The sequence below is a fragment of the Lacerta agilis genome, chromosome 9 (assembly GCF_009819535.1).
Source record: "Lacerta agilis isolate rLacAgi1 chromosome 9, rLacAgi1.pri, whole genome shotgun sequence".
Lineage (NCBI taxonomy): Eukaryota > Metazoa > Chordata > Lepidosauria > Squamata > Lacertidae > Lacerta > Lacerta agilis.
In genome coordinates this window covers 2,272,041-2,416,219 of record NC_046320.1, presented here as the reverse complement: position 1 = coordinate 2,416,219, position 144,179 = coordinate 2,272,041, and the positions used below count along the sequence as shown (strand labels likewise).

General features: G+C 42.5%; 1 protein-coding gene and 1 long non-coding RNA gene across 2 annotated transcripts; one reads left to right on the top strand and one right to left on the bottom strand.

Moving 5' to 3' along the window:
• Window positions 1-35,931: 35,931 nt before the first annotated feature.
• LOC117053037 lies at window positions 35,932-40,418 on the bottom strand. The gene is made up of 3 exons (XR_004427344.1): window positions 39,821-40,418; window positions 39,596-39,700; window positions 35,932-36,014 (listed from the first exon to the last, which is right to left on the bottom strand). It is a non-coding gene; the product is annotated as an uncharacterized LOC117053037 (long non-coding RNA).
• A 10,615-nt stretch (window positions 40,419-51,033) lies between these two features.
• Window positions 51,034-120,791, top strand: CPEB2 (cytoplasmic polyadenylation element binding protein 2). Its single transcript, XM_033161068.1, is given in 15 exon segments — window positions 51,034-51,729; window positions 56,827-57,117; window positions 84,441-84,531; window positions 88,738-88,788; window positions 97,133-97,156; window positions 105,143-105,313; window positions 106,387-106,476; window positions 108,434-108,552; window positions 110,973-111,087; window positions 113,289-113,470; window positions 118,440-118,518; window positions 118,521-118,556; window positions 118,559-118,606; window positions 118,609-118,634; window positions 118,637-120,791. Coding segments are annotated over 15 exon segments (1,989 nt in total). The 5' UTR covers window positions 51,034-51,093; the 3' UTR covers window positions 118,667-120,791.
• Window positions 120,792-144,179: the final 23,388 nt, after the last annotated feature.

Below are 144,179 nucleotides of genomic sequence, written 5' to 3'. Positions count from 1 at the left end.
GCCGTATATCACACTTGAAATTCAGGGAGAGAAGAGCTAACACAGGGGTCAGCAAACTTTTCCAGCAGGGGGCCGGTCCACTGTCCCTCAGACCTTGTGGGGGGCCGGACTATATTTTGGAAAAAATTAATAAATGAATTCCTATGCCCCACAAATAACCCTGAGGTGCATTTTAAATAAAAGGACACATTCTACTCATGTAAAAACACGCTGATTCCCAGACCGCCCACGGGCCGCATTTAGAAGGCGTATGGGCCGCATCCGCCCCTGGGCCTTAGTTTGGGGACCCCTGAGCTAACACAACAACCTGTTTTTCCAAAGACACAGTGCAGACACACAACCCATGCAAAGTCTATGAAAGGAGGGGAAAACACCTCACCCGTCAGCTTCACAAACCTCTCATCAAACCTTTAACTCATTCAGTATAAGCCATTTCTCATCCTTTCTACCCCAAATTTGATATGGACCATCCTCAAACTTCTCAGACTGCCCAGTTTCAAAGTAGTCCACTGTTTTTTTCCCCTGTAAACATAAGGCTGTGGGACCTTTTCTCTCCCCTCCCTTCTAATTATAACGGAGGAATGTGATCCAGCTGATTCATGCTTAACACAAGGCCACAACTGAGTTTCTGTGACCAAAAACACAGAATCCATATCCTCCCTCACCTTCAGTTATCCTAAATATATTAAGTGCTTTTTGCGTGCTTGGCTGTAGAAACATCTTCTGGGGAGCTGTGTGCGTGGATCTTATTACAATAGGCAGTATAATTTACGGTTTGTTACTATGACTCCCCGCCCCCCCTCCAGTTGCTTTAGAAAGATGAATAGCTGACACTTATTCCAGCTACTGAGTGTTAAAAGTTGATTTCTACTTTCTTCCACAGAAATTCAATTTTACATCGACGCTGCAAATAGCCTTCCCCATGCCATTTGAAGATGCCTGTGAATTACGGCTCCCTAGTGTGTCTCAATGAGCTGCATTTACTGTTGTAAGCAGGCTACAGAATTCAGTTGCTCATGCCTCATCTTTCACTCCATGTAAACTCTGTGAAGACTCTGAAAACCTATTAAGCCCATACCTTAATTAAAGATTAGGTGTGCCTTTATGTTTGCATGAGAGCTGCAGAATACAACAGGGTTGCATATAATGTATGAAAGATGGTGGGCAATCCGTTCTGAAGCTTAACGGAGATGAAAAAGCAAAGAGAAGGATAAAATGTTAGGGGCAAAGCTAATAGTGGCAACCCACGCTGTGATGGTTATCGTATTCGGTGAGGAAAATTTCCCTTCTTGTGAAGAGAGCGTTCTCAAAGTGCAACCAAGAGAAGTTTGATTGCGTCTGCTTCTATAGTCAGATGTAAGATGGTGCGTTGCTGAGGCAGTTGGGCCTGTATGGCAGAGGACACTCAACTCCCGCTTGCGTCAGTGTGTTTCAAGCAATCCGTTTGCAGGATTGCTACCATACACACCTACTAAATGGCTTGCAGGAGGAAGGATCCCTATGGTGGGAAAGAACAGTTCTGAAGATGTGCTTTTGTTGGTATCTGAAACAGATGGTGTGGCAGTGTTAGCATGGGTTGGGCTGTCATCTCCAGTATTTTCAGGAGGGCCAAAAGCCACTCCACTTCTTTTCAGTGGACAAAACTGACCATAACCTTTCCCCCTCCCTTCCACCTCAAGCGCTCTGTCCCAAACATTTTGCTGCCTGAGGAGAAGGACACAATGGCATGCTTGTACACCACTTCTGCATACAGAAGCTGACTGGCCGGGCCGTTGAAAGTGACTTCCATGGAGACATTGGATCATGTCCCCCACTGCACCTGAGGGCAGGACGCTATGTAGGGGGGTGCAGGAAAGACTGCACAGCAAACACACAGTCTGTCTTCCCACAGAAGGCTAAAAAAAAAACCCCAAGCAGCTGGGGAGGGTGTCTCCATTCTCACCACCCCAACATTTCCCATAAGAGGCAACTGCCTAAGGATAGGCCCATCCCTGACTGGGATGCAGGTCAACAAGCATCTGAGAGTATTACACTGACCAAATCAGTTGGCCAGACACATCTGGAAGCATCATTTGCCCTGCAGTCCTGATATTTTTGCAGGGCTCTTTGTTTGCATGGAGGTTCACCCACCCAGGTCCCTGGTTCATGGGGGGGGGACCATTTGGGGTTTCCCAGAATTCCCCTCAAATGCTAAAGCAAGAAAAAAATGACCTCCCCTCCAAAAAAAGTTTGACAGGAACATTTGAAAGGCTGAAAAGTTTGGGGCCCTCATTCACACCCACCCACCTGTAGCTTCTGAAAGAAATTGTGGCAAATTGTGTATGCTCTGTGCCCCGCAAAAATAATAATAATAATAATAATAATAATAATAATAATAATAAAGAACAGTGGAGAATTCCACACACAGGTGTGAAACACTTTGGGAACAAATGAGCAGAGTTTCAGAAGTCCTAGACTTGAACTAGATTTGGGTGTACATATTTTACACCTTTGTTATTGTTCAGTCGTTCAGTCGTGTCCGACTCTTCGTGACCCCATGGACCAGAGCACGCCAGGCACGCCTATCCTTCAGTGCCTCTCGCAGTTTGGCCAAACTCATGTTAGTAGCTTCGAGAACACTGTCCAACCATCTCATCCTCTGTCATCCCCTTCTCCTTGTGCCCTCCATCTTTCCCAACATCAGGGTCTTTTCTAGGGAGTCTTCTCTTCTCATGAGGTGGCCAAAGTACTGGAGCCTCAACTTCAGGATCTGTCCTTCTAGTGAGCACTCAGGGCTGATTTCTTTGAGAATGGATAGGTTTGATCTTCTTGCAGTCCATGGGACTCTCAAGAGTCTCCTCCAGCATCATAATTCGAAAGCATCAATTCTTCGGCGATCAGCCTTCTTGATGGTCCAGCTCTCACTTCCGTACATTACTACTGGGAAAACCATAGCTTTAACTATACGGACCTTTGTTGGCAAGGTGATGTCTTTGCTTTTTAAGATGCTGTCTAGGTTTGTCATTGCTTTTCTCCCAAGAAGCAGCCGTCTTTTAATTTTGTGACTGCTGTCACCATCTGCAGTGATCATGGAACCCAAGAAAGTGAAATCTCTCGCTGCCTCCATTTCTTCCCCTTCTATTTGCCAGGAGGTGATGGGACCAGTGGCCATGATCTTAGTTTTTTTGATGTTGAGCTTCAGACCATATTTTGCGCTCTCCTCTTTCACCCTCATTAAAAGGTTCTTTAATTCCTCCTCACTTTCTGCCATCAAGGTAGTATCATCAGCATATCTGAGGTTGTTGATATTTTTTCCGGCAATCTTAATTCCGGTTTGGGATTCATCCAGTCCAGCCTTTCGCATGATGAATTCTGCATATAAGTTAAATAAGCAGGGAGACAATATACAGCCTTGTCGTACTCCTTTCCCAATTTTGAACCAATCAGTTGTTCCATATCCAGTTCTAACTGTAGCTTCTTGTCCCACATAGAGATTTCTCAGGAGACAAATGAGGTGATCCGGCACTCCCATTTCTTTAAGAACTTGCCATAGTTTGCTGTGGTCGACACAGTCAAATGCTTTTGCATAGTCAATGAAGCAGAAGTAGATGTTTTTCTGGAACTCTCTAGCTTTCTCCATAATTCAGCGCATGTTTGCAATTTGGTCTCTGGTTCCTCTGCCCCTTCGAAATTCAGCTTGCACTTCTGGGAGTTCTCGGTCCACATACTGCTTAAGCCTGCCTTGTAGAATTTTAAGCATAACCTTGCTAGCGTGTGAAATGAGTGCAATTGTGCGGTAGTTGGAGTATTCTTTGGCACTGCCCTTCTTTGGGATTGGGATGTAGACTGATCTTCTCCAATCCTCTGGCCACTGCTGAGTTTTCCAAACTTGCTGGCATATTGAGTGTAGCACCTTAACAGCATCATCTTTTAAAATTTTAAATAGTTCAGCTGGAATATCATCACTTCCACTGGCCTTGTTGTTAGCGAGGCTTTCTAAGGCCCATTTGACTTCACTCTCCAGGATGTCTGGGTCAAGGTCAGCAACCACATTACCTGGGGTGTATGAGACCTCCATATCTTTCTGGTATAATTCCTCTGTGTATTCTTGCCACCTCTTCTTGATGTCTTCTGCTTCTGTTAGGTCCTTTCCACTTTTGTCCTTAATTGTGGTAATCTTTGTACGAAATCTTCCTTTCATATCTCCAATTTTCTTGAACAAATCTCTGGTTTTTCCCATTCTGTTATTTTCCTCTATTTCTTTGCATTGCTCATTTAGAAAGGCCCTCATGTCTCTCCTTGCTATTCTTTGGAAATCTGCATTCAATTTCCTGTATCTTTCACGATCTCCCTCACATTTTGCTTGCCTTCTCTCCCCCGCTATTTGTAAGGCCTCATTGGACAGCCACTTTGCTTTCCTTGCATTTCTTTTTCATTGGGATGGTTTTCGTTGCTGCCTCCTGTATAATGTTACGAGCCTCCATCCACAGTTCTTCAGGCACTCTATCCACCAAATCTAAATCCTTAAACCTGTTCTTCACTTCAACTGTGTATTCATAAGGAATTTGATTTAGATTGTATCTTACTGGCCCAGTGGTTTTTCCTACTTTCTTCAGTTTAAGCTGGAATTTTGCTATAAGAAGCTGGTGATCTGAGCCACAGTCAGCTCCAGGTCTTGTTTTTGCTGAGTGTATAGAGCTTCTCCATCTTTGGCTGCAGAGAATATAATCAATCTGATTTCGATGTTGCCCATCTGGTGATGTCCATGTGTAGAGTCTTCTCTTGTGTTGTTGGAAAAGAGTGTTTGTGATGACCAGCTTGTTCTCTTGACAGAACTCTATTAGCCTTTGCCCTGCTTCATTTTGAACTCCAAGGCCAAACTTGCCAGTTGTTCCTTTTATCTCTTGACTCCCTACTTTTTTTACACCTACTGGAACTAAAAATGGAACAGTTTTTTCGTTGGCGCCCTTACAATTTATTCTTGTGTGTATCTTTCTCAGCAAAATAGGAAAATCCAAGCCAAAACTGAATGGAATGTTCTCTGAAATGAACGGGAGCTGCAAACGAGCACTCCAAGGCTCCCATTTATTTCAATGGATGCTAAGTAGGAGAAGACCCATGTGAATTGTTCCCAAAAGCCCACTAATGGTAAACAGCATTGCTCTAGTCAGATAGAAATGATTATCCAATTCACATTCATAAAGAACACCAACTGTATGTTGTAAGAAACCTGACACTATTGATATTAGATAGTACCTTAGAGACCAACTAAGTTTGTTCTTGGAATGAGCTTTCGTGTGCATCTGAAGAAGTGTGCATGCACACGAAAGCTCATACCAACAACAAACTTAGTTGGTCTCTAAGGTGCTGCTGGAAGGAATTTTTTATTTTATTTTGTTTTGACTATGGCAGACCAACATGGGTACCTACCTGTAACTGATATTAGATAGGAACGTTACATGGACTTTAATGGAGATGAGAAAGTGACTGTGAGCTGCTGGACGTATGGTTTTATGCAAAGGCTGCATTCACACATGGGGTTTATTCTGTTAGTCCAAAAATGGCTCAGTTGGTAGAGCATGAGACTCTTAATCTCAGAGCTGTGGGTTCGAGCCCCATATTGGACAAAAGATTCCTCCATTACAGGGTGTTGGATGACCTGATGGTCCTTTCCAGCTCTATGATTCTATGATGTTCTGTTTTGCTGATTATAATGCTGGTGCTTTTGCCCCCATTTTCTAGAGTTCCTCTCACACTGCAGTACTGACACACAGCCATGTCACCCTAAATTTCATTCATACCAGTAGGCACTGCACCCTGAGGATCATTGTGGGGGTGGGACAAAGCCCTGAAACCAGCTTTCCTATAGGAATGCAACTTGCTCAGTATCACAAGCAGGATGGGAGATGGGGAAGGGAGTGGCAAAGGGTGGCTGGTCAAGGTGCTTGTTCACTTTAGGGCAGACTACCTTTCCTGTGAACATTTCAAGTCTGACAGCAACGGTGAGATGGAGAGAAAGGCGTATGGAATTGAAGTACAAAAGTCCCACAACTTCCCTAGTTAAGGGAGCTGCAAACAGAAAATGTCTGGAATATTCCATTGCATTCCCTTAGTTTTACGGAAGCGGCTTTTATGTCATGTGAAAACTCATATAAAATGTGCAAAATAACAGCCAGGGAGACACCAGGAGAATGGAACAAACTACCATGTGAATAGGCAGCCAAAATCCTTCCATAAAACCTTGAGCATCGAAAACCTGGCTGGATTACGAACGTAACATTTGCTTGCAAAAATGTTTGGGTAATATTAATATATTCAGTGCAAAAAAGAATGCTATCCGTGTTCATTGCTGCCGCAGAGGTTTTGATACTTCGATTTTCACTACAAAATAAGTGGAAACCAAATAATTTTTGATTGTGTGTAAAGTGATCTTATGGTGTTTCTTTCTGTTGACAGAATGATCGGAATAAAATCCAATTTTGTTGACAAAACTGTGATGAAAGGCCCTTTGTGAACATTATGAAGTTTGACCAAACACATTTTGCCGAGAGGATGAAATAAAAGTTTAGACCAAATGAATATTGTCTTTCAGCTGTGTGGACTCAGAATGATGTCTGGCATTTTACAAAACCACTTTGTGGGATTCTGAGTGAGTAGTTTTATCCAAATTATCTAGGCCTAAAGAGTTAAGGGACAAAAGAATAAGTAAGTAGTGTGAAGTTTTGTATTAGCGTTTAAAACAAAATACACACAACCAACCACTGCCATGGAAAATTATTTTTTGCTGCATTGTGATTATCTTGTATGCAACAGTGATTTTTAACTTTGTCACTGTTTTACTTTATACGCCACCTAAACAATTATTGTTATAGGGCAGTGTATTCACTGAACAAACAAACAAACAAAGGAGGGAATGTGAGAACAAAAATCCAACTTTTTAATCCCCCCCCCCCAAATCTAATAACTGGTGAAGTCCCACCTGTCCTAATTGCACTTAGGGGTTTAGGGGAGTTTCCACATGGGTGTTTAGGGTGGAATTTCTAAATGGCCTCATGCCATGTCTATGGGGGGCAACGGTTATGGCCCCCTCGCTCTCCGCCTTTGCCCCCAGAAGCTAGTGTAGGATGTAATCCACTGAGAGCAGTCAAGTACAACAGTCCTTTTTTTCCTAGAGAAGACATGTGGGGAAATATTTGGTCCACCCAGTTGAAAACTTACTGTTTCCTCCTGGCTGGAGCATCCTTCCTTTTGCATGTGACTAGAGGTGGGTGTGACCTTACCTGTCCAGGTAACAAAAGGACAAGGCATGCTGCCACTCTCTCTCTTTTTCACTTCCTCCTTTGTTGGACCAGCTTCTTAGCTAGGAATGCTCCGCTAGCTTCTCAGCTAGCAGAAGCACTGGGATTATTCCCCCATATGGGGTAGATCCACATGTACATATTTGTAACTAAGTCTGCCTTCAGGAATCCGACTGTGAACTGATGTGAGTAAACTTCTTTTATCAACTTTGAATAAGATTGTTGTGTCTTTATTCTTTTAAGAGGGATTAAAGGAAATTTACCAGGAATATGTAGTGAGAGGTTTACACAAGCCTGCAACCAGCTGTGCATGTTAGAAGGGAATGTAAACTCTGCTAAGTAAAGAAACTTGCTAGCGCAAGTTAGGAAGGATATTAATAAACAATATATCCTCTCCTTCCACCCTGAACATTCCTACAGCTAGGGCACACTTGCTCACTGGCCACTGCTGGGGAATTCCCTTCGGCCAGTGCTCATTTCAGTTATGTGGGTTTTCTTTAGGGGAAAGCCTATAAACATTCTCCAGTGCTTGTCAATCTCACTGACCTTAAAGGTGACTGGACCACTTGGTCTCTTTCTCACTTCATCACATGAGGAATAAATGCATCTTCCCTGCCTCAGGGGAAGACCAGGAGGACCACAGTGGAGTAGCAGGACAAGACCGTTAGGAAGAGCAAGAAATGTCACCTTTCAGTCTGCAGAGCAATGAGTTCATGGTTACATGTGAGCTTAAAGCTGCAATTCTATACACACTTAACGGGGAGTCACACCCATTGGACTCAATGGGGCTTACTTCTGATTCTTACACATGTAGCAGCACAATCCAAACCTTGTCTGCTCCAAAGAAAGTCCTAAGTCTCTCGGATCAGCATCCACCAGCTATGGAAAACTCACAAAACCAGTGGGACAGAGGTAGCATGCTCAGTTCCTGCTTGTGTACTTCCCATATGCATCTGATTGGCCACCGTGGGAAGAAATGGCTGGGCTGGATGTGACCCAGCACAGCTCTTGTTGTGTTCCACTTTATGACTCTGTAACATTTCCCATTATGGTTAAGAAACATTTCCCATTATGGTTAAGAATGTGAAATCTCATTCATACATTCATTGCAAGAGGCTGAACCCAAGCAACCTCTTTGGTGCTTCCCTGCTCTGCAATTTTACGATTCAAACTGAAAAACCATGTTTTGATAGGAAAGCAAACATTCTCAGGAAAGCCTTTTCTACCCCTAGGTTGCCCCTGGATTTTTCCTAGAGAAAAATTCAAAGTGGGGACAGGGACGGGGACACTTCAAGACAAGCTGAACATTTTCCAGGTGGGTCAGTGGGAATCCACACATCTCTAAGCTTTAACTCAAATTCAAAGCAATATTGGATCTTCCTCTGGAGGTAAAACACTAGAATAATTTTAAGGGAAGCTGAATCAATGTGAAAATGACTACAGTACTGAATCAAGATCACCATTGCATATTGTCATATATATTAGCTATAAACACCCCCATAGTATTTTACGTTGTCTTCCTTTACTTCAAAGTGTGCTCCCTGAGAGATCTATTTTTAAAAAAGGAAAAGCAATAAGATAAGTCTGAACATTATTCTGATTTCCCCTCACAAATGCAGGGTTTTGCATGCAAAAAAACAAACAAAAAACTAATGACACAAAAAGTGGAGAAATGCTAAAAGGCAATCAGAGTGATGTGTTATAAGTAAAATAGCAAATTACATGCAAAAACTATGCTAATGGAACATTCAGGTTCAGATTCTAATTGCCCAAAGGCAGGAAACTGATTGTTATGGTTCGCATAGCAATCATTGCTCAGGCCCTTGAAGATATTTAGAATTCTGTCTTCAGGATTGTACAGCATACAAAATAATAAGCTGCATGCTCTTTGAAAGGGGAAGTGCAGATGGGCTACAGAATTAGACCCTGCACTCCATTTTTATTTTATAATGGCAAAGTTTGCCATACCCAAGCATGGTATAGTATTAATTGACATACAATTAACTCATCCTAATTCCTATATTTGGATGTATAAAAGAAATAAACATGAGAAGCTGGGTTATGAGGGACTGTTTGCACCTAAAAAGCCGATTAAAATGCACCCAGCTACTCACAACCCAAACATATTGTAGCATTGCATTCATTCATTGACTACCACAAAGATCATAGACTTGGTAGGACCAGCTACAAAGTTTCACAGACAAGAACTGTCACTGGTAGGTCTACAATTATAGAATTTGTTTCCTTAGTGGTTCACCCAGTGGTGAACCCGAGGAACCTTTGGAAACAGTGGAAGAGGAGGCTGAGAGGAGATGATATGATAGCCATCTTCAAATACTTTTGTGAATCAAGAAAATATCTGAAGGGCTGTCATATGGAAGAGGAAACAAGTTACAAGAAAGGAGATTCCGACTAAACATCAGGAAGAACTTTCTGACAGTAAAAGCTGTTTGACAGTGGAACAGACTCCCCTGGGATGTTGCGGAGTCTCCTTCTTTGGCGGTTTTGAAGCAGATGTTGGTTGGCAATCTGTCTTGGATGCTTCAGTTGAGATTCCTGCATTGCAGGGGGTTGGACTAGATGACTCTTGGGGTCCCTTCCAACGCTACAATTCTATGAAGACATTTGTCCTTGGGCCGCCAGCTATACAGCCAGGATTTTACTGGTTCAAGCACTAAAATTGTGCTTTCTTGTCCAGTAACCAGAATTGGAAGTTAGCACCTATTTAACCAACTTCCCAGAGAGAAGTTAAAAGTATCCGTCCCGCCTTGGGACACAAACAAATGGTCAGTGACCTAGAGATATAGAACCAAGGGCAATATCAGAATTTTAACAGACAAACATTGAAAATAAGCACAGCTTTGAGTCTAACAACACTTCTCGTCCAATAATCAGACTTACCAGTATTTCTTTTACAGCCAGTATCCAAAAATTGCAAACAGGTTGGCAACCCCAAAACGTGTGCTAGTAAGACCCTCTTTCATGGCAACCACACCAGCATAGAGGCGTTATACAGGGCAGGTGGGTTAAAAACTGCTGTGCCTCATTTTAAAGAATTCTTAGTCAGTAACCAAATCAAGGGATACTTTGGGGAGAGTGGAATTTTGCATGCTATTTCATATCAGCCATTTTAAAACTCACAAATGACTAAGCAAAGCTACAGCCTAAAAATGTGCAGTCTTTATTTATTCCCCTGACATTAATTCCCAGTTAAGAAATTTGCCTTTTTCTCACACGGCCGTATTTCGCAATTATTATGCAGGTATCCCATCTAGATTATATTACTTGCTTCAAATAAAACCTGAGTTCCAGACTTACCTGGGAGCTCCTTTTTGAAACCGAGTGAGGAGGAGACAGGTGGAGATCACCATCTTCGCTTGTCTGCATTGCTGAGGGATGTGATGGGGCTGTTGTGCCATTGCAAGGTTGAGGGGCAGACATCCTTCAAGAGAGCCAATCAGTGCACTTGTTGACTCCTGAGGAGGTGGGCCCATGGGTGGACTGGAGTCAAGACTGGGCCGTCTCTGGTCTACTCGTGGGCTATTTAGCCAAGCCTACCTCTGCCACTTCTCCAAATATTCCCCCATCCTCCGCTCCCTAAGTTCTGTTTGGCTGAATAACTATGTTCTCCTCATAGTTGTTCAGTCAAACAGAATGGCAAGAAAAGTTGATGAACTCTTCAGAGTTAACAAAGTTAATGGACAAACTGCGTGAAAAGGACAATAGTGACTTTGAAAAAGAATGGGAACCCTTTACAATATATTTGCAGAAACAACAGAAAGAAATGGTCTCGTTGGCAGGATTTAAATAAACATTTACAATTTTATTTACAGAGAACAAGAAGTACAACAACGTGATAACATAGTATTGTATATTAACAGCCGAATGTACCGTATCATCTGACATATTAAACCAGAAATGGTAGTTGAGGGAAGTCAACAGGGAGGGGGGAAATTGGAAAATGTATGTTTAGCAATGATATTGGATTTTTGTTTTGAGAAAAGAAAATTAATAAAAATTATTTTAAGAGAGAGAGAGAGAGAGAGAGAGAGAGAGAATAACAATGTTCTCCTCAATCCCTGCTGTGGACATAGTCAGTGGTTGTTTGCCAAGGCTGGGAAGGAATTTCACCCACAGGATGAATGAGTATTGCTACTGTTGTATGTACCTGTCAAGACTAGGCAAAATTTGGCATTTGGTTGGTTCTCTAATGGAAATACGTACCAGGAATGAACTCCTGGCTTACACATCATTTTGAGGAACCCCCTTTGGGATGCAGGTATCTGCCTCAATATCCATGATCCATGATCCTAGCTCAAATGGCAAGGTGGGATGAGGCAGCCGAGGGCCAACAATATCGTATCCCCACAGTAGCTTATCAGGGTTTCCCCGGGGGGGGGGGGGTGAGGGCTTACACACAGCGGAAGGGTTGTGCAACAAGCATATTCTGCCCCAGTGCCAAGCCAAACTCCCACGATCTATTGCCAATACAGCTGTGGCCTTGCCCCCCCCAAAAAAAGGTCTCCCGTGGCAGCTGGGTCTGCAATAAGGCTTATCCGCAACTGCTATGGGTTTGTTTTTTTAAGGGTGGTTTCTGAAAACAGCTGATTGTTTCTCCAATTTGTTGAACCATTGTCCGAAATGATCTGCAAAACAGTTTTAAAAGATAAGCTGCCTGCTAAACAGCTTTTGTATCCTTTATTCAAAAGTAATAAGCACTGGGAAGACAAATTCAGTTGTTTCCTTAAACCAGCTGAGAAGCCTATGTTCTGAGATTATGTACTACAATACTGTGCTAATATAAATGGATTTAAAACACGCTGAAAAATAGCTTTGTCACACGAAACCTCGAGAATTGCAGTCCAAAGGAGCTGGAGGGTCACAGGGAATTATTAGCCCTCATAAACTGACAATTCCCTGGGCTTCTTTGGGAGGGCAAGCAGATTATTATTGTTGTTATTGTTATTCCCAAGATTTCTGTCGTGGTCAAACTGCTTAAACGTTTGGTCTGCCATCTCATGACATCTAAAAGCACTGAGGGAAACTTGTAAGTCTGATCCTGGGTCTTCAGAAAGGATTGAAGTCTTCCCTCACTGAGCAGCCACTGAGAATATAAAGGTAAGAAGCAATTGGGGGGAAATAGTCTTTGTTTGAAATGCTTAAAATTACTCTGTGGCTGGCTATGTTGCTGAGTGAAGAGTGATTTAAGGGCAGGCTCATAGCTTGGGTAAATAGCCCTTGAACAAGCCTGTGTCCTACCCTGAGTGCCAGCTCCTCTAAGTGCTGGCAATAGTGTACTCTGTTGCCCGGAAGAAGCCTGGCTTTCTCACTAATCTTTCAGCAAAATTGAAATGGATGGTTCATACAGCTTTGCCATAAAGGCCATTGCTATTTGTCTCTCCATTCCGTGTCTCATGTAATTCACATCTGAATCACTTTCAGGGAACAGTTGTGTTGTTCTGTTGTGGCACCTTAAATACTAATACCTGGATGGCCCTATGCATGTTTACTCAGAAGTAGGTTCCACTGCGCTCAGTGGGGCTTGCTTTCAAGTAAGTGCATGCAGCGGTACAACTCGTCTGTTGCCCTGGACTGAAACAAAACCCCACTATGTGTAATTAATTGCATTTTCTCAAATTCATCCCAGTACCCTTGCCTCCAACTTTGCTTATTTTCTTTTGCTCCGGGGCCGGCTCTACCATTGGGCAGAGTGAGGCGGCCACCTCAGGGAGCAAATGCTAAGGAGCAGGGAGCAGTGGCAAGTTGCTGGGAGGACAGAGCTATCTGTGCCCATATGACAGTAAGCATTTGCCCAGATTTGCTTGCAGGGTGTTTACTCGGCTTCCTGTGAGTAATTTGTTCATTGCCAACTTTTCAGTGCATTTCCCCATTTTCCTGACTTCAAAAAGACTGGTGGCAGAGCACTTTACCCAACTTTAATTGAACAAACCTACATTTCTGGCATGCACTTGAATCAGAGACGCCGGGTTCTGCCCAACACTGTGGGAAGGGGCTCGTTGTGTGTGCATGACATCACACGTGCGACACACGCTTGTGATGTCATATGCACATCAGGAGCAGGCCACAAGGCCCAGGGAGGCCCACTGCTGCTGTAGGGAGGCCCAGCAAGGCCTAGCCCCTTAAGATTGGGGGGCTCAGTCCAGGGCCGTCTTAAGTAAATCCGGTGCCCTGGCACAAAGATCTCTCTGGGCAGGGCCAGGCGCAGCGGGCAGCCGGAGGGCACAGCGTGGCAGGCAGGGACACCGAACTTGCGCTCTGCCAGTCAGGGCCAGGTATAATGGGCAGCTGGAGGGCGTGGAGGGGCGGGTGGGGATGCTGCCAGCTGTGTTCTGCCTCCGCCTCCGCCTGCTTGACCGAAGTGGCAGTGCGGCGCTGCCATCCAGGGAGCCCTGGCTGCAGCGCTGACAGGAGGCTCGCCAACGGCCTCCCCGTGTCTGTATCCCGTGAAAAGGTGGGCGAGAGTGGCACTGCCGGCGGGGCTGGAGGGCGCAGGCGCCCGCCTCAGGCCATGGTGCCGTGGCGCCTTGCGCCAATAGCCTCAATGATTAAGACGTCCCTTGCTCAGCCCCATTCCCACATACTTTGGGAGGGTGAGCTGTTCTCAGCCCCATAGTTGGCCCCTGTGACTTTCTGCAGAATACTGATAATCTGGATGCTCCTAGAATCATAGAGTTGGAAGAGACCACAAGGGCCATCCAGTCCAACCCCCTGCCAAGCAGGAAACACCATCAAAGCATTCCTGACAGATGGCAGTCAAGCCTCTGCTTAAAGACCTCCAAAGAAGGAGACTCCACCACACTCCTTGGCAGCAAATTCCACTGTCGAACAGCTCTCACTGTCAGGACGTTCTTCCTAATGTTTAGGTGGAATCTTCTTTCTTGTAGTTTGAATCCATTGCCCTGTGTCCGCTTCTCTGGAGCAGCAGAAAACAACCTTTCACCCTCCTCTATATGACATCCTTTTATATATTTGAACATGGCTATCATATCACCCCTTAACCTTCTCTTCTCCAGGCTAAACATACCCAGCTCCCTAAGCCGTTCCTCATAAGGCATCGTTTCCAGGCCTTTGACCATTTTGGTTGCCCTCCTCTGGACACGTTCCAGCTTGTCAGTATCCTTCTTGAACTGTGGTGCCCAGAACTGGACACAGTATTCCTGGTGAGGTCTGACTAGTTTGTCTTTATGCGCTGCTTTGTAGGTTTCCAGAAACATTTCAATGGCGTGTGCTGGAAATTGGTTGATGAACTGGATGCACCCTTTGTTCTGATATAAGACTGGATATAAGCTCTTCTGGGCATAATCTCTTAAGATATAGCTGTCAACCTTTTCCTTTTTTGTGGGAAATTCCCTTATTATAGCAGCGGGGAACAGCAGGGAGGGTTGACAGCTATGTCTTAAGATTACCTGTTTTTTATTTTAAAAATTAAAAAATTAAAAATATCAATAAAGATTTGCAGACCCTCCAAGTGTCCCTATTTTCCAGGGGCATCCCTGATTTAGAGAAGCAGTCCCGGTTTCCGATTTGAAACTGGAATGTCCCACTTTTCCTTAGGATGTCCCTGTTTTCACTGGAGAAATGTTGGAGGGTATGGAGTTATTTAATGCTTTATTATGTTTTTATATATGTTGGAAGTTGCCCAGGGTGGCTGGGGCAATTCAGTAAGATGTGTGGGGTATAAATAGTAAAATTATTGTTATGGAATGGGGTGTCCCTATTTTCATTGGACAAATGTTGGAGGATACGGATTTGTACCCATTTCAACACAATTCAGAATTACAGAGCTTCTTCCTTTAAACCCCCACAACTTTCATGTCTGTGCAATAAAACCGGAAGCAAACAAGTTGCCAGAGACAAGAAACTTGGCTGTCTCCCCGGACTGACTGGCTGTGTACCTGTAAAAACTATGAATCAGCAAAAACTGTTCATCCTACAAACAAGAAAGACAAGCTTTCCTGCATTGCAAGCATAAGGACAAGCATATAATTGCTATGAATACTGTGGTGTTTTTTTTTTTTAAAAAAACAAACAAATGCTGTTCATTCATCTATTTAATTGATGGATCACACTGCTCCCATTTTATTAAAAAAAAAAAAAGCTCAGTAATTCAGTAATTATCAAAAGCCACCCAAAGAGGTGAATATTGTGCAATTAGAAAAACATTTTGTTCAACTAGAAACTCTGGGAACGCAATATGTTTCCAAGCAGGTTGTGCTACAATCCAAGCACACTGTGTGCTTTCCTTGAAATAATTCTAGCTGCCTTTTGTATTCTTTTCCAGCAGTAATAGAAACTTCTTTAATCTCTAACCCCTAATCCCCTAAAGTCATCTATTTGGGCATGTCTCAATACTCCTCTGAGTTCTGCTAGAACCTGTTTACATGCTCTGTGCCAACACCTGTAACATCCAGAACTTTTCCAAAGCAAGAGAAAAATGAGAAAATGTGGATAAATGCAGTTTCTGCATACCCTCCAACATTTCTCCAATGAAAATAGGGACATCCTATTCCATTGTTGTTGTTATTTCTATTTATACCCCACCCATCTGACTGGGTTGCTCCAGCCACTCTGGGCGGCTTCCAAAAGATAGAAAATCATAATAAAACATTAAACATTTAAAAACTTCCCTATGCAAGGCTGCCTTTAGATGGCTCTGTGGTCAGATAACTCTGTACCCGCCAACATTTATCCAATAAAAATAGGGACGTCCTACCATACCCTTCAACATTTCTCTGATGAAAATAGGGACGTCCTAAGGAAAAGCGGGACGTTCCAGGATCAAATCAGAAACAGGAATGGCTTCTGTAAATCCGGGACACTTGGAAAGTCTGTTCCATTCAAAAGGAACAAGTCCTGTTAGGAGGAGAGCAGGTAGGTGGCCAGGATAGTTTCCATTTCCCATTAAAAAAACAAATGCTTTAATGTTTAAATCTGTTTTTGTCGTCCAAGTGGAAGGGGTGGTGGAAGCTGCCATTGGCTGATAGATCTCCTTTCCTTGCATCAATATACTATCTGAAATGGACACACACTTGAAACCCTGCACTGTGTTATTCAGCAATACATTATTCACCATGTTAGGTGTCTCTGTTCTACATTGCCATGTTCCATATTCCTGCATTTATACCAGCTTCCTCTTTCCATTCCTTGCTGTTCCAGTTCCTTTACCTCCCTACCAGACTCAGAAGGCACCAGCTTCCACCATTGCTGACTTTTGAATGCCCACATGTGAGCACTCTATTTTTTCTCCTCTTCTTTCTTCCTATGCCCCTTCTTGAAATATTTGTTCCTTTGAAACTGCTCTGTTCCACAAATCTTCCATGGCACTTTCTCCTCTTCTGCTTTTCACTACCAGAACTAACTCTTTTGTTGTTGTTGTTCAGTCGTGTCCGACTCTTCGTGACCCCATGGACCAGAGCACGCCTGGCACGCCTATCCTTCACTGCCTCTCTCAGTTTGGCCAAACTCATGTTAGTAGCTTGGAGAACACTGTCCAACCATCTCATCCTCTGTCGTCCCCTTCTCCTTGTGCCCTCCATCTTTCCCAACATCAGGGTCTTTTCTAGGGAGTCTTCTCTTCTCATGAGGTGGCCAAAGTACTGGAGCCTCAACTTCAGGATCTGTCCTTCTAGTGAGCACTCAGGGCTGATTTTACCTCAGAGATTTAAATGCCTGTTTAAAACTCACATCTTTATGATGGCATACCCCAAACACATCTCCCTTCCCCCCTTTTCCCGTTTTTGCCTATCCTGCAGGGTGTCTGGTCTCTCAGAATTCTCTGCCTGAGAGCACGGCCTGTGATTTCGTTGTGCCTTGTTGCTGTAGATGCATTATTATTATTTATAAAGCACTTTGAATTATCTAGACGCTGTGCAGAGATTAAAAATACAAGAGCGTTCCTGTCTGCAGGGTCAAAGTCAAGCAGACAAAGAGAAAATAACACAGGATTGATGTGGGAAGCAAAGAAATTTTTGTACCAAAACTTAAAACTTTACATTGTTACTGACAATTTACAGGTGGTGGGGATAGGAATAAAAAGCATTTCGTTCTGAAGCAAAAGTTTACATACCCTTCCTTGATAATGGGTGGCACAGACACTCCGTGGGAAAATGTTTCATGGTTTTGCTTGCTTTCTTATTGTACATCCTTAATGCTGCAAGCTGTTGTAAACTGAGAACTCGTGTGGGTTGATATTAATTTTTCAATAAAGGAAATGAAATAAGCCTTTCCCTCTGCAAGATGGAGGTTTCCCTCCACGTTTACCCAACCCATCATCATGATGGTCATTTTGCTAGTAAAACAGCTTCTTCCTTCCCATTGGTATTTAGGGCTGCCATACATCCGGACGTTACTGGGATTTCAAAGGTGGAATTGACATCTGGGGGAATTTCCGAATGGCAGCGCTTTGTCCTGGATCTTAGGCATGTGAATAAAAAAATCATGTTTTGGGGGAATTTTAGGTGTTTCCTAAAGAAAAGCTCAACAGCCTTTGGGGTGTCCTGGTTTTTACTTTTTGAAATATGGCAGCCCTGTTGGTGTTATGCTGCAAGGCCAGAAATAGGCAGCAGTCACTTGTTTGCCTCCAGACTTGCGTAGCAGGTGTGGACTAGTAGCCATCTGAAAGGCGTGAGGGATGGATAGGAGGAAGCATGCACAATATTTCCTCCTCCCACTTTTCAACAGCAATGTGACTCTCAGTTGCTTGCTCTCAATTGGGCAGGAAGAATCAAGCTGAGGCTAAAGGTTGCAGGGGAAGGGCGAAAACTTCCCTTCCGCCACTTCTCTACTGCAATTGCAGGGGAATTTTTCAGTGATAGAGGAATGCTGAATCCTTCCCCTGGGGTGTTTCCCCCCCCCTAAAGTGTTTCTGTTTTAAGTGGGTTTGTTGCACGGGAACACCAAATCCACTTCAGCTGTACAGTGTGATTTTGCCAGTGAGCAACTGAAGCCCATCTGCAAGATACTGACGCTCTGGAAGTGGCTCAACTGTCTAGTTCAGGTGTCAGCAACCTTTTTCAGCTGTGGGCCGGTCCACCATCCCCTCAAACCATGTGGTGGGCCAGACTATATTTTTTTGGGGGGGGGATGAACGAATTCCTATGCCCCACAAATAACCCAGAGATGCATTTTAAATAAAAGCACGCATTCTACTCATGTAGAAACATACTGATTCCCGGACCATCCGTGGGCCAGATTGAGAAGGCGATTGGGCTGCATCCGGCCCACAGGCCTTAGGTTGCCTACCCCTGGTTGCTCCCAAGAGATGCAACAGGTATGACAGAACTTTCACACCTGTTGATGATGCATGTTTACCATGTGCAAATCTGAAAAGTTGGAACTGAAACAAACATCGTTTTAGATAACATACAGAGAGCAGGAAAAGAATGGTAAAATGTCTGTGTTACAGATGGGAGCAAATTACCTGGATATTGTCATGGCCACTGCATGATTTATGACAGTCGGACTCGCTCCCTGCCTCCTACAAATGCCTTTTCATTCTTACTGATCAACGTGGAACTATAGGCTTGTATTACTGCCTTATGCTGCGACATCCCAGGTGAGAGGCACAGTTTCATTTTTCACAACATTTAAGCAACACATATGAGCAAAATATCCATGGATTAGCAAACCGCTACAAACAAAAGTGCCCATCAACAAATGAGAATGACTCAATGAATGTCAGTCAAGATTAACATGTGACAGCTCTTCGTAGCCCTGTGACAGTAAGATGGGCAGTCCCGAAAAGCTGAAATCCAGACGCGGTCACGTGCAGCAACGCTCACACACTAGAGGCAATTCACAAACCTGTCTAGCACAATCTTATACATGTCGAAAACAAGTCCTAGTGAGTTTAATGGTGCTTACTCCCAAGTAGGGATGGAAGGATCTGACAATTCTCCAAGAGTTAGGATTGGGGTAGCAGGTGACAATTGCTCGAGACCATCAAGTGAGTTTCATGGATGGGTGGAGATTTGAACCTGATCCCCTCTGATCTAAGCCCAAGACTAGGCACCACACCATTAGGGCCATTAGGGCCTGAGGTTTGCCAAAGCCTCGATATTCAAACAGCGTTGCAGATTGAGATGCCATGAGACCTTTTGAGGAGATGGGACCAGCTTTGGGCCGCAGTCTAGGGAATCATTAGCAACACCCGTGCTCTGTTGAATCCCACCCATATGTTCATGGGATTTGGAGCAGCCCTTCTATTACCATCTCATAAGGCCCAGGGAAGGGCTTGAGCAAGGGAAAACACTTCCTCAGATTTTAAAGCAAGGGTTCCATTTGTCCAATGTCACAGCCAGTTCCGCCTTGGAAGTTAAAGAGGATTCTGAGAAATAGACTACAGCAAACATTACAATTTTAACGTTTATTCAAGCTACCTCAGCCCTAGTCCTATGTAACTTCCTGCCATAGACACAGTCGACATGCCCTGTTATTGCTTTTTCTCATCTGTATTACTCAGCATGATTTTACACTTAATGTTCTAACTGTATTCGTAATATTCTATGTATAATCGCGACAGGTCACTGCCTGGTCTCTCACAATGTGCTATGGCCATATGGCTAATGCAATAAATAAATTGTTGTTGACTACAGCAAACATTACAATTTTAACATTTATTCAAGCTAGGAATGGTGAAAACACTGCCACACATTTTCTGACATCCTCACCCAAATTCTTGTTCCATTTTGTACAATAGCTGTATTATTTACACAGGTTCCCCCCCCCCACATACAGTCCGAAAATAATTATTTGTTTTAATCTTAAATTACTTTCTCAAAATTAGCTTGTTCTCTTGAAGTGTTTCCATTGACATAAATGAAAGTACAAGAGAAATCTTTATTAGAAAAGATTTGACTGATGGGTTGGTTGACTAAGAAGCATTGGTGGATTGCTGGGGCCATCTCTACACAGCGAGAAAGCTGGAGACCAGCTGCCTTTTAACTACCTGAGTGTGTAACCCTACTGTTGCTTGCATTGATTGGCTATCTCACCTGAATGGACTTTTCATTCTGATCTAATGTCCTCCTAAGGATGCATATCTTCAGTAGTTTCTTCTTTGTCAATCAGAATTCATTAAACTTTATAAGGTTCATCTATTTGAATGAGTTTTGCATTTTGACTGCCTAGTGTGGGGATGGGGAATCTGTGACCCACTGCTTGTCACTGGTTTACAATTCCCACAACCCCTGAAAGTTGGCTGTGCTCATGGGGGTTGATGGGTGTCCAACAACAGGTGGAGAGCCACAAATTCCCCATCCCTGGTGGAGTGTGCAAATGAAACACAATGCACTGTAGACAAGGGTCTCAGGACACATGTTGATTCCCAGTTTTCAATCTGACCTGCTGCTATGCATTTCACAACGTTAGTGTTACATTTATCTGATCGATCCTACTACGCATTTCTCTCTCTTTTTAAAATGTATTTATTAACTTTTTCAAAACATCAACAAAATACATAAAACAAACCAATACAACAATTACAAACACATTACAAATATAAAAATAAAAACTATACAAACAAACTACAAAATACAAAAATGAAAAACAAAAAATTATTTGTTAAAGACTGCTTCTTTCCTTAACATTGTTGCTTGACTTCCTCACGTCTGCCCTTCCTGCGTTCACTGTCATTCATCTTTAGTAATTTCTTTACATTGTACAAACCATATTTTCCAAAAAATCTTATCCATTTCTTAAATTATTTTCTTAATTCATTATTTCACATTTCCTTAACACTTACCATAGTTCTAAATCTGCAGTCTAACATTTCTTCCAAGTTCCTTCTAAATTTCAATCTTACTATATTTTTTCAAATACATTTTAAATTTCTTCCATTCTTCTCCCACTGCGTCGTCCCTCTGGTCACGAAGTTTCCCGGTCATCTCAGCAAGTTCCATATAGTCCATCATTTTCATCTGCCATTCTTCAATTGTTGGTAGTTCCTCTGTCTTCCAGTTTTTAGCTATCAAAATTCCAGCTGCTGTTGTGGCATACATAAATACAGTTCTATCACATTTTGGGATTTCTTGGCCTAGGATGCCCAGTAAAAAGGCTTCTGGTTTCTTTTTAAATGTGTTTTTCAACACCTTTTTCATTTCATTTCATTATAAATCTTTTCCCAGAAGTCTTTTACCTTTGGGCACGTCCCTACTCAGTCAGTTTGTTTTATTATGGCAAAAGCCAGCAGTACAGAAAATCATAAATCCAAACAGAGAAAAATCGGGAACAACATCACCAGAGATAAAACAATTACACAAAGGAACTTTACAATGTACACGTCCCTACTACGCATTTCTCAAAGCTGTTGCAGGGCTAGCCAAGCAACCGTGGCACACTTAGCAGTGCAATTGCTTTAAGATAGGAATGCTGAGATAAGTATCTGGATAATTATGGGTGTAGCAAACTTGGGCTGATTTCATGCAGCATAAAAAGTACTTGCAGTGTAGTTAATGCATTAAAGTAGTATTATGTAATGTTGTATCTAATTAAAAACTTTAAAGTTTCAGTGACTGGAACTGGAATTACATGCACTGAACTTGGTGTAAGACAGCAACCCTATGTAGAGCAACGTACATGTGCCAAGGGTTTCCTACTTACATTTAATTGTACACTGACCTAATAAAACAAGTCATAATTATCATTACAAGTTGTAAAAACAGTAACTAATTGTTGATTACCAAATGGGTTTGTGGATGTACTGGGATCTGAATTCAACATACCAACCCTGAAAACACAGAACTAGTTTGAGGTCTTCTGATTTCAGTGGAACTTCTTCCTTTCAGCTAAGTGGTTCCCATCACAGCCCAAGTATTGATTTGAGAAAGCAAACAGTGATGCCAAGCAGACTTACCTGGAAAATGGGGAGGGGCTGGGTTGGGGTAATGGGGATGTGTGGGCAGAGGAAGCAGGTCAGGAGGAGGTGCATATAGGGGAAGCAGCCAATGATTTGTGGGGTTCTGTGCCACCCATGAGCAATCTGTGGCCCAGGGCTCCATAATCTCTGTGGCTCGGACACATGCCATTTTTTAAAAAGAAGAAGAAGAAGAAGAAAAACGGGCAGATTTTACTATCTAGGCATATAAAATGATGTGACTTACTGATTGATATAATGAGTAGGTTTGCATCAAAAAGAGCTCAAAAGAAACTGTTCTGACTTTGTATATAGCATCATGTTATAACTATGACTTCCCTATGAATATTCTGTGTGAATGTCTTCATTAATCCCATACCTTGGTCAACTCCTTAAAGGTGATAGATTTATAAAGAATCTTTTTATCAGTGCTAAAATTTCAGCAATATTCTGCTGTCATTGAGTAGATAAAGGAGAGGACAAGGTTTTGTTTCAGGATGCTGTTAAGTTTGGGCATCCTGAAGGCTCCTAGCCCAGCACCTCTAGCTGCTTCATTGTCGGCCTGTTGGTGTTGGTGGTGGAAGATGAGAAGTGGGCAACTAGAGACATGGTAGAAGGAGGCAGGAGAAGAGCTGCTGGCACCCTTGGAGTCTGGAGAGCCTGTGGCACTCCCAGAGGGAGCCTTTGGTACCCCCAGGGTCCCCCTGTTGTGTCGTGGGTTCTGGTAGCAATAAGTCCAGCAACACTTCTTAGTGAACAGCTCTTTATTATAAGGGATAAGACAAGACTGGGGGATAGGGGGTAGGGAAAGCTCTATTTATAGACACATTGGGGCAGAGGGAAAAGATACATTTTAGCGGGAACCAATAATATTCAAACTTTCCGGTGGGACCCAATCAGGCTGTGGATTGTGATTGTACTCTTCAAATTGACCAATAACATTACTTTACCCGGCTGACAGAATATCTTATTTAATACACAACACCCCCATCGTTGACTCCACCCTCAAGGAAGGGCTTGAAGCAATATGTCAGACTAGGGGGGTTAAGAAGGCAGGAGGGCAGGCCTACACTGTTGCTCCAGCTATCTGAGGTGGAGTGCAACTCTGCAATCATAGGTTGCCTAGTTAGCAGAGAGCATTGCCGATGTAATCAAGTTCTTTGCCAATAAAGAATAGAAGTCTAGTTACTCGTCCTTGTTGGTCTGGGTGTGTTTGAGACAAGTTGGGACCCAGCAAGGGGAATGGTTACTCCCAGCACTGGATTTAGAGCAGTGTGGGCCGTCCCATCCCCCACAGGGCACAGAGCCAAGGGAGCGCAAAATTGAGAAGATCCGTGATTGAAAAGATCCATTTGGGGACGCCAGATTTTGGCCTCGCAAGGGTCCCATATTATGAAAGATTACCAAAGTCCTTCCCTGGTTAGTCCAGGGATGGGGAAGTGGCATCGAGGAAACATGGAAACTAGGAAGTATTAAACACCCCTCTTTGTGCCTGCCATCTCTCTACTGCAGATCTGCACTTGCCCACTCCCTGTGCATATGACCTGACCAGTAATGCATAGTTGCAGCCCATAACCCAGATAGTACATTCTGTTTAACTATTGATACCCAACACATCCAATGTATCTACATAGCTATACGGTTTTATGCGAGAAGAGGCATTTCTAATATTTCTTTGCAGTTGTTGACTCAGTGTGATGGTAGTTTTTTAGTGGTCAAACCTCCCCCAAATCTGAAAATCCTAGAGCACTTATTCAAAGTCTAACTACTGATTTAACTACTTTTAAATGCTAATTTAAAATTAAAATTAGCATTTAAAAGTAGTTAAATCAGTAGTTTATTTATTTACCAACCCTGTAACATTAATTGGATATTCAAGGCATCTTACATCCAAACATAACACTAAAAACAATTTCTATAAATTATGTAGATGAGCAACCTTGTTTAGTATACCTGCTTTATGAGATCTGGCACATTTCCAAAATAATACAATACCTTGGGGACTGTGTGTAATGAGGTGTATTTTTAAATTAGTGTGCAAACATGGACATACCTATAAATAGCCCTTTATAACACCATGTTATCAGAGTGAAAATGCAAGTAGTAGTCAGGTAAGCCAATTATCATCTAATTTCCATGGCTACCGTGCCTTTTCATCACAAATGAAGTTAGCATTCTGGGGGGAAATGAACTGCTTATATTCTCATCCATCTAATATTTTTCTCCAATAACTTTTTGAGTATATTTTGCAGTTGCGGTATAGTGCCTGAGAACATTTTGAAATTATCTCTGTTTCTTCTTTTATAATTTTTAAAAAATCATTTCAGTCCCACAAAATTAAACTGTAAAAAGTTTGCATAAAAATGCAGGATTTTGACCTATGCATTAAACTTGGCTGAACCGTGGCATCTATATACATGAATTACTTAATTTCAGGATAGGAAAAGGGGTGTGTGTGTGTTATGGATATGTGTTCCCTGAGCAGTATTCGGTCAAGTGAATACACAAACAGGAAGATCGAGTGCCAGCAGCTTTTGCCATTGGACTATTTCAAACATGAGAAAAGCCTTGCTGGTTCAGATCAGAACTCCAGCATGTTGTTTTCAAACATGGCTGGTTAGGTGCTTCTCGGAAGCCCACAAACAGAGCTTAATGGCAACAACAGTCCCCTGCTGCTTGCCCACCCTCCTCAGTAAACACTATGCAAAGGCATACTGCCCCCCCCAACTTATAATTCCTGCCTGACTCATAGGAGCCAACTCCTAGGGGCCACAGGGGCTCTGGCCCTCGCAATAAAATATTTCAGGGGGCTGGGCTCCCGCAAAGTTGATGGGCATTCTCATTCAAAAGGTGTGTGTGACCATGCTGTGTGATCGATTATGTGGGGCGGGGCTTACCTGGGCCCCTACAATATGTTATTCAAGTTGGCACCCCTGGTCTGATTGGTAGACCTTTCTGCCATGAATTTGTCTTAAAACAGCCAAACCACATTTCGAAGCCATCCAAGCATTGTGGCAGTGAATTACTAAGTTCATTATGTGAAGCACTCTTCTTCTTTTTGCCAGTCCAGAATCTACTGAGAATTGGTCAATGAATAAATTTAAATATTGAATAGGAGAGTGCTGTTCAGTTTATGTCCTAATTCTTGGCTTCCTGGTGGCATCTGGTTGGCTATGGTGGGAACAAGATGCTGAATTAGATGGAGATTTGGTTTGATCTAGCAAGACTGTTCTTAGAGAGGGGACAGAATTATCCCTCATCTTCCTCTATCCCATACATAGTTTGATGAACCTCTATAATACCTTTTAGTCCCCTTCTTCAAAGGGTGTCTGGGTGATAGAAGAAGGGTAGTACACACTGTGCTCCTTCTGGGGTCGTTTGTCCACCTTCCCCCCCCCCCCACCCTGCACTCAGCTCCCACCTGTGGCTCCTAGAAGCTGTCAGCAAGTGAAAGTGACCACACCCCGGGAATGGATTTGACTGGACTGCTAAACCGGGTGAGGGTAGCCGATGGGTCTCAAACCCTCAGTGAGTTAAGGACTTCCCCTGCATGTGAAGACAAGAAGGCGGTTTCTGCATACGCTATAGAGGGAAGTGAGAGGCTGATGGGCCTCATAAACCTGTGAAGGTAGCCCATCTAGGAGAAGGAGAAGTCAGATCCTATAAACTGCCACTGCCTTGTGGGATATCTTCTGGAGAAGAAAAGACTGCACCAATGGCATACACCGGTCTCATTCCTGAAGCAACATCTCAGTTATAGTCTATAAGAACAAGAAAGACCTTGTGTCACTCAGGAGCTACATCATACACAAGAGGTAGTTTAGGTCCATTAGACAGTTAGGACATCTGTACTTGGCTGCAGCCCTCAGGCCCTTTTGTCTATGCGGCATGTAATGTTATCTGGCTCTGTGGAGAGACCATCGTAGCATAGCTGTAGACTTCCAGCACATCCATAGCTGTGAGAATTCTCACCCACCCACCATAATTGGCACGCTAGCAATCAGTGTTCATAGTAAAAACTGATTCAACCAGTTTACCATGTGCAATGAAGTCTGCATGGATTGAAAAACAAGTAGTTGCGTGAATCAGGGCTAATTTAGGGTGTGTGCATCCCAACCCTTTTGCTTGCTTCATTTCCCCTTTACCTTATTTCATTGGCCAGTTGCCCTCTTTAAAAGATTGTCCATGTGCACCCATTGATCCAACACACATGAGCTGTAGAACAGTCACCAATGAATGTGATTCAACTTCATTCCATTACCAAATATGTATCACACCTCTTGAAAAGAGCAGAGGGCTGTCGGGTAGGGTTTTCCAGTACGGCACCACACAGCTCTGGGTGTTGTTGTTTTTCTGATGTAGTGAAACCAGCTAAGGAAGCCACTTTGCACTAAAAGGCCTGAGGAGATCAAGTGATATTCCCTGACTTATAAAAGAATTGTTTTATTATTAATGTTTTTATGATACTGTGTTTTTATTGGTATTCTTATGTTTTGTAAATTGCCTTGAGGACTTTCCGTTGAAAACACATTATAGTCACTCCTAAAATAAATAAATTATAAGAGCTTCTGGATCAGAGAGATTGCTCGGTAGTCTGAGCAGCTAGGTGGCCCGTCACTTCGGAATACAAATTGCATTTGCTCTGTTCGCAGCTGCGCAGGAGCAGAGTATGACAGGAACTTGATAGCTCTTGTTTCTTTGGAGACTAATTTAATTCTAAAGAATCACAGTGTCAAATCAGTAAACAAAACAAATGCATTAATGTACAAAAATGCCGTCTGAAGCATTATCAACCACCCACAAAAACAGCCAAGCTTTTGCAAATGATCCAACGGAAGGATTGCAGATGGCCAGTAGACACTTGCAAACCACCTACCCCAGCATCACACTCCCCCTACCTCCAAGCCCTTGGAGAAGGGTTAAGTGGTTAAGCTTAGTTCACCTCTTTGTCCAGTTCGTCGTGGGATCTCCCACCCTCCCTTCCTTTGTGTTGGCTTTTGTGTGCTAATTGACCTTGCTATGGAGACTGTTGGTTGCTGTGTTTAGAGCCGTGTTGGAATTTGCCCAGGGGACTGTCCTTTGGTTTTGCCTCATAGCAATTCTAACAAGTTTGGGGGTTAAGGGATTGGGTAAATCTTAGTCTTTGGTGGAGGGGAGGTTGTAACCTCTGCCTGTGCATCTAAAGCTCAGGGGTATCCCGGTAAAGAAATCCAGGAGGAACTGCTTCTGTCTGGAAGCCCAGGTAGGGCTGAGGGCCATAGCACTCCTCAAGCTCATACCCTCCAACATTTCTCCAATGAAAATAGGGAGTCCTATTCCGTATCCTCCAACATTTCTCCAATGAAAATAGGGAGTCCTATTCCATATCCTCCAACATTTCTCCAATGAAAATAGGATGTCCTAAGGAAAATCTGGACATTCCAGGATCAAATCAGAAACCAGAGCGGCTTCTGTAAAACTGGGACTGTCCCTGCAGTATAGGGACACTTGGTAGGTCTGCAAGCTGACAACCTCTCAGGTGGTACCTACTTGATGTGTGTCATTAGGTCCCCATTTCCTCAGGTTGACCCCAAAACGGTCTACCTCAGCAAGCGGACTGATGGTCAAACTGGTTTCCCAATGCCTTGCCCAACCCTTCATCAGTAATCAATAAAAGTTGCAGTCTTATTTGACCTAAGTTACATGTCCTGTGTAATCATTGTGGCCGCTCCTAGGGGGAGGGGGCGCCTGGCTTACGCAATGAGAAGTTAATGGCTGTCTCCAAATCCCCAGTAGGAAAATACTGTGCCGGGGTCCTGGGAACATCCATTGGTAGCCACCCCCTGTCACAGCATTCTTGGGTTTGTGGGAAAGGGGAGGCAACTCATGGAAGAGAGGGGGCTGCAGGCTGATGAGCTGGGCAGTGCTTGCATCGATCCTGCTCACAAGCACTAGAGCAGAGATGCTCAGTTTTGTAAATCACCCTGGCTGAATGGTCACAATATCCCTACTGAATAGAAAGAGACCACAGTGGGGCAAAAAACCTGAGTGCTAGTACTACAGGCAAGAGTAGCTTGGTCACATCCTGCGAGCCTCTGAAAAACACCCTTCCGACCTGTTGTAATGCTGAGCTCCTCAAGGGCGCCCTGCATTCCTTTTGCTTCATTTCTCTTCTTCATACAATAGCTTAAACTTGGGAGTAACCCAAGAAACTCAGTGCCTAAACTTACATGACAATGATTTAATTAAACCCTTGATATCTAAAATAAGATCCAGCAAGGAGCCTCTCCCTGTACCTTGGCTTCTAGCAAGACTGGTTGGGCAGTCTGTCGTGTTGGCCAAGTCAACACTGCTTCAGAAACAAGTGAGCTAACATGGGATAATGGTCAAACATGACATTGTCCAGACCTGTTATCATCTAAAGTAGTTTTCATCTTTCTGGACTCAACTTAAACACCAGACTTGGTTTCTCCCCTTAGTATTTCTCTCTCCCTCTACCCCCCCCCATCCTCTTCATACAGCCAAGTAAGTATTTGGTTATTTAAAGGATCACCATCATTCATATGAACTTTCCCAGTGCATATGATCATTATTTCTGGACCTACTTTTAGGTCCCGCTTTAAATCAGACTCATTTGGGGGAGTACCAGACGCAGATCCTTTTCTGGAGCTGCACAATTTTTTCCTGAAGAATTGTGAAATCCTTCCCTAGGGCATTCCAGCAAGTGTCCCCCTCCCCCGTACTTTTAAGTGAGCTTTGGCCATTTTTATTATTATTTAATTCAAGGCCATTTATGACTCGAGTTCTGTTTATTTACTTACAATTTTTGGGGAGTGTTATTTTAACATTTTTGGGCTTGTGAGGATATTTTCCAAAAGGTGATGTGTAACCCATCAATAAATGACAAAATAAAATATATGGCAGCGATAAACACAAGGAAGCAGCAAACAAACAAAAAGGGCAGCATTTGTTTTGCAATCTGTCCAAGGAAGATGATTGTTGTGCCACTATATACTCCTAGAATCCATGTATTTGTAAAGAGGCAGCTCCTCCACAAGTGTGACCCAGCTAAGGTTTGTTTATTACGCACACTTGATTAATAGAATCATAGAATTGTAGACTTCCGGTTAGGTGCCGGTTAATGGCGGACGGGAGCTGGGAAGCTCCGGTTCTCCGGTGGGTTATAGGGGCTCCCGTGCCTGCGCCACGGGCCCCTTAAAACCACGGGAAGAGCGTCCCGTGGACCTGTTGACTCGTGGGTCCCAGACGTGCCATCTCCGCTCCCGATCGACCCTCGTAAGGGGGGAGATTGGGCGAGCGGAGCGCTGGCACGGGACTGAAGAGCCGCTGCCCCCGGAGAACAAAGCAGCGATTTCGCCTGACCTGAGCATCTGGCACTTCCTAACCTGGACTGCTTTTGAAACTCTGTGAGTAAATTCTTTTTCTGGAATTAAGACTTTTGAAGTGCAAACCTTACAGAGAAAACTTTAAAAGGAAGCCCGCTCTCTTTGAACTGCTGATAGAGCGAGGTAGCGGCAAGAGCGCTAAGCCGCGACTAACGGGAAAAAGTTTTGCTAACTCTGCTGAACTTTTAAAAAGTGGTTTTAAAGTTGCTTAGACTGCTTATAAAGACTTAAAATTGAGAATGGTGACCAAAGAAGACACTGCTTCACCCTCTGGATAGGATTCCGGGTCAGTAAGCAGGCAGCGTAACTTAGTTGCCATTCTCCTTTCTTTGTTTTTTGCAACTGTTTCCAGAAAAGACTTGGTAAACCTTTTTGTGGCCGGCTGCAGCCTGGGAAACATTGTGGACTTGGTGGATACACTGTACAAAAACTAACTGCTGCCTTGGGCTGTTGGAAACTAACTTCTTCTTGACTTTTGAGAGATTTTAAAATTTTAAAATTGAGGACCTTTGCCTAGTTTTTGGAGGGTTAGAACTGGTTGAAACTGCCTGGGACTGCCTGGGACTTTTGGCTTTGCTCTGTTGCCTCTTTGTTATCTGGATGGAACTGCTGGCCACCTGGTGTTGACTTTTGGGACTGTTGGCTTTCTACTGTGAATGTCTGGGACAATTACTAAAACTGGTGTGACCTTGAGACTGCAGCTGCAAAGTGAACAAGATATGCAAGAAAGTACAAGAGCTAAAACATCACAAAGAAAAGGATCTTTCTCTCTAACTACACAAGAACAAATGGCCCAGGCTATTGAGAGACTAACGTCAAGCATTGCAGAAATTACAGAAGGACTGAAAAAAGTATCTGAAGATGTGAAACAGACACAATCTTCAGTAAATTCTGTTAATTCAACAGTAAACTCTGCAACTGAGAAATTACAAGCAGAAATAAAAGAATCCTCCCAAAGACTTGAGAAATCCATTGGTCAAATTGAGGAAAACGTGAGGAAAAACAGGGAGGAAATTAATAAAATTGGTCAGGAGGTGACCGTCCTAAAGAAGGAAACAGAGGAAATTAAGGTGGTTAAAGAGAAAATACGGACGGTGGAACAGAAATTGGACAATATTGATTTTGAGAACACAGAAAAAATTGGATCCAGGCAGAGAAGTGTTGAAGAATCTCTCGCGTTTCTTCAACTCCAACAGAGAGAAGGAAACATCCGTCTCAGAGGCCTACCAGAATTGGAAGAGGGAAGCCTAAAGGATTATATTGTAACCCAATTTTCAACATTTTGGCATTTGGAGGAAGAAGACGTCTCAGCACTCATAGTGAAGGCCTACAGATTTGGCCCCAAAGGGAAGAAAAGTTCCAAGACAGTTAGTGATTGCTTGATTGTGTTCAACAACAGATATCAAAGAGACTACATCTTGGACCTACATTACAAGAACAACCTAGTGGTGCAGCAAAATAGAGTTGTGCTTTTTAAAGACATCCCCAAATTTTTCCTAGACAGAAGACCACCTTACAACGATTTAACAACAGAGCTAAGAAGAAGAAACATCTCCTTTAGCTGGGAATTCCCAGAAGGACTGACTTTTATGTTCAAAGAAAAAAGAATTAGGATAAGATCCCTGGCTGATAAACAAAAATTTCTGGACAAACATTTGGAAGATTTCAAGGGTTCCGCCTTAGACCCAGCGTTTGCATATTCACTACCTGGAGTGTTCCCACCACCAGGGACCCCAGGAGTGTTTCCAGTACCAGGGACCTCAGGAACAGGGGATCCAAAAGATCCAGAAAAAGACAAGAAGGACCTAGCAACAGGAGGAACAGAATAAAGACTTAAAGATGGCTCTAAAACTGATGACTTGGAATGTTCGGGGATTGAACCAGAGACCAAAGAGACACAGAGTGTTTTATAGCTTGGAAAAAAAGAATTTGGACATAATATGTCTACAGGAGACCCATGTAGTTCGACGACATAGAAGGATTTTACAAAACAAAAAATTAGGCCAAGAATTTATATCATCGGATAAAGTCAAGAAGAGAGGAGTGATAATATATGCAAAAGAGAAATACAGCCCAAGACAGCTATTCAAAGATGAAGAAGGGAGATACATTGCTATTGAAATCAAAGTACAAGGCGAAAAATTCTTGATTCTGGGACTTTATGCACCTAATGATGGTAAGTCAACTTTTTATAAGAAAATACATGACCTGCTGTTGGAATACTTGGACTATAAAATAGTATGCCTTGGAGACTTTAATGGGGCAGTTTCCACTTTAATGGATAGATCTCAGAGGGCTAAAATATCAAACGACGGGAAACTGCCGAAGACTTTTTTTGAAATGGTGGATAATTTGAATTTGGTAGATGCTTGGAGGTTAAGAAACCCCATGGAAACAGAGGCAACTTTTTTTAGCGAACCTCAGCAGTCATGGTCGAGAATAGATTACATCTGGATTTCGAATGAGTTGGCACCGAAATTGTGTAAAGCAGAAATTGGCCCAAAAACACACTCAGACCATAATCCTGTACAAGTAAATCTAAAATTAATCTCCAAGGATTCTTTCAGATGGAGAATGGATGATGCCTTGATGAGAGATACCAAGCTGGTAGAAAGGGCAGCTAAAAAGATGAAGGAGTATTTCCAATTCAATTTAAATTCGGAGGTGGAAAAGAGGACTGTTTGGGATGCAAGTAAGGCAGTAATGAGAGGGTTCCTGATAAGTGAAAAGGCAAAAAAGAAGAGACAACAAAATGTAGAAATGGAAAGACTTTTGAAATTAATCAAAGGAAAAGAGAAAGAATTAAGAGGACACCCTAGAAATCAAAAAATACAAAAAGAAATCAAATATTTGCAATCCCAATATGCAAAAATTATAAACCAAGATATTGAGTGGAAGATCAAAATGATGAAACAGAGATCCTTTGAATCGGCAAATAAATGTGGGAAATTACTAGCTTGGCAATTAAAGAAAAGACAGAAAGCAAATATCATCAACAATTTGGTTGTAAATGGTAAAATCGTGGAGAACCCAGAGGAGATTAGAAGGCATTTTCAAAAGTTCTACAAACAATTGTACAAGGAGGAGAAGACAGATGAAACAGAGATGGACCAATTTCTGGAGAAAAACGGATTGCAAAAAGTCCCAGAAGATAAATTAAGTATACTCAACCACCCTATATCTACACAAGAGATTGAAGAAGCAATCAACAACATGCAGATAGGAAAGGCCCCAGGACCAGATGGATTGACTGCAAAATATTATAAAAGTTTGAAAGATTGGCTATCACAGCCTTTAAAAGAAGTTTGCAACAAAATACTAGAAGGAGATAGGGCACCAGAGACGTGGAAAGAGGCCTATATCACACTGATCCCGAAACCAGATATGGATAAGACTATAATGAAAAACTACCGTCCAATTTCACTTTTAAATGTAGATTACAAAATATTTGCGAATGTCATGGCTACAAGATTAAAAAGAGTGCTGAAGGACTATATACATAAAGATCAAGCAGGTTTTTTACCAGGTAGACAATTAAATAATAATACAAGAATAGTTTTGGACATTTTAGAGAAACTGGAAAAAAACATAAACACAGATGCGGCATTGATGTTCATTGACGCAGAAAAAGCCTTTGACAACATTTCTTGGACATTTATGAATTTTTTTTTGGAAAGAATGGCAGTTGGACAAAGATTTTTAAATGGCATTAATGCCATTTACACAGAACAAAAAGCAAAAATTATAATTAACAGTGTGATATCGGAAGAGATTAGAGTGGAAAAAGGAACAAGACAAGGGTGCCCTATCTCCCCTCTACTTTTTATTACGGTCCTGGAGGTTCTTTTAAATATGATACGAAAAGAGAACCAGATCAAAGGAATAAGGGTGGGAGAGAAGGAGTATAAAGTACGTGCCTTCGCAGATGATTTAATGTTATCCCTACAAGACCCTGAAGACAGTGTCCCCAAAGCAGTGGAATTAATTGAGAAGTTTGGGCATGTAGCCGGCTTCAAACTTAACAAACAGAAGACCAAAGTTTTGACTAAAAATATGAAAACAGAACAGATACAAAAGTTACAAGAAGGTACTGGCCTCAATTTTGCTAAGAAAGTAAAATATCTGGGAATCAATCTTACTGCAAAAAATCTGAACCTGTACAAGGATAATTATGAGAAGCTGTGGACTGAGATAAAAAAGGATTTAGAAATATGGACAAGATTGAAACTTTCACTAATGGGCAGAATAGCTGCTGTTAAGATGAATGTCTTACCAAGGATGCTGTTTTTATTTCAAGCCATTCCAATTTTAGATAAGCTGGATTGTTTTAAGATATGGCAAAAGGACCTATCAAAGTTTATATGGCAGGGGAAAAAGCCTAGAATTAAATTCAAGATATTAACGGACTCCAAAGAGAGAGGAGGCTTTGCTCTGCCGGACTTAAAGATTTACTTTGAAGCGGCGGCCTTTTGCTGGCTAAAAGACTGGTTCAAATTGGATAATGTTGATGTGTTGGATCTGGAAGGCTTTGACAACATGTTTGGTTGGCATGCTTATCTTTGGTACGACAAGGTTAAGGTCCACAAGACTTTTAAAAATCATATTGTCAGAAAGGCCTTGTATCAGGTTTGGATAAGATACAAAGACTTATTAGAGAGAAAGACTCCCAGATGGATCTCTCCGGTGGAGGCCAAAGCCTATAAGAGACCTAATATGTCTGCAAGATGGTTGAGATACGTAGATATATTGCAGCAGGAAGGCGAATCGTTTAAATTGAAAAGTTATGAGCAAGTAAAAGGCGAGGTCGCCGACTGGCTGCAATATCATCAAATTCATGAGATTTTTAAAGCAGACAAGAAAATTGGTTTTCAAGTTGATAAATCAAAACTGGAAACAGAGCTAATTGAACCTAACTCTAAAAACCTTTCCAGAATGTATAACTTGTTGCTAGAGTGGCATACGAAAGATGAAATGGTTAAATCAACAATGATAGATTGGGCAAAAGATGTGGGCCATAATATTATGTTGGAGGATTGGGAAAAACTGTGGAAGGAAGGTATCAAATTTACAGCCTGTAACAATTTAAGAGAAAACATTATGAAAATGCTTTATAGATGGTATCTAACACCAGTTAAGATTGCTAAGATGAACCCGTCAATGTCTAACATATGTTGGAAATGTAAAACAGTAGAAGGTACCTTTTATCATATGTGGTGGACATGCCCAAAGGTTAAGGCCTTCTGGGATAAGATTTACAATGAACTCAAAAAGGTAATGAAAATTACCTTTAGTAAGAAACCAGAGGCGTTCCTTTTGAGCATGACCAACGAACAGATACCCAGTCAAGATAGAGTATTTTTTATGTATGCCACAACAGCTGCTAGAATTTTATTGGCAAGAAACTGGAAGGGTGAAGAGACTTCAACAGTGGAAGAATGGCAGATGAAGTTAATGGACTTTATGGAGCTTGCCGAACTGACCGCGAGAATCCGAGACCAGAGGGAGGAGAAGGTGTCGAAGGATTGGAAGAAATTTAAGGACTATTTAGCTAATTGTGTAAAATTGAATATTTGAGCAGAATTAGCTACAGAATAGGCTTTAGCTAAACAAATTTATATTGAATTGTTGGTATGAAGTTTTACTGTATAAGATATAAATGATAAAGAATGTCTTAAGATATTGAGGATAGATGATGAACTATGTTTTCGCTGGAGGAATCTAAAGACAAATAAGAACTCTGAATAACATATGGGAAAAAGATATATAGCTACTTAAAGTATATTTGGATTACCAATGCAGTGGAGGGTGTGGGGGAAGTCCTTTATGTTTGGAAGAAAGAACTAGAATGAGAATAAGATTGGTGATTTGACAGGTATGTATGTGTTTTCTTTTCTTATGTTTTTTATGTTTTGTTGTATTATTGTTTGATTTGTTGTTTAATATGGTTATTGTAGTTGTATATGTTTTGTTTTTATATGCATATGGAAAATAATAAAATCTTTATAAAATAATAATAATAATAGAATCATAGAATTGTAGAGTTGGAAGGGACCCCAAGGGTCTTTTAGTCCAAATCCCTGCAATGCAAGAATGGCGTATCAGGAGATCAATGACAAATTTCTCTCCTATCCCTACATGTGAGTCTGTGATCATCTTATTAATAATAGTCTTAGTAATTAGAGCTGTGCACAAACAGCACTTCAACAATCACCTTAAGCCATTGACAATTATGCCTGCTTTGTCTGAATAGAGCCCTTCTGGACTTTGCTTCTTGCTCAAGCTATGCTGAAAGGCCAAGAAGAGACAGAATGTCAGCAGTGTGGGACTGAGGACTGCCTGAAGTGGTGTGATTGCTACATGCTAATAGGTTGAGCCCAACAATATTTTTTTAAATCACATGGGGATTTTAGATGTACGTCCTGTAGAACTCCATGGGACTTGCCTCTGTGTAGACATGAATAGGACTGCACTGTGAGATATCTAAGAATAAAATACAGGCAGGTCATAGACTCATCATTCTCTACTATTCTTTGTGGCACACAATGGCCTCACAGATATATCAGACCTCAGAAGTAAGCACACACTAATAATAATAATAATAATAATAATAATAATAATAATAATAATTTTTATTTATACCCCGCCCTCCCTGGCCAGAACCACAAAGTAAAACACAGTTGGTAACTCTACATTTAAAACCTTTCCTTTTGGCGGATTGCCTTTGAAATGTTAAAATATTTATGCTTTCTGAAATGCAATGTGGGCAAACAGAACTTTTTTCCTGCAAAGCATTAACTTTTTTTTAAAGTGGGGCATTAGAAAGTTGTGCTGTAGTTGATGTTCCTGTTCCATAATCTACCCATTAATATTTCACCAGTGAAACTTAGAGAATGGGGGGAATCTTTTGAATTTTGTATGCCATGACAAACGTCGAAGAGTAACGAAAGCTACTCTGGCAAGACTCCCTGGGGACGAGGACTTAGAAATGCTCCTATGCTTGTCATCTACACTTCCTGGCAAGATGGGTTTTAGCAGGAGGTAATTCTCCATGGAGGGAGCTAGAAGAACATTATTTTAAGACTCCACTGGAATATGTTTCATGGACTGAGGTCAGTATTAGATAAGGGTGCAAATTAAAACTTTGAATGAAAGTCTTCTGAGGATCTGAAAACTGATCTGGAGAGAGCCCTATTGCCATCAGTTCTGTTTATGGACAAGTTCAACAAGGATGGGTTTTTGTGAAACTTGACAGATGAATGAGGGCAGCTCCCACTGGATGGATTGATGAGTAGAAAGCTGTCCATTTATTCACTAATACGAATTGCCTGTGGAGAATACTGATTTCCCATTTCCAACCTCCCTTCAAGTCAGACATTTCATACAAACTCAGAAAACTCAGCTGCCGCTGAACTCACGTTGTCACTCTATTTCTCTAACCCTTTCTGGTTGTGAATTGTGGTGGAGGCATCTCTGAGGGAACATGAAACTCGGTGGCACTCCAACAGACCTCCTGCTGCATGTGGCTACCATTTGTCCTCCCCAGCCCAGAACAATAAGCCCTGGAACATGACTTTGTGTCATTCTGGGGGAGGAATGCCACTGCCCACTGCCTGTTACTGGAGACCACCATTCTCCTCCCCCCATAATGCCACTCAGAATGATACTCCCATCATTCCTGAAATTACATGACTTTTAAATTATAGATTAGTTATTGGAGATATGGGATTTGGCTTTCACAGAAAGGTTACTTAATATATGACGATAAGAGGATGACAAACATATCATGAGGTTCTGGCAAAATGGGAGTTTATTTCTACATTTCTGGAAATCACATGCTAAGATTATGAATTTGACACTGTAGCAATAGATGCAAACTGAGTATTTGGAATGTGATATTGTTTGCATTGCAGATATACTACTGGTATACATTTCTTCCCTAATAAAAGAAATGTTCAATGGTATTGTGTTCTCTTTTTTGTTTTCTTTCATTGCGTATGGTTGCAGTCAAAGGTTTGACCATTACAACAACAAAATGACCCTTGTAGTTTTCTTTTTTAAATCTCTGAGTTAACTTAAATTTGCCTTTTGCTACCCACCATGTGCCCAAACCCTGCTTTAGAGCAGTTCTCCAATCACATGAGAAAGGACCATCTTCATATCACCCTGAAGCCTGGCGTTTTGCTTTGCTGGGCTGCACAGTGCAGCCAAAGAGAGATGGGGGGGGGGGAGAGATGGCTCTCACATCAGCCCTAGTATTCCCATTCCATGTGATGATACTACGCCAGTTTCCTGCCATGCCCATCCTTCATCACTTCCCACTGTCTCCTGCAGTTGCTTCAGGGCACCTAAGCCTGGAATGGATGACTGCCATAATGGCAATAAAGTCTGCCCCCTCCTCCAATCCAGCGTGATATATTTCAAAGTCATAATTACTTATATCACTGTATTTATTTATTTATTAGATTTACGCACAGTCCTCAATCAAAAGATCTCAGGGCGGTTCACAAGATAAAAAAAAGAAAGAAAAGATAAAAGCGCAAATATGCAGATGTTAAATAGCATAGGGGGTCAAACTGAGCCCCGAGGAATTCCACGTTGAAGGCTCCACAGGGCTGAAAAGCATCACCATCCAAGTAGGACCAGAACCACCACAAAGCGATGCCACCTACCCGCAACTCAGACAGCCTCTCCAGAAGGATGCCATGGCTGATGGTGAAGCCGCTGAGAGGTTGAGGAGAATTCACAAGATCATATTTCCCCTGTCTCTCTCCTGCACCATGCACCATTTAAAAATGCAACATTTGCCATGTTGACTACACAGGAATCTTGGAGATGTTTCTGGGATTATCTGTTGGTGATATACAGTGGTACCTCAGTTACAGGTGGGTAGCCGTGTTGGTCTGCCATAGTACCTCAGGTTACAGACTCCGCTAACCCAGAAGTAACACTTCAGGTTAAGAACTTTGCTTCAGGATAAGAATAGAAATCGTGCTCTGGCGGTGCAGCGGCAGCGGGAGGCCCCATTAGCTAAAGTGGTGCTTCAGGTTAAGAACAGTTTCAGGTTAAGAACGGACCTCTGGAACTAATTAAGTTCTTAACCAGGGGTACCACTGTAGATATATTTTTGAGGGTTCGGGAAGGCTGCATTGGGCTGGCCCATTCAATTTGCAGCCATTCCACACTTGGCTCTAGAGGTCAAGCTCATTGATAAAGGATGGGTGACAGGCTGCTCTGGAGGCTAACAGGCTTACAAAGCAGATTATGAAGAAGGCAGAACATTAGTGCAAGCATGGGTGCCTTGACTGTAGAATGCCCTCCCAACTCTGTATACCTGGTGCCTATGCTTTGTGAAAACATTTCCTAGTACCCAGGCACTTTAATAAGTAGTTATGTTTAGTTGTGCTGCTTTGATATTTAGACAAACAAATGCTTCAAGATAACAAATCATATGTGTTAAAACAGCAGAGGCAAGAATATGAGAGCATTGCAGTGGTGGACTGAAAGCAGTACAGGGCACATTTGGGAAAAATAAAGAGGTATTGTCACACGCCATAAAGATCTAAGCACGAGTTACAGGATCTCTGTAAAGATTACAGAGACAATGGGATGTGATACGCTTCGAACATGCAAAATAAACTATTGCTAAGGTTTATCATTACGATCGTCTCTAACAATGGAATCTTGAAGGGAGAGAAAGATTCTGCAACCTCACACTATATTAAGCATTATAGTAATGCCAGCTGGCAGCATGGTGTGTGGGGGAGAGCCTCGGAATAAATGCTTTCTGCCAGATATCATGCACTTCATTCAAAGTTTAGAGCGCCAAGACATCTTCTGCTGTCACGGAAAAGAATGTTAGCACTTTGCTGCTCCAGAAGATGAAGGGCAGAGATTCCATTTTTGTTGTTGTTGTTTAGTCGTTTAGTCGTGTCCAACTCTTCGTGACCCCATGGATTCCTTTTACTAGACCCTTATCCATTAGTGGGGGGTGGGGGATTTGGACTTTTGATACCATTTAGCTTATATAATACTGAGCAGCTCAGTGTCCCTCACAAACTCACACGTCCGCCATAGCTAGGCCGCAATTCAGCAAAAGCGTATCTTTGCATCTCCTTTATGCGCCTTCAGAGTACGCCATTTAAATGCATCCTTCCTTCAAATTATTACTGCAGGGAGATAAAAAGAGAGAGAGGGGGGAGCAAGTTAAAAGGGCAGTAGATGTGACAAACTAAGCGGCACAGTTATTACTCTCTATCTCGGGCTTTTGATCATTTAGTTTTCCTTACCTCTGCACCTGTTTAATATTTCAGACTTGAGATACTGTCCTTTATGTCCTCCTTTTTTCTGCCATCTGTTGACACAATTCAGTTTGTGTCACCTGGGTAAAGTCCAGCTGGCAAACACAGAAGGTGAACACATTCAGTTCCCCTGAAATTGCAGATTCGGGTGGTGGGGAAGAACGGGGTGCAGTGGGGAGCAGCAACGGAACCTGCTCCTCCAGACTAATAGCTCCTGAGCTAAGAAGCCCATAATTGCAATCAGCGCCGATGCCAAATTTTCTCCATGCACAGGCATCCTTTTCTCTCTCTCCCCACCCGGCTTCCCTGCCCCACTTGTACGTTGTAATCACAAACGATAGGAAATGCAGGATACCAACCACAAAGATAACAGCTGCACTCTGGGGTCGGGCTTTACATATTCTGCTCTTAACAACAGCAACGTGTAACTCCATCTCCGCACCCAGCTCTGAATAATTTATTTACAGATGCCATATCTATTTTCTGTGACATCAGAATGGCTTTTCATAAAGGGAAGGTCATCCTGATCATTCTGCACAGCAGCCCTAAAGGATTACAAGTATCTGTTCTTAATAGATAGAATTTAAATTTCAGGAGGGTGGGGAGGCGGGTTATTGCAAAATAAAATGAAATGTTCTCTGACGCTGGCTTGTTTTTAAAATGGTGAAATGCCATTGTAACATTAATGTCCCCATTTCATAGTGGAACAAACTAGTCAGGAGAATCAAGAAAATCATTAACTTTTCTCTTGTGCTAGACTCTTCCTAAAGCTGCCCATTTTTCCATGGACCACAACAGATTGTGCAATTTCTGGGAAATCCAGCTAATGTAACAAAATAAATCATTTACCAGGTGTATGAAAAATGTGCAAAGGTTCGATTTAGCTCTTCGAAAATGGTTTCAAAAATTTAAATATACAAATGTGACATTTTCACTTGAAAATTGTTATCTTAGATCTGGGACTTAATTTATCCCATCATGTTCATTTATCCCATTCCATAGCATTTAAATATATTTCATTTTTCTTCTATCCCCTTGTTAAGCATGTTTAATTTACTCACTCCTTTGATTATAACTATGGGTATTTGTGTGTTTGTTTGTGTGTGTGTAAGTTGCTTAGAGACCTTTGGATGGCAAGCAACTAATAAGTTTAATAAATAATAATAATAATAATAATAATAATGGGTGATGTTTATTGGTTTGTTTGTTTGTTTAAATATTTATAAACTGCACTTTCACCAAAAAAATACAGTAAGTCGGTGCACTGCAAAATAATAATAATAATAATAATGATAATACTACAATAACAGCAATAAATACTGGAAGGAAGAGAACCATGTGTGCCGCTCTGAGCACCTTGCAGAAGAGATGGCATAAAAGTGTAATAAATAATAGAAAGTGCCGCGTAAGAGGACCGTAGGCTGTGTGCACATTAGCAGCTTAAAAGACAGCAAGACCGTTTTTCCTTGCTGCATTTCAAGCTGCATTTGCAAATTGCTGTACCCACCAGAGAGCGGGCAGGGATGTCCTCAGCTGATGTGCATTGCCTGTCTGCTTTCCCCCCCACTTGCAAGGCCCCAAATCCCAATTTGTGAAGCTGTCATCTGTGCATGAGCAATGGCCTTCTCAGATGTACACACACCAGCTTAAACAGGTAAAAGGTAAAGGACCCCTGGATGGTTAAGTCCAGTCAAAGGCGATTGGGGTTGCAGCGCTCATCTCGTTTTCAGGCTGAGGGAGACGGCGTTTGTCCACAGACAGCTTTCCAGGTCATGTGACCAGCATCACTAAGCTGCTTCTGGTGCAACGGGACACCGTGACACAAACCAAAGCGCGCAGAAACGCTGTTTACCTTCCCGCTAGAGCAGTACCTATTTATCAACTTGCACTGGTGTGCTTACAAACTGCTAGGTTGGCAGGAGATGGGACAAAGCAACGGGAGCTCACCCCGTCGCGGGGATTTGAACCACCGACCTTCCAAGCAGCAACCCCATGAGGCAAACAAGGCACCATCCAGCCATAGAATCACAGAGTTGGAAGAGACCCCAAGGGCCATCCAGTCCAACCCCCTGCCAAGCAGGAAACACCATCAAAGCATTCCTGACAGATGGCTGTCAAGCCTCTGCTTAAAGACCTCCAAAGAAGGAGACTCCACCACACTCCTTGGTAGCAAATTCCACTGCCGAACAGCTCTCACTGTCAGGAAGTTCTTCCTAATGTTTAGGTGGAATCTTCTTTCTTGTAGTTTGAATCCATTGCCCCGGGTCCGCTTCTCTTGAGCAACAGAAAACAACCTTTCTCCCTCCTCTATATGACATCCTTTGATATATTTGAACATGGCTATCATATCACCCCTTAAGCTTCTCTTCTCCAGGCTAAACATACCCAGCTCCCTAAGCCGTTCCTCATAAGGCATCGTTTCCAGACCTTTGACCATTTTGGTTGCCCTCCTCTGGACACCTTCCAACTTGTCAGTATCCTTCTTGAACTGTGGTGTCCAGAACTGGACACAGTATTCCAGGTGAGGTCTGACCAGAGCAGAATACAGTGGTACTATTACTTCCCTTCATCTAGATGCTATACTCCTATTGATGCAGCCCAGAATTGCATTGGCTTTTTTAGCTGCTGCATCACACTGTTGACTCATGTCAAGTTTGTGGTCTACCAAGACTCCTAGATCCTTTTCACATGTACTGCTCTCAAGCCAGGTGTCACCCATCCTGTATTTGTGCCTTTCATTGTTTTATTTTTTTGCCCAAGTGTATTACTTTACATTTCTCCCTGTTAAAATTCATCTTGTTTGCTTTGGACATCCCTGCCTGCTCTCTGGTGTCTTAGGGACTGCATTCTGGATTTGTGTAGAGTTTACTAGGCAGCAGAGGTTTAGGACCATAGTTTTCCTTCTCCTAGATGGGCTACCTTCCCAGCTTGACAAGACCCATCTGCCCCTCACTTCCCTCTACAGCACATGCAGAAACTGCCTTCTTGACTGTTGGACCCACTGTTGGTCTTGCCCGCTTATTCCAGTGTTTTTCAACCTTTTTTGGGCAAAGGCACACTTGTTTCATGAAAAAAATCACGAGGCACACCACCATTAGAAAATGTTTAAAAAATTAACTCTGTGCCTATATTGACTATATATAAAGTAATTCTCTTGAATTTTTCAATTTTTCCCACGGCACACCAGGCAACATCTCGCGGCACACTAGTGTGCCGTGGAACAGTGGTTGAAAAACACTGGCTTAGTCTGCCAGAGCCTGCAGGGGAAGTTCCAAACTCATTGAGAGTTTGAGACCCATTGGCTACCCTCTCCTGGTTTTGCCAGCCAACATGATGACAGCTTCTAGCAGCCACAAATGAAAGCTGAGTGCAGGGCCAGGGGCGTACGAAGGGGGGTGCGGTGGGGGCGGTTTGCCCCATGTTCCATCCCAGAGGGGGTTGACAAAATCCCCCCTGGACGGATTGCGCTGCTGTGCTGCGATTGGGTCCCCGCCCGGAGGATTGCGCCGCCTCGCCACAATTGCCCACCCCTGGAGGATCGCACCATGATCGGACCGCCACCGGGAGGATCACGCCACCTTGCCGCAATCGCTCCTGCTCCCTCCCCAAGGATTTCGCCACCGCGCTGATCACACCGCCGCGCTGATCACCCCATGGGCGGATCACCCCATGGGTGGGTCACCTCGCCCCACCACTCTGGGTGCAGGAGCGGCCAGCTCTGCCACTGTGCAGGGTACCCCCCACCAGAGGTACTGCCCCTCCCCACACATAATTTTAAAGAGCTCATATGCCAATTACGCAAAACTTTGAAATGACTTTCCCTCAGAGTTGTTGAGTTGTTTTTTTTAAAAAAAACTTGTTCAAAAAAAGTGCTCTCCACATATAATATATTTGAATAAGAAATAAAGGAAGGATTATTTGTTTCTCTCTTTTACTTCTCACCCCTGGGCAATCTACCATAGTCTAAAAGACAAGGTCTCGTGACTGGCAGCTGGCTGGTTCCTTATTATCCGAGTCTGCATCCAGTCTGGCTAATTACAGCCTATGATTACCAATCACTGAACATCGCTGTCACCTGCCGTAGCTTGACAGGACAGTACCATCTGTGCCCCATGGCCGCAGTATGGCAAGCAGGCAAGAGGTCACAAAGGGGGCAAAGAATCCTTGGTGGGTGGTAAATGTGTTACGGACATGACAGCCGAGTGTCGTTGAAGCATACGTATTGAAAAATATGTATTCACAGCTGAAGATGCTCTCCTGAGAAAGAAGTTGCCTCTGCAGCATGGCTTAACTTGACAGGGATCACTCAATATTCCTCAACAAAATGCAGTTCAGGCATAACTCTCTTTTCCCACAAAGGTGAGCACCTGCACACAAATCTTAAACCGTAAGTTATGGTTCTTAAAAAGAAAGCTTTTTTGTGCTTGGTAATAAAGATGCAATGTATCACAGTGTTCCTTGCTCATTTTTTGGTTACTGAGAGAAGGGTGTGTATGTAAAACATCCCTAAATCTTGGCCCGTGAACACATAGCTTGGATAACAAGGGGTGTGGCATGGGGCCACATCACTCTCACTTCACGCCTGGAGAACCTCTTGAGGTCGCAAGAGGGACTTTGGTGATGGGAAACCTGGTGACACAAACCGTTTGGCCGAATAACACAGGTAAGCAAAAGTGTGTGTCAAGGGAGGGAGTTCACGCCTTCCTGCAGGAGTGGGTAACTGGAGGGCTACAAATATGGGGAAACAGGGTGCCAGCTAAATAATAATTCCTCCCTCAACAGGTAGCAGCATCGTCTCCTATACAGTGTAGAGCAAGGGTAGTCAACCATTTTATACCTACCACCCACTAATGCATCTTTCTTGAGAGCCAGTGTGGTGTAGTGGTTAAGAGTGGTGGACTCGTAATCTGGTGAACTGGGTTTGCGTCTCCGCTCTTCCACATGCAGCTGCTGGGTGACCTTGGGCTAGTCACACTTCTCTGAAGTCTCTCAGCCCCACTCACCTCACAGAGTGTTTGTTGTGGAGGAGGAAGGGAAAGGAGAATGTTAGCCGCTTTGAGACTCCTTCGGGTAGTGAAAAGCAGGATATCAAATCCAAACTACTACTACTACTACTACTACTACTACTACTACTACTACTCTTCTTCTTCTTCTTCTTCTTCTTCTTGGTAAAATTTCCTTACCACCCACCAGTGCTTGATGGAAGGAGGATTCAGTTTGTGCCATAGAAGGCCCTACCGCCCACCTAGACTCCTGAAACGCCCACTAGTGGGCAGTAGGGACCAGGTTGACAACCCCTGGGTAGAGGAAGAGCTTTGTTTGCCATGAAACCCTGCATGCAAAAAAGCTCGTGACATGCACGAACCAGGGAGGACAATGGGGCATACAACCACCTTTGTGAGTAAACACAAAGTTTCTGCTCTCCAGCTATTGCTACTGTTGGACAAATACTTGTGACCCCTTTGGTCTTACACAATCAGATCCTTGGCACATAAAGTATGTTTTGTTCGAACACCCAAATCCAGCCTCCAACCCCCAAAATGTAAGTCATTTTTGTTATTATTGACTTATGAAACACGGGTTATTTTAACAATGGTTTGCTGTTGCATCCAAATCCCTAGCAGTCTTGCTTCACCATTATTTGTTTGACCACTCCACCTCAGTATTTACTAAGTTACAGATGCACAAAGAGCAACGGGGGGCAGGGGGGACGACTTGGTTTATCGAACAACCGTGGTTAAAACAAGCCATGGCTTAATGTCATGTGCTGCTATTATTAGAATGAGAGGTATTTCAGAAAGAGCTTTGCTGTGAGACTAACCAGCAAAATAACTTGTGATGCATCAGGTAAAATGCCTTCCAACATCCAAGAATGGTATCAGAGCTGGTGAAAGGGAAAGGTGGCTTGAAAAGGTTCATTTTTGCAAGCACAAATAGGACTACATGCAAATATGGACAACCAAGCTCATGTACCTTTATCCGCTATGTCCAAGAGGCAAGCAGATAGCTTGTGCAAATTTCCCACTGGTACACTTTCTTCGTACCAGGTTTAAGACCTTAAAATCCATTTTAAAAGCATAAATCAGTTTTACTTGTGCACTGCCATCATATTTTGTAAATAACTATTTGGTATGACCTGAGAAAGTCTTGAGGAACACAATTTTCATATAAATTGGCCAGGGCTGGAGGAATACGTCTGACAGCTATATGAAGGAGCATGCAGTGAAGGAATCCTAATTTATCTGCAGTACAGCAAAATGAGGGAAATGTGGTTTATGTACTAAACTGCTAGATCATTCAAAGTGCTGCTGCATATTAGCTTGCCAGAAAAAAACACATTGGTTTTTATGACAGAGAAGTCTTGATTCTTTCCCCCATTTTAAATTACTGTATATATTAAGAGACCATTGCTATAGTCTTCTGGTTTCTCCCATCCTATTCCTTCAGAGATCAGAACTGGCCAGCGACTTCTAAATGAAATAGTAGCTGCTTGCACTGCTTCTTCTTTTGTCAAGTTGGCATTGAGAAAGGCAAATTTGAGGGAGATGAGAGAGGGAGAATGGAACAAACAGCGACTTGGGCACCATCTTTAAGATCCTCAAGGTTCTCTCAAGATGGATTAAAAGGAGATAATTGCAAAACCATTGAAATCTGAAAGGGCTAACTGAACAGCTAATGGGACAGATAAGAGCAGCTCATAGCTCCAACCATTGGCACTTTTGCATTTCAGGTCATGCCCTGGAAGAGAAAGGGATTTTAGAAGCACATGGAACAGGAAGTACAATCTAACTATACTTCCTGCTGTTGAAACCTTGAACTTTTTTTTTTTTGCTAGTCGCTGGAGATTGTGTTCGGCGATTGATCTGTTTTTCAATTTGCTGCGTCAGTAGTTGTTTCTGATTGGGCATAACAGCGTTCGTTTTTTTAACCCTTATTGTGCTGTGTGTGTGTTTTTTGGCGCTTTGGCAGACGATGATGTCGGCGCTGCATGTTAATTCCAGCGAAGGTATTATTTGTCATTTATTTCTGTTCTCTCCCCCCCAAAAAAGCTCAGCAGCTTTGGGGCGCCCCCCACAAAAAGCAAAGCAACTTTTGTGCGATCCCCCCAAAAACTTTGGTCGGCAGCTCCCCCAAAAAAGCTCAACAAGTTTGGGCACTTTGTGATAAATAAGTGGGTTTTGGTTTACAGTTTGGGCACTTGGTCTCTAAAAGGTTCGCCACCACTGCCTTAAAGTAACAAAGTGGAAACGTTTTGGCCGGCTTCGTCATTTTTTCAGAGCAGTTGTTAGACAAGAGTGGGAGAAAGCCTGTCATGCTGATAATTATCCTCAAAACTATTTTTTATGCTTTCTAATTGACAATTGCACATTTTCATGCATGTGTTAGTATGCTGGGATACCGGGCAGGATGAGGCCAGCGAGAGCACTTCTATGTGTGATATGTACAGGGGCTGCTGCCCTTCCCTTGTCTCCTGCAAAGCTGGTGAGGGCAGAGGCACATAGCAGTGGTGGGTAGGCTCACACCCCAGCCCAAACTGACCACACTGGGATCTTGCAAAACCAGTGTTTCAGATGCTCAACCTTGGGCAGATAAATGTACTGTATTTTTCTGTGTATAAGACGAGCTTTTTTGACCCAAAAATGAGGTTCAAAATTTAGGCTTGTCTTACACACGGGTAGTGCTGTGTGTGTGTGCACGCAAATGGTTTTTTGGCTAAACCTGAGATTGTAAGGGGCCCAGAAACCACCCATCAGCTCCCCGATCGCTGCCAGCAGCCACCAATCACGCTCCCGCTTGCTGTGACAAGGGCAGCTGTCTATTGGCTGCCGCAGCAGCAAGCAGGAGGGCTAATGGCGGCAATCAGGCAGCTGATTGGAACGAAGTGCAAGCCCGAAATTTTTAGCGGCAATTGTTTGTAAGCGACCCAAGCGGTTGTGTGCTGCGTTCTGGCGGGTGAGCAATTTTCAGCATTCCCCTCAAATAATCCTCCCCAAAAGCTCAATCCCCCCTATTTTCTAATTTTTGAGGCCCCCTAAATAGGGGGCGTCTTATAGACGGAAAAATACGGTATGTTTGTATGGAACGTGCTGAAGCTTTCCAACCAGTCTCACTAACGTAAAACTGTTACTTCCAGGAGAGACTCCTCCACTTGATACAGAATGGTTGCATGAGAAAGGGCTGGAGCTGATACCAAGGGCCTTCTTGGTGGTGGCCTGCTCCGAGACTAAGGAAAAAAAAAAGGTAATTCAAGACCAATGGAATTGTTTTAATGAATATTTGAGTAAACAAGGATCTAGAGAAAGGTTTTGGTTATGTTTAGAATAGCAATTAAGTGGATTTACGGTAACTTTGATGTTTAAGGGAAGAATGGCAAAAATGTCCAGATAGTGTAGGTAGTGAAATGCAGCAATGGAAGTTGATTATTGTAACTTTAACAATAATTTACTTTTCTTTTTCTTTCTCTTTTCTTTCTTTCTTTCTTTCTTTCTTTGGCTTCCTACTTTTTTCTTTCTCTGTAATTTCCTCTTTCCTTCTTTTCTTTTATTGTTTGTAATGTAAATTGTTTCTTTTATTGTATGTAATGTGTATTTGTAAAACTTGTAAAAATTTGTAAACCATTTGGAAATAAAATAAAGATTTTATATTTTAAAAAAAAGGAGCTCCCTCTCTGGAGAAACTAGACTGCCTCCCTCCTTGCCGTCCTTCCACCAGCAAGTGAAGGACTTTCTGATTCCAACAGGCTTTTGGGAACTGAATTACAGTACTTTCAATGACATGTTGCTTTTATTATTTTATTTATTATTGTAATTATTTGTATGGTTTTAATAGTGTGTGTGTGTGTGTTCTATCAACCAATGTTTCTTATAGTTTTATTTCATTTCTTTCTATATTTTTAGCCTTTTATTTTTTTAATTTGTACCCCACCATCTCACTGGGTTGCCCCAGCCATTCTGCGCTGCTTCCAGCACATATAAACACACAATAAACCATTAGGAGCAGGAACCTGCATCTTGCCAGCCAGCAGCTAAGTTCCCACCACTGTTTCTGCTCCCCCACTGTCTGGGCTTCACTTTATAAATGGTGTATTTATTTGTCAATCATAAAACGTGACTTTTGCTGTATTGTGATGTTTAGCTTATATTTGCCTTGTTAACACTGTTCTTTAGCTTGGAAATGTTTGTTTCACTGATGATGCGTTAATTATCTTATATGATCTATGCTGCATTTGTGATGTTCTGTTGTGTTCTACCATGTTGTCGTTATTTGTCAGCCCCTTTGAGATTCATTTCAATGAAAAGAGGCATAGAAATATACTGAACCAAAACCAAATCAAGCCACTTTCCGCAGCTTGTGAAAAGCGAGTGATGACGTTGCAAAGCGAATGGTGGGCGGGAACGAGTCCAACGCGAACAAGGCGTTGGGGTGACGTCAGGCTTCCTTGGGAGAGCCGATTGCGCAGCGCTTCCTGGGGGAGATAGGGAGAGAGGACGGGGCGGAGACGCTGTTTCTCAACGTAGCCAAGTAAAACACCCAAATTTGCTTTCCACCGTGTCAGCCAACGTATCCCGCCGACCGCGTTAATAAATGTTTTGTAAAAGAAAAGCCACCCGAATGAAATGTCGCGCGTTGGTCTCGTCCGGTTTCCACACAGCGCCGAATAACCGACGTCGAAGACGCAACGGAGAGACACGAGCCGACGGCGCATGAATAATTAAAAAGGAGGCGGGGCCTCACGGAGCGTCGGGGACGTTGACAGACTTGCGAGGGGCGGGATTGTGATGCGTGACGGCCGTGACGGCAGTTCCGGGTTCTTATGCGGCCGGCTGCGGCGGGGCTGGGGCGCTGCTCAGGCGGGGCTGACAGACCGGCTGCGGAAGAAACGAAACGCGGGGATACTGTATTGTGCAGGGAAGAGGCAGCCGTCCTTTTTTTGGAGGGGAGGGGGTTTGTCTTCCCATTCCTTTCTTTATGCGCAGGCCGTTTTTAGGGCCAGGATAGTAGAACATGGAGGGGCTTTGACAGGAGCTGCTAAAGCATGAGATAGAAGGCGGCGAGGATTGCTTCAATTTTTATGCAGATAAATAAGATCGATAGGTAGGCAGATATATGTATTTATGTACACACCGAGCGAAAGAAATCTCTGGTTTCGGAAGGATTTTTCCCCCCAATGATTTTTTCAATGACTTCTTTAAAGCGGGGACTATTTTTCAGCACAGGGGGATTTTTTCCCAGTACTTTAGTAACGTGAGGAATCCATTCAATAGAGTTGGACACCAGTCAAAAACAGGGCTGCTTCTATATATACATATACTGAATCTTTCTTTTTTTAAAAAAAAATAACTTTGACTATTTCTATTCCGTGAAGGGCGGAGGTTGTTCTCCCCCCCTTTTTTGTCCAGGACAGGTTTTTGTTAGTTAAAACCCTCCCCCCACCTCTCTCCACCCCCTGCCCCCCCAAGAACCCAAATACATGATTTTGCAGCCGAAGACTCTTTTAGCAACGAGCAGGGAAGGTCGGGTTTCGCCATCGCTGGGTACTTTGGGGGCGAAGCAAGCCAGGAAGGAAGATTGACTCCCCGCCCCCCAACAAACAAAATAAAAACTGGGCAGCAGCGAGGAGGGGGAGAAAAGAAGAAGGGCAGCCTTTGCATTGACTGAAAGATCCGGACTCTGCAGAGAGGGAGAAAAAGGAAAGCGCCGAGCCAGCAGCAGCGTTTCGGCGGAGGGAGGAGGCGTCGCCCCCGGTCGGCAGGCAGCTTCCCCTTGTCCTTCTCGCCGCTCCGGACGCCGCTTCCCCGAGAAGCCGAAGCAGCTTGCCAGGGGAGGGCGAGTGCCGCTCGTGGGGCTGACCGCGGGGAAAGGCGAGGCTGGAGCGCCGGGCGAAGCGGGCGGCGCCGGCGGCCCCCACCCACCGCTCTCTTCTTCTTCTCTCCGCCCCGGCCGGCTTTAAACCCCGACCCGGACGAGGGAGTCGCCTGCTGCGTGCCAACCAGCGGCGGCCTCCCGCCTCTCCCTCAGCGGCGGCGGCGCCTCGCGAGCTGAGCCGCCCCAAAGGCTCGCTTCGCCCGCGCCGCCCTTTCTCCTCACAGCGCAGCAGCCCAAGAGCCGCCGCCGCCGCCGCTACCGAGGGCGGACCCACGGCGTCCCCCGGCTCGCTCGGTCGGCCGACCCCGATGTGGCGCCCGGCGGCGACGCCGACGTCGGCTGCCAGGTGGTGGTGAAGCGGCGTCGTCGCCTCCTCCCTTCTCGCCCTTCTCCCTATGGAGTCTCCCCCCAGCAGCAGCCACTTGCTGGGCAGCGCCGGGAGCCTCTTGCCCGGCGGGCTGGGCTCGGGCTTCAGCAGCCTGCAGAGCCCCGAGCTGGGCAGCCCTCACGGCGGAGGCTCCTCCTCGGCATCCGCGGCCTCCCCTCCGCCGCCGCCGCTGCCCAGCTTCGGCACGCCGTGGTCGGTGCAGACCTCTCCGCCGCCTCCTCAGCAACCGCCGCCGGGGCAGCAGCCGCCTCAGCAGCAGCAGCAGCAGCCGCCTCCTCCGGCCGCCTCAGCCGCCGCCATGGCTCCTCCGCCCAGCCCGGAGTCGTCGCCGTCTTCGGAGGGCGGCGGCAGTTTCTACGCGGCGGCGGCGGGCGGCGGGATGCCGTCGTCCCTCAACCCGGCTTTCTTCCAGAACTTCTCGCCCGTGTCGACACACGCCGCCTCGGTGGGGCCTTTCGGAAGCCCCTTCTCGGCAGCGCCGCCGCCGCCTCAGATCAGTTTACCTCAGCAGCAGCAACAGCAGCCGCAGAACCGGCGCTCGCCCGTCAGCCCTCAGCTGCAGCAGCACCACCAACACCAGGCGGCCGCGGCCGCAGCGGCAGCCGCTTTCCTGCAGCAGAGGAACTCCTACAACCACCACCAGGTGGGTGCTGCGGGAAACGGGGGGTCCTGGGTGGGTGGCGATCGATAGGCGGGTATCGAGAGAGGGAGAGCCAGCGGCGTTAATTCCACCCGTCTATCCAGCTCTGTGGTAGATATTGCCAATTACTGGCCGTTTCCCCGATTTTGCCCTTCTTTCGCTATTCGCTTTTGCGTGCCGTCCGATCGAGGCATTCGCGGTGAAGCAATTTGGACCTATCGATTGATCGATTGAATACATGATCAGGCAGGAAAACATCGTATTAACAGTCGTCCTCCCCCATTTGGAAGGCCGTAGGTTGTTTAATGGCCGGAGGGCTGGGCAAAGAGGAATTTAATTGCTTACAGAAAGCTGGTGGTGAAACAGGGTTTGTGTGTTTCTGTGTGTGTATCAAAGGAAGAGAAGTGTGTGTGTGTGTGTGTATAAAGAGGATGTCCTATGAGGGAATTTCGTAGGGTTGTTTTAGAAACACATACATATATATGTGTGTGTGTGTGTGTGTTATTTTTGCTCTAAAAATTGTTTTTGCTGAAAACAGAAAGGAATGAAGAAAAACAACTCTCATTTCGAATGCATGAAAATTGACCAAGGAAATAAGTTGGCAAGTTCTGTTTAGGTTTAAGGCAAATGGCTTCTCAGGTTTGCACCATGTCCTATAGGGTTGCTCTCTTCCAAGAAGAGTTTGCAATGTATCCTGTGGCAGAAATCTGTTTTTGAGGAGAGGGAGGGCATGGGGGGCTGAGGGGCTAAAGAGAACAGTGAAGTGAGTTCACCTGGGTAGGCTGTGTGTGCGCACAGTGCGCACATGCGAGAGAGAGAGAGAGAGAGAGAGATTTTTAAAGACACAAATACACATGTTGAAGTGTCAAAGCAGTGTCAAGCCACCAGCTGGCTAGTGGAACATGGTGGGGGCCCCAAGGTGCCTTCCTTGGGAGAGATGAGTTTTTCTAGGGGCTGGGAGTAGACAAGATGTACCACACCTGACCTCCCAGTCCAATGTGCTCACAAGGGAACACTTGTGACCATGTATATGGCTTTTCCTAGTGCAAAGGTTACCTCAGTGTCGGGGCAAGGGGGAATAAATATGTGCAGTGATCTTTAGGATGATTTCACAAGCCACAGAATTCCAGTGTGAAAAATAAGTCACAAAAAATAAAGATAAAATGAATCCTGTGTGTAGGCCAGTTGTGTATGGATAATCTTTTATGTTTGCTTTTTTTGCACAGTATGTGTGCATTGGGCAATCAAGCACTGAGGTGTGATTGTCATATATGGCGTTCTGTATTGGACTTACATTGTGCAATACATGAAAGTGCTTTCCTTGTTGGAATTCAGTAATATGTGAAGAAGTCCTAGGAAGACAAAGGAGACCTTTAACTCCCACATCTTTTTCTTAGTTTCTGTTACAGAAATTCATAATAAATTACTGTACTAGCATTCAGTTGGCTGTTCTCTCTTCCCATTCCTCTTGATCAAGTCTGCAGTCTTAACCCCACTTAACTGGCAGAAAGCCCTATTGAATTCAGTAGAACTTACTTCTGAGTAAACATGGTTAGGCTTTTTCCATTAAATATTTATTCTCTGTATATATAATACGGCCTTGACATACCATGCACTTAACAATACAATCCTATACATGCTCACATTGAATTCACTTGAGGTAAGTAGATATAGGACTGCAGCCTCTCAGTGCAATTTTATGCATGTCTACTTGTAAATAAACTCATCTATGCTGAGATCTGCTGAATTTTACTGCTAGTTTTTATTGTTTACTGTATTTTGCATTGGGTTTTTCCACTGGCTTTTTACAGCTGGATATTTGTAAATGGTTTTATATTGTATTTGTACCTAACAATGAGAGCTACTTTGTGGAGTATGAGCTCAAAAAGCAGATTATCAGTTTTTTCAAACCAAATAAATAAGTTCTGTATTCAGTACAACTTACATCTGGATAAGTATGCACAGGATTTCAGTTATGAAGGGCATGGGTGTACAGGGGGGCAATCAATCAAAATCCTGGCTACGCCCATGATGAGTCTACATAACTTAGTTATGTTTAAGCAATATTCACTGGGTTGTTATACTGGCTGCCTATAGATTTTATTTGCTTTTATTCAATAGTTTTATTTTGCAGTGAATCGGCAACATCATAACTTCATAATGAACAGAACAGGGCAGTTTTGAACATCGGTTTTAGACAAGTTTATTAGTTTATAGTGACTGGTTTTTGTTTAAATGAGTTATACGTATGTGTAAACCAACAACCATAAGTGGTAGTCCAAAATCTGGTAGTCCAATCCACACACCCATAAATTGGCCTAAAGCAGCTTAAACTGAGTATCTTGATTTATCCAGGTTGTGAATAGGTCTGTACAAATTTCCGCTTACGTTTTACTTTGCAACACTGAGCTATGTGCTAAGCAGCTTGCATAAGCAGCTGTAGATGCCAAGAAAAGTTTCAGTGTGGTATTTCAGGTTGTCCCAGTCTTTTCGCATGCAGCACTTACTGCTACCTTATGGGTGGGCTGAAAACCTTTTCTCCTATTGGTTGGAAGCTTGCTTCTTTCAATGAGCTCTGCATACTCACAGTAATATAAGTAAACAGTTTCATGTTTTCTATAACAGATTAGCTTTATACTTGCTTGATCATCGGGTAGTGTGCTGCATTTTGTTTGTGCTCTAGTATTGTACATTTATGCTTAGTATTAAACATTTTCCTCCTTATCTTTTTATTGATTCATTTAAAGCTCTTTCATGTTAAAGGCCTCTTGCTTCTTCTTGGAACAAGCTGGCCTAGTAGTAGATTGCTGCTGCTCCCATTTTACAGATGGCTGAGAGAGTGGCTGCCTGGCAGGTCACAAGTGGATTGAGATCAAATGCCACCCATGATGGTGTAGAATCTTATTATGATTGTGTAACCAACCAATTGTGTTTCTGTAATAAAGAGCTACAATGGCAAAACAAAAAAGAATTATAAGTTGTATTTCATGGGGAAACTAAAATAAGATTTTTTAAAAATATCATTGATATTCACTGTTCGGTCTATTGTTGGACAAGCTAAGAATTACAGAAACAATTTCTAAGTTTTTCACAAAGCAAAAGAAGTCTCTTCTGCCTTTTGTGCTTTAAGCTTTATAAATAGTAGTACTTGGTGCGTATCAGACTAGATCCTGTTAAATCCTGTTACCTTCACTATTAGTTTTACAGTATGATGCATATTTCACCTAAAAATTGCAGCATGAGACATTCAAGACTGACCATGTCTATCTGCAATTATATAGGACTTTAGTGTCTGCTTAATTATCCTACCCAAATGGTTTATATATCTTCTTCACCAGGATGTATCACAATAGTCTTGAAAATATTTCACTTTGAAATAATTATACAAGTGTATGTAACCCAAGGTTCCTGTGAGATACTTGAGTCGCTCAGGAGGGGGTAACCTGTAGCTCTCCAGATGTTACTGGACTACAGCTCCCATCATCCTTGACGATTGGCTGTGGTGCCTGGGGCTTATGGGGATAGTAGCCCTCTAGTTGTTGTAGTACTATAAGTTGCCCCTCCCAAATTATTTTTTAATGTATGGGGTTGTTGTTTTTTAAGCCAAATGTTAAATTATTATAACAGCTATAGCTGTTCCCGTATCAGTGACATTGAAAAGCTTTTACGTCATACCACTTGACATAAAATATTGTACCAAAAGCTAAAGATGGAATTTTGAATAGTTATTCTGTGCAACATCTGTTTACCCCCGCCCACCTAGACCATCTCTCTACCTTACCTAGGGCTACTATGCTTTTATTTATTTCTTAAGTCATCAACTTCTTAGGCTTTTATTGTATTTGATGATGCATTATGGCCTAGCTTTTGCTGTTTCGTAAAAATCCCAAACCTTAAGCTTGTAAATAGCAACTCACCCAATCAGCTGTGATGAATAAGAATCTTTTCCAGGTGACTAGTCAGGAAACCTTTGAAAATTGTAAGTTATTTCTGTCACACCAACAGTCTGAAAGATAAAGAGCTGAGTACACATAAGTATTATGGACAGCTGAGCTAGCAAATATCTGTGGGACATTAAGGGTGCAGTCTTATACAGTACTTGATTACCTGGGGGCAAGCCCCATTGAACACAGTAAGACTTAATTTTGAGTTGCACTTTAAGCTTTGCATACTTCTGTAATCCTGAGAGAATCACCTCACTTATCAAAATAAATGTACAAAATAAAAGATAGTGTTATTGGGATAGGGATAAATACTGTGTGTGTGTGTATAAAACTTTCAGTGGTATGTATAAAGCAAGTGACAGAGTTTTCATTTTAATTATTTATGAATAATGTTAAAGATACAGAGCAGTGAGACTCCGGACTGCAAGTTCAACCAAGCACTCAAGTTGAGGAATCACAAATATTTCCTAATTTGTGAGAGAACAGAGCTGATCATGTTGGGATATTACAAATCTGGCATGTAGTTTTGACATTTTTCTTTAAAACCTGATTCATCTGTTTCTGTCTACACATACAGCCTTAAGGAAATAGATTCCAAGTGGCAACTTTTGGTTTTGTACTCTTTGGGTCAGTCACATCTTTGCTTTCATCAGCATAGGGGCACTAAAACTTTTTCAGAGAGAGAGAATGTAGGACTGATCTCACAGAGCAAGAGAGGAAATTAACAAAGAAAAAATTATATTTCCTTGGTATTATAAGATTAGTACTTAAAGTGGACGGACCCCCCAAGTTCTGCCCTAGAAAAATACCATGCAAAAATTGAGATGGGAATAGAGAGCTTGAGCCTCTCATAGCAATTGCCAGAGATACCTGTTGTCATTCTCATGTCACAACTATGTATATGCTGGATTTAACAAAACTAAAAACTGTGTTTTGTGTTTCTCCTGTTGCCCTGATCCAGAAAAAGTCAATTTGACTCTAATAAGATTGTAGTATTCAGCTTATTTGGGAGTAAGCTGAATTCTGAATTCAGCAGAAATAATATCTGAGCAGTCATGCATAGGATTAGGCTGTGTTACCAATACTTTTAAAGAAATTGATCATAAATATTTTCAAATAACTTTAGTATTTCTTCTCCTTCACCTTCCCTCCTCAGCCTCTTCTGAAGACATCACCCTGGAGCAACCATCAGAGTACTGGCTGGAGCACAGGAAATATGTCTTGGGGAAGTGTACATGGTAGAGACCATCGTAGAACTGGAAACATGGGAATTCCAGGAACTATGAACCAGATCTCTCCCTTAAAGAAGCCGTTTTCTGGTAACGTCATAGCTCCTCCCAAGTTTACTCGTTCTACTCCATCGCTGACTCCTAAATCATGGATTGAAGATAATGTTTTCCGAACAGACAGCAACAGTAACACACTCTTACCCTTACAGGTAAGAATGGTATGTAACTACAGCCTTTTGATGTTGTTCAACTTCTAATGTTGTAGGTAGATAGGTTTTTGCCAACATACTGTTTTTTAAATAAGTAAGATGGTTGAAAATGTACTTTCTGACTACAGTTACATCTCCTCTAATTTATTGCTTGCGTTGTTTAGTTCTCTCTGTAGATATGAGATAAAACTGAACACTTCCTCAAGCATGCAACTTTTGTAATGTTTATACAGTGGATCCTCCAGATATGAACTTAATTCGTTCTGAGGGTCCATACGTACCCCAGAAAGTGCATCTAGAGGTGGCGCAACAGAGTGGTTCTGCGCATGAAGTATACACTTCCGGGTTTGCCGTGTTCACAACCCAAAAGTAACCCGAGGGTCCACTGTATATTGTCAGAGCAATGTTTTGCACCCTGAAACTTGCTATGTAGGTCAACAGTCAGTACGGTGGAATACTTAGCATTGCGGATCTTGATACTGCATCAGTATAGCAATGACTTTCTGCTGGCATTGCAAATGTGGCACTGCAAATACTTAGAATGGGAATGCAAGTATTCTCTTTTTTATACTTTTGTCATATGATTTCCCTTGCAAACTAACTCTGGTTTCCTTGTCCGTTTTCCCTGCATTTCATACCACTGAAATGAGCAACTTGGTACTTAGAGAATCTGAAAAAAATATTTATTTTTTGGATGAGTTTTTTTCAGTTTTGCTTAAAGTACAAAACAAGGCAGTAATAGAAAGAGTAAATAGTAAATAGTTCTTTCAGTGAGTACATGAGTGATGTAGACACATATCAAAGAACAACTATTAATAAGTCCATATGCCATGCTTTTGTAGAAGAGTTCTGAAAATTATTTGTATTAGTATGAGTAATACAGTAATATAAAGCAAAAGTATGTTCGGGGTCTTTGAGAGCTTTAGGGACTTTACATTGTACATTATCATTTCTCTGGTTGTCAAGTTCCATGCATTGTTATACCATGAAGAAATTTGCAGACCCTAGTGTCTTCAATTTCTGCAACATGGATAATCCATGTTGTAAGTTCTTTGGGGTGTAGTTGTTGAGTTTGTTTGTGCCATATATTTAAAAGCCAATGTTGTAGAGTCATTTGAATAGAAGTTTTGAAATAATGGAAGACTAATGAAACACATTATGCCATGACTTCTATTTTTTTTTACAATCAGACACTCCCAACACAGGTGAAAAAATGTTCCCTAGGCCCCAAGAGTCTGGTGCTGTTGATGTTGTCTACACTAGCAGATGTTGCAACCAAGGCTAGGATTAGAGTTCAATAAGATGTTATCCAGAGCAATGTTAAAGTATATTGCACATAAGAAAAATCTTAACAGATACCGGTGGAGTGGCTTGCCTAGACCAGTGTTTTTCAAACACTGTTCCGCGGCACACTAGTATGCCGCGAGATGTTGCCTGGTGTGCCGTGGGAAATTACTTTATATATAGTCAATATAGGCACAGAGTTAATTTTTTCAACATTTTCTAATGGTGGTGTGCCTCATGATTTTTTTTCATGAAACAAGTGTGCCTTTGCCCCAAAAAGGTTGAAAAACACTGGCCTAGACAATGAGAAAACAATCTGTGTATAAGATCACAAACTATAAATCAACCATGTTGTGTTGAAAAGGGAATTTCAATGTAGATTGCCTCAGATCAAAGATACAGGTGGTAACTGTTTCATTCGACATTGAGTAGGCCTCTAGTGGGCATAGTTTTGTGCTCCCCATTTAGGCTGGAAGCTTGCATTCTGCAGGGTAGAAATGTGTAGAAATGAGGTTGAAGTGACTGGATTTAACTGCAGCAGTTGGCATTGTATAAAGCTGTGTGCAGTAGTGTAGGAAGGGCGGGGCATAGGGGGTGCTGTGAGCCGGGTTCCAGGGGAGGGGGTGACACTCCCCGGCCCCTCCCGCCATTCCCCGCTGCCCGGCACCCCATCCGTGCTGCTCCACGGACGGCTGGGGCAGCACCACAAGCTGCCGGTTACCGCAGGAGCAGCAACACAGGGTGGGATGCACTGCGCATGCCCAGAAGTTCCGGGCATGCGCAGTGCATCCGAGTCGGCGCCGCTGCTCCCGCGGCGACCAAGCGAACTGCTCGGGCGGGTTGCCGCAGGAGCAGCGGTGCCGGGCCGGATGGACTGTGCATGCGCAGCATTTCCACGCATGTGCAGCCCATCACGACGCCCCGCCCTCAGGGGGGTGCCTCGCCGCCACCGCCCCAGGCAGCATGGAGGCTCCCTCCGCCACTGGCTGTGTGTCCTATCTTGAAAATCATATTTCATTCAACACTTAGTTTTTAGATGTGTTAGGTATTAAGTTCTGAAACTTCATAATACTATTGTTGGGCAAGCTTTTCTTGATGCATTTGTAGATGTTTGAGTGGCACAGAAATTTGAGGTATCTGTGTGGCAGTGATACACGTGCACTTGTACAGAATTTAGTGGCTTTAAAATAATTTTTTGATAAAGTCCCAGAGTTTATATTGCTTATGGCTTTGGGAATGCAAACTGAAAATTGTTCCACACACTCTGTAATTTTTTTTTAAGTGTTATGGTTAATATTGCTGTGTTGAGAAGCAACTTGGATATTGTGTACTGGTAACTGGGTGGAGCTGTCATTCAGGAATAGGAGATCTTACTCCATTTTGCCTTGACAGTTAATACTGTTTACTATACTGCTAAACCAGTGCCCCATATATCAACAGAGTCTTTCCTCTACTCTTCCTCCATTGGAAAGTATTCTCAAAGTACGAGAAAACCTTAATCTTAACAATGAGGTTAGTAATCAGTATGACCATTATCTTTCATTTATTAATGTGCAGTGGCATTTCCATTACTGTGAGAAATCTGGAGATCACTTTCAAGGAAGTCTTGTTGAGAAGGAATTGAATTTTCCTAGCACTGAAAACACAATACTTTGCTACTGGGAAAACTTGAATTTATTCCTTCTACACTTCTTAGTGCTGTGTGAGGTAGGTTTCATAAATGTCTTGCTACATCCATGATAACAAAGGATGCATGTTTGACTCCACACTTGCACCATTTTATACAGTTTTTGAAACTAATTTTATCATATTGAAGCTGAGCTCTCCCAGGCTGTAACACTAAAGCATGTGAATTATAAAGAAGAGGAGCAGCATGAGCTACAGACATTCTCATTCTGACCTTGTAGAAACTGAGAGTTAAGTATAAATTGCACATACCGGTATTTAGTATTTATGTCAAGTCTGTAGTCGTTCAGTCGTGCCCGACTCTTCGTGACCCCATGGACCAGAGCACGCCAGGCACGCCTATCCTTCACTGCCTCTCACAGTTTGGCCAAACTCATGTTAGTAGCTTCAAGAACACTGTCCAACCATCTCATCCTCTGTCGTCCCCTTCTCCTTGTGCCCTCCATCTTTCCCAACATCAGGGTCTTTTCCAGGGAGTCTTCTCTTCTCATGAGGTGGCCAAAGTACTGGAGCCTCAACTTCAGGATCTGTCCTTCTAGTGAGCACTCAGGGCCGATTTCCTTGAGAATGGATAGGTTTGATCTCCTGGCAGTCCATGGGACTCTCAAGAGTCTCCTCCAGCACCATAATTCAAAAGCATCAATTCTTCGGCGATCAGCCTTCTTTATGGTCCAGCTTTCACTTCCGTACATTACTACTTGGAAAACCATAGCTTTAACTATACGGACCTTTGTCGGCAAGGTGATGTCTCTGCTTTTTAAGATGCTGTCTAGGCATCTTAAAAAGTCTGATGTCAAGTCTACTTTATATATATATATAAAGTTAATAAACTTTAATCTGTTAAGTTGATAGTAGTTAGGATCATTTTGTTCTGTATAGCATGAAATTGTTCATGAATTGTAAGCAAGCAGATAAAACACGTATAAGACAATAGGATTGTTGTTGTTGTTTCCCACACTTCTAGAATAGCAAACGGCTTTTGCACATTTTATGAGTAGAGAGACTGGCAGGTATTGTAGCTGAGACAGCACCATAACAGCTCAGTTGTTCCTCTGAGCATGTTCTATGATTGTGATTATTCCTCATTGCATCTTGGCTGCATTAAGTATGGATGATCTACACGGGCACCTGTACAGTGCTATCTTCCAGTTAATTCTCTGCCTTTGTTATATGACATGATTATTCATGCCATCCTACTGGCTTCTTGGCTTCTGCTATTAAAAGCAAAAGTGCAATTGCAAGATCTTTTCCCAACAAACACAGCGTGATCTCGAGGTAAATAAGGCTTTTATTTTATCTTCACCCGAAAGGAAAGGAATGCCCAACCAGATGATAACAGAATAAATGATATAAGGAGGGAGATGCAGCCCAGGATAGGAAAAGAGGTAGTAAGGGAACACCTAGCTACTTTAAATGAATTCAACTCTCCAGGACCTGATGAACTGCATCCAAGGGTACTAAAGGAGCTTGCAGATGTATTTTAAGAGCCTTTGTCTATTATCTTTGACAATTCTTGGAGAACAGGCGAGAAGGTCCCTGCAGACTGGAGGCAGGCAAATATTGTCCCCATCTTCAAAAGGGGGGAAAGGGATGACCCAGGAAATACCAACTGGTGAGCTTGACAGTGACACCAGGGAAGATCCTAGAACAGATAATACAATTGTTGGTCTGTGAGCATTTAGAAAGGGATGCTGTGATTACTAGTGTGGTGTAGTGGTTAAGAGCGGTAGACTCGTTATCTGGGGAACTGGGTTCGCGTCTCCACTCCTCCACATGCAGCTGCTGGGTGACCTTGGGCTAGTCACACTTCTCTGAAGTCTCTCAGCCTCACTCACCTCACAGAGTGTTTGTTGTGGGGGAGGAAGGGAAAGGAGAATGTTAGCCGCTTTGAGACTCCTTCGGGTAGTGAAAAGCAGGATATCAAATCCAAACTCTTCTTCTTCTTCTTCTACTAAGCCCCAGCATGGGTTTCTCAAAAATAAGTCATGCCAGGTCAATCTGATTTCCTTTTTTGATGGAATTACAAACTTGGTGGATCATGGAAATGTTGTGGACATAGTGTATCTTGATTTCAGTAAGGCTTTTGACAAAGTCCCCCATGATATTCTCACAAGGAAGCTGCTAAAATGTGGGTTGAAGGAGGTAAATGTTAGGTGGATTTGTAGCTAGTTGACTGACCGAACCCAAAGAGTACTCATTAATGGTTACTTGTCATCCTGGAAAAAAGTAACAAGTGGGGTGCTACAGGGTTCTGTCCTGGGCCTGTTGTTGTTTAATGTCTTTATAAATGACTTGAATGAAGGAATTGAGGGGATGCTAATCAAATTTGCAGGTGACACCAAACTGAGAGGGGTAGCTGATGCTGCAGAGGACAAAATCAGAATTCAAAATGACCTTAACAGATTGGAGAACTGGGCACAAGCTAACAAAATGAATTTCTGTAGGGGCAAATGTAAGGTTCTGCACTTAGGCAGGAAGAACTAGATGCACAAATACAGGATTGGAGGGGGGACCTGGCTTACTAGCAGTACATGTGAAAAGGATCTAGGGGTCTTGGTGGACCATAAGCTTAACATGAGTCAACAGTGTGATGCAGCAGCAAAAAAAGCTAATGCTATTCTAGGCTGCATCAACAGAAGTATAGTGTCCAGATCAAGGGAAGTGAAAGTACCACTCTCTTCTGCCTAGACCACACTTGGAATACTGTGTCCAATTCTGGGCACCACAATTTAAGAAGGATGTTGACAAGGTGGAATGTCTGCAGAGGAGGGCAACCAAGATGATCAAGGGTCTGGAAACTAAGCCTTATGAGAAGCACTTGGAGGAGCTGGGTATGTTTAGCCTGGAAAAGTGGAGACTCAGAGGCAATATGATAGCCACCTTCAAATATCTTAAGAGCTGTCACATGGAGGAAGGAGTATGCTTGTTTTCTCCTGCTCTGGAGAGTAGGACTCAAACCAATTGGTTCAAGTTACAAGAAAGCAGATTCTGAATAAATATTCGGGGGAAAACTTTCTGACAGTAAGAGCTGTTCAGCAGTGGAACAGACTCCACGAGAGGTGGTGGACTCTCCTTTCTTGGAGATTTTTAAACAGAGGTTGGGTGGCCATCAGTCATGGATGCTTCAGCTAAGATTCCTGCATTTCAGGGGGTTGGACTTGTTGACCCTCTGTATCCCAACTCTAAGATTCTGTGATAAGGTTCAGTACAGACAGACAGACAGTACCTTGAGCAGGGAACCTACTCCTTAGTTTTTGAACTGGCATCCAAATTGTATCAAGCCTAGAGCAACCACCTTTTCTAGTTTTCAAAAGAAGCCAGCTATGCTAAATGCTTGTTGGCTGACCTTAATACAGTGCCAGAGCCCTTCCCCCACTCCTCGCATGGAGTGAAAAAATCTGAACACAAATGGATAGTTGTTTTTAAAGTCAAATATCTGTTTAAGTGGATATAGAGGCTGCCTGCACTGGTGGCAGCGGCGAACTCAAGGCTGCTGAAGTGAAGGGTACATGTGCCGAAAGAGCAAAGGCAGGGAGAAACAGAGCTCACGTCACTGCCAGAGGATGGCACATCTATACGCTGCCTAATATGAATACTGACATTCTGTACAACACATTTATTTTATATTATTAAAAGACTATGCCAAGAAACATTGCTTATATGTACCATACAGGTAACAAAGCTGCAACATTTTAATCAAATTGAACTACCGGTATGTTAGTTTTGAGTTGTTATTAGCATGTTTTCCCCCAATACCCCAGTTGTAGCAAGACAAGCATGTGGCACAAGTGTGTTTCCTCAATACATATGATAAGCCTTATTACCTCTGGTGCTCTAAAATGCTATGCAGAAGCTAGTATACTAGAACCCCAACAATATTTTCCCCATGGAGTGTAAAACGAGCACAAACTGCACCCAGTCATGTGGAGCAGAACATTTTCTGTGGAAATTCATTATGGATGTGTGGAAACAAATTTCAAATAGTTTTAGACAAGCTAGGCACTTTCAAAGTTTTTAGCTTAGTGCATTAAATACAAATAAAACAGCCATACTAAATTAGAACTCTAGGGCAGTGTTTTTCAACCACTGTTCCACGGCACACTAGTGTGCCGCGAGATGTTGCCTGGTGTGCCGTGGGAAAAATTGAAAAATTCAAGAGAATTACTTTATATATAGTCAATATAGGCACAGAGTTAGTTTTTTAAACATTTTCTAATGGTGGTGTGCCTCGTGATTTTTTTCATGAAACAAGTGTGCCTTTGCCCAAAAAAGGTTGAAAAACACTGCTCTAGGGCACCAAATTCTACTCTCCCTCCCCCCATGCTAACTGAAAGTTTCCTGGTGTAAGTTAACCTGCACATTACCCTAATTTGCAGGCTAGACAATGAGATTGAACTTTCCAGTTCATTTCCCCCCTGAAATCCCACATCTCTGATTGCACCTGTATGTTTTGCCCTATACATCTTGCCCTCCCTGATCTAGATGCCAAATACCCTCGTTCATATGCACTTTTAGCAAAAAATAAAATATACCATCAGTATCTAATCACAGATCTTGTGCATCACATGTAGTTTGTCTCTGTAATAGAGAAATCTCTTTCTGTTGTCCGGACTGAAACACCTTTATTCTATGTCAAGTATGTGTTCCATACATTGCAAAATTAAAGGAAGTTGAACAAATCTTGTACAAAACAAAATCAAAAATTCTTTCCAGTAGCACCTTAGAGACCAACTGAGTTTGTTCTTGGTATGAGCTTTCTCTAAGGTGCTACTGGAAAGAATTTTTGATTTTGTTTTGACTATGGCAGACCAACACGGCTACCCACCTGTAACTAAATCTTGTACATAGAGCATCACATAGAGCATCACATATGATGAATCTATGTATGCATGTAATAGTGAGGAAAAACTACAATTCTATGTATGCATGTAAATGTGAGGAAAAACTACAATTCACGACAACCTACTAATGTGTCAACAACTTTCTACTATAGGTACAGGGGTTTCCCCTTACATTTAATGCTGTTTTCACGTGTAAAGTTTTATGTGCAGGACTTCTGCAGTTTCTCATATGGAAGTATTTTTGATTAGGATTTATGCAAAGCATGAATACAGTAGGGTTACCAGACGTCCCCGTTTCCCGGGAACAGTCCTCAGATTTGCGAATAAGTCCCTGGATAAATTCCATCCCCGGAATGTCCCCGGATTTCATCTAATGTCCCTGGGAAACGCAGCAGTGGCAGTCTCAGCAGCCCGGAGCAGTTGGCTCTGGCTGGCTTCAGGAGCTGCTCAGAAGTCCCCATAGGATGGTGGTGCAGGCGCTCTAAGATGCAGCTTCTGGGCTGCCTCCACCTTCCCTGACCCCAGCAACTAAGCTGTGGCTTCATGCTGCCTATCGGAGCAGCCTCCCAACTGCTACTTGCATGCAAGCAGGAGTGGGGTGGGGATCTCTCAGTTAACAACAGGAAGCCTCCCTTCCCAGCTGAGGGATCCCCCCCCCTCCTGCTTGCACGCAAGTAGGAATGGGATTGGGGCTGCTCTGATGGGAAGGGAGGCATCGCGCTGCCTGAGCCTCACTGCCACCACCGTTTTCGGCCCTCCTTCTCAGCCTTCCATGCCTGACCCACCGCGCATCACTTCCCCACCACCACCACCGAAGAACCAACAACCCAGGGGCTGCCCAGGCTCATGGAGAAAGGAGATAAAAGCCTCGGAGGAAGGGGAAACGTGGCGGTTGAGGTCAAGGTGGCAGCTGCCCCTCTGCCACCGCCATCGCTGAACGTGTGGTATTTATTTATAGTGTCCCCGGATTCATTGAAAAAATCTGGTAACCTTAGAATACAATACCCTCCCTCATTGTGCTTTGGGGTACTCTTCTACTGAATCTGGAGACTCCATAGAGTGGAAATGATTAATAGCTTAAAAACATATGCTCTATGAATTTGTCTAATCCCCCTTTAAAGTCATCTCACTCTCTGGCCTTCACCATTTATTATTCCAAAAGAACTTCCACGATGCATTGCGTGGACAGGCGGAGTTCCCCAACTCCCAGGTGACCCCCGAGTGGAATAATGACACCAGACAACGTGCTATGGGATTAAAATTGGCCACAACTTTATTAAGATTCAGGTGTAGGGAGACCTTGGCTCAGGCATAGGGCTTTTATCCTTCCCAGCCCCCAGCCGGGGATCTGGGAAACTTCAGGGTTATCCAGAATGTGCGGGGATTGGGCTAGCTCTGTAAAACATATGTTCAAGCAGATAGCCCGTCCCCCGTTTGCCGCCACTGGTGGGGGAGAGCAATGGTCAATGCCTCCCCCCAATACCCCATTAACGGGGAACCCTGTTATCACTGCCGCACTGGGGGTGTGGAGTCAAGCCCCCCCCCATTTTGGAAGATGACTAAAGGATTCCGCCCAAGGCCTGAAACCGCCAAAGTTGTGACGAATTGCTACGGGAAAGGCGAAACCTGCCAATGCAGGGAAATTCCTTTCCGGCCCTTCAACAGCAGCCTTGACATAGCAGTGCCTGCGTACCTGTGGAGAAGAGGTTAACCTGCCAAATAAGCGTTAATTGAGGGAGTGGAGGGTGGGAGAAGCTCTGGAGCCCGACTGCTGCTTCCTGGTAAGCTACCTTCTATTGTGTGGGCTAGGTAGTCCCTCCCCTTACCTGGCCAATCCCTTAGCAACGCCACCCCCAGGCAGGATTGGGCGCTTAGCTGGGGTAGGCAGAGACCCCAGGTATCCCTCCTGGGGGAAGGCGCAACCAGTCCAAACTACCAGGTGTCGCCTAGGAGCCCAAGGGGCTGCGCATGACCATGCAAACGTCACCCCCCCCCCATTTGATGTGGGGAGCGATCATTGTGTGAAGATGTCCTTTCTTTTGTCTTCCTTTAATCAACTGCCAATAAATTTCATTGAATGACCCATATTATACTTTTTATTGGTTTTTCATATATAAAAAGCCCCTCTCTTTTCCAGTTCTTCACATCATGCCTAACTTGAGGCATCTTAGTCATGCAATTATCTGACTTAAACCCTTATCTCAATAGTTTTAAATATCAATTGGCTTCTTTCTAACCCTATGTTGAGGAGGTCAGCTTTAGTGATAGGCATGAAGAAGGGAGGATGCTTAGGAGAGCATCTCACGCCCCCTTCTTTGCCCTGCAGTACTACCAGTTGAGTCTTAATATCCAGTAGTCGCTGCTGTCACCACTCCTTTTTGGTCACATATTTCCCCAGAAACAAGGGGTGGGGGATGAGGATATGCAATTAATGGTTAAATCCTGGGATCCTAGAGTAGCAGGCTTCATGTCTCCAGCCAATCCCTTGCAATTTATGTAGTGTAAACTCAGCTCTCCAGCGCTCTATTTCTCCCTGACAATAGGGCAAATTACTGGATTTCCAAATCTGTTCTTAGATTTCAATAGCGTTAAACCCAAAGCAACCTAGGTGCATGGGGATTCCCAAATCCTGAGGCAGTCACATACTGATTCCACTAGTTCACTTGTGAAAGTTTATTAAGAGTACATAAGGAAAAAGCCAATAAGTTCCAACAGAAATATTAAAGAGCGCCAGAAGGCTCTAAAACCTGACTACTTCTATTCTAATTGCTAATAGCGCAATGATCTCAGTCTACTTACACATAGGCAGTGAGGCTGTGTGTATCTGAAGAAGTGTGCATGCACACGAAAGCTTATACCAAGAACAAACTTACCATAGTTGGTCTCTAAGGTGCTACTGGAAGGAATTTTTTTATTTTTGTTTTGTTTTGACTATGGCAGACCAACACGACTACCTACCAGTAGCAGTGAGGCTGGTTAGCTTCCTGATGATATGGAAGAGCCAGCCTGGATTCCTGATGATGAGAGAGAGAAAAGTTGCAAGAGCAGCTCAATTTTTAAATACTCTCTCCCCTCTCCCTTCTCCCTCTCACTGAAGTGTGACCTTTGGATCTTGTCGACCAATGAGAGCTATAGTCATTTTGTTGGATTTGTCATATATCCCGGGTAGGCTTCTTAAGTACCTTTTTGCATGTGGATAGAATTAGTGGGAGATACCCAGATGCTGTCTGCGGACAAACGGCAGCTCCCTTGGCCAGTAAAGCGAGATGAGCGCCGCAACCCCAGAGTCATCTGCAACTGGACCTAACGGTCAGGGGTGCCTTTACCTTTTATATGACAGTCTGGTTTAGAGAAATGATGGAGGTAGGAGACCAAGGTCCTGTGTGACAACAGGTCGCATATTTTTTGATGAGGGAACACCAGTTCCACATTTTAAAAAATAGGAAAATATTTGAATATAACTTGGATTAAAACAAGATAATATCAAAACCCAGAGTAATAGCTTTCAACTTTAAATAAGTTCTTTCTGGGGAAGTTAGAATGGACTGAAAGGTCTATAAAATATCTTGGTGAATTCTTAAGAACGATATACAGTACATAAATTCCTTTTAGAAGACTCTTCGAGCTCAGTATCTTATGCTGTGGCCAAATTTTGCACCCTAGCTATTAGAAAACGTAAATCTCTTTATTGAATAATATACTATAAATTCTTGTAGAACTATTTTCTCTCTGGCCTTTTGGATTTTGTCCTGTGATGATGTTGCTCGTCTTTTGATTGGAGTTGTGTTGTTTTGTATTGCTGGCGCTTGCTGTAATAAAACTGAACTGAACTGAGAATACTAATGTAATTAAGAATAACAGCAGACCCTTAAGAAAATCAAGGTCTGGTGGTCTTGTTTATCAGTTTAAATATCTCATTTGGATGAGGGTAATTAGGAATATAAGAACTGGAGTTGCAACATTGTGGAACAGGGATAAAGTGAATAGCTTAGTGTTGCATGAATGCACCTAACTTCCTCCCAGGACCAGTATTCAGAATTAGCCAGGCACATTTTGCACCTGGTTATTGACACTTGAGACCAAATGAAGATGCATGGATGGTGCCTGACATCTCCACCATCTGGAAGTGCATGCCTGAGGTTCATTGGACTGTTTCCACACACTAATACCACATTCTGTACAATTCTATCAGTTATAATTTATCTATACAATTGAAATTAATTTCAGGAACCAAAATGCTTTTTCTTTGCAGCCCTGGGAGGGAGCAGTCACCATTAAGAAAAAGAGATAGGAATAGGCTAATACATATGTGGACTCTCCCTGGATCGAGTGACTTTAAGTTCTTAACCTAGCTCAAGGTTGTCATCTGAACTAGCCAGGTGTTTAATTGATAATCAATCATAGTCCATCATTTGAAAAATAAGACTTTAGAGCCATCTTACCCCAAAATGGCTACTAGACATTTTGTTTTGCTGACTGTGACCTTGGTTTAAAGAGCCATTTGGCAGTGAGCTTATGTATCGTGAGTTTCTAACTCTGCCCAGGTTTATTCACTCTGCTTCAACCCACATGACCAAGAGAAGGAGTTCAGAACTTTCTACTTAGTTTTCTCTTAGTTATGGTTTGGGAAACAAAGGCAAACACAAAACGTGGGAAGAGAGTAGGCTCGCTCAGGTCACCTTGAACCATGACTTAGCATGACAGCTAAATGCAGCCAGTGTTTCTTCACTCTGTCCAGATTGTGTATAATTTTATAAACTTCTACCATATTCCTTCCTCAGTAAATTTTTTACTATGCTAAATAGTTCCAAATACTTTAGCCTTTCCTCATAGAGAATACGTTTCATCACCTTTACCATTCTTGTTGTCCTTCTATGTACCTTCTTCTGTTCCATGTTGTCCTCCTTGAGAGGGAGAGACTAGCCATTTTCTTTTCAGTCCCCTTAATCATTCCCAACATGGAATTTGCTGTTGCTATCCCAGCTGCAACATGCAGACTCTACATTTTCTTTGTGCTATTTTTTATCTTTTCTGTAACTGTCTGTAACTGTCAGTTTAGACCTCACCACCACCACTGTGTATAGGTGAAGTTAGGATTATTTATTTCCTTCACTGGGCATTACCTTGAAGCAAGGAATTCTCATATAAATAATAATGAAATCATTATGAATTTAACCAAAAGGGAACTTTTTTAGAAACCTGTTGATTTTTATCCCTGATAAGACTATGAGATTCACAGATATCATTAAAATTGATCAGATGTAGCAAAAAGCTGAAAGGTGAAGCAAAAATTATTTTATGATTGGGAAAAAGGATTGTAGTGCTAAGCCTACAGTTGCATTACAAATAATCCAAACTGGTATTTTTATTAGACTGGTTCAGTAACCATTGTGATCCATCTTGGATATCCCATGAACAAGTAAAATATATATTTTTAGAGGTTGTATTCAAACCTTGGGCAAATATGATAATTTAGCTCCAGGAACTTTACCCTAAGTCTTTCAATATGTGAATTTTAACCCATTTGAAACTTAGAAATGCCAGCATTTGCAGATAATGCATTATAGAGAGCTATAAATACTACATTGTTAATAACATATACAGAGATTACAGGTTCGTTTCAGCAAAACTGAATCCAAGATAGATTGAACTAGCAGTTTCCATATCTTACACTAGAAATCTGATGCATTTTTTCAAGCTGCCACTGCTGTATCTTAAAGTAGTTTCCTCATAGTCTTCCAGATTTTAACATGCAGCTTTTATATACAGTGGTGCCCCGCTAGACGAAAATAATTCGTTCTGCGAAAATTTTCGTCTAGCGGGTTTTTCGTCTTGCGGAGCGGCAATGACAGCCGCGCTCCGCAAAACGAAAAAAAAAAAAAGACGAAAATTTTTCGTCTTGCGAGGCAGCCCCATAGACTTTTTCGTCTTGCGGGGCAGCCTTCCGCTAGACGAATGCCTTCGTCTAGCGAGTTTTTCGTCTTGCGAGGCATTCGTCTAGCGGGGTACCACTGTACTTTTCCACTCTAACATGTAGCTATTTTATTGTTCCTTTATCATTGCTAACAAATATTATAAAGCTCATATAGTCAATTATGATTAAGTGGTAAAGCTGTCAGGGCCTATGACCCTTGCTCAATTATTTGTTACAGCTTTTGAACAGCAAACACATTGAAATCTGTGGTTCCAAAAAACAAAATATAAGACTTGAGTGACAACTTCTGTTGTTTTTTCTCTGTGTTAGTTTTTTTTATCCAGGAAATAGATATTCTTATTTTGCATTATTCTGACCTTACTGGTAGTTCTTTTTCTTGTTTGGAAATCACTTGGAGGTAATCAGAGGTTCTAAACAACTGTGTGTGCAAGTTTCAGAAGGAATTACATATTAATGTATTGCAGCAAAGAGAATTGTGGTATAACCTTAGAGCACACTTTATTCAGGTAGTGATGTAGGCATCCATGAAAGTTTGCATCATTTGTGTCAAGAGACTTCCAAGGTTTAAAGTACCTTGTATACGCTTTGGCTGATACACCAATGGCAAGCATATCTAGGAGAAGATGGCCTGACACCACTTATCCACACCCTGTTAAACCTCCTGCTTCAACAATACAGAGGTCACAAACATTTTTGGGAACTGTGGACACACTCATTATAGGATTAAAATGGATCCTTTTGAATTTGCATTATGTTATATGGGGTCCTTATGTTAAATTAAACTTTGCAGTGGTAGACTGCATGGTAAAAAATCACAGATGCAGTGCTTGTTAGCACCCTAAAATATTGATTCAAGGTACAGATCCTCATGGATCTTCATATTTTTTACACAGAATGCCAATAAAATCAGCAACAAATCACAGAATACAGATGTGAACTACAATTTGATGGTAGTTTGACTGGATCCTTTGAAAAATTGGGAGAATCTATATGGATCTGTGTCGTGTTGGGAACTAAACCCTATGATTTTTACAGTTTAGTCAATGAAGACAGCTGGGATCTGTGATTTGAAAGAGGTGGGGGAAACTGAAAATTTAGTCATTTCCAATGGTATCCATTTCACTGAATGCAGCTTCTGTATGTGGGTGTTCCGTCTGTCTGTCTGTTTCTCTCAGGTACTTTTCTACATTTACCTTTCATCCATTCCTTACAGACACGGTCTGCAGTTTAAAGCTCTGTGTCCAAGCACCTCTCCCTCCCCCATGAAAACCTGTTCTTTAAAGCTCTGTCAGAGCAAATTTCAGTCCATGGAAAACTTCAGCTATCCTTCCCTTCCCACCTTCTTGGCCACTCTGCTTTTTATTCAGCTGCTCAGGTTACAGTCTGAGGCTTGAAAAGTACAGAAAGGTGAAAGACAAAGTTGGAAGGATAATGTTCTTTCCCACTTCATTTCAACTCAATGTGTTTTTCAAAGCTTAGATCAGCACTTCAGCTGCCGACCCAATCCATGAGGAGCACAGCGCTGAAATAATAATAATAATAATAATAATAATAATAATAATAATAATAATAATAATAATATTTATACTCTGCTCATCTGGGCGGGTTGCCCCAGCCACTCTGGGCAGTTAAAGAGTGCTGCTCTTCCAGTTTCCTCCTTCATTGTTGCATACTTCTCAAGGGAAGCAAAGGTAACCTTTCCTTACCAGCACATAATGTTGGGGACAGTGACAATATATGGGTTCAGAAGCATTGCAGGTGCCAGAGGTACTCCTCATAGGTGCCAATTTGCCCAAGAGTGTCACATAAACATACTCAGGATTATTTTAATACTTTGTATGCAAGCTATCTTTTTTTAATCCAGAAGTACAGTTGGGCTGCAAGATAGTTAACTGGGTCTAGATGATTCAGTAACAGTATGCTAGTGTCTTATCAGCTACACTGGCTAACAGGCCTCATCTGACTGTACATTAAAAGCAGCATCATTACAATTAATCATGGCTTCTCCCAAAGAATCCTGGGAACCGCCATTTGTTAAGGTGCAGAGAGTTGTTAGGAGAGGCCTGTTCCCCTACAGAACTACAATTCCCAGGGAAGAGGGATTGACTGTCAAACCAGTCTGGGAATTGTAGCTCTGTGAGGGGAATAGGGGTCTTCTAACAACTCTCAATCCTTAAACTACAGTTCCCAGGATTCTTTGGGGAAATCCAAAAACGATTTGAAATTATATGATACTGAATTAAATGTATAGTGCAGATGAGATCCCAGTCTCTTTTCTGACTCTTGGTTTTGACCTTAAATGTTCTCTATTGGCTTAAGACCAGGACATCTTAAAATAATCTTCTCCCACTTATATCCACCGGCATTTTGAGATAGTCTTCATTAGGGATGAGCATACCTTTCAGCTTTGGTGCTCTCAGTTTCTGATTTTTCTAAATTCAGTTCTCCAAATTTTTGTAGCAATTTGTGGATTAGAAATAATAATAATGAAAATTTATCAGCGTTTTAGTACAAAGTTCTTCTAATAATTACATGTTTATTGTACAGTTTTGACTACACATTTTGAAAGAATTCCCCCCTAATATTTTGTGTTATTTTCATGGATATATTCATTTTTATGAACACTTCCCCCTGATATAGGCATTTTTATAAACATTGGTTAGAGAGTTGCACTGTAAAATTCATATAGTGCAAATTTCGAATGGCAGCTGCGTTTGGTTCTTACATTGTTTCAGAAAGCGAACATTGGGTAGGTTCACCTTTAAATGTAAACGACATCTAATTTCTCCCCTATCCCTACTCTCCAGGGTTTCTACTCCTAATACCCTTGCCAAATGGTAGCTACTAGGAGAAGGGCCTTCTTGTTGGGAGCACATAGCTGTCCCCTGAGAGGCTTCCCTGGTGCCAGTCTCACCTTCACAGTCATTTTGGCACAAGGTGAAGACTACTTGGTACTCCTAGGTTGTGTTCTTAGGTGTATATCCTTTTCTTAAAGATTAAATTTAGGTCCTTCCATTGGCTCAACAATTGTGTGATGCTGGCAAAGCTTAAGGTTTGGGAATCTAACCTGTCTATTTTAATGCCAGCCGTGTCTCCATTGTTGCTGTTAGTCTTTCATCCCTCTTTCTTCAATAGACACAGAGCTTTTGAGACTGGAGTACGGTGTGCTCTGTGGTTGTATTGGTTCTCCAATTTCTTTATGCAAAACACACTAATTACTGAACACATAGAGATAATTTTAGAGCCATGGTTCTCTTGAGTTCAGCTGTGCTCTTTTTTTTTGTTGAAGCCTGAGATTTATCATGTTGCCTATAGAAGGCTTACTTTGTTTTCTGGACACTGTGAGTAGTAAGACAGGTTTGGCCTCAAACATGTATAGCTTACTGATAAACCTTGAGGAAGGTGCAATAGATGGTCTTTGTATGTGTTGAAAAGAAAAGTAGAAATAGATAGTGGACAATTGATCTCACTTTGGGATAAACCTTTCAAATCGATAACTCTGACTAAGAGATCATCATTAAAACTAATTCCTAACTGCTATCTTACTCCATAGAAGTATGTCATATCAATCCTGTTGTTGTTCTGTTGTTCAGTTGTTCAGTCGTGTCCGACTCTTCGTGACCCCATGGACCAGAGTACACCAGGCACGCCTGTCTTTCACTGCCTCCCACAGTTTCGTCAGACTCATGTTGGTAGCCTCAAGAACACCGTCCAACCATCTCGTCTTCTGTCGTCCCCTTCTCCTTTTGCCCTCCATCTTTCCCAGCATCAGGGTCTTTTCCAAGGAGTCTTCTCTTCTCATGAGGTGGCCAAAGTATTGGAGCCTCAGCTTCAGGATCAGTCCTTCCAGTGAGCACTCAGGGCTGATTTCCTTCAGAATGGATAGGTTTGATCTTCTTGCAGGCCATGGGACTCTCAAGAGTCTCCTCCAGCACCATAATTCAAAAGCATCAATTCTTCGGCGATCAGTCTTCTTTATGGTCCTGCTCTCACTTCCATACTGGGAAAAGCATGGCTTTAACTATACGGACCTTTGTCGGCAAGGTGATGTCTCTGCTTGTTAAGATGCTGTCTAGGTTTGTCATTGATTTTCTCCCAAGAAGCAGCCTTCTTTTAATTTCGTGACTGCTGTCACCATCTGCAGTGATCATGGAACCCAAGAAAGTAAAATCTGTCACTGCCTCCATTTCTTCCCCTTCTATTTGCCAGGAGGTGATGGGACCAGTGGCCATGATCTTAGTTTTTTTGATGTTGAGCTTCAGACCATATTTTGCACTCTCCTCTTTCACCCTCATTAAAAGGTTCTTTAATTCCTCCTCACTTTCTGCCATCAAGGTTGTGTCATCAGCATATCCGATATTGATATTTCTTCCGGCAATCTTAATTCCAGTTTGGGATTCATCCAGTCCATGATGAATTCTGTGTCTAAGTTAAATAAGCAGGGAGACAATATACAGCCTTGTCGTACTCCTTTCCCAATTTTGAACCAATCAGTTGTTCCATATTCCGTTCTAACTGTAGCTTCTTGTCCCACATAGATATTTCTCAGGAGACAGATGAAGTGATCAGGCACTCCCATTTCTTTAAGAACTTGCCATAGTTTGCTGTGGTCAACACAGTCAAATGCTTTTGCGTAGTCAATGTAGAAGTAGATGTTTTTTCTGGAACTCTCTAGCTTTCTTCATAATCCAGCGCATGTTTGCAATTTGGTCTCTGGTTCCTCTGCCCCTTCGAAATCCAGCTTGCACTTCTGGGAGTTCTCGGTCCACATACTGCTTAAGCCTGCCTTGTAGAATTTTAAGCATAACCTTGCTAGCGTGTGAAATGAGCGCAATTGTGCGGTAGTTGGAGCATTCTTATGCACTGCCCTTTTTTGGGATTGGGATGTAGACTGATCTTCTCCAATCCTCTGGCCACTGCTGAGTTTTCCAAACTTGCTGGCATATTGAATGTAGCACTTTAACAGCATCATCTTTTAAAATTTTAAATAGTTCAGCTGGAATATTATCACCATTCCACTCGAAACAATCAGAAAAATATTGTTTCTATTCTATTCAATGAACTTCTTGAAACTTAACACTGAAGGGGTTGATTCTGTATTCATAGGTTTGTAGAACAATACGATTAAGGTCTTTTTCTCAATTCTGTTCATGTTATAACATTTTTGCTGTGAAGAAGCATGTGATCTCTGCTGAGTCAAATTCAGTTTTGAGAACTGCAAAAGTAAACCAAGCATCTGTGATAATATCTTGTAGGCAGAGAAACTGCCCAATAATTTTACAAAAACCTCTGGAAGAGCATAAATGACATTGTGAATGGATTAATGGAATTTATTTACCAAAAAAATTAAACATATACAGCCTTATTCTACATAATTAAAAAACTAATCTTTATTTCATGATTGAATAACCTTTGGATGGTAATATATTTTCCTCAAAAAACATTTTATTTTAAAAAATCCCATTTAAATAAAAAAATCCGATTTAAATAAAAAAAATCCGATTTTTTTGATTTTAAAAATATAATCATTGATTTTTATCCACCCTGGATCTGAGCCACAGTCAGCTCCATATCAACCCTAGATCCTCTCCATTGTGTTGGAGTGAGTTCAGGTAATTGAAACTTACCTTCATATGTGGTGGGGAAGCCATAGAGTTTGGGAGTTTTGCAAGTGAGTTTTAGTGAAATTAGAGCCATTACAAGACAGTCTGCAAAAAAAAAACAACCTCACTGCAACTGGCTCTTTTAAATTAATTTCTAGGTCATCATAGAAATGTGAAAAGTAACAAACTAATAAACAATTTCTTATCTGCAGTCAAGTGTTGGTGGCATGGGCCTGGTGTGACTTCTGTGCAGTAACTATAGATTCTTGGTACCAAAAGGACGTGGGTGGCGCTGTGGTGTAAACCACAGAGCCTAGGGCTTGCCGATCAGAAGGTCAGTGGTTCAAATCCCCGCGATGGGGTGAGCTCCCATTGCTCGGTCCCTGCTCCTGCCCACCAGCAGTTCAAAAGCACATCAAAGTGCAAGTAGATAAATAGGTACCACTCTGGCGGGAAGGTAAACTGCGTTTCTGCGCGCTGCTCTGGTTCGCCAGAGGTGGCTTAGTCATGTTGGCCATATGACCCAGAAGCTGTCTGCGAACAAACGCCGGCTCCCTCGGCCAGTAAAGCAAGATGAGCGCCGCAACCCCAGAGTCGTCCGCGACTGGACTTAACGGTCAGGGGTCCCTTTACCTTAACCAAAAGGTCTAAGGAGGCAGCATTACTTGAGAAATTGATATATACGTTTAAGTGGATGTGGAAATTGAGTCAATGTGGACATGATTTGTTTTGGGCAGCTTGGCATGATTTTATAGTTTTTACAAACATGAAGGAACATGGTTGTCCTCTACCTGACAGATAAGAAAGTTGAGTAAGTATAATGGACCTAGTACTGACATTATTGTCAGTCCACAACAGTTCCTCTGTCATTGATTTCATGTATTTTAGGGATTTTTTTAAACCTATATTGACTTAGATTATTATTTTTGCTTTGTTTGTTTAGTGATTTTATATTTGAGATAAATACTTTGCTATAATTGTAAAATTTCGTAAAAGTTCTGCGTGGTTCCCCAGCTCTGTTCCCATGGCAACACTTGCTCTGATAACATCCTACTTTGATTGCTGTAAAGTTCTTTGGGGGGCTGTTTGGGAAGCTGTAGAATGCAGCTGCTAGGAAGTTCACTAGGTACACCAGGTTAGGACAATATAGCATGAGTCCTGAAGAACCTGTGGTGGCTGCCTATACATTTCCAATCCCAATCCAAGGTGATGGTGTAGATATATGAAACCATAAATGACTTGTGGCCTGATTATGTGAACAATTCCTCCATCATGGGCTTATCCATGTGTTAAGATCAACAGGAGATGCATTTTTTATGGCTCCATCACCAGGCACAGGATGTAGCATGGTGGCATGGAATGGACCTTCTTGGTAGTGATGGCCTGGCCTTGAAATGACCCCTGGTCTAAGATGCATTTGATGCTGACATTTTTTCCCCCCGTTGTTTAAAGATGTAGTTAATAAATTATAAATTTGTGAGGGGTTTTTTATATAAAAAAGAGTACTGTGGTACCCCGTGTTACGCATGCAATCCATTCCGGAACGCGCTACGTAACACGGGCATGCTTAACACGAACGCGCGCCCCCCCCCCAAGAAAAAAACCAGAGGTAACGCGATTTGGGCACTACTCAAAGCGTTCTGCGCATCTGGGGGTCGTGCACGCGCTCCAGAAACGCTTCCGGGTTGCAGACGTTCTTAACTCAAACGTCGGCAACCCGGGGTGTGTGCAACCCGCGGTATGACTGTATTGGACCTTCTGTTATGTGAACATGCTTAGGATTTACACTGTAGGAGAGTGACTGGATGCCTGCAAATGTCCCAAGCACTTTGTTGTTGTTCAGTCGTGTCCGACTCTTCGTGACCCCATGGACCATAGCACGCCAGGCACGCCTATCTTTCACTGCCTCCCGCAGTTTGGTCAGACTCATGCTAGTCGCTTCGAGAACACTGTCCAACCAAGCACTTAGGTCATATTTAAGGAAACTTCATATTAACAAATGTGCTTTAAGTACTTGCAGTTATTTAATTTCTGTACTGTTTACACTGAGTGAAGAATTAAAATGAGGAAGAAACAAGGGTACAGGCTGCTCTTTAAAGAGAAGAGTAACATTCTGTTCTGGCTCCTTCATTGTTTATTCATGTGAATGTTGCAGGAGTAAGGTCCTTCTGTTGCTGTTCCCTGGTAACACTGTCTAGCACTCTAGGCAGCAGAACCAATGAGTGCTCAAGGATAGCCTTTTTGTAACCTCATTGAACATGTTGCTCCTTTGGGAGAAAATAGTGATGTGTACTGTACTCTTGCTACTAAAACGTCGGTTGCTAGTACAGAATTAAGGCATACCTCCCCCCAAATAATCCCTGCATAAATTTATTACATTCACATGAACATTGTTGGACACTGTTGTAGGTTTGTTCAGTGGTTCCTCCATGTGTTTGGACGTTAGTTAACATACAGTGCAATCTTAAGCATATTTACCCATGAGTAAGTTCTAGTGCAGTTTCCTTCCTAGTAAGTGAGCGCGGGTGGTGCTGTGGTTCAAACCACAGAGCCTAGGGCTTGCCGATCAGAAGTCGGCAGTTCAAATCCCCGTGATGGGGTGAGCTCCTGTTGCTCTGTTCCTGCTCCTGCCAACCTAGCAGTTTGAAAGCATGTCAAAGTGCAAGTAGAAATAGGTCCCGCCCCAGCAGGAAGGTAAACTGCATTTCCGTGTGTTGCTCTGGTTCACCAGAAGCGGTTTAGTCATGCTGGCCACATGACCCGGAATCTGTATACCGGCTCCCTCGGCCAATAAAGTGAGATGAGCGCCATAACCCCCAAGTTGTCCACGACTGGACCTAATGGTCAGGGGTCCCTTTACCTTTAAGTGAGTATTAGATTACAACCTTCAAATTACAACATTGATAGGATGAACCCAACTGACTGTACATATGTGTGCATATTTTGTCCTTCAGGTTTCACAGTGCATTGGACATTCAGGTCAAACTCAGATTCAAAGTTTGGTGATAATGGTTGTTGTTGTTGTTTTATTTCTTAGACTTGGTAGTCACTTGTTACCTGTCAGGGAACTGTCCCCACTCTCCCCGGCGCAACACAGGGTGGTGGAAGGCGTCTCGGGATGCTACAGAGAGCCCCGGCTCCACCTCACCAGCAGCACCTCTTCCTCTAGCGGGGGAAACAGTGACGTCTCCAGCAGGGAGGGGCAGGCAGTTTCGTGCCTTTGGAGCAGAGGCTCTGGGGATGCTGGAGAGACCCTGCACTCCCCTCGCTCAGTGGGCGGGGAGGGAGACATGCCAGTTCCGGTGCCCCAGATGCGTAGAGGGGTGAAACGTCGAAGGGAGGCGGAAATTTGGTATTCCGAAATTCTTATGTTGGGGTCCCAGCCGGAAGGGGCCACTCCCAGATTCTGTGAGTGACTGATACAGACATGTACTTGTAGCTCTGCACTGTAAATAGTATGCACAAAAAACCTGTTAAAAGGCAGGTTGGAGTTTTGCCTGGTTACTCGCGAGCAACCACCCCATGGACCTTACATTACACAAAGGTCTCCAAGTTTCTTATGACACATCTAAAAACATAAACATGAATTATACCATTTAAATAATTCATGCAAAACACCCCCACAACTGTCTCAAAGGAGCTTTGGAAGCACACTACTAATACTTTAATGATTTATGACCACCCCGGGCTAGTCTGTGCTGGAAAACTTGTGAACTGGTTTTCAAAAGTCTTTTAGATTGAAAAAGTGAATTGTTGTGGACCATAACATGTAGATGTTTGCCAGTGCTAGGCAATATTGGATATCTTGCAATGTGTAAATTGCTACTTTAGCTACGGTACTTGGAATCGTTCATGTTTTTTGTGCTACTACAGCTAAAGTCAATCCATAGGATTTAATTCTAAGTAAATGCTTTAGGAAGAAAAGGGCAGCCAAGATGAGAAAAGCTAACAGTTGGAGTAATAGTTTTTCCCAGGAGGCAACGATCCTGCACCCTTCTCAATAAACTAGGATAAACAAGCACAAGTTACAATTATACCCATATTTAGAATCATAGAATCATAGAGTTGGAAGTGACCACAAGGGTCATCCAGTCCAACCCCCTGCCAAGCAGGAAACACCATCAAAGCATTCCTGACAGATGGCTGTCAAGCCTCTGCTTAAAGACCTCCAAAGAAGGAGACTCCACCACACTCCTTGGTAGCAAATTCCACTGCCGAACAGCTCTCACAGTGTTTAGTACCAACACTGTTCAGTATTGTATTATTATATGGCAGTCAATGTATATGCTACTTTAAATTGGGGATGGGAAACCTATGGCTCTCCAGATGTTGCTGCACTACAACTCCCATCATTTCTGATCATTGGCTATGCTGGCTTGAGCTCATGGCAGTTGGAGTAGAAAAACATCTGGAAGGCCACATGTTTCTCTATGTCTGTTTTAAAACAAAGAAAAGCAGGTTCCTATGGCAAGAAATCTGCCTTCATTATGATGAAGCGCCTGAGAAATTGGAGGTGATACATAGACATGATATATAGGTTTAAAATCATAGCTCCCCTTTTCCTGACTTGTCAGTACTATAGAGACCACTATAATACATATTTAATGGGTAGCTGCAGGAGAAGAAATTGGATAGCATGCAAGAATACAATTTTAAGAATAATTCATATACTCCTAGAATTCTCTTACATGAGGCTGCAATGTTTAGATTTGGTTAGCTTCAGCAGTGCTGCAGCTTCATGTGCTCTTGAGTCCATTACTGGACTCTTGTTCAGATGATTCTCTTAAGAAATAAGAATGGATTGTATTGCATGGAAGTAAATTATAGGATGCAAAATAGCATGCCTGAAAAGTTAAAACCAGACCATAATTTAAAAAGTAATGGCGAGGGAAGGTGTACTATATTGTACTCTACAGAATGGTGTGCATTTACTGCAAGATGATTGCTAACCTGCTTGAGCTGTAGTGACAGTTTTGAGCTACAAGTTAAGCTGGTTTCCTTGAAGTCTTATCAGATCAGATGCTGTTTTGCTTTGTTTGAATCTGCATGAACAGTAAATATTTAGATGAGTAAGTGGGTGTTGACCCTCTGTATAATAATACAGAATGTTAAAATGATGTATCATGAACAAATCTAATTAGGCTACGGTATATTTTAAAGTGTGTGTCTGGTTTTTTAAGTAGAAGTTAGACATTCAGCCATAAAGGAAAAACTACATGTATGCAATCCATAATTTTTCTTTCTCATCATGTGAAAAATTAAATTTTCATTCCTGGAAAACTACACTATTGTGTCCAAGAGTTAAATTAGACAGCAGTCCCCTACCACCACTATTGGACTGCTGCTTATACTATTCCATTTTCTGCAAGTGGCCTCTATGTTTATTTTTCCAGTTCCATCATTTTAGGATGGTCCTTTTTCACTGTCTAATGTAACATATTATGGAAATAGATGGTAAATTGAAGGTATTTTAGGATGATTGAAGTAATATTTATTTAAAGATGTGTAGCCTCCAATCAAACAATCTCTGGGGCATATTAGTTACATTAGCAAGAGTTTATAGCTCATATTTTAGTGTTATTGTAACAAAGAGAACTAATGTGGGATCATAGTAACTTCTCCACAGCTGTGTAATATTCCTGCTACTGCTATTCTTATATTCTTCAATATATATTATTATATCCTTACGTTCTTCCATTGGAAATCACTTAGGGGAAGGGACTTCTCACATAGGCCAGATGAAACATGGCTCCTGGCTGGAAGGGTGGCCAGGAAGGACAGTAGTCAGACATGATGTTAACACCTTTTTTGTCCTGCTCCAGTCCTTAGGAATTTACGGTGATCAACAAAATTGTTTCATAGATTACAAGTACTGTATCATTTACACACTATCTTCTGGATAAAGGATTGGTGATCATTGCAAAAATTGGTACCACAAAAGCTAATTACTGTACAATAAAACAAATCAAATACTTGTTCCAAGGTAAATGGACTTCCTGACAAAAACCTCACACCCTTAAAGATTTATTAAGCAAAATAGATGCATACTCAGAAGGTTTCACTTAGTGCCTGCATCAAAATTGTGGGCCTATTGGGAAAGGATCCCCAGTGAGCTCCATTAAGATGGTTTATTAACATCTAAAAAAGTTACATTTAAAAGAATAGTAAAATGGTTAAATATTTTCTCATCCAGTGATCTCAGGGTTGCCAAGAGTGCTGTCCTTCAGCCATCAAATGTCTGGGTAAACAGAAATGTTTTCAAATTCTTCCTGAAAATCTGTTATGATGGAAATAGATACATCGCATTCAAAACATGGGAACTACCAAGGAAAGGGCCTTGTCATGGATCAAAACCAAACAAACAGTTTTAGATGGTCATCTCTGACTTAATTAGATAAATGAAACCCATTGTGTGTGAAGGTACTCATAGCCAAAGTGGAGGAATTAATCCCTTCTCCACCCCCTCCCAAACTGAGACGTTCAGAGAAGGTGCTTCAGTCTCTGTACTATTTTAGACTATAAGCTGCTTTATCTTTCTGTTAAGAAATACTGAATAAAACATTTTTTAAACAAACCAAATGAATCAGTTAATGAGATTTTCTGCTGTAAACCTTTTGATAGTCAAAAACCTCAGTAGCATTGTTAACAATTCTAAAGGCAGTGTGTGCGTTCATGGTGTTGGTTTCATTTCAAGGTGATGGCCGATTGTCAGCTTAAATATAACCTTAAAAAATTCCTTCCAGTAGCACCTTAGAGACCAACTAAGTTTGTTCTTGGTATGAGCTTTTGTGTGCATGCACACTACTGGAAGGAATTTAAATTTTTTATTTTGTTTTGACTATGGCAGACTAACACGGCTACCTACCTGTAACTGATAGTATAGTTTAGAGCAGTGTGGCATGCCATACTAGTAGGCAGATTAGATGTGAAGGAAGCTGCATCTGTGGCAAACAAATCATTAGAGGGTGAAGCTTGAGATGATGGCCTACTTCTCTCTTCTTGAAGTGTGTCTCAGAAAAAAATATTTGCTGACCAGGGAAACAAAGTGCTAGAACAATCTGCACATGCATTATTTTGCTCCTAGCTTTACAAGGAAATGAGATAGACTTCTTCATTCTCTGTTCCTACCCATTCACCATAGTGTCATGCCTAGAGTTGTTTGTGTGAGGAGGAATATATTAGCAGGAGCACTAGAAACAGTCTGATTTTTAATTCTTCCTTGGGACGGTAAGCACTTCTAGGAAATAATGGTTGTGCCATAATTCCCCTACCAGTTTTACTTAGATGGTTCTGGTCAAATCTAGGTGTCCTCCTGTGATTGTCTCCTGAATGTTCCCTGCAACATTACAACCCTGGGTCCAGAGAGAGGGGCTGTTTCTTTCTAAATATTCTGATCATTTATAAATATATGGTGTTTGCAAAGGAAAAGCACCAGATCTAGTTGAACTGACATATAAACCAAGGAGGTTGCTTCTCACCAACCTAACCTTTATAGATTTTATTTTATTTGGTGTTTGAACATATTTCTATAACAATCTGTATTGCAGAAGACACACGCTTCTAATTCCCAAATAGCATTTGAGCTATTTAGTTAGATGCTAAATATAGTTAATGCTAAATACACTTGTGTGTAAGCCAAACTTACTTCAGTGGCAGTTGTTTCAAAGTAAGCATGACTAGGTTGATGGGTCAATCTGTGAGGAAAAGCACTGACAATAGAATATTTCATTTCCTCTAGTTTATAGTAAAAGTAAGTTTTTAAAAACTGATTTATAAAAATGTCTATGAGAAACATCTGTGTCCTGTTGTACCAACAGTTGGAAGGAAATTTTATGTAGAGACCTTGCAAAAATGACTTTTATTACAAAGCTAAATGAAGACTATTATAACAATAGCACATTTTAACTTATTCTTGAAATACTGTCCTTTTCTCCTTAAATATATATTTTTTTGCTTTAATGCTATGTATTTGTTCTTTTCTAGGATCGAAACAGAATGTATGACAGTCTGAATATGCATTCATTGGAAAATTCCCTCATTGATATAATGAGGGCTGAACATGATCCTCTTAAAGGTATGTTACTACTGTAGGTTAATGTTTCAGTCTGTAGGAGAGCTCTTTCACCATTACTGTATTTTTTCTTACTTGAAAAAATTAATGTTGCATTGGTGTTTAATCATATGCTTACACTGAATAAAGCAAGATAGGTCATATTCAGTTGTGATTATTGGAAGTTATGCCCAGGGCCGTCTTAAAGGGATCGGCCGCCCTGGCACAACGATCCCTCGGCGCCCCTGGTGGGCCGCCTCTCCGCCCACCTCCCTCCCGCGCTGGCCGCCCCTCGGGAGGGGGGGTGGCCGAGCGGGAGATGAGGGGCGTGGTGCTGCAAGCCGGCTGCCCTCCGGAGCCCCAGCTGGAGCGCTGGGAAGGGCACGCAAAGCCCTGTGCCGCTCCAGCGCCACGCCCCTCATCCCCCGAGGGGTGGCCAGCGCGGGAGGGAGGTGGGCAAGCGGGGGATGAGGGGCGTGGCGCTGGAGCGGCGCGGGGCTTTGCGCGCCCTTCCCAGCGCTCCAGCTGGGGCTCCGGAGGGCAGCCGGCTTGCAGCTCACCCGCCGGCACGCGAGGGGGGCGGGCGCGGGTTGGGGAGGGGGCGCCTGGTATGCCGGCGGGCTCGCAGGGGCGCCCCTGGGGGGCCTGGCGCCCTGGTGCACCGCGCCACCCAGCTCCTATGACGAGACGGCCCTGGTTATGCCCCTTTTCCACAGTTCTCTCCTGGAAAAGTTATGAAGAGCGCTTCGGGCTTTTAAAAATTATTATTATTTTATTAAATTTGTATACCACCCATCATCCAAGTATCACATGTTCTGTTCCCTGCCCAAATGGGGAAATGCTACAGGCAAATATCCAGTTTATTTCTTCTTGGTGAGCTGAAGAATGAAGCATACTGGGAACCATATGTGCCAACGCCCAGGGGCCCTGGGTGCATGAGCAAATTAGTCTCCTTGGTTCTGTGGTTTATTCTTTTGACAATATGTTTACATTTGTAGCATCAAAAATGAAGCATTTAGAACTAAGCATGTTTCAGATTTAGATTCTGACCGAGTCTTGCCCAAGTTTGGGTTTGTTTTTAAAATTCAAGAAAGCACCATTGACTTCCTGGGATACAAACTCTCAGATAAGTTTGCATACCATAGCCTACTAAATGTATGTATTAACTACAATGCTAAACACACTTAATAGGAAGTAAGGCCCATTGAGCTCATGCTGGTGCTGTTACTTTATTGAGAATTGTATTTATGTTTGAAAATCAGACTTTAAAGAATAAATTGGGTAACGCAGTTTGATTGATTGATTGATTGAATGAATAAATTAAATCTTGGATTAATCAGAGTCTTGATTTTGTCAGGATTTAGAAAAGCAATTTAACAGAATGTCAGTTCTATGAAGTAACAGCTTGCTGCCTTTTCATCATTTTGTATCTCTTAATAGTCCTTAAACTATAATAATCTAACCTTGTAAATAAGCCCACGAAGTTTTTACTAGTTTTCTGGATGGTGGCATAGGAGGAACCAGGAGCTCTATCCTGCCTCCACCAATCCACTGGAGAGAAGGGGGGGGGGCTTCCTTACTTTGGTATCCTACTTGTTTCCAATGTGGTATAGAAGAGGAGGGATGGTGGGCTCTATCTTTCATCATCCAACTCCCACTGCCTTATCTGCCTGCCATCCTTGCGGCTTCTGGTGAGTCCTTAAATGCACGGCTGTAATAATTATTTGACGGGGACTATCATTAGTAAAGGCAAAGGTGAAGGACCCCTGACAGTTAAGTCCAGTCGCAGACGACTCTGGGGTTGAGGTGCTCATCTCGCTTTACTGGCCAAGGGAGTCAACGTTTGTCCGCAGACAGTTTTTCCGGGTCATGTGGCCAGCATGACTAAACCACTTCTGGCAAAACCAGAGCAGTGCACAGAAATGCCGTTTACCTTCCCGCCAGAGTGGTACCTATTTATCTACTTGCACTTTGACTTGCTTTTGAACTACTAGGTTGGCAGGAGCTGGGACCAAGCAACAGGAGCTCACCCCATCGCGGGGATTCGAACCGCCAAACTTGATCGGCACAGCGCCACCCACGTCTCTATCATTAATATAGTTTAAAGTTACTAAAACTAGTCAATTTTTGATCCAGAAAGTCTTAAATAGGGCTTTTTCAATTATTTTTGTTCAGTGATTTAAGCAACTTCTCCCAAAATGCTGTTATTGCCTACCTTCCTTTCTTCCATTGCTGTCTTGATAGCTGTATAGTTGCAATGGGAATGACATTTTGCAATGGTTGAATGAGGAGCTCCAGAGACGCATGCACAAAATCTGGAATTAGGAGTGCAAAATTGTGTGCTGCACCTGCTCCAGTTCATTTTGATGGGGCTTATGCAGAGAGCCTCTTGATAAGTTGTTCCTTAGGAGCCTAAACTGAAGATTTGCTGAGTGGCAACATAATGCATTATTTGGAGCATATCCACATTACATCACTCAGCATTCTCCTATTATGTTAGTTCGGTAAAATGTACAGCTGCCTTGAAAGTACATAGGCAACTACAACTATTTTTTAAAAATTAAAAAATTGTCCAGTAGCACCTTAGAGACCAACTAAGTTTGTTCTGGGTATAAGCTTTTGTGTGCATGCACACTTCTGATCAGCGTTCTGTACTCTAAACAGAAGCAAATAAAGGAGGAACTCTTTTGAAGAAATGTGCATGCACACAAAAGCTTATAACCAGAACAAACATAGTTGGTCTCTAAGGTGCTACTGGAAAAAATTTTAATTTTTAAAAAATTTATTTCGACTGCGTCAGACCAACACGGCTACCTACCTGAATCTACAACTATTTAAGATTAAGGTGCAAAAATTGCAGGGTTTATATAGAATTGTGCCATTGCTGCCTCTTCTCTTGTGCTGTCCATAGTTAAATTATAGATGGTACTAGGTTTGCTAAATCAGAATATTAAAATTAAAACATGCAGCTGGGCAATCAGATTGGGGGCTTTTGATCTGAAATGAGGGTACCTTACTTTTGTATGGCCTGGACACTCATTTCACTCAGTAAAGTACTGTATTTTAAAAATGAGAAAAAGGACACTAATCTATATAGAGTTTAATTAAATCTGTCTTAAAACAGAAATTACTGCTTTCATATGTATTTAGATGCCTGTTTGAGTCAGTAGTATTTAATACATTCAGTTGATCTAAATTCTGTATGCAGAGTCCTGCATGAATGGACCCTTCATGATTTGTCGTCGGTCATCCTGAAGACAGAGCAGTGATTCTAAAAGCTGCAATATATTAGTATATATTTGGGGATTATAGCAGATTTATTTAGAGCTTGAGGTAATATACCAGTCTTCCATATCATAGTAAAACAAAGCAGCTGTTGTATGTTACTAAAACTTCTTAGTAAAATACAAAACCTTTTGCTATGTGGTTCTAAATATTCAGAATTCAGTTATTATGGGAGTTCTCTCTTTCTCTCTTTAGTATTTTCTAACTTAAATTCTAAAATGTACCAACCAGAAAACATTCATGGAACTTGTATTAACTTAAAATATTTATTTAAATGTTTGGAATAAATGTTTTTGTTTGAACTGTAGTCTCAGAAGGTATGTTTGAGATTTGAGCCACTTGATATTTCTCCAGTGTGACTGAGTTAAGCAGTTAGGTAGAAGTTTTCATAGTGAGAATGGAAAAGGAGACTTGGAATAGTCGGCACTATTTCTGGATTTCTTGAAACAAAGAGAACCTTTGTCCTCTTGGAGCTGATCCCAAAGCACATTGCAGATCTTATGACCAGAGAATTAAGGTTAAGAAGTTCATTCTTTCAACTTAAGTTGGCTCAAGGGTGGTGTTGGCTAATCAAGTAAAATATTAGCTGGTTCTGCTCTTGAACAAAATGGAGTTATGGTGTATGGGTGTATCCATATATATAACCTTCTCGGTAGTGGCACTCTCCCTGTGGAACGCCCTCCCTTCAGGTGTCAAGGAAATAAACAACTATCTGACTTTTAGAAGACATCTGAAGGCAGTTCTGTTTAGGGAAGTTTTTAATGTTTGATGTTTTGACGTGTTTTTACTATTCTGCTGGGAACAGCCCAGAATGGCTGGGGAAACCCAGCCAGAGAGGTGGAGTATAAATAAGAATTTTTTTAATCTTTATTATTAAGTATTTTTGTGCATCTTTTTTTCTCCGTTGAATATAATGGCTAAAATCCTACATCTATTTGTTCTTAGGTCGTTTGAATTACCCACATCCAGGAACTGACAATCTTCTAATGTTAAATGGTAAGAGCTAGTCTTCTAGCAGTTTAATTCTCTATTATCATAGTAAGCTTAATTTTTTATGTACCGCTGCATTCTGATACTGAATAATCCACAAATAATCAGAGATAACCAGCTTTTTTGAGAACCATGGCTATCTTCCATTTCCAAAATGTAGTAGCTAATTTTACAGTATGTTATATATCGTTGTATCCAGTGCATTTTGTGTGTTGAAGTACTCAACAATGTGGAGTACTGGTTCCTCTATTTTTTGCTGGTCACAGAAGCCATTTTGTGCTAGCACCCACAAAACTTACATCAATATAAAACTACTGGCGTTAAAATAAAAAATCAGAAACCAGAAGTTCTATCATTTCAGGTATGCTTTTCCTCCTCCATCTGCTTTATTTTCTACCAATATATGACAATTCATTTGAAATTTTGTCATCTGACACACTTACTTTACATGATTGAAATAAGTTTGCTTTTCTGTAATGATGCTTCCTGCAAATTGTGTTTGCTGCCAGGGGTGCCAACTTGAATAAAATATTGTGGGGGCCCAGGTAAGCCCCGGCCCACATAATCAATCACATGATGCACACATACAATTTGAATGAGAATGCCCATCAACTTTGTGGGGTCATGGCCCCCTCATATATTTTATTGTGGGGACTGAAGCCCCCGTGGCCCCTAGGAGCTGGCTCCCATGTTTGCTGCTAAAAGGATTTAGATTTAAAACACTCCTTGGCTGCATAGGATTGCAGTCTTAATTGGAACTAAGCCTCAATGAAATCAGTGGGATTTACTTCTGAATAAACATGCATATAATTATGCTGTTAGACAATAGAGTGAGGGCATTTGCAGTTTCATAAACACATAATTCTATGATCTTCTGTACATTTTGCCATGCTTGCATTTATGAATAGTGAACGATTCAGGTTTGAATACTTCATATAAATGCAAAAACAAATCAAATTGCCACAACCATAGGAGCGTACATAAATCTGTTTTTTTCATTATTAACAGTAGTACATACTTTAGTACAGTCATGGCAGAGATATTTGAATTGATAAAGGTAAAGGGACCCCTGACCATCAGGTCCAGTCGTGTCCGACTCTGGGGTTGCGGTGCTCATCTCGCTCTATAGGCCGAGGGAGCCGGCGTTTGTCCGTAGACAGCTTCCGGGTCATGTTACCAGCATGACAAAGCCGTTTCTGGCGAATCAGAGCAGCGCACGGAAACGCCGTTTACCTTCCCGCTGGTGTGGTCCCTATTTATCTACTTGCACTTTGATGTGCTTTCAAACTGCTAGGTGGGCAGGAGCTGGGACTGAGCAACGGGAGCTCACCCTGTGGCAGGGATTCAAATTGCCGACCTTCTGATCAGCAAGCCCTAGACTCTGTGGTTTAACCCACAGCGCCACCTGGGTTGATAGGATGTTGCAAAAATCAGGTATTACAGGATGTTGTAAAGATTAGATGTTTTATTTATTTATTAAGGGATTTACTACCCCACAACTTTTGAAACACACAAACAAAATATAGAAACGAAGCAATATAAAAATAATGATTAGAATGTTGGATTATGACCTGAGAGACTCAGCCATGAAGCTCACTGGGTGACCTTGGGCCAGTCACCATCTCTTAGCCTAACCCCCTAACCTACCTCATAGGGTTATTGTGGATGGGCGGGGTATAAATAAATTATTATTATTATTATTATTATTATTATTATTATTATTATTATTAGAATGAAATGAGGAGGAGGAAAACCATGTATACCACCTTGATCACCTTGGAAACTCAAACAAACAAGTGTGTGCGTGTGCAGAATATTTTAATCTAATTATTGGTAGTTGTGCTGGCTGGTAGTCCAGTACTTAGTATGCATTTCAAACTGTACAAATGGTGTTTAAAATGGTGGTATATGAAGATTTTCTCCAAAAGTAATTTAGACCAGCATAAGCATTTTCCAGATCGGATGAATATTTACAAAAAAATGCAATCTAGATGCTGGAATTCCAGAACTTCTAGAGATTGAGCAGCAGATGTCAGCTGCTGAAATAAAGAATTTAAAATACCACTCAGTAGTAAAGATCTGCTAGATTAAAAGTATTTTTTTTTGCTGGAAATTATTCCCTGATATGAATTTACCAAGTGGTAAGGTTTTCTACTGTTGTTGTTGCATTAATAAATATGTGGTATGGTTATTTTTTTCTTGGCATGCAGTGTAATATGTGATAAAATGCTGGAGGCCTTAAGTAAGGCTTTTCATATGTGTTTGTGTTACTTATTTATATTTCCCTTACCAAGGTAGCACTCAAGATAGTTAATTGGAATAGCTGGTAAATTGATAGTCTTGTTAGTAATCTGTGGCAGGTGGGAATAAATTTCTGTGAACTATAGAATCGCATCGCTATAGTTTTCTTCTCTACTTCTCCACATGTTTCTGAGTTTATATTTAAGATTTCTGGTGCAGATGTGTTGTTTATACATCTCGAACCATTTAAATATTTGCAATTTTTGTGAGAGTGTGAATTTTTTAAGAACAATAAATCAATGTTTGCATACTATGAAAACTTGCTAGTTATTTGTAGAATACACTGACTAGAAATTGTAATGAAGTAGAATAGAAAATCTCAGCGCAATGTCCCATAATAATAAAAGATTCTAGCCCCATAATCACAAGATCACTACAGAGTGCAAACTTAAAAGGTGTTTGTTTTTAAGTGAGAAACTTTAGACATATTCCCGAAGTTACAGTTTTCTGTGATGACTTAGCTAGGTGATGTGTGTATGAGTAATCTAGATTTTAAGGTGTGTAATTATACAAAATAGATGACTTCACAGACTTAACAGCAATGTAAAACAGGACATTAGAAGCTTAAGAGCAATTATAACACCATATTTTTAAAAGGTAGATTCCCCACCACACCCCAGAGAATACTTCAAAGACAGGAGCAAAATTTTAATGACCACTTTGAAATAGCACTATTTCATATTTACAACCTACTTCCCTAAATATGTACTTTAGCACACAATTGAGAAATAGATGAGCTTGGTACCTCTTGGTAATATGTGTTTGCTCTACATTATGAATGTTGTTGGGAAAGATGGAGGGCACAAGGAGAAGGGGACGACAGAGGATGAGATGGTTGGACAGTGTTCTCGAAGCGACTGGTATGAGTTTGGCCAAACTGCGGGAAGCAGTGGAGGATAGGGGTGCCTGGCGTGCTCTGGTCCATGGGGTCACAAAGAGTCGGACACGACTGAACAACAACAACAACAACAACAACAACAACAACAACAACAACAACATGAATGTTGTGGTAGTTATAAAACCCCTGACAATAATTTCAGGTGCAGGGCTAAGATTTTTTGTGTGAATATTGCTGACCTTATTCTTGCATTTGTAAAATGTGAAATGCTTGAACTTCTAAATATAGAACAGAAAACTCTTAACATTTCTGCTACATTGCAAGCAGATACCTGCAGCTTTCTGTTCTGGATAGAATGTGGAAACATCTTTTCATATAGTGCTTGACAGATAAATGCACAGTGGAGGGGATAGGGTTAAACAGTTCTTGCCTTCCTTCTTTGCTGAGCAAGTGAGCCACAGGATGCGTTCTCCTTGGCCCTTCCTTCCCAACCTTTGAAGAAAGCATGGCACCTCATGGCCCCACAAACACTTGTGAGACAACCAAGCCATTCAGTAGACTGAGTTGCCATTATTGCTTGTGCAGCTGAGATTTTGTTATATATATATACCACTTAATATAAATAAGTATCTAAACTGTTTACATAAGTCATATTCAGGAAAAACCCAACATTAATGTAACAATACAACAATAACATTCAAATTAGACTTTCTAGCAATTCAGTAAAAACATAAATTTTTATATCATAAATAAAACTGAAAAGAATTTAAAAATTAGGATTTGAAGTTCAGGAAAGCTTGGCTAAACAAATATTAGAAGGGTGTTACAGTACTATCAAAGACCTCCCATTTTGTTACCAGGTGACAATCCACTGATTGTGGAATGCCCAGCAGGACCTCCTCAGAGGATTTTAAAGCTTGGATTTACTGGGGAAGGTGGTCAGCTAGGTACTCAGGTTTCAAGTTGTTTGGGGCTTTATATGTCAGCAAATGGACCTTGAACCTAACTTGGTGGCTAATATTCAGCCATTGTATATCTTTCAGAACTGTTGTCCTACTGAGCACTCTATCAGCTGGGTTTTGCTCTAGCTGCAGCTTCCAAAAAAAAGTGTAAGGATAGCCCCACATGTACAATAGACTAATTGTGAGATTATCAGGATCAGGCATACCAAGTGGTGAGGGCTGAACTACCACTATCCTCTTGATTACCTTGCTTAGAAAAGGTATATTCATAGAATCATAGAATTGTAAAGTTGGAAGGGACCCTGAGGATCATCTAATCCAACTTCCTGCAATGCAGAAATATGCAGCTGTTCCATATGAGGATCAAACTTGTAATCTTGGCATTATTAGCACCATGCTCTAACCAGCTGAGCTATTTAATGAAGGTACTTATTTTTTAAGGAGAGCTTCCACCATCATCTCTTTCAAGACAATGTGGACTACTGTGTCATGCAATGCAGCATTTCCCATGCTCTGAATCCACCCAACCATTTTGCCATGGCTAGTACATGACCTAGAAGGGCAAGGGTCAAAAGAGCATAAGATGTGCTGCACAGCTGCGGATGGCAGGTGTCAACAACTAAAACTGATCCCACAAGAAGGTTCATTAGACATATCAACAGGCACTGAATCAGCAGCAGCATTCAAGTCTGCAATTTTATCCTCAAAGTGACTCAAAAAATGGCACAGTGGGCTTCCAATGTCTCTAAAACTGAGTTCCTAGGGATACTACTCATAAATGTTCTGCTGGACAGATACTTGAGGGCATGATGGAGGCAGCAAAGAAGGCTGCCCTTGTACTCTTATGCCCTCCCAAGCTAAAGTGCTCCAGTTGTCTCCTGTTCTGTTTCATTGCCAGGAGAGGTCTCCAGTAAACCAAGTAACAGTCCAAAGTTTACAGTGTCTTGATGCCACCCAGGTGCTGTTGTGTAAACAGCTGTTCCTCTCCTGCTGCACATCAGAATGACTTAGGTCATGAAAGCTTATTCCTTAATACAGTAAGAGTTTAAGGACTCAGCTATAGAGCTGCAAACAAAATGTTTTAAGTGTGTTTTTAGTGCAATATACAATGTGACACTACATGGCAATGGTGAGCTTTATGGAAAGTCCGATCTATTTTTTAAATGTTTTTTATATGTGTGTAGATTCCACCTAAGTCAGTCAGTTTGGTTTATTGTGTTTAGCAAGCAGACATTACACACATAAAATAATAATAATAACAGGAATAGTGCTAATAATAGATAAAGGGGAAGTAAAGGAACCCCTGACCATTAGGTCCAGTCGTGTTCGACTCTGGGGTTGCGGCGCTCATCTCGCTTTATTGGCCGAGGGAGCCGGCATACAGCTTCCGGGTCATGTGGCCAGCATGACAAAGCCGCTTCTGGTGAACTAGAGCAGCGCACAGAAACACCGTTTACCTTCCCACTGGAGCAGTACCTATTTATCTACTTGCACTTTGACGTGCTTTCAAACTGCTAGGTGGGCAGGAGCTGGGACCGAGCAACGGGAGCTCACCCCGTCGCGGGGATTCGAACCGCCGACCTTCTGATCAGCAAGCCCTAGGCTCTGTGGTTTAACCCACAGCGCCACCCGCATCCCACTGCTAATAATAATGGTTTACATTTCTACTCCCTGACCCCTAGTGGGTATATCATTTCCCATTCCCCCCTCAAGTTTTGTTACACAAAATCTGTAAAGCCTTAACAAGAAATTTAGATGTTTTAAAGGATATCGCTCTCTCTCAACACCAGACAGCGAAAAACAGGTATTTGCAAGAGATGACCTTTTCTTCTGTGACTAATTGATCTAATTGTTTCTGAGATTTTCATAGAAAGGGCACTCAAGGAGTGCATGAGTTATGTCTTCTATTGATATAGAGTTGCAGCCACATACTGTATGTAAGAGTTTAAGGTACCAAAAGGCTGATAGTTGTGTGTGTTTGTTTTTACTTCATGGTGAGATACTGGATGATATTTTTGTGGATGCCCTACTTCATGTGCAACTGTCAATAAATATGCAGCTGGCTTGGTTGTGCAATTTTTAGAAGCCATATGGACTGTTTATTCCTTTGTGTGAATTTCCTGGTGAAATTCTTTAGCATTCATCATTTGTCTCTACTGCTTTAAGGGCATCACAGCAGTCTTCTCTGTAGCAGATTGCATTATTCATGTCAAAGTGCTGTCATGGTAATAGGTGGCTTCATCATGGAGTCTGAAGTACCATTTGTCAGAATCCACCACCACAGCCTTCTAGTGCTACCATATTTGTCCACAACAAATTATAAGTTATTTTCCTTCTTATTTTGCAATTAGGCTCATTTGAGTGCTTTCCACAATCTTCTGCATGTGGTCATACTTGATAATACAGCTGTACTTAGGCTTAGTGAGTAAATGACAGCTGTGGCTAGGGAGGGGAGGCAGTAGTATATTGATGAGCTAAGCTCATCAGGTTGGGGTAAGGTGGTAGTGGCAGCAACGTTAAGGAAGCTTGGTGGTGGTGGCGGCAGCAGCAGCAGCTCCGCAATGAATCCAGAGCTGCCCCACTCTCCCCTTGTATCAACAAGTACATTGCTGCTGCCCTGGGAGGATGCCACTGCTAGACACTGTATATTGTGGGTATTTTAATTTGTAAAATGCCTGTAATCTTAATGATTGAATACTAGAGACATTTCCCGTCTGCCAGAGAAGGATTTCTCTATTTTGAAGACTTTTATGTGCATGTATACATACATATATAAAACCCTGGTACATTATTGCAAGATTCAATGGAAATATAAGTTTCGTTCTATCTGTAGTTTGAACAATTATTTTAGCTAATTGTTTTGTTTTTCTACAATTGTTAGGCAAATACGCTTGGACTTGGATGATAATCTTTGGAAAGAAAGGGCGTACATGTTGATGATATTGGAGGGGGAGACTTTTTGCACAGGGGTGATAGCTTACAGGAGTGAAGTCAATTGAACTTTGTTTGAGGATGGCATGTAAATACTAAGAAATGAAAGCAACCAAGTACCTGTAGCTGTAAACCATGGTTTACCTGTTGGACACGTAGAAGCTCATTCTGTGGCTTAGGTCCTAAAATATGACTTCCTCACGCCATTGCTTGATGCCTGAATTGAACCACATGAATCACTCTCATACAGTCAGCTGTTTGCACTGTGAATGCTGCTCTTACGTTCAATTCTCTAATATTTTAATGAATGTTTTAAATTCTGTATATTGTATATTTTTATTCTCTGGAAGACCCATATGAGGTGAAAAGCTGTATTTAAAAAAAAATGAGTAAGTGCATGCACTGCATATGCTAGTTCTTCTGTGCTAGAGTAGCTGGAAGTAGGAGTTAGGGCTAGAATGACTTTTAGTCCATAAGAAGCTCCCTTATCTAAAGTCAGGCTCTATTACTGACATAGACAGGCAGTGGCATCCCAAGGTTTCCATACCGATGCATGCTACTTTTCCACACTTTTAAAAATCAGAGAGAACAGAGTCTGGCACAATAATGTCATGTGGCTATTTCTGGCCAGAATAGAGGGCCCAGAGAGAGATCAGGACTTCTGTTACATCTATATGTGAAACACTCTGAGCCTTTAAACTGCAAAAAAGACAGCAGTGATTCTGTCACACTTGAGTTGCCAGGCAAAGGGTTTTTTGTTTTGTTTTTACTTATCTGCAAGACTAATCTAAGATCAAAAGGAGTCTTTTGTTTGAGACAAAAACCTTTGAGTTAATTTTCTTCCAGCTGTTTCATGGCAAATGAAGGTCATAGCTTATAGTATTTGTATTACCACTGCAAAAGAAGTACAAAATGTCCCAAGAGTCAGGACATTTCTCAGATTCATTTGCATATTTCTACACTGAAAAGAATCAAAGTGCTCTCTGTTAAGAGTAAAGCTCTGTTCATCTTGTTTATACTCCATCCTGAAAGCTGCAAATGGGAAACACAGTTTTAAAATATTTACATGCAGTGTGTGATATTTGTTACAACTAATACAAACAGAATTTATAAGACATTAAAATATTAAAATTCAAATAAAATTATCCAAACCATTTTCATACTTGCATAGGAAGTGTCTCTGGTGTTCATTATCAAATGAAAGTAAAAATGCACATCACAAACAATCACTGCAGGCTAAACTTGGTATACACACAAATCACTTACATTATATTTGTATTTCCAAATGTTTTACCATTTGTCCTTTGTTTACATGCAGCAAGGAGTTATGGGCGAAGACGAGGTAATTCCCTTCTGTTTCCTATAATAAATCTAATGCTGATTGGGGTTAGATTGGCTGTTATTCTGGTAATAACTCCAAATCAGTGATGCTGAAGGTTCGATTTACTTCTCATTGAAGTTGGTGGTAAACTAACAATTGATTTTTAATAATAGATTGTTCCTTTCATTTTGCATGACCACACTTCAGCAAAATCTTTATCTGCTTTAGATACTGATTTTAGTATTATCTAAATGTTGATGCTTGATTTCCCTCCCTCCTTAATCACATTCTTGTTTACGGTAAATACTTCCTGAAAAGGCTTCTTAAAAAACACACCTTCCCCTCCTAAAAAAGTTGTTTCATTCCATCAGCAAGTTTCAGTTTCAATATACAGTTTTATATACACTAAAACAACTCTTAGAAGCATAGCCCCACATCTAGTGGTTCAGATCTCAAACCATGATTCTCAAATATACTCAGCTTAAATGACTTATTAATAGAGTAAATATTAATTTCACGGCTGAGTGCCTGGGTCATGAAGGAAAATAGTTTGGTGCCATGTACAGGAAAGGCTAAGACCATCTGTCTATAGAGAGAGAGTGATCATGAATGGATCACAGATGATATTAGATGGATTTTGATTACATTTGGTTATTCAGATTTCCAGCCATGGGGATTGGGATTGGAGCAAGTCCCTCATGAAACTGTATATTTGGACCTAGTAACAGTGGGTTTGAATTGTCCAGGCTACATAATATTTAGGTTTGATTACTGTAATGCGTAATGGGGAGGATACTGTTGTTTTACCACCTGCTTTTGAAGTGTCCTGGCTTGGCCTGCCTTGAAACAGTGAGACAAGATTGACCGCTCCCCACATCAAATGGGGGGCGACGTTTGCGTGGTCGCGCACAGCCCCCCTGAATGCCTGGGTGACACCTGGAAGTTTGGCTGGCTGTGCCCTCCCCCAGAAGGGATACCTGGGGTCTCCGCCTACCCCAGTTAACAGTTTGATCCCGCCTGGGGGAGGCGTTGCTAAGTGATTGGCCAGGTAAGGGGAGGGACTACCCAGCCCACACAATAGAGGGTGTAGCTTACCTGGGAAGCAGCAGTCGGCTCCAGAGCTTCTCCCACCCTCCACTCCCTCAATTAGCGCTTATTTTGCAGGTTAACCTCTTCTTCACAGGTACGTAGGCGCTGCTATGTCAAGGCCGCTGTTGAAGGGCTGGAAAGGAATTTCCCTGCATTGGCAGGTTTCGCCTTTCCCGTAGCAATTCATCACAACTTTGGCGGTTTCAGGCCTTGGGCAGAATCCTTTAGTCATCTTCCCAAATGGGGTGTGTGTGTGGGGGGGGGGGGCGGTGACTCCACGTCCCCAGTGCGGCAGTGATAACAGAGTTCCCCGTTAAAGGGGTATTGGGGGAGGCTTTGGCCATATGCTCTCACCCACCAGTGGTGGCAAACGGGGGCGGACTCTGCTTGAACATATGTTCTCCAGAGCCAGCCCAATCCCCGCACATTCTGGATAACCCTGACATTACCCAGATCCTTGGCTGGGGGCTGGGTAGGAAAAACGCCCAATGCCTGAGCCAAGGTCAGGCCAATTTTAATCCCATAACACATTGTCTTGTGTCATTATTCCGCTCAGGGGTCACCTGGAGTTTGGAGGTACTCCGCCTGTCCACACAAACACTCTAAACTGAAATATTGAAACTAATGTATTTTGGAGTCATGATAAGAAAAGAATAGCCTTCTTAAAGTGGACCATGGACTAGCAAAAGAGAATGTAATTGCTGGTGCTGAGGTCCACATCTGAAATTTTAACCAGTTTTGCAACACTGGAAAGCCATGGTTATCTCAAGCAATGCTATATGTACTTTCTTGTAAATATAGCTCTAAAATAAAATGTGTTCTGTAGGACTCATAGCTTGAGACACATGAGTGATTTCTACTATCTAATGGCAATGGGCATTGGTAAATAATATATTGGTTTAAATTAAGAGCAATATGGGGAAACACCACAGCAAAGAGATTCTTGTCACCATGACCCAAAATCCACAATGGAGCAATACAGTTATTAGGACCAAGTGAACCATCATAAAATACTGAGAATGTGGTTGACTTCTCAAACATCTCCATCAGGCTAAAGTCTAACGATATAATGTGGGAGGGAAAAGAGAAAAGGTTTGTGTGATGTTAAAGGCATGATACCTTCATATTTTAACTGCCCCAAGATGGTTTACAGAAGGAGGTGTACAGACTTAATTAGATTAGTCCCTGTTAGATGCTGAAAGGACCTTCAGATTTATGTTCTTTATATATTTCATAGGCTTTTAGCCCACTTTTTAGGTACCACTGCCTCCCAATCTGGTTTACAACTGTGCATAAATACACCCGTAGAATCAAACAGTAAAATCATTTAAAAATACACAGTTACATCCAAAAATATACAAACCATATAATAAATTAAAAATAATCTAGCTCAGTCAGCAAAATCAGCATCCAATTTGCAAATCCTAGATTAGCCCTCAAAGATCACAAAAAACGAGTCTTCAAGGCTCATTTAAAAGTAGCGAGGGATGGAGCCTGCCTTATCTTGCTTTGAATCGAGTTCCATAATTAGCTGCTGAAAAGGCCTGTTTCCATGTGCCTATTTTTTTTATAGGTAGGTGTCTGAAAAGGGCCTCTGAAGTAGATCTTAATGAACGGATAGGCAGATCAAGTGCAAGGTAGCCCTTAAAGTAACTTTAGGGCTTTAAAGGTCATCACCAGTGGTGACGTAACCAGTGCAACTGGCACAATTTTGGTGAAATTGTTCCATCCACTTGGGACCAATGAGTAGTCAAGACAGCCACATTTTGTACCAGTTGAAGTTTTTGGTCTTCAAAGGCAACCCCTTATATAGAGTATCATAGTAGCCTAACCTGGAAGTCACTAGTGCATGGATAGATGTGGCAAAGGTATGTTACCTCTACAGTGGTACCCCGCTAGACGAATGCCTCGCTAGACGAAAAACTCTCTAGACAAAGGCATTCGTCTAGCGGAAGGCTGCCCCACAAGACGAATTTGTCTATGGGGCTGCCTCGCAAGACGAGAAAAAAAATTTTCCGTCGTGCGAAAACCGCTATTGCATTGGTGCTTCGCTAGACGAAAAAATCGCTAGATGAAGATACTCGCAGAACGAATTATTTTTGTCTAGCGAGGCACCACTGTACTATATTATTTCTGATATCAATTGCTTGGCCCACACTTTGCAAATCACTGCTAAAGGTGAAATACACAAAGGTACCAATAATCCTTATAGGTCATCCACTTCCTTACCAGGGTGCCATTTTGTAGCTGGCTAATTTGTTCCAAATACTTAGAGGTGAGTGAATGGGTGCCAACCGCTATCATTTGGGAAGCTATGTGCATATTGGCTGATGAACATGTATGCTTACACACACACACACACACACACACAGAGAGAGAGAGAGAGAGAGAGAGAGAGAGAGAGAGAGAGAGAGCGCTGTCTCGGTAATATCCAACATCACGGAAGCAAACTTACACTTTGTCTTCTCCCTCCTGTGTTCCCTTAAAATATTACTCTGAAGGTTCCCCCAACCCTCTGGAGCAGATTTTAGGGACACATTGGTGGGGGTGAGGGCTGCAGAAAGGAGTACAGGAGGAGGAACCCTCACTATGTAAATGGAAGTCTGTCCTGCTTGTGCACAGACAGCATTGGATATCACCCTGTTTACAATGGAGGATGTTTCTTTGTTAATATGTATTGATGAAAGCTGTTATGTATGCAAAAGAGAGAACTTTTGACTCATTCTGCCCTTTGCACTTCACTTTGTGGTGTTTTCTCACTTATGTGAGTGTTGTTGCTATGACAACATGAGCTTTTTGGGTTAAGAGGCCAACAGCTTGTTAAATGTTCTTTTCTCCTGCTCTGTGGAGTTGGCATTTATATCAGTTCACCATAGTTTTATTCAGATTCTTTCGGTTTGGTTATAATTATTCGGTTCCTTTTTCAAATATTTCTTTCCTCTAGGGCAAAAGTGCATCATTCCACTACCTCTTTTAGGGTGGTGGCCTCCATGGTCTTGCAAGGAGCCTCATGATAACATGACTCCATGATCATGAAATTGCATCCTAAGTCTTTTGTTTGTTTTAAAATATTTTTGGTCTGACTTTCAGCCTTCCAGGTTGCTCACAATTTCATATGAAAATAATAGATACAGTATAAATAACAGTAAAATAATGACAAACGAGACATCTCCAGCAGCAAATTAAGTAACTATTTTTTCCTGGTGCCTAACCATCAAGTTTGGTGAATAGGTATCAGGGAGTGTGGTCTTCAAAACAACAAGAAAGTACCAAGAAGTTGCTCAGCTCACTCCTATGGTGGGGAAATGAAGAACCAGGTCTTCAGCAGATAGTTTAGTAGCCATAAGGGTGGTCTTTTAGATACCATGGTCCATGGCCTTATGGTACTTTATAGGTCAAAACCAATTTTCCCTGGACATGAACTGGTAGCTATGAAAGGTATTCAGTTATAGGTGAAGTATACTCATTTCTAAATGAGTAGCAAACAACCTAGCTACTGCATTCTGAATTATTTGTGGCCCCCAAATAATAGTTGTAGTCACATGTAAAGTTAATTACAGTAATCCAGCTTAGATGTTGCCAAGGCATGAGTGACCCTAGCTAGGCACATGTCTTTAATAAAGATTGTAACTGGCATATCCTAGCAGCCAAAATACTTCATCCCATCTAAAACATCTACATATAATCTGCAAGGCCTGATTTTAAAGCACCACACAAATTGTGGACTGGGTTATTTAATGGGAATAGAACCCTATCCAAGGCAGACTACCCCTCTTATTTTCTGGTCAATTCACACCAACAATCATTACTTTTGTTATATCTTAGTTTTATCTAGTTTGAGTCTTGGTTTATTAGACCATTACTAACTCCAAATACCTGTTCCGAATATTCACAACCCCACCTGGATTGGATTTGAAGGAGAAATGTAGGTGTCGTCTGTATAATACTTACTATGCTTTATTCCAAATCTCCAAATGACCTCATTTGGTGGTTTTATGTTAAATAGCCTGGGAAACTCTTAACATAAGCATCATAGGGCAGGTCAACTGTCTACCACCACCGCCACCTTTACTTGAATTAAAAAAAAAATAGACAGGGATAGGCTCCTTCTGTCTCTTCTCCTGTGTAGATCTTTCATAAGGGTGGCCCAAGTGTTCCATACAAGGTTGAAAGTCATACTGAAATTGGTTTAGGTAATCAACTTCATCTAGGATTTCTGGAGTTAAATTGTTACTAACTGCTGGAGAGGCTCCCTGGGGAAAAAGTTATCAGTTAACAGTCAATTGCTACCAAAATCACCAGGGCCCAAAAGCAGCTTCTACAGGAGTGCATCATAACTGTTGCCATCAAGGCAACCAAAAGTTGGTCCATTTCTCAGTGAAGCATTCATTGTCTCCGGGACCCAGCCAATCACCCTCTTTACCCTGTCCAGCCAAGATGTACAAAGGCTGAGTGCACACCCCTCCAAGCACCCTGTCAGCATCCTTCGCCTCACTAATGGAAACCTGTCCAAGCAGAAGTAACTAACACTCTCTGGAAGCAGCTCTTTCTGCACTGAAAACAATGTGGAACCCATATTAAAGTGCATCTGATTGTTTCACTCTGTGAAATGCTTTCGCAAATAAGTCACAGTGAGCCACTTTGCTATTTAAATACTCAGAAACGAGTCTGGATAAATTTCATTTACATGCAGTATTTCCCCTTCCCTCTTTTTTGAAAACAACCACCACCTTGTGTCTGTTTATTTCCTTAAAGGAGGCATTCCAAGCATAATGAGTTCATAGGCAATCTGTTGGAAAAAAGAAGGGCAACAATACCAAACAAAACGAAAAGGCATACCTTGGCAGGTACTAAAAAAATGAGTACTTTATTTAGAAAAGCATTCCTAAGTTCTGTTATGGCAAACACATTTTGAGTATGACATCTTCTCATCAGAGGCAGTACTTTTCTTCTGAATGAGACGTTCCTTTGTATTTTGGGAGTGCTCTCTGAAAAGACAAAGAAACTTCTCATTCAGGAGGCAAGAAGTATCTACTGCCTCTGGTGACGAGATGTCATATTCAGAATGTGTTAGCCATAATAACGGAGCATAGGAATGCTTTTGTAAATATTGTGTGGTATCCGACATCCTTGCGCAGATGGAATGAGTTTGTTGGACACCACCCAATGAATAACATTTTCTTCAGCACCTAGTGAGCTTTGTCTCTTTCATTTGGTTGCTGTTTTGTGTTTTTGTTTCCAAGCAAACTCCTGTCTGGTTGCTGAGCCTCAGTGCCAGTCAGGTGCTTTCACACCATTAGCTGAATTAAAATTCGTTTCAGTCACAAAACCTTCCCCAATAAACTGAGAAAAATGTACTCTGAAATACCATTATCTTCCGTAGTTTCCTCTGAACCAGTCAGTTAGGCATCTATGCCCAGTTTCATTGGAACATAGGAGATTTAGCAATATCTATGACCTCCCTCTGGTTTTATGTGCAGTTTGACAATTGCTGGCAAATGGAACATGTTGGACTGTTTACTTGATAGTTTTTAGGGTGTTTTCATATCAAAATTAATTCTCTTCAGTCTGAAGCACCAAATACTTATTAATTTCTTACTTTAAAAAATAATCATTTTATTAAACAACTTATAAATAACATTTTGCTTCTGCAGAAATCCCAGAATCATTTATATAGCAATGGCATGCATAAATGTGTTTGCACTTGAGTGGAATGCACCTAAGTGGGTGTGGGGTGCATGTAATCCTACTAAAGGTCCCATCTCGATATCAAGTAATATTTTATAAAAGGTAGATGGTACCCTGGTAAAATATTATTGCAAATTCAAAGCTAGTTAGGGCCCTACAAACAACAGAATTGAGCCAGCTGACCTTTATGTACCCAGCCAAGCTCTTACTACCCAAATCTGTTCTATTGTAATTGGAGAGCAATGCCCACTAAAAGAAATCTCTTAAACTATCCTTTTTATCCCAGTTAATGTTTTGCTTCAGTGTAACAGCAACTAGGCCTGGATAGTATTGCAAAGGGATTAATGGAGAACAAACCAGGGAAAGACAGGACAGCTATGAATTCTATATTGTAAGCGTGGCTTTTGTAAATGGATTCTGTATTTGTTTGAGCATGTGAGTTCCACATTGGTTAAAAGGGTAATCCCACAATGGATCACAGCCTGAACTCTGATGCACCGATATTGTAATAGTTCTAATTGTATTTATTCAAAACAATATAGTTTTATTAAAGCAACACATTAATCCTTTGCTTTACTTTTGAAATTTGCTCTCCTTAAATATTTTTAAATTGGCAAAAATTGTTGTTGTTGTTTTGCTGTTTGAAAACATAATTCCTTTAACATTGCTTTCTTTCTTTCTTTCGCATTGCAGAATTGGCATTTGTATAGTGCATTAGAGTGTTTAAAACACTTCACTTATGTGATCTTAGTAATGCTTATGGCAGCTTTATAGGGATGTCTATTATTGTCTTCAGCTTGTAGGTGAGAATGCTGATTGTGAGAGATAGTAGCATGCCCAAAGCTACTAAGAGTCCAACCGCATGATACATAAAATTTGTGAATACATATTTCACATACAGGCAATGACCATTTTACACTTATCCAATAAGTCTGCGACTGCGCATGTGTTCATTCCACAACCTGGAAGTGGCCAGAAAAGGGGGCAAGGCAGAATGTAACCCCCATGCAAAAAACCCTTACCTATTTTTAAACACGGGGAGGTGTGCTTGTCAGAATTGGGACTATGCCATGTAGCAGGTGTATTTTTAACTTTTTTCTCCCGTATCATGGTCCCAAAGCTACTGATCTCCAGCATGAGGCTTTCAATGACATCTAGTCTGACCATTAGAAGTTTGAATAAAGAATCCATAAATAACATTTAATTCTGTTCTCTCTCCCCCCCCCCCAGGTCGTTCTTCCCTCTTTCCAATAGATGATGGCTTACTGGATGATGGTCATAGTGACCAAGTAGGTGTGTTGAATTCACCTACATGCTATTCTGCTCATCAGAATGGAGAACGGATAGAACGTTTCTCTCGGAAGGTGTTTGTTGGTGGTCTTCCTCCAGATATTGATGAAGGTGAGTTGCTCGATTGGGAGGGGGGTCCTTGGAAAAACCAAATAGATGTGGAATTGATACTGTGATCCTATATGCACTTACCTGGAAGTAAGCTTTACTGAAACAATAAGATTTACTTCAAAGTAAACTTTATAGCACATGGTCCACTCTCCCAAAGGAATAAACCACCCTGAGTCTCTTGCCTCTAGAAGGTAGCAGGGCAAGCTTGCCCCTTCCAGGAGCAGGAATGCAATTGGTACAAAAAGTTTTCATCTTTTAAATAAGTGAGGCCAAAAAAGCTTTGAAAACGGGCACCTCGTTTCAAGTTGGTCCCAGACCCCCCTTAAAATGGGGTCTATCCTCCCTGCCAATTCCTTCTTTAACCTTTACAATCAACCCCCTCAAATCCTCTTCCTTTGCAAAGGCTGCAACTAGCCTGCTGGACTATGGGCTCCTTTTCACTTCCGCTTATCCTCCCATTCCTAGAAAGCACAATAAGTTTTCTGCTTGTCCCAATGTCCCATGTTTTGTAGGCATGGGACTGAGTGGTTTTTCGTTTGTCCCACTGCTTTCCCACTCTTTGCCAATGAATCGGAACATGCATCGATCCACAGAAAAACGAATTCACATTTGTTCCAATTTAATGGTAAGCAGAAGTGGGCTTTCCGGGGGGAAGCATAACTGTCTCAAACTTCATACAGTATTCCTGCGCTCAGGAGCATTGTCTCAAGCTCATGCCAGCGTGGTCTACTGTGAGCCTTCTCTGCCTTCAGTTATCCTTCTCTCTTTTACAAAGGCATGTAGATGTTTTACTTGTGAAAGGTCAGTGAGTTTGTGTGTGTGGAAAACCATCTGGGGATTTGCAAGCAATCATTTCAAAGTGTTCAAAGATTGTTCAACAGGAATGTTTATGAAACCCAAATAATTCCATGTCAAGCTGGAAGAGAGTTCACACAGAACTACTTTCAATGTGAGCCATTTAAAATTACATTACATTAGACTTAAGTAAATGGTTCACAAGTAGCTGTGGAAAATGTAAAGAAAGGAAATGCAGGCCAATACATTTACTCAATTATTTGCATCAATTATTTTAGATGAAATTACTGCTAGCTTCAGACGATTTGGACCTCTGGTCGTTGACTGGCCTCACAAAGCAGAAAGTAAATCCTACTTTCCACCTAAAGGTATTGCTTTTCTGAGTTCTTCACCATATAAGGCAGTTTTTGAAGAGACTTGAAGCTCGTTCACACATGTGAGCCATGCTTCCCTCTATTCTTTATCTTTATATGATTGTGTGGTGACTTGGGCAGTACACACAGGGCCGTCTTAAAGGGATCAGCCGCCATGGCGCGACAATCCCATGGCGCCCCCGGCGTGCCGCCTCTCTGCCCACCTCCCTCCCATGCTGGCCGCCCCTCGGGAGGGGGGGTGGGCGAGCGGGGGTTGAGGGGCGTGGCACTGGAGCGGCGCGGGGCTTTACGCGCCCTTCCCAGCGCTCCAGCTGGGGCTCCGGAGGGCGGCTGGCTTGCAGTTCGCCCGCCGGCGCGCGTCCGCCCGTCCGCCCGTCCGCCCGTGGGGGCGGGGGCGGATTGGGGAGGGGGCGCCCTGTATGCGGCAGGCTCGCGGGGGGGGCCGGCACCCTGGCACACCGCGCCACCCAGCATCTATGACGAGACGGCCCTGAGTACACATAACAAAGTGCAGCATCCATAACTATATTTATAGTAGCTAGAGAAAAGTGTCAACACACTTGGGAAAGTGGCTGATGATGACTGCAGTTAGTCTCAATATGTAGCCCAGTTTATCGTATAGTTTCTCCACAAATTTACATACAGACACTGTTTCCAATTTGTGAACTAGCCCTCAAGGCCTGCATATAATTCTCTGTATGAGAGGTAACACTGCATGCTGCTATGGGAGCAGGAGCAAGGTATACTTCATTCCTTACCAGAATTAAATTAATTTCTCTAATTTTAATATACCACATGACAATTCAACAGAAGCCATGCTCCTACTCAAACAAAACCAAACTTATTTGTAGTGCACCCAAAAGGTAAAAGTAAGTATATTCACTCATAAGAAAAAATCCAAAACCAACATTAGGACCTTTGTTAGGTAAACTAAAATGTCACAAAATAGTGTGCAAGCTTTCAAGTTCTGTTTGTCTAATTCAAACCTTCCTGATGGAGAGCTCAGGTATCCATCTCTACAGCTGCTCAGTAGCTATGGACTATATTCTTAAAACATACAGTGGTACCTTGGATGTTGAGCTTAATCTGTTCCGGGATTCCGTTCGACTCCCAGAACAGTTTGAAAACCAAGGTGCAGCTTCTGATTGGCTGCAGGAGCTTCCTGCACTCAATCCGAAGCTGTGTAACCCCTGTTGGACAATCAGCTTCCCAAAAACATTCGGAACACTCACTTCCAGGTTTGCGGCATTTGGGATCCAAAATGTCCAAGTACCAAGGCATTCAACAACCAAGGTATGACTGTATCAGGCCCTGGAAATAGCTATTCCCAAAGGGGCCATAGTCCACTCAGGGTGACATCCAGCCACTTCTGCAGCATATAGTTCTCTGCAGAGTCAGTTTACCAGGGAGTCCCATTGAAGTCTTTCATCCATTTACTGAATATTATTAGATGGAAGAGGATGAATGAGTCAACACAGCCTTTGAAATAAGCATTATAGAAGGTAGCTTCAGTGTTGTTGGTATCTGCCCTATTATAGTATGTACTACTTTTCTACAGCCCATGTGTAAACAGAGAAAGTAAAAATGTGAGATTACCTTGTGAATTCCCTCTCTGTGGTTCTGAGGTGGGGCAATCTACCCACCCCAGAAAGAAAACTCAGAAAAGGCAGAGTATGTGTTGCTTGAGAGCCTACTCTCTTCAGTTGTTCACTACCCAGAAGTTTTAAAGCATGGCCTGGGATCTCCTCAGGTAGCTTCAATGCTGGTATCAAAACTTTGCATGTTCCCATTCTCCCGAACACCCACCTGAAACTGCAGTGTTGGATAGCAGTGCAAGGGAAACTCCTGTGTGCATATGGAAACATGCATATGGAGTACATTGGTTTTTGGTCATACTGTACTTAAGAATAGCTTAACGATACTCAAGCCTTTTCCCCTCTGTGCTGTTCAGGTTATGCATTCCTTCTTTTCCAAGAGGAGACCTCTGTTCAAGCACTGATCGATGCCTGCATTGAAGAAGATGGAAAGCTTTATCTGTGTGTTTCCAGCCCTACTATCAAGGACAAGCCAGTAAGTGAACCTAACCTGGCCTTTGGGTCATAACTGTCATTGTATGAAGGCTGCTTCCAAGAGGATGGTGATGAAAATAGCTAGAAGCAAGTTGTTACTTAGGGCCATGATGTTAAATGCATTTAATGTGTCTCTTTTTCCCCCTTCAACAATAGCAGTGGTGGAGGGTTAGCTGGATCACTGCTGCAGGGAAGAAGATTAATCCTCCTCAGATCCCTGCAGTGGTTCTACTAGAATTTTCATAACTGTTTTGATGGACCCAAACATCTGGATATATTCAGTTGATATTAAAAGTGCAGTACCTTGAATATTGAAAGACGGCAACTAAACAAGTGGATCTTATCAGGGCTCTCCAATCACAGTGAAGTAATACATCAACCCTGTTATTGTCTGTTCTGTGCTCTTTGGTAATTCTGCTAGAGGTGCTTGCATGCAAAATGCTGCATGTTCAAGTCTTTCTGGTTCTGCCCCTGCCACATGCCCCCTGCATGTTAAACATGCAGCATATTAAATCAGATTTGCATCTAGTTCCTGACTTTAATACCAGTGAGCAGGACACAAAAAAAGACTGGAACTGTTTACATATTTTTTTTCATTCAACACCATTCCTTACTTGCCTACACTTACCCTTCTAAGATTTTGCAGGTTACTACTAGGGGCACTTTGGTGATGTACATGCTTTTCATCTAACTATTGCCAATAAAACCAGAAGGAAATCCCTTTTTATTTCTCTCCTTTCAAACAAATATAAAGGTTCAGTAGCTCTAAGTATCTTGCACCAATCCTTCTGAAATTTAGCAGTATTCATCTCCTCAGAATGAGCTACCATGCCTGCAAATTTCATCTAATATGGCAAAAAAGAAATAAAAAATTATAGAGGGTTATTTTTAAAATTCATACTTTAAAAGCACCCTGTACCTGTTGGTCTGTAGTTTGTCAGGTTTTGTTTACTGAGGTGGGACCACTATGAACCAGTATGATGTATAGCGGTTTGAATATTGTTCTCCTTGGAGAAAGAGTAGGACATAAATGTAAATAACAATAAATAAATATCTGTAAATTTTATTCAGTTCTGTCCAAAATAGAAGAAGTCACTGAGGAGAGACAAAGGCTCAGGTTTTCTAAACCAGGGGTCTGATTTGAACCCAGTTCAAGCCAAATTAAACCAATTTTTACAGCACCAAATCAGGGCTCAATCCAAATCTTATAGCCAGTGCATACCCCTTGGTTAAACTTAGTATGTTTTCAAAGCTTAAAAAGGTAAAGGACCCCTGACAGTTAAGTCCAGTTACGAACGACTCTGGGGTTGCGGCGCTCATCTCGCTTTACTGGCCAAGGGTGCCGACATTTGTCTGCAGACAGTTTTTCCGGGTCATGTGGCCAGCGCATGACAAAGCCGCTTCTGGCGAAACCAGAGCAGCTCACGGAAACACCGTTTACCTTCTCGCCGGAGCGGTACCTATTTATCTACTACACTTTGACATGCTTTCGAACTGCTAGGTTGGCAGGAGCTGGGACTGAGCAAAAGGAGCTCACCCCGTTGCAGGGATTCGAACCGCCGACCTTCCAAACGGCAAGCCCTAGGCTCAGTGGTTTAGACCACAGCGCCACCTGCGTCCCTTTCAAAGCTTATACAAGCATTTAAAGCCCTTCATTTCTGAATGATTCCCACAGCTTTGATTGACGGCAGATACTCTCATACCTCCTTGGCACTCCTCTTGTGTATTTGCAGGGCCCCAGATTTCTGGGATTTATTCTGCCTTATCTATATTCCATACCATTCCAGAAAATACCTCCTGTCAGACACCAGTTGTAGGGTAACCCACAAGGTCTCTCTTTTTGCCCTAGCAGCAATGAAAATCCAAGCAAGAGTTATTAAGGAGATTGCAGTTGACTGCTTTGGAGATGCTCTTGTTTAACCTTAATATCTTTTAATAATTAATGTTTTTAATCTGTATTGAATTTTACCCTTTCAATATGTAAGTTCTACATATGTTACTGTGATTTATGTAGTATTGTGAAGGGTTTTATGTATGATTCTAGGTAGCATAGTGGTTTTATACAGTACAATGGTACCTCGGGTTACAGACGCTTCAGGTTACAGACTCTGCTAACCCAGAAATAGTACTTCGGGTTAAGAACTTTACTTCAGGATGAGAACAGAAATCGCGTGGCGGCGGCATGGCGGCAGCAGGAGGCCCCATTAGCTAAAGTGGTACCTCAGGTTAAGAACAGTTTCAGGTTAAGAACAGACTCCAGAATGAATTAAGTTCTTAACCCGAGGTACCACTGTATTTTATACTGTTGGGTTTTGTACTGAACCTATTTATATTGCATGTGAATGACCTATGTCCCAAGCATTAATAAACTACATCTAGTGAAAACTTAATATGCAGATCTATTCTTTGTTGTTTTAATAGGTCCAGATCCGTCCCTGGAACTTAAGTGACAGTGACTTTGTGATGGATGGTTCTCAGCCTCTTGATCCCCGAAAAACAATTTTTGTTGGTGGTGTCCCCAGGCCATTACGAGCTGGTAAGTATAGAACTATTAAAGCACTGCAGCAAATTTTAACATTGCACTATCATTGCATTATTATAAACACACATACCACCCTTGTTCACAAGCTAGCTTAATTGTGGTACAGTACTTTGATTTCAGCCAACAACAGGACACATAACAAAGACACAAACAGGAAGACCAGACGGTGCAATAAACTGATGTCCCAATGTTCTCCCCTTATCTGTCCTGGTGACACTATTACAGGACATAAGCCACAGCATCAAGAGTTCATATACCTTCTCATCGTTAGAAGTGACATAGGCCATCACCTGCCAGCAATGTTCTTCTGCACTCTGCGTAGAACAAACAGATCTATCTCCGTGCAAAAGAATAAGTGAATGCAAATCTGTCATTTTTGTAATATCCAGAAATGAGTAGGTGAACAGTTCAGTCTACCAGGAAACTCTGTAACTGACCTCAAGATAACCATTTTTGAACAAAGAAAATTGAAAGGGAAACTCCATTGAGAGAATCAGATGTATTAAATTTATTAGACAAATCAGTTCTGTCACCTATAGTTTGAATCAAGATTATACTTTAAAAAAAAGCTACAGATGAGAGTTAGATTACCAATACCAGGATGCACGTACTGTCACTTACACTGCCTTGTTAATTGGTCACTCTAAATTTGCCATTTTAGAATTATGCTTCATGTATTAGATGTGGTGCTTTGTGGTCCACAAAAGCTTATGCCATAATAAATTTGTTAATCTTAAAATGCGTCAAGTTACTTTCACATACAGTGGTGCCCCGCTAGACGAAAATAATTCGTTCTGCGAAAATTTTCGTCTAGCGGGTTTTTCGTCTTGCGGAGCGGCAATGACAGCCGCGCTCCGCAAAACGGAAAAAAAAAAGACGAAAATTTTTCGTCTTGCGAGGCAGCCCCATAGACTTTTTCGTCTTGCGGGGCAGCCTTCCGCTAGACGAATGCCTTCGTCTAGCGAGTTTTTCGTCTTGCGAGGCATTCGTCTAGCGGGGTACCACTGTATTGTCAGGTTAAAGAGCTATTAGTAGGCATTCTCATAAGTGCTTGCTAGGGATGTGCTAACAAACAGATACTTGTGTCGGTGCTTTTTGGCTGCACCCTGTGGGCCAACTTTGAAAGGTGAACAAGGCAGCCCCCTTGTCAATCACTTGGCATCACAATTTACTAATAGGCCACGCCCACCTGCGAAAATCCAAACATCAAAGGTTGAAAGGGGAATGTGGGAAGGCTTGCAAGGCCTGCCCCGTCCTGATACTTGCAGAAAGCCAAACGTGGAAAACTGGCAGGACAGGTTTGGCCCACAGGCTGGAGGTTCCCGCTCCAATATAGATTAACTCAGAGGAAACAGTAGGTTAAATGTAGTAAATGCATGGATTGGATTAATACAGTTGCTTAGCTATGGATCCTACATATATAATGGATCAAGCGTGCATATCCCCAGTTTCCACACTCTTCCCTTCACATTTGTGGCACAGATGCACTCTACATGAGTTCACTTTGCATGAATAACATTGTGTGAAGTAGGTCTGCATGTGAATGATGGAATACATGTAGCACTTATAACCATGTGAGCAGGCCCTGAACAAAAGCTACTTTGCAGCTCAGCTTTTTTCAATCGGTAGTTCTGGGTAAAATAATTGTCTGTGTCTTGAAACCAAATCTTCTTTAGTTGACATGGGTACAAGCACAAGTTTGTACCATAAAAACTATAGCAATACCTTATGGGATCAAAACCACGTAGTCCTAAAACCCTTCTCATCACTACAGGTTATTGCTAGCAGTTGAACAGAAATAACAGCAACAAAATGTTTAGCAGGACATTTACTTCTGCCTGTAGGAGGCAGCATGAAATGCCACTGGTAAACTTGTCTCCTTTTTTTCTGCAAATTGCTATTTGTGCAATACTGTTGCACCACAGTGGGTGTTATCCCCCTTGCTAACACAACAGCACTGCAAGCAGCTGTTGCCTGGTGCCAGGGATTGTAGCCTTGTATAAATTGCCCTTTTGTCCCACCACTGCTAGCTTAACTCTTAATTCTTGGCACTGTTTTTGCTGTTCAGCAAACCATAGGATCCATGGCTTATGGGTTTTCCCATCCCATAATCCATTACAGCTTATAAATATGTGTCCCATTTAAAGTATATCAACTTAGTTTAATGTTACTGTAATGTTTTTCTTCTTCTGTAGTGGAATTAGCCATGATAATGGACCGTCTGTATGGTGGAGTTTGTTACGCAGGAATTGATACAGATCCTGAACTCAAATATCCAAAAGGTGCTGGGCGAGTTGCTTTTTCCAATCAGCAAAGCTACATTGCTGCTATTAGTGCTCGGTTTGTTCAGCTTCAACATGGTGATATTGATAAACGAGTAAGTTGTATCAAATTAATATCAATCATGACATTGCTGTATTTCATAGCAACTATTATTTTTTGTGGGAACAACTGGACAGACTGCATTATGAAAAGCATATGAGGGTCTAAGCATGGGGGGGCACTTGGGAGCCAAGTCAAAGGCTGTGTGTGTGTGTGTGTGTGTGTGCGTGCACGCATGTGTGTGTGCATGCACACAGCCTGGATTGCAAGCCAGTTGCCGTTAGGAAAAACTTACTGCCCAGTGTCTGTATGGGATGTCAAGATCTTACAAGATGTTAAGATTAACTGGCTCTAATCAATTGGAGGGTTAATATCTCACCCATGGTGCCATAGACCTGCTCCAGAGCTTGGAACTGCATTTGCTCTTACGCAGTGCTTTTATTATAGAAAAATAAGTGCCGGTACTCACCATGAAGTTGTTACAGTAATAATCACATTTTTTTAACTAAAGAAAGAGAGGTGCTGGTACTGCATACCCTTAAGTACCCCCTGGGGGGGGAAAGCACTGCTCTTACAAAACACACACACACATGCCAATTATATATCTCCACTGCCCTATCTTTTAATATGTTTCCTGCTACATAGTATGTTTCCGTCCAATATGATTCATCAACATGTGATTTCACTGAACATGTAGATGATTGCTGAAGCACTCAGCATGTTTTTCCAGAGAGAGATTCATTCCAGTGTTCAGTAGGTGAACCTTCAACAACAGCTGGGGAAATTTCCAGTAGGGCAGCCTCTTGCCCTCCCAAAATAAGTCACAGATCCTGTCTACTGTCTCCCTGCAGGTTATTCAAGTCAAGCTAGACCTTTCAGTAACATTGCCAAGAGAAGAATAAATCAATCTCCCTATGCAGTAGTTCCAGTTCCTCTGGTTTCTTGAAAACCTCTCTTCTCTCTGAACCATATGGTGCTTATTTTAATTGCTTGTGTATTAGAAGTCACTTTGGTGGACACTGAGCCACAAGGTGGTTCATATATGAATAAATGCAGGATTCATACAAACAAGCCAAAAGTGGGCAGTCAGTCAGAAATTATCTCTGTCAAGCTTTGATAATTAAATATGAATTCCAGTTATCTTAAGGGGATTCTTACCTATGTTTTGTGTTCAACCTATATTTAGGTAACATTTGGATTTGCTTTCATTATGTAAGAAGTACAGTTGTTTAGTAAAAACATGAACTAGCATGACAAGAAGCAAGTAGAAGGTGGGGAGGGGTTGCCACAGTAAGATCTTTGCCAGCAGAGTGCCTGAGATAGATAACAGAAGGTGTTAGTTGGTCTAGAATGATCATCTAATCATGTCATTCAGCAACAAACAGTGACTTAAAAAATCTGAGCAACACAGAGATTTCGGTGTCAGAAAAGCTACGCCAAGGTGAAACTGTATCCCGAAATACAAGTCTCGCCAAACCAAGGTTTCCAAAACTTCTGTGTACATTGACCCCTTGATGAGCTTATAAAATGGTTATCGATCCCAATCCAAATTCTTGGGAATATTTTTGAGAGTTTGAATGGGCAAATAGCACATTGTACTGACTGATGTGTGACCACAGGCCTGTGTCAAATGCCTATATATGTTTGCTCTGTACCTGTTTGTCACACACCCTCACCACACTGATTTTCCATGTATTTGCAAAAATTGAAGGAACAAAGTCCACTTAGGTTGAGGCGTATGCTTTTAGGTCTCATGCAGGTGCGATAGTAAGGACACTGAATACAGCAAGGAGTCAGAGCCAGTGCACACAGTGCCACCCCCTTCACACACACACACACACACCAGTTCTACTTAGATTGAAAGTCTAAACATGTACATAAATTATCATATTGTGAAAGATACACAGGAACAATCAACTTGGGGGGGGTAGTCAAATTTATTTGTGGGAAACTATTGTTCATCACAGAATACGGTACATCAATTTAAATAAAAGCTGTTTTTAGAAACTTGTAACATTTAGTTTTTAAAAGATTATATTCAGATATACTAACCTTGCTGTTATGCATAATAAAGGTTATTGAATTGAATTGAATATACTAACCTTTTGCGAAATTAGTAAGGATTTCTCAGTGCCCTCCCGCAAGTGCTTTGGGTACATGTGTTGCCAGTGACAAGCTAACAGCCACACCAACCCAAAAGAGCACTATCTATGTGAAGGCTGTGCATACTCAATTGCTGTACTTTGCCAGATTATGCTGTTGGAAAGTCTGCTTTTGTAAACCCACCCACATAATTTGAAATGGATGTTCTTCACATTATATCCGGGTATTTCAAGAATCTTCAGTAGTTTGAAGTTTGAAGTTAAGTCACTTAAAATAAATAACATCTTTTCACGGCTGCATTCTGCTATCAAGGTTTTTACAGTGTTTTAGTACAGTTTGCAGCAACAGTTTACTTCAACTTTTGTAAACTCTTGGTTTATTCACTGTATAAGAGACTAAAGAGAAACATGACGTGTCTTCTTTAAAAAATATGTCGAACTGTTTTTTGTTAAAGGGTTCCGATTCCTTCCTTAACACAATCTGTTACAGTTCAGCAGCAAGCACAGGTCTCGTGCAAATTAGGCACTGGAGCTCTGCCATTTTTCCATTCTGGCAGTTGGATTTGTTGAGGAGGAAAACAGTGTGCAAGACTGGTGTCTCTCTGGCAGCCTGAAAACCCACACTGAACCTTGACAAACACCTTTATAAAACCATGCTGAGAAGTAGCTTACAGTGTTAGAATGAAGATGCTGAGGCTACCAAAGTACCACCACTAAGTAAATAGTAACATACATTGGAAAATGGTTCATTTAAAAATGATTTCTTTAAAAAAAAAAATCTCAGGGCAATTCACAACAATATAAAAATACATTAAAATACAGCAGCATTTCCAGGGCAGACACAACAATCTGGTATTAATGAACAGCAAAGGCCTGGGATTTTTTTTAAGGCTTTTAGCAAATAGAACCTCACCCACCTACAATGCTACTGAATCTTTCCTAGAGTGGTCAGGTAAAGAATAAACAAGTTAGCCAAGGAAAGAAAATGATCCATAACTACCTGATGTAACTACAACTCAAGTAAGAAAAGGATAACTTCCATCCTACATATTTCTGCTTTGCATATATAAAATATAACATTTTAATCCTGTATCTTGTTAGGATTTAAGAAGTTTTAATAAGATCTCTACATTTCTGACCACTGGTGGAGTCTGTTAACACTTTCACATTTAGTCTGCAAGCATAATGTGTGAAAAATCCTTCAGTATCATATGTAATGTTAACTATATATAGTTTCTTTCGATTCATAAATATTGGTAGTTGAAGACTATCTATGATGTCACTTTCTCAGCTGTTGTTTACAGCTGTGACTACATCATCAAGATGGACACAGTTACATTATTTAGTTATCTATTCAACCAAATAATTGAGAAAACTCTTTCGGAAGAAAACATGTTTCTTGGTCTTAGGAGATGATTAAATTATTTCCTCACCCAAAGACATTTCTATTGGGGGGGGGAACTATCTGCATTGCAAACACTTAAATCAATAACAGGTGGGTAGCCGTGTTGGTCTGCCATAGTCAAAACAAAATCGAAAATTCTTTCTAGTAGCACCTTAGAGACCAACTGAGTTTGTTCCTGGTATGAGCTTTCGCATGCACACGAAAGCTCATACCAGGAACAAACTCAGTTGGTCTCTAAGGTGCTACTAGAAAGAATTTTCGATTTTGTTTTGTTAAATCAATAAACAATTGTAATTAATCTGTCAGTTTTGTAATACTTCTAAAAATGTTTTTTTTTCTATTTTTTAACCTAAAATTAAAAGGGAAAGTTTTCAAGCAAAATGGAAAGTTTTGTAGCACATGGAAATACCTTTCCAGTGAGAGGTAACACAGTGAACCTGGTCCAATAGATACTGATGAATTTTGTTCTTTTTTGTGATGGTGGCTACCTTGATGATGATGTTGCATTTTTTAACTACAGAGATTTATTAAATGAGTGACACAATCCATATACACTTCAAGGTCATTTAAACAAGTAATATTTTTTGAACAAAATTCAACATGAGAGTCATATACTCACAATTATAAATTTTGTGCATGTCTCTGTGTGTGCATGTTCACAGCACATCTTCACAATTTGTTGATAGTTTACAGTCATACCTCGTGTTGCGGCCGCTGTGGGTTGTGTTCATCACAGGATACGAACGCGTCGAACCCGGAAGTACCAGAATGGGTTACTTCCGGGTTTGGTGATTGGCGCATGTGCAGAAGCACGAAATGACGTCATGCACAGAAGCACCAAATCGTGCCACACACATGTGCAGACACAGCGCTTCATGTTGCGTTTTGCTCATGTTGCGAACGGGGCTCCGGAACGGATCCTGTTCGCAACATGAGGTACCACTGTATATTGAACTATGATTCTGAAAAGATTAACTTTATATATACATAATGAACACTAGTTAAAACCCATTGGGGGGTCATTTTTCACTTATTTGCTTTGATTTCCTGGCTCTGATTTTTACTGTAAACTCTCTAATTTTATAATCTATAAAACTATTGTAATAGTGCCTGGCAAAATTGGAGAGGGCAAGCCAAATTGTTTGTTGATAATTTTTTACTTACTCGTTTTAAGCCCCAAGTCCAGATGTAATACTATACATCTGCTTTGCTTCCTACTACTACCCCTATTTCCCACAAAAAACCCTCAAGGACTCGTGTGACGAAGTGTTAAATTTGAAATAAGGGTTGAGTTAAAGCCCCTGTTCAGCATGAAGCACACTATATTAACTTGGGCCAGTCACTATCTAACATTACTTAACTGATATGCACCTTACTTGTGGGGCGAGCTCATTTATGCCAACCAGATTTCCCTGGAGAAAAGAAAGGATACAAATTTAACAACGATATACCTTTAAGTACAACTGTTTGAAGCTAATCCCATCACTTGTCCTCTTGTGCGCTTGTTTCTTAAACAGGTGGAGGTAAAGCCATATGTGCTGGATGACCAGATGTGTGACGAATGCCAGGGCGCACGGTGTGGTGGAAAGTTTGCTCCCTTTTTTGTGCCAATGTCACTTGCCTGCAGTATTACTGTAGTTTTGCTGGGCGAATATCCACTCTCGGGCAGGACGTGAATTCCATAAGCATTGGTTAAGGAAGGGGCTGACCAGCCCCGCGCCAGATCCACTTCCGCTGGAACTGAGCCGCTTCTCCAGCATCTCCTTAAGGAACAAAGGGTGCATGTGGCTTACTGTGTTTGAAGATACTGACATGCAGAAGAATAAGTGCATTCTTCTGCTTCTCACCCCAACTCTCAATACCTGCATCTTTTTCAGCAGCCAAACACTACAAAGCCTCTTGTTTTTTCACCAAAACCCTACATCTCAGGCTTAATAATTTTTGTGATATTTTCATGTTAAAATAAAAAAATGTTTTTTTTGTATTTTCTCCAACTTATTTTTATATGTAAAATTAAAACTAGATATGAGAATGTTTTTGCATAGGGGCACAGCTGTCTGCTGCTATATTAGGGGGTGAAAGCGTGCACTTATTTCTAAACATGGGTTTTTAACTTCAAGATCTGCCCTAGTAATTTACCAAAGGTAGCAAAAATAGTGAAGATGGGATATGTCTGCTACAAAAAAAGCTTATTTTTATTGTTGTTGCTATTTTCAGTGTATACATCAATTAAAAAAATAGGGTTGATTTTTTGCTCTCCATTTGACTTGCAAGAAATAATACCTCAAGATAATCTGATTTATTAGCTATTTTTAAACATTTATAATCACAAAGCTGTATTAGCTTGCTGCTATATAGGTGTTGTGTGTAATGCCACCTATTAATACGGGATTAAAACGTTTTAAGATACACTGCATTGCCGATTAAAATGCAGGCAGCACAATATGGCATAAACGCCATAGTTTAGAATGTGAAAAATTGCATGTTACTTACCTGTATACACCATATGCATGCACTAGATCTAACAGAGGTGAGTATTGAAATGTTTTTAATGCTCTGAAATCTAGATAGCATGATGGCAAACCGCAAAATTTGTAACAAAAGACACTTGCATGCATTATTGTGACTCAAGTTTTTTCCCCCTCTAAAAATGTCCTACATGTGTACAATATGCAAACTAGTTTTAGATTAGCAAAGTGCAGCCATTTTGTGACCTGGTTGGTAGTGGAATTCAATTTTTGCAGACTGGATGTAATAGTGTAATCCCTGTGCAACTTCGTGGTGTGTGGTTCTAATTAGTGTGGAGTGGTGTAGCTTAGACACGTTGAGCAGAATACTAGATTTTAAATAGATTTATATTTATTTCAGCCCTCTTGATTGTTCACGGTTAAAACTTCCTTTACAACCAAAGATGGCCAGCCCACTGCTACACAGTCACCAAATGGGAAACTACTGAGAAATGAGCATTAAAATGTGCTCATACAAGAAAACTTAATGCTTTAGTAATAAAATAAGTCAAAATGGAGATGGTGTAATATACAGACAGCTAGTGCATAAGCTACAATCTTACCTTAAGACAACAGTGAAATCTGGCTTAAACTGTGTGTGCTTGTTTGAGCCTTAGGTGCGTTTAAGACTTCTGTCAAACGAGGGTCACTGTTGCATGAAATGTAGTTGACTGAAAGTCAAGCGTAGTGTTTTAATTTGATGAAGGAGTTCTAAGCGACGACATTGCTTGCAAGGTTTTCAGGGGGTGGGAGGAGGGGGGCTGTTTCTGGATTGAAATGCAAGAAATTCATAGCAGTGTTTTTGTCCTCCACAAAACATTTTAATGCAACTAGCCCTTATGTTTCAATGGAAGAAAGAGCCACTCTACAGTTTAAGCAAGCACCCAGTGCAGAATTGAAAGTCTTATTCCAAGAGAGAAATTTGCAAGGGTTTTGTCCTTGGCAATCCCTTGGGACAATCCTTCATGTAAGCGAAGTGTTGCTCTTATATTGGTTGTCTGCAATGTGCTTTTTTGTACTGTTCAATATGTGGTTTCATGTCTAAATCTGCTGTTTCGTTGTGGTTGTGGTTCAAGTTTTTAAAGTTTTAAAGTTGATGCTGTTTTAAGAAGAGCTTTTTAACTGATTTAGTTGTCAATGTACCCTATTTGTTACTTAACCATGATCCTCCAGATTTTTTGGAGTATTCTTTTCTAACCTTAAACCCTGCCAGACCTTGATCCATTTTTGACATTTGTTATGCACTATTTTTATATCTCTGTGAGAGATTTTTTTTCCAACTAGTCAGCTATTTTAAGGCACACTTTTTTTTGACTGACGACATCTCCTTTGCTATACCTCAATTTTTGGAATTTAGAAATGAAAAAAAATCAGTAGTTTTGCAATGTTAATTATTTAGATATAATTTAATTCTGCAGATGTTATTTTCATATTTCTTGCTTGAAGTTTAAAATTAAAAAGAACCTTTACATGTTTTAAATAATGAAAATGAATATGGAAAATTGAAATAATTGGAGATGTTTAAAAATCCTTTGTTTCTCCTCAAATAAAACTGTAAGAAAACAGTGATACCCTTTCTTTGGTATGGGTAAACTATTCTAAATATCAGGCTATGCTTCTCACTTCATTTCTGGAGCTATTGAGGCTAATAGCTCCTGTAACTTACATCTCCTCTTTTTATTCCTTTTTAAATCCATGTTCCTAGGACACAATCCACCTGGAAGCTCTCCTGCATCAGCACTCTTTGAAGTGAATGGGCACATTCATCTCAATGGAGGCTGAGATAATGTGCTTTTGCACAGCTCCTGTTTGTTTCAAGACAGGATAATAATGTAAGAGATTTCCCTAGTGGATTGTGCCTTTATTTTCTTAACTGTTCAACACTGTATTGGTTTTTGTTTATATAAATCATATTTATTTTACTATTTTTGTAGGAGATTGTTAATTTTATTGTATTTTTGTATTTTTAAAGCTTCTTTTATTTCCCCAAATGTGCATATTGCCGCCCAAACATATGACTGTGGAAGAAAAAAAAATACTTTAAAAGTCCACACTTTTTGTTAAGAAGGAAACATTTAGCATTTATATATTTGTGTATGGAAAACACTTGATATTTTATTCCCTGTTGCATCTGGCTGCACAGAGCCTCTCCTCAAAGATGCTACAAAACTTGAATATAACACATTTTGGAAGGCTGACTAACCTCGATTCTGTGTTGTGACGTGCAATACTGTTTCTAATGTTTGTATAAAAAGAATAACAGTGTAAACCTTTTTAATGCAAATTTTATTTTTTTCATTGCATCTTTTGCAAATTTTATCCACAGTGTCATTTTTTACTGTCAGAAAAGAAAACCCCTTTTGTCATTGCAAATATTTTTTAAAATCCAGAAATCTTTGTACTGATGTAAATGATCGTAGTTATTTTGGATAGTGTTTTGCTAACAAAAGGAGAGACTTTTTTTCATGCATATTTCTATTTTGTTGTCGTTTTGGGTTTTGTTTGTTTGTTTTATTTTAAATAGCAAAAATACTTGGAATAATTTTTCATATTCTTGTCATTAATATTATTTTGTATTTTTATGTGGAAATATATAATTTTATGACGCTAATTGCTAAAAGTTTATTTTATGTTGAATTATTTTTGGAGCCTAAATCTTTGTAATATTAAAGCAACTAGTTTCTAAATTCCGAGTTTCTGTAAAGAATCGCACAAGTGGTTTATGGAGTGTTTGGATTGTAATTATAAATGGTTCTTTGATATGCAAATTAATATTTTCAGTTAATTTTATTTTGTATTCCTAATGTGGTGTTAAAACAGTTTTTATTTTTTTCTAAATAAAAAGAAAACCCATGCTTTTTATGGATACAAAGGAACCAAAGCATGAAGCACCATCGCTGAGCAACCTCCATTGGTTTCAGTGGAGCCCCGTAAAAGTCCCAGTGAAATGAATGGGGTGACCCAGCAGCGGTGCTGGCAGATTGGTTCCCTAGTTAATCGACTTCAGCTTAAAATCTTCTGTTAAAATATTTTAGTTCATTTTACTGTTATCTTCCAGGTGTCTAAATCTCCAGTCTGTCTGTTGTACTGGTAATTTAACTCTGTAATGGAATAGTTTGCTGCCAACTATTTATATAATAAGTAATTTTTAAATATTTGTAATATTGTTGACTGACTAATAAACTATTAAGTTATTGGCATATTTTTCTCTCTGAATTGTTTTGCTTTCTGCTTGAGTCACGAGTGAAAGTAATTATCCTGGCATTAAGTAATGTGTCTCTTCCACAGCCCTAAAAACAAAGTGCTGTTACCATCACACAAGCATGCCCCTCACCATGCTAATTCTCTTGAACTTGTACTTAAATTTGTAACGTTTAAATCAGGGCAGGAAGCCTTCTTCAACCCAAGAGCCACATTCTCTCATGGGCAACCCCTTTCGAAGCAACATAACAGATGGGCAAGGCAAATGTACACAGAGCAGTGAATGTGACTCTTTGTACAGCAGGCTATATGCCAACTATGCTTGCTGGTGGTTTCATAGAATTATATAGGGTTGGAAGGGACCCTGACCGCCATCTAGTTCAACACCTTGCGCTGCTTGTGCGCAGAAACACACGTCCATCCAGGCAAGCATCACAATTCAAGGACCTTCCAGCCAAGCACAAGCACTCAAGGAGGGTGCAGAGCTGGGACAGCTGTGGTGGCCTGGGAAACTCCAGAGGGCTACATTTGGCCTCCCAGGCTAAGGTTCCCCCACCCCTGATACAAGTGTTTTGGAGGCCTTTGTTTTCATGGGACACCTCAAATGCATGTTCTCACTTTCTTGACTGCTTTGCCTAGACCAGGCATCCCCAAACTTGGCCCTCCAGCTGTTTTGGGACTACAATTCCATCATCCCTGACCACTGGTCCTGTCAGCTAGGGATGATGGGAGTTGTAGTCCCAAAACAGCTGGAGGGCCAAGTTGGGGGTGCGTGGCCTAGAGGCAGAATGTTATCAGCTGTCATTTGCCCCGACTCTCATCTCTCCAACCAGAAAATCCTCCCTGTTCAGCTGGTGCTGTCATTCTGCTGCATGTATGCCCTAACTGCTCAGCAATAGTAATGCATGAATTCGACTGCACTACTTGATTGCCCTTAGTGGACCATCTCTGGGACTGAAAGGGAGGACAGATTGCGCAGCTCATGAGGCCTTGCATTACCCACAATGGATGCATTCATATTCCTGACATCTTTCATTTTGACCTCCATTTTAATCAGCTTTGCAAACCATCTTAGCCTTGGTAGTGGGCAGTATGATGGGGCAGAGGTGCTTACCTGGCCTCTCAACAGGTGAGTGACTGCTGCTTACAGAAAGGGAGGGGTGGTGGGAGTGCAAAAGCGCCAGCAGGAGCCCCAGATTTTTGCAATCTGCATTTGCACGATGCTGACCTTGCTGCCACTTCGCGCACACTGCTGTTTCCTACTGGTTTTAATCACACTCCAATGGCTTACAAAAGTAAAAACATCTATCTTGGAGGTCTGTTGGTAGGGGTGGCAATAGGATTTTCTGCCTGCATTTTGCATGATTTGTATCCTTTTGTGAGTAGGGTAGATGTCCCCAAAATAAATAAGGGGTCATATGCATGTAATAAGATCTCTAGAAGACTGAACAGGTGATTAAAGTAAAGGGATTAAGGTAAAGGGACCCCTGACCATCAGGTCCAGTCGTGTCCGACTCGGGTTTTGCAGCGCTTATCAACAGGTGATTATTCTTCCTAATTGTATTTCCATACTAGAAAAGGCTTAATCTGTTGAATTTTGACCTACCAGTAGCAGTCCTCCGATGCCAGCCCTAAACCATGCAAAAACAAACAAACCCAAACCCCCAGCTTCATTATTTGATCTTATGATCCTTCAGGTGGTGGCTGGGTTATAGGGCAATGTTATCAGCACAGGTCGAAGAGCCACCTTGTGCCTGCACCATTTTTTATTCATAACTTTCATTTCTAAAGGGTGACCTTGCCTATTGGCTGAACATGTGGGAGGGAGTCTCATAAACTGAACAGATTATTCTAGGTCTGCACACACAACACACACATGCTGCCTGTAATCTATGGCAAAGAGTGGTCCAATATATGTAGGACATCGATTATGAGGCTGAACATCTGATTCAGTGTTTCTTTTCTCTATGGCTGCTGGGTTTACTTGCTGATCTTTTGTTTAAAAAAAGGAAAGAAAGAGAATCACTTCCATTGCCAGGATGTCATCATAAATCAGATTTTATTGCTCAGCAATTTTTTCAAGAAGCTAGACATGCATTAAAATGTATGTGTTAATACATTAACCTTCCACCTCTGTAAAATGCTGCCTTGGGAATGAAAATTAGATTGGTGCCTAACGTCATGGTCCAGCTATCTGGACATCCCACAACTGGTGTAAGAGTTGCCCAAGCTAAGTTTTCATGGTATGCTTGAAGCAAGTGAAATGGCATTTCTAGGACCACCAAGCTCCATCTTTTGACAGCTTGCTGATGTTCCTCCCCGGGCTTTAGGGATGCAAGATTTGCATATGATTTCCCTCATGTTAAGGTGATTAATTTCCCCAGAAAACGTAAGAAATCTGTTTCAAATGACACAGCATCCTTTTGGGAAATTTCCTGACCAAGTAAAAGATGTTGATATTTGTCACTTTACAGCATGCCTCACCAAGCAATGCTGGGGAGCAGGACAAAGGCAGGTAGGGGAGCAGTCTTTGTGTCCAACCACCATGTGTAATACAAGGATTCCCTTGTGTGTCGTAATTTGCACTCAGTCTTAATAGCTGCAACAAACCAAAGTTCCTCCAAGATCTATACAAGCCATTCAGTACAGATGCAATAATTTTAACAGCAAAAAAAAAAAAAATGCGTATGTTAAGGCATGGAAGATTGTTAAAAAGCCAAATAAAGTGAATATAATTAGGAAGTTAATAGGAGCAGTTGAATGGGATTAAATTTATGGCTGTGTTGTGGATAAAAGACAGCTGGGGGGCACAGGCAGATTGGGGGGAGCACGGTCAGTTTGCCTGCACTGGTTGCTGAGCCAAGAGGGTGCTGCAGGAGGCTGTAACGGGACAGCAAACTTTTTCAGCAGGGGGCCGGTCCACTGTCCCTCAGAACTTGTGGGGGGCCGGACTATATTTTGAGGGGGGAAATGAACGAATTCCTATGCCCCACAAATAACCCAGAGATGCATTTTAAATAAAATCACACATTCTACTCATATAAAAACTTGCTGATTCCCGGACCATCCACGGGCTGGATTTAGAAGGCGATTGGGCCGCATCTGGCCCCCGGGCCTTAGTTTGGGGACCCCTACTCTATAACAATGATGGTGGGGGGTGGCATTTCACAGAGCAATGCTGAAATTTTAAAGCCCAAATTCTGGCACTGATGACTTGTCAGTCATCCAATGTCACTGTGACTTCTGGTGGCAATTTTAAAGGGACTCATTTCCAGCACTAATCAGTGCACCTCCAAAGGGATTCAAACCATGATTGCAGAGGGAAGCTGTCCATTTGCAGACACAGTTTGAATCCAAATTGCGCCTGCAAATAGACAAAAAGTGGGGGGGGGGCAAAGCACCAATCAGCGAATTGTGATGAAAGTGTGCCTTCACAGGCAGTGTTAGAAACTGAGATACTGATCTAACCAGCAAATGGCACCTTAAAGCTGGGTTCCAGTTGCCACAATGGAATGTCTAGATGCCTTTTTTTTGTTTTACTGGAAATTATTATTATTATTATTATTATTTCCATCTCTATCACTTCCTAGAACAAATCTCAAAGCAGTTTTTAAGAACAAGCTTTAAAGAACAAATCTCAAAGCAATTTACAACACATTAAAGCATCAAATTAAACAATCCAGAGAGAGTGGGAAACAAATTCTAGCTTCAAGGAAAATATTTCAGATTCTTCTCTAAGTGACGTTTTGCTTTCCCCAGTTGCCAATCTGGCACCCAGAGATTTCCACATGGTCACAACTGGACACAAACACAAAATGTGCCTGGCGCCTGGCTAATTTCTAACTGTTCACATGCAGCCACTTTCAGCTGATGGCTGTTAACAGTTAACCCCCTTTGTTTCCCACCTTCTTTGCTGACAGGGTCTCAAAGCAGCTTACAGATAAACTCAGAACAGCTAATACAGTGCCGGATTTACGTATAAGCTAAACAAGCTATAGCTTGGGCCCCACTCTCTTGGGGAAAAAACCGGTTGTACATTTCCAAATATAAGATAAGTTCAACAATTACTTTCATAAGATACATATTTTGTTATGTGCCAATTAGGTCCATAAATCACCATATAACATATATTCAACACAAAAAACAGCGACAATTTGTTGTTGACAAAGGACAGCTGGCCATATAAAGGGCCCCATTACCTTCAAGCTGAGGGCCTCATCAGACCTAAATCCGGCCCTGAGCTAATAACAGAGAGAGAGAGAGAAACAATCATTTAAAAACATGGCACCAGCCCTTTCATTAAAAACTGTCAGTTCCCCAAAACCTGTTGGAATAAGGGGGTCTTCCCTGCTGGTGGAAAGACTGCAAGAAGAGAGCCAGTCTAACCTTCCTAGGGAGGAGTTCCAAAGTTTTAGAGCAGCAACTGAGAAGGCCTTCTCCCGCATCCCCACCAAGCATGCGTGAGGATGGCATATCTTGCCCCCTGCCCAAGACCCCCAGAACCTAGGCCAGCTTATTTGAGTGCTAATCAGCAAGCCCTGCTTGCAAAGGAACAAACAGGAGCTCATTTAAACTCCTGGCCATTCATTTGCAACTGCATCCTTACCTGCCTCACATCTAATGTCACATCTCACATCAGGTGGGTGTAGTTTCTCCTGGGCGGTTCCTCACCGCTGCCTTATATCTTGCTTCAAGAGGTTTAGCATTCCAAGGAGATAATAACCTGATAGGTGATCCACACAGACCTGCAGATATTTATTAATATTTGCCTTGTGAAATGTTGCATCACGGCAGGGTAGGGATCTTCAAATCTACTTTTGGGAAAAGAGATTTAGAAAAGCCAAGTGCAATTAATTTTCAGTGTAATATGCTTAGCCCTCTGGATATTTTCTGCAGAAGATGAAAGGTGTTTCAACAAGCTAGCGAACATCAGAAGCTGCAGGTGTTCTGCTAAAGTGTAAGGATCATCAAACCACATAGCTCTTTTCTCTATTGAGTGTGACCTTGGCAGAGAAACTGACTTTGGAAAAATTATGATTTTGCAATGAATAAATTAATAATTTGTGATTTTGCAATGAGAAAAGAAGGCTGATCACCGAAGAATTGATGCTTTTGAATTATGGTGCTGGAGGAGACTCTTGAGAGTCCCATGGACTGCAAGAAGATCAAACCTATCCATTCTCAAAGAAATCAGCCCTGAGTGCTCACTGGAAGGGCAGATCCTGAAGTTGAGGCTCCAGTACTTTGGCCACCTCATGAGAAGAGAAGACTCCCTGGAAAAGACCCTGATTTTGGGAAAGATGGAGGGCACAAGGAGAAGGGGACGACAGAGTGATGTTAGGGCGCCAACAAGTTGGCGTGCTGTAGCACAGCAGTCAGATAAGCCAAGGTCGAACAGTCCGGGTCAGAAGCCAGCCGAAGTCAGGTATCAGTATGGGGTCAGGAGAAGCCGAAGTCAGAACAGTCCAAGTCAGGAACCAGCCAAGTCAGTCAGGGAAAAGCCAGGAACCAGGACAAAATCCGAGGGTCAGGAACAAGCCGAGGACCAGGAACAAGCCAGGAGTCAGGAACAGAACGAGCAAGAGCAACCACACACTCAGCATGTCAGTTGCAGGTGCTAGTGAAGGGAGGAGCTAGCCTTTGTTAAGTAGCTGGCCTGCAACCACGTTTCTTACGAGATGCAGCTGCCTCTAATTGTTCCCTGCGTCTCTCAGCTCTACGCTCTACAGCTGAGAAGGGAGGAAGGGAAGGGCTGTTTCTCTCCTCACAAGGGCCTGATTCTGGCTCGACTTCCTCCTCCTCCTGTTCTGGTCTTTCCCCCTCTCCATCTGACTCTTCCTCTTCCGAGGAGTGCCGCCACCAGTCTTCTCCAGGTATGAACTCCTCCAATTCCCCAGGTTCTTCCGTGGGTGCAGCCTCACCAGGGGGGGCTTGCCACCACTCCTCCTCATCTGGCTCAACCCTGACAGATGAGATGGTTGGACAGTGTTCTTGAAGCGACTAGCATGAGTTTGGCCAAACTGCGGGAGGCAGTGGAGGATAGGCGTGCCTGGCGTGCTCTGGTCCATGGGGTCACAAAGAGTCGGACACGACTGAACGACTGAACAACAACAAATGAGAAAAGCCGGGGGGGCGACAATTAATGAACTGATTTATTTATAAAATGTTAGCAGCCATGTTGTCCCTTTTGGATGAGAAATCAAATATCAGCAGGATAATACCATTATTAAGGTAATTTTAAAACAAAATCGAAAATCGAAAATTCTTTCTAGTAGCACCTTAGAGACCAACTGAGTTTGTTCCTGGTATGATACTAGAAAGAATTTTCGATTTTGTTTTGACTATGGCAGACCAACACGGCTACCCACCTGTAACTGTAATTTTAAAAGTACAAGATATTTAGCATGCTTTGTAGAATGCTGCTTTGGGGTGAGGGGTAAGGTGGAGCCATGGTGGGCAATGGTGTAATTTAGGTGTAACAATCCTGCTTCCTCCCCCCCCCCACAAAACAGACTTATGTGTTAAGGAAAAGGATGGGAATTTGAACTGGAATGTGTAGAATAACAATTGATTGGTGCAACTTCATATCAACTCCCCACAAACAGATCAGAATCAATGCTCAGTAAATAGCTGCCATTGTCTACTTCTACCCGCCCTGCAAAATTAATGCAAACAAATCAGGCTGAATATTCCTTAAACAGATTGTCTAGAAGCAACTTGCAGTGCTGCTGCTGAGTGGATTTTTCCATTCGGATCAGTACAGAAAATAAAATTGGCTCATTCAAACCAAGGCAGCACCAGGTGCCTTAATTATCTTTCTGCTGGATGTTTTTATTGCTGTGGTCACCAGTGCCTCGTGATCAGCCTCGGCACCTGCGTTCGGCAGAATATTGTGGCATTTTGCTAAGCAAGATGAATATTGCCAGATGGTGATTCCAGAAGGATGCATTTCACAGAGCATTCTTCCTGCCCTGCAGTTCCCAGTACAGGAATTCTGAATGTCATTCTAAAGACAGAGATGAACCCACATAAACAAACCAGCTAGCCAACAGAACGGTAAATTTGGAATAAAGAACCTTGGCAGAACTTTCACAGGAGATCAGGCGGGGGGTGGCAGATCATCAGACTCGAGAGCAGCTTGCTACTTAATTCCCTATTTAGTGACATCATTTATCTTAAGTGCAACGGCTGGACCAAGCTGAAGACCACTGAGGAAGGCTAGGTGTTTTATTACTATGAATAAAGAAATGCCCAATTTCTTGATTCATTCCACAGCACAGAAAGATCCTACAGGAAAATCCAGCACCCTTACAAGCTTATTCATTAAAAAAACCCTATTAGTCTTTAAGGCAGTGGTCCTGAAAGGGTGTGGCACAGCACATTGGTGTGGCAGGAGAGGGTGGCAAATGTGGCAGGAAGAATCAAGTACAGTCAATATTATTTGGGATTGATTGTTCACATATCTCCAACAGCTTCATCCTGAACTCACCAGAACTCAGTTCCAGCACCTCTCAGGTAGTCACCATTGACATTATAAGAGAACAAGGAAGGTGTTCATGGTGAGTTCCGGCACCTATTTTTATGGAAAAAATAGCACTGGGCCTTAATCTTTAAGGTTGTTTTCCAATTCAGGTATGACTTCAGGTTTCATGGTAGAAAGGATGTGAACGAAGGTTCAAAGGCCTTCTCTTAATCAGGTTAAAATTAAGTGATTAAAACCATGAGTAGTAAAATAAGAGTACCCCTAAACATTTTTTATATAAAAAGCACTGAATTTTAGGCTTAGCTGTAGGCTAAATAGGTCAACTAATGATCCAGTGGCTCTTAGCTCGCCTATCCTGTTGGATGGTGGGCTTGGATTGCTCTCTAAGCCAGGATTGCACAGAGAGTCTACTTGAGTAGAGCAGACTCCCCACAGCAGATACCCACCCCACAGCTCATTGGGTGATGGGAGGGCAGAAACCATAAGAGAGAGCCAGTGTGGTGTAGTGGTTAAGAGCGGTAGACTCATATCTGGGGAACCAGGTTCGTGTCTCCACTCCTCCACATGCAGCTGCTGGGTGACCTTGGGCTAGTCACACTTCTTTGAAGTCTCTCAGCCCCACTCACCTCACAGAGTGTTTGTTGTGGGGGAGGAAGGGAAAGGAGAATGTTAGCCGCTTTGAGACTCTTCGGATAGTGAAAAGCGGGATATCAAATCCAAAACTCTTCTCTTCTCTTCTTCTCTTCATAATGACATATATTGTAGGCTAGGACAGACAAGTGGGACCATTCCCCCTTTCCCCCTTGCAGATGGTAAGTGTGGTGTGTGTGTGTGTGTAGAATATGTCACACTGCACACTTTTTGTAAGTGCTTGAGGAGTCCTTTGAGGTTGTGAGCTCACTGCTCACTGCTCACTGCTGTGGTGCCCGCCATTTTTCCTCACCAGAAGTCCCCATATGATGTGTTGCGCACAAGACTATCATATGGGGCTTCCGGGGAGGAAAAATGGCAGGGCCACGGCAGCGAGCAGCTCCTGAAGCCAACTGCGCTACCAGGCTGGCTGCAGGCTATTGAGGCTGCCGCTGCCACGTTTCCCGGGGACAGATTTGCAAATCTAGGGACATTCCAGGGACGGAATTTGTCCAGGGACAGATTTCCAAATCCTGGGACTGTCCCCGGGAACCAGGGACGTCTGGTAACCCTACCTTAAGCTCACTGCTCCTCTCCCTGTATAGGCCTGGTGCTGTTGGTGGCCAGGTGAAGATGGAAGTGATTTTCAGGAGCCAGGTTTGCCCACTGCAGTTCTTGTATCCTACCAGTGGTGTAGCGTTGGTTGCTGGGACCTGGGGCAAACACGTGTGTGCACCAGATAGGGGACGTCAGCCCAGCCCTCACTGCTGATGCTACTAAAACAAAGCATTTCACATCTCATGTTATGCCTCTGTATCCTACTATAGACAATTGTTTAAAATGCAGGTGAGAAGGAGCAAGGCAGAAACTCACAGGGCTCATCCACACTTATCTTTGGCCCTATACTTTAAATCTCTGAGTCCAAGCACTCTTTTTTTCATGGGGGCTTTAACACTCTTCCCCCGCTGCCAGACTGTGGAAATGAAGGAAACTGAGTTTAAGAATGGGAAAAGGAGAAACAGAGGGAAACCAAAACAGACAAAAACCTGTCCATCAATAGCAAAGGCACCCTTCTGCATCTGATGTCAGCCTGCATTTGTGCATTTCATCATCAGCTTATTTACGCCCAAGAACAAAGAGTGTGCAGGGACTGGGAAGCCAAACGTACTGAGATCAGACTGCTCTTAACTTCTGCAAAGTTAACCAGCTGAAAGCGATAGGCAGTCACCACAGATGGGAATGGGAATAAAACAGCACCAGGCTGAATTTAATTCTCTTCATAATAATATAATAATAATAATAATAATAATAATATAATATAATAAAACCCTGGCAAAGATGCATGCATTATTCATGGCAAGTAAGTGGTTCACCTCGGCAATATGAACCAGGGAGAGGCTGAGCTTGCAGTATTCTTTGCCTGCTTCAGGAACGGTAGCTGCGAAAGATGGTGACCTCAGGCTTCCAGACAGTAGTTTTCATCTATGGAAATGAAAGAGCAAAGGAGTTTTCACCCCATGATTCGTCCATTATAAAAGATTTGGGCTTTGAAGGAATTTGGGCAAATCCCATTACAAGCCACCCAGCCTTAAATATCTGCCCGCAGTCATTGTCTTCTGTATTCTTTATTGAAAACAAATCAAATTTTCCACTGAAAACGTTTGAGACTTTCATCTCTTGCGCATCTTTTTTTTGGGGGGGGGAGACTTCATCCAATAGAGTTTATTGCTGAGACGTCCAAGCTGATGGAGATGTTCAGTTGTCATATCTAGCTGCTTGGAAAATTATAAGGGGGGAAATAACCTGGTGGCAATGCGTCGCAATAGGTATAGAAACAACATAGATGGCATTTAAATCAAGACAAAGGGTAACAGTAACATACTGGCATTCAAGAAACTTATTCTTAGATCCAATAACAGAGTGAAAATAAAGTCCAAGAGGCCAAACGCCCCAAATCCTAGCATGTGGCATGTTGCAATGCATTTTTCGGACACATGTAATTAATTGTAAGGACCCAGGTGGCGCTGTGGGTTAAACCACAGAGTCTAGGGCTTGCCGATCAGAAGGTCGGCGGTTCGAATCCCTGCGACGGGGTGAGCTCCTGTTGTTCGGTCCTAGCTCCTGCCCACCTAGCAGTTCGAAAGTACGTCAAAGTGCAAGTAGATAATAGGGAACCGCTCCAGCGGGAAAGTAAACGGCGTTTCCGTGCGCTGCTCTGGTTAGCCAGAAGCGGCTTTGTCATGCTGGCCACATGACCCGGAAGCTTCTGCGGACAAACGCCGGCTCCCTCGGCCTATAGAGCGAGATGAGCGCCGCAACCCCAGAGTCGGACACGACTGGACCTGATGGTCAGGGGTCCCTTTACCTTTACCTTTAATTAACTTCAGTAAATGATGACCCCCAACTGTATTCCCAATGCACCTGATGCTCCTTTGGGGGCTTATCCCCTATTTGAATTTACTGCGGCTTGCATGTGTTTGGAGCTGTGCTGGAGCCAATGGTCTCTTGTATGGGTGGCGCCCTTCTCTTCCTCCCTTCAGTCACTGTTGCTCACTCACCTTCATCCTTGGGGCTGAATGTCCACAATGGACTAGAGCGTGAGAGAGCATTGCTTGCATTCTTGGACAGGCAGCAACAGCAAGAAGGAGGGACAGCAGGACCAGGAAACTCTAGGTCGAGGTGGAGAGGCTCCCATGGGCCAAATCAGGCCTGCCAGGCAAGCCAGATCGGCCCTTCCTTGCGCTCATTTTCTGCTGCCCACACCCACCTGCCACTGTCCTGACATCAAATGGGGGATCAGTAAAGCCCATCCAGGGCTTGCATTCAGCACTGTTTAAATTTGGCACAGAAGGCAATCCCCGTTGGAACTGGTCCACTTGACAGCTCTCACCTGGAGATCCTGGGTGGAGGTGAGCCCTGCCAAAAGCTCCTTTTTATGTTGAATTTGAGCAGTGCCAAAGGCAAGTCCTGCTGCCAAGGAACCATCAGGAGAGCAGGGCTTAAAGGGTACTTCAATTTTTTCCATTGCAAAAGGGCTTGCCTTTACGTGCTGTTTAAATTCAGCCCCAACTTAAAGCCTGACTCGTTTGGTTGGCAGTCTTGGGTCCGCAAATAATAATATCTTGGAGGTCCCGGGCCTCAAGGAGGTTAAACTGGCCTCAACCAGGGCCAAGCCTTTTTGGCTTTGGCCCCAGCCTGGTGGAATGCTCTATCGCAGGAGACCAGGGCCCTGCGGGACTTGACATCCTTCCGCAGGGCCTGCAAGCTGTTCCGCCTGGCCTTTGGTCTGGGCCCAGTTTGACCCCCCTCTATGGAACCCTATAAGTTACCTCTTTGGCCCTTTTATCGGCTCATGTGGGACCAACATGGATAGCTGGCCCTGATGAATACTTGAGGTTCCCAACCCCTATGGCTGTAATTCACGGGCAGTCATTTAATTTTATCCTGATTCTAATTTTAAGCTGTATTTTAATCAATTGCTTGATTGTGTTTTAATGTATTGATGTTAGCCGCCCGGAGCCCAGTCTTGGCTGGGGAGGGTGGGGTATAAATAAAATTTACTTACTTACATGACATCAGATGACTGACAGGCCTGCCCACACCTGTCCAAGGTGACCCAGAGAAGTGGCTCCTTCTGGGTTCGGCCTGCTTGACAAAAGTGGTTGCCTGCCCCCCCCGCCCCCGCTGTAGGGACAACAGGGGCACCTTGGTGGGGATGGTTGAGCCGTGCCTCAGCAAGTACCCAAGGATGCTAATCCCCGTTCCCACGTGGCCCTGGTGCTCCTAGGTCCAATTCTTCAGTTACAAGAATCCTGAGGAGACCTTGCAGAGGTCTTGATGGGATGGGCCAAAGCTCCATCTTTGCCTGAAGTGAGACTGAAGAAATTTTGCCATCTGAAATTCACCAAAATTATTCACCAACATAATTCACCAAAATCTCTTATCTGGCCCATATCCCACAGTCTTCCCAATTTGTATGATTTATTAGCATATAATAATTAAGCTCTTGCAACTGTGTCTTAGAATGAGCTATTCTCTTATTTTAGGAAGCTTCAGCAGCTGCTGGAGGCCTGAGATTGATGGAGCAGGGCAGGAATGCCAAAGAACAAATGGGAAGAAGGGGAAGCATTAAGCAGAACCTACAGCAAGGAAGTTTAAATCAGAAGAACAACACCCGACCCTTGTTCTGAAAGAACCTGGCTGCAGGGAGGTATCACTTTTCTGAAAACAGGTCTGGCACCATCTTGTGGAAGTTAAAAGAAGTAACTGCCTGGCCAGCTAGCAGGCGTATATTGCAATAAGGATTTGCTCCGTGGCTCTTCTTCTCTGTGATGCCCTGGTCTAGGTAGAATTAAAAGGGCAAAGAAGCTCAGACTGGCATTCATGGGAACTAGAAGCAGCACCGAAGGCCAATGGTCGGGGTGATGTTGGGGTATGCATGTTCGTCTGAAGGATCACAGTCTCCCCACCATGATATATAGGAAGGTGAGTATGAATACATAAGAGATATGAAAAAGCAGCCGTTACTCAGGATCAGCACTTTGCAGATCGGCAAAAAAACTGCATTTGTGGGTCATACTAAAGATAAATCCAGCCCATCACTCTATTTCTCAAAATCCACTGTAGTTAGAATTTGCCTAAAACTGAAAATCAATGGAAATGTGTGGGTGTTTTTTTTAATTTACATTTATAGCTTATCACATCCTGAAGGATTCAGAAAGGTGTGACAAGCAAGACCTCTTATAAGCAGGGAAGAATCATATTGAACCTAACTCACTAAAATTTCACCGTCTTTCCCCAATTTAATTGTAATTTCCAAGACTAACTCAAACAGGCAGGTCTTACACTACTTCTAAAAATATACCGGGTACTCTGGATTTGGGTGAATCTCCCATGGGTTAAACCACAGAGCCTAGGGCTTGCTGATCAGAAGGTCGGCGGTTCGAATCCCCATGACGGGATTGAGCTCCCGTTGCTCGGTCCCAGCTCATGCCAACCTAGCAGTTCAAAAGCACGTCAAAGTGCAAGTAGATAAATAGGTACCGCTCCGGCAGGAAGGTAAACGGCATCTCCGTGCGCTGCTCTGGTTCACGAGAAGTGGCTTTATCATGCTGGCCACTTGACCCGGAAACTGTACGCCAGCTCCCTCGGCCCAGTAACGTGAGATGAGCGCCGCAACCCAGAGTCAGACACGACTGGACCTAATGTTCAGGGGTCCCTTTTACCAATGGGAAGAAGTTCCATAGCTGTCTCTGAAGCTTCCATTATGGTGAGCATCTTCTGGGGGGGTCTCAGAGATTGTAATAGGAAACAAGTAATGAGGTTGTCTCTTGTGCATGTTAGAACTATGGCAAGTCATTTAGAGTTTTTAGGAACCAGTGAGAGAACCCAGGAATTTTGAACAGAGAGACAGACAAACTCCAGCCAAAGCCCCCAAACCACTAAGAGCATTTTGTCTATGTAACAGGGTCTCCACACATATCGTTCAGATGCAGATCACAGATCTCTCCATCTCGCATGTTTTTGTTGGGGGACATGCATTTACCTCTGTGCCCTCTCATAAGCTATATTAGTGTCCCAAAACATCATTTTATGATGCAGTTAGGGAGTGGATGAATCTCTCAGTTTCAGTTTCCTGTTTTTCAACCTTAAGTTCAATCATCAGACAATGCTGTTTAGATTATTGGCTTTGTTTGACTTTGGATTTTTCTCTTTCCCCGCTTAGGAATCTTTTCAGGATTCTAGAAGAAGTTTTGAAATTAGGTCTTTTCATGGCTCAAGTAATCAATTTAATGATTTTAAACAGCAACAATACCTTGCCAGTCTAAGACCAGAGCTAAAGCTATCTCATGTTGCCACAAAGCAGGAAAATGGGAAGGTCAGCTGTGATATTGTGCTTGCTTACAACTTATCCTCCAAGCTCTGAAACAGTTTTCCTTGGTCTTTGAAGTCCTAATCTAGATGGAGGAGATGCTGGTGGCAGCAACCAGCAAAAATGCCCCACACAATGTCCTGTTCCTGTATGACTCTTGGAAGCTAGAGGAATCCTCCTGTGAAATTTCATAAGAGGTATTGTATAGAGAACCCACCCTTTGCAGATACTGCAATCCTGGCAGGGGAAAAAAAACATTAACTTTTGCTTTCAGATAAGCATTATTTTGCTGGAAAACCTTCCACAGACTTTAATGGGGTGGAAAAACCTTAATAAAATTTTAGTTGGTGATCAGAGCTTCCCCAAACCAAAGAAAGCTTGTGCTTCACAACAAGCCTGAACAAAGCACATTTACTACTACTACTATTTTCATCAAAATTGAAAGAAGTATATGATATACTTTCTTTGCGGAAAGGGGTCAAAGTGCCAATTGCCAGTACTTTTTACCTTGCTATATCTCGGGCCATTTTTACCAGAGCAGTTTGAAATCTGACACTTTCACAGACCACCTGCCAAGTTTCAAGTCATTTGCTCAAAGGTGCCATTTATTGTTGCTGGCATCCATCTGCCTTGGGAGGCAATGAAAGAGTGAAAGGGTGAAGTCAAACCGCTGGAGAGTTACAGTGCCTGCTGTGGCTGTAGAGACCAATACAGGAGAGACGTGTTTTATTAAGGCTTATAATGATGGGACCCTGCTGGGTCTTAACTATATGAGAACTTCTGTTGGGCTGTGTATGTGATAAAGGGGAACCATATCGGGGTGATATGTGAAAAGGATCTAGGAGTCTTGGTAGACCACAAACTTGACATGAGTCAACAGTGTGATGCAGCAGCTAAAAAAGCCAATGCAATTCTGAGCTGCATCAATAGGAGTATAGCATCTAGATCAAGGGAAGTAATAGTACCACTGTATTCCGCTCTGGTCAGACCTCACCTGGAATACTGTGTCCAGTTCTGGGCACCACAGTTCAAGAACGGTACGGACAAGCTGGAACTTGTCCAGAGGAGGGCAACCAAAATGGTTCAAGGCCTGGAAACGATGCCTTATGAGGAACGGCTTAGGGAGCTGGGTATGTTTAGCCTGGAGAAGAGAAGGTTAAGGGTGATATGATAGCCATGTTCAATATAGAAAGGATGTCATCTTGTTATGTACTGAGTTGAATAGGATCCAAACTGCAGCAGGCTGACTGGTCCCAGAACAATAGGATTGAGATTGCAGCAGTCTGATGGTCTGCAGGAGCCACCAATCCAGCTCCAGGTGGAAGTGAATCCGCATTCCGATTGGCATACAGGAGTATCCCGGAATTAGCCAATCACGTGGGGCCCATTGTGTAAATAGTGTATATAAAGCAAACATTTTGGGGGAACTGCATTCCTCACTACTATGAGCTGAATAAAGAGCATGAAATTCACCACTCGACTCCGAGTATCTTTCACTGGCGACGAGGATGGGATCCCGCTGAGCTGACTGCCACACACAGCACCGCAGCAACGCCACCTGCCGCACAGCTGCCTCGCACCGTGTATCCAGGCTTCAGCTCCGGGTCCCAAGGAACTCAAGATGGCATCGGACAGCAGCTTCTCGCCGTTCAACCCAGCATCAGGAGACTGGGTAGGATACGCCACCCGTTTCACCTTTCTTCTAGAAGCTAAAGGGGTCACCAACGATGCCAAGAAGAGGGCGATATTCTTCAGCGTCTGCGGAGAGGAGACCATTCGAAATCGCCCGGGCTCTCCTTGCGCCTGATGATGTCGCTACCGTTCCTTACAAAACAATAGTGGAACGGCTGAAAGGGCACTTCTCGCCACAGCCCTCGGTGGTGGCTCGTCGAAATGCCTTCTATGCAAAGCGGCAAGCCCCTGGGGAAACCATAACGGGGTTTGTGACCTCCCTCCGCCAAGCCGCTCGGTTCTGCAACTTCTCAGAGTTGGAGAACATGCTGTGTGACCGTCTCGTCGGTGGCCTGAGGGACGAGAAGCTGCAACGACGCCTCTATGCCAAGAAGGACCTAACGTTCCAGGTCGCTCTGGAGGAGGCCCTGGCAACAGAAGCCGCCGAGAGGTCGATGCAAGAGGCACGGCCGAGCATGCCGTCCCAACCAAGGGTCCACCACGAGGACCTCATCGACAATTCAGGATCAGACAGGGAGGAGGTGCACAGAGTACAGCGGTGCACTCAAGCTGTGCACACACCACAGCGGCCTCGACCAGAAGGAGGGAACTGCGCAAGCTGCGGGGGGAGAATCACGAGAGGAGGACCTGCCGTTTCCGCAATGCCGAGTGCAGGCAGTGCAGAAAATCAGGCCACATCGCCCGGGTGTGTCGGGCTCGGCCCCTCCGACGGCAGGCATCAGATGACCGCCCCAAGAGCCCCAGGTCCCGGGGCCCAACGCACCAAGGCAACTCGACAGAGACCACGGACTACCAGGTATACCAGTTGCCCCACCCCAACATAGAGAAATTTATGTAGAGGTACAGATAGAGGGGGCCCCGTGCCGCATGGAGCTGGACACAGGTTCAACCCTATCCATAATCTCGGCACGGACTTTAAGGAAACTGTGCCCTAGTGGGGGTCCCAAACTCAGGCCGGCCCCATTCACCCTCCGGGACTTCCAGAAACGTAAGGTCCCCACAATGGGGGTGGGGACCTTCAGGGTGCAATATCGAGGGCGGACGCGGCAACTGGACTTGCTCGTGGTCAAGGGCTCCTACGTTAGCTTACTGGGATTGGCATGGTTTGGACCACTGGGGCTAGCCGTCACCGGGGTGAACCGCACTAGCTTACAAGTGGATGTGGACGCCATATGCAAGGAGTTTCCGGCAGTTTTCGATGGGAAATTGGGACAGTATACGGGCCCCCCCATTGCCCTACAGCTGGACCCCCGCAGTACGACCTGTCAGGCTCAAGGCCCGCCGGGTCCGTTCGCCCTGAAACCCCGTATAGACGAGGAATTGGACCGGTTCGTGGAGCAAGGAGTGCTGGAGCCTGTGCCTAATGCCACCTGGGAAACCCCGATCGTCACACCCGTCAAGCCTAATGGTTCGGTCCGCATCTGCGCAGACTACAAATGTACCATAAACAAGGCTCTCATGGCCCATGCATACCCAGTGCCAGTGGTCAGCCATGTCCTCGCCACCCTGGCTGGGTCAAATTTTTTTGGCAAGCTGGACTTGGCCCAAGCCTATCAACAGCTGCCAGTAGATGAAGCCACAGCAGAGGCACAGACGATTGTGACGCACAGGGGAGCGTTCAAGGTAAAGCGGCTGCAATTCGGTGTCAGCGTGGCACCAGGCATATTCCAGAATCTAATGGACTCGCTGCTTAAAGGGATTCCGGCGTCACCCCCTTCTTCGATGATGTGTTGATTGCCGGGCCCACGGCAGAGGAGTTTGAGGACCGCCTTCGCACCGTTCTGCAACCGTTTCCAGACGGCGGGTCTCAAGGTGAAGCGGGAAAAGTGTCTACTAGGAGTGCCTCAGGTGGACTTTCTGGGATTTATGGTGGATGCAGAAGGGGTCCACCCGACTGGGGACAAGGTACGGGCCATTTGTGATGCCCCAGCGCCCAAGGGCAAGACTGAACTTCAGGCCTTCTTGGGGCTATTGAACTTTTACCATGCCTTCCTTCCCCATAAGGCAGCAGTAGCAGAGCCCCTACACAGACTCCTGGACAAGCGGGCCCCTTGGGTGTGGGGCCAGCGCCAGGAGGCCGCATTCCAGGCAGTCAAGGACTTGCTCGTCTCAAACTCGGTCTTGGCACACTTTGACGAGAGGCTGCCGGTGGTGCTAGCATGCGACGCCTCACCCTACGGCATCGGCGCTGTCCTTGGACACCAACTCCCAGATGGAAGAGAGGTGCCAGTGGCATACTTTTCCCAGACACTCACCACAGCCCGCGGAACTACTAATGGGCCGGCGCCTCGCAATCAGACTGGACCGCCTCCACCCCGACAGAGCTCAGGATGAGGTAGTGGTGGGTGAAGGCAGGAACCCCCAGACCTTTGTGGCCCAGGATCCAGTGTATGCAAAGAATTTTGGGGCAGGCCCGGCATGGGTACCCGCCACAGTCACCAGGGTGACTGGCCCCGTGTCATACGAGGTGCTAACAGAGGGGGGGCATGCTGGCGCCGCCACTGGCGACCAGCTACGGCGACGATTCCCAGGAGAAAACCAGGAGGAGGACAGGTCAGAGGAGTCCAAGGGAACAGTGGGGGCATTGAGACCCGTAGAGCAGGAGGGGCTGGCAGGGGAGGCAGAATCAGTAAATACTGAGAGGACCCGTGAGGCCGAAAGGGCACCGGAACCAGAGCCACGACAGAGCAAGCTGGTTGCGAAAGACCAAACAGCCCCATCACAACCAGCAGCCTCGGAACACGAGCCAGAACCAGAACCCCTGACTAGGGAACAGCCCAGGCCGCAACGCACACGTAGGCGACCAGCGTACCTTGAGGACTATGGATGCAACCTCCCAGGCACTACTGGAACGTAGAGGGGAGGGGTGTTATGTACTGAGTTGAATAGGATCCAAACTGCAGCAGGCTGATTGGTCCTAGAACAATAGGATTGAGATTGCAGCAGTCTGACTGGTCCCAGAACAATAGGATTGAGATTGCAGCAGTCTGACTGGTCCCAGAACAATAGGATTGAGATTGCAGCAGTCTGATTGGTCTGCAGGAGCCACCCAATCCAGCTCCAGGTGGAAGTGAATCCGCATTCCGATTGGCATACAGGAGTATCCCGGAATTAGCCAATCACGTGGGGCCCATTGTGTAAATAGTGTATATAAAGCAAACATTTTGGGGGAACTGCATTCCTCACTACTATGAGCTGAATAAAGAGCATGAAATTCACACTCGACTCTGAGTATCTTTCACATCTAGAGGAGGGAGAAAGGTTGTTTTCTGCTGCTCCAGAGAAGCGGACACGGAGCAATGGATTCAAACTACAAGAAAGAAGATTCCACCTAAACATTAGGAAGAACTTCCTGACAGTGAGAGCTGTTCGGCAGTGGAATTTGCTACCAAGGAGTGTGGTGGAGTCTCCTTCTTTGGAGGTCTTTAAGCGAAGGCTTGACAGCCATCTGTCAGGAATGCTTTGATGGTGTTTCCTGTTTGGCAGGGGGTTGGACTGGATGGCCCTTGTGGTCTCTTCCAACTCTATGATTCTATGTGGAGGCGTCTTCTTCTATTTGTCCCCGTGCCAGTTTCAGTTTGTTGGTAAGTTTTTCTAATAAGTCTGTTTCCCATACTATTTGATACCATTGGACCATGCTTACTCCTGACAGGTCTCTCCAGTGTCTGGCTTCTGGCTGCTGAGAGCAGGTGGGTTATGAGCTCTTTATAGTTCGAGTGGGCATTGTTGTCTTGGAAGATGTTCAATAGGGCCAGTTCTGACTTCTCACCACCAAAGAAATACAAGCGAATATTAAAGAGAACCCACACAAGAGACGCTGACACAAAACCCCACACATACAATAAGTAGAACAGAAGCATTGCCACCCAACCCCACCCCATTCACCATTCCCCCTCCCCCTTTCCCCCTTTCCTTCCTAATGTAACACTATTGTCTCACAACAAATGAAACTGATCTGTAGAAAACGGAAAAAAGACATTGCACATACTTTTGTAAACCAAGAAATAAAATAAAAATATATTTAAAACAAACAAACTACTGTATATGAGAACTTCTGTGTTCCTATATTATAGGAGCCAGTCCCAAACTCCCACAATGTTGTAATCTCAGCTATATACTTAACGAAGTGTGAGGGTTTGAGGGGTTTTTTAAAAAATAAACACTTTGCCACATCTCTCTTTCTCTGAGCCTCCTCCTCTGCGCAGCCCCCCCCCCCCGCCCCCCCAACACCCGCTTTTACGTTTGCAACTATATTCTGAAGACCGCTTCCCTTTGTGCCTGCCTTGTGCAACCCTTAGTCAGCATTTTTAAGCATGCCACCTCCAGGGAGAAATGTTCCTTTCACAAAACATCTCTTCATTCTCAGCATGAAATGGCAGGCCCCGTAGCAACAGCAACAGCCATTTATCAGCTGCAAGGCTTATTTTGTTCTTTTTTCTTTTTCTTTTTTTCTTAAAGATCTTTCATCTCCACTCAAGTAACGCTGGAAAAAGTAAGAGCTATTTACTGGGGGAGGAATCGTGCCATGAGAAAAAATAAATTAAAACAAATTAATTACCTTTACCATGATGTGCTGTTAGACACCACCCCAATCCTGCCAGACTCTGCACCTTCATTTACTAAACACCACCGCTTGGCTTCTAAGCTTTGCCTCCTGCATCTCAGAGTCTCAGCCTCCAGAGAAGAGTAACCCTAGTAACTACGATATTGCCAGATATGTAATGAGAATGAAACCCATGCATTACTATCTATTTGCTATGGTTGCCATATGTCCTCTTTTTCCAGGACACGTCCTCTTTCTCATGGGTAGAGTCATCATAGCAATCCATAGTTAAAAGTATATGTCAGCAAATGCGTCCTCTTTTTTGCTCTTCAAAATATAGCAGCCCTACCCTTTCCCCTTGACTCATGGGCCACAGCTGAGGCCCAGCTTCACCACGCAGTCATACCCTCCATCATTTCTCTACTGAAAATGATGATGTCCTAAGGAAAAGCGGGACATTCCAGGATCAAATCCGAAACTGGGATGACTTCTGTAAATCCAGGACTGTCCCTGGAAAACCGACATTTGGAAGGTCTGCTCATATAAGCTGGTTTCCATTAGTCTTCCACAAGGAAGGGAATTCCACGAAAGACTGGCATTTTTGGCTAAGCAAGGAATCACCAAGAGCAGTCTTCTTCCTATTGCATGTACTATTCCAGAAATCAAATTAATCAATATTGCTCATTCCCCATGGCCAGATTGCTCCAGTATTTTATTTTTTTCTGGAATGAGTCTTACAAAGTATTCTTCTTGCCTGCCTCTAAAACAGGAGTGATTAATACACAGTTTGGGAGTTTTAAAAAAATGCCCCACATCTGGGTGTTTTTTTCTGTGCTCACCCTTTGTTCCCCCCTCAAAAAAAAACCTATAACACCATGTTATGTATTATATTTTTCCTTAGTCATCTGAGGATTACACTTCATGCATCTGATGAAATGCACTGTGGTCCACAAAGGTTTATGCCATAACAAGCTGGTGCTAAGAGATTCTTTGTTGTTTTGCAGCAACAACATGGAAATCGTTCGGAAATATTGTGTCTTTTTAAAAATTACCACTAGAGGACAGTCGTACGCAGAAAGCAATCAGAAAGAGTATTTTGCCCTCCTATGAAACAGCCAGTCAGTTATGCATGAAATGTGCACACGTCTGATCATCATGGGGGTAACATGCGTGTTGTTGGCATGCTTTATCGCAGATTGTTTCATTGCAGGAATTTCTTAACGTTTCAAGCCGTTGCTTAAGTCTACAGGTAGCTCATCTTTTTAGTCTTAAGACTATTGTAACCTCTGGAAAGTTAATTTTTTGGAATCTGAATCCATTGACAAATGG